The sequence below is a fragment of the Muscardinus avellanarius genome (genome assembly GCF_963383645.1).
Source record: "Muscardinus avellanarius genome assembly, chromosome: 12".
Taxonomy (NCBI): domain Eukaryota; kingdom Metazoa; phylum Chordata; class Mammalia; order Rodentia; family Gliridae; genus Muscardinus; species Muscardinus avellanarius.
In genome coordinates, this window is record NC_137798.1 from 82,090,640 (window position 1) to 82,234,818 (window position 144,179).

At 46.7% G+C, this 144,179-nt stretch overlaps 1 protein-coding gene across 4 annotated transcripts; it reads left to right on the forward strand.

Annotated features, from left to right (window-relative positions):
• Window positions 1-286: 286 nt before the first annotated feature.
• Window positions 287-103,361, forward strand: ADCK1 (aarF domain containing kinase 1; the record flags this gene model as incomplete). 4 transcript variants are annotated; one of them, XM_080708118.1, is made up of 10 exons in its annotated part: window positions 287-421; window positions 2,942-3,025; window positions 30,685-30,888; window positions 59,319-59,477; window positions 72,113-72,271; window positions 79,778-79,894; window positions 93,859-94,008; window positions 96,022-96,219; window positions 101,709-101,902; window positions 103,190-103,361. In XM_080708118.1, 10 exons carry the CDS (start codon window positions 287-289, stop codon window positions 103,359-103,361), a joined length of 1,572 nt encoding a protein of 523 aa, XP_080564244.1. The 4 variants fall into 4 exon arrangements, with proteins under 4 accessions (XP_080564244.1, XP_080564245.1, XP_080564246.1 ...); XM_080708119.1 differs by lacking the exon at window positions 59,319-59,477; XM_080708120.1 differs by lacking the exon at window positions 30,685-30,888.
• Between the last annotated feature and the right edge of the window lie 40,818 nt (window positions 103,362-144,179).

Sequence of the window (144,179 nt, forward strand, 5' to 3'; positions counted from 1 at the left end):
CAGCCTCAGCAATGTAGTAAGACTCCTAGCAACCTAGCAAGACCCAATTTCAAAATAAAAAGTGTTGGGGTATAGCTTGGAGGTAAAATGCCCCTGGGTTCAATCCCCAGTAAAAGACACACACACACACACACACACACACACACACACACACACACACACAATGCTCTAAGGCCATATAACCTATGAATGGCTGAATTGGGATTTGAATCCTGGGTTGATTAAATGTGAAACCCTTAACCACCATTCTTTCTCAGCTTTTCTTTCTTCTGCAGGCTCAGGGGACATGGCTAGAAAGGCTCTCAAGCTCGCTTCCTGGACAAGCATGGCCCTGGCTGCCTCTGGCGTCTACCTCTACAGCAACAAGTATTTGGACCCTAATGACTTTGGTGCTGTCAGAGTGGGCAGAGCGGTTGCGACGGTAGGTTTTTCTCATTTTTTGGGGTTACGGAGGAATTGTGATATTATATGCAGGTGTTCCTGCAAATGTGTATTCTGGTCATATGTATGTGGAGTTACTGTATACCCTTACATGTGCCAGAGCTCCATCTACACAGTTCATTCCTGTACATGCCACCTCTGCCCTCCTGCAGTTAAATAGAATGGGATTGCACAGGCCTCTGTTGTGAAGCCTTTCTGTTTTAGGTTGTGTATCTTTTTTTTGTGTGTGTGCTACTGCGGATCGAACCCAGGGGCTACCTCCAAGCTGTATCCACAGCCCTATTTTATTTTTTATTTTGAAACAGGTTCACCTCTAAGTTGTTAAGAGTCTTGTCTTGCTAAGTTGCTGAGGCTGGCCTCAAACCTGCAATCTTCCTGTCTCAGCCTCCCAAATACTGGGATTACAAGCGTATGCCACCATGCCCAGTGTGTATCTTATTTAGTGATGACTTACAGGGGCAGTGCTCTCCGGCAAATGCTGACTTTTTCCTCAGGAAGGAAGCTCTGCAGATGAAATCCTAGCAGCCAACTTGATCTTGCTCCAGTGAAGCTAGTGGGAATAGTTCTGGATACATACTCAGTGGCTAGGCCTCGGAGAACTTGGAGAGTTCCCATCAGTCCCCAACTGATAGAGAATCTGAGCTGAATACCTGACCTTTAGTGGCTGTCTCCAGTGGCTCACTAGCAAGGAGCTCCTCAAAGATCATCCCATGGTTGGTAGATTGCCACATGCCTTGTGCGCTCTCACCCCCTTTGCCTGCTGCAGGTGAGCTCATCCTTTTTTCTCCTTGGTGTGGAAATGCATTGAGATACACCTGTGCTTTGATTGTCTCATACTTTCCCAGTACTCAGTGTTATCAGGTGTTTTCTCAAGCCTGGTTCAGAGGGGAAGCCACCGGTGTGGTGCCCGTCCTCAGGGCTAAGCTGAGTCACAAAGCTGGGCCAGACAAATAGAGTTTGAATAAACAGTGGAGAATATGAAACAATCCCTAGGTATTTGTAGAGTGCTGTTTTGGACTCAGCACTACCTTATATGCTTTGAAGGGTAGAGATGAACTGGTACCACGTAGACCTAGCTTTGAAGGAGCCACAGGTCAAGGAGTGTGTACACAAATAGGTTAAAAAGCAGTCTAAAAGCAGACATGGTGGTGAGAGCCTGTAGTCCCAGCTACTTGGGAGAATGAAGTGGGAAATCATGAGTTCATGAGTTCAAGGTCAGTTTGAGAAACAAGAAAACCCTGCCTAAAAAAAAAAAAAAAAAAAAAAAAAGTCAGGCATGGTGGTACACACCGGTAATCCTGGTACTTGGGAGGGTGAGACAGGAGGATCGCAGGTTTGAGACAGCTTCAGCAAGTAGTGAAACTCTTATTAACCTAGCAAGACCCTGTTTCAAAGTAAAAATAAAATGGGGCTGGGGATGTAGCTCAAAGGTAGAATGCCCCTGGGTTCAATCCCCAATATGAACACACACACACACACACACACACACACACACACACGCACACACACACACACACACACACAACACACACACGGCAATCTATAGCTCACATGTGTCAAGATTGCTGCAATAGTCAGACACAGAGTGATGCTGGGGCTTGGGAATCAGGACGAGTGTCCTGGGGAAGGAGGGTGTGGATGGTTGGAAAGAATTGGGGAAGTTATCAAGCTGTGCTTTATAAACCAGCCACTAAGCTGTACCTTCTTTAAAGGGGTCTCATTGTCAACATCCTGTACACCGCTCAGTGGCCAGGTCCTGCTGATGCTTGGTGTTTAATAAGTATAAGTTGAATGGAATTAAGCTTTAGGGAATGCAGACAAAGGAACAGCTTCTTTGATATAAATCTTGTAAGCTCCTTAATTTCTAGGGTCCTCAGTTGCTCAGTCCTAAAAACAAAGGGTTGGGCTTGATAAACCTCAAGGCTCCTTCATGCCTAAGATGTCTGGGAGCTTATAATTTTCTAATTCACTGAAGATAAGGGTTTCACTCCAGGAATTTTGGCCAGGAGATTGAGAATCAAGACTTAGGCTATTAGAACAAACATAAATATAAAATAATGTTTATTTGTGATATGGAGAAGTGGGATAAGTTTATCTAGTAGTATTATTTCAATGAATATTTACTGAGCACATGTCTATGTGTCTGGCAGTGTAAAAGGTATGGGGGTACGGGACTAGCCTTTTGCCTATAGAATTTCAATTCAGAGTTCAGAAACAAGGAATTAATTTAGACGGCAGTTTGTTATGATATATAATTGGGAATTCCTGGTGGATAGGGGCAACTTTAGATTGGGCCTCTCTGCAGAGGTGGGATTTGTGCAGTGGCCTGAGTGTCAGGAAGAAGCCTGCCAGGCTAAGATGGGGGCAGGGCATTTGAGGGGGGCTACTGACCCCTCCTGTAACCTAGCAGTCCATGTAAAGGTCCTGCAGCTGCAGGGTTTGGGCAGAGGTGTAATATTTGATGTCTGAGTACTAAGATCCCCCCTCCCTTGGTTCACAGACAGCTGTCATCAGTTATGACTACCTCACTTCCCTGAGGAGTGTCCCCTATGGATCAGAGGAGTACTTGCAGATTCGATCCAAGGTAAGGGACCGATGGGACCCAACCGAGCCAGGCAACTTCTGGATAAGTCTTAAGTGGTTGCACAGCTAGCGGGCTTCTTGTGGGCAGCTGGAGGTGGGCAGAAGACTGACTGGTATGGACATGGGCATCCCGGGCCACGGGGTTTGGAAGGAAGGGGAAGAGGGCTACCTCTTCCTTCACGAGAGGCTGCCAGACCTGCATCTGGCTGGATGCCCTGGTGCTTCTGGGGAGGCTGGTGTGTGGGATGACTCCAGAGGGAGGTAGGCTCTGTCCCTGAGGCAACTCAGCTGGCTTTGACACTGAGTTGTTAGGCAAAACCCAGTTGGAAGAGGTTAATTGCCTTCCTGTCTTCTAGGGGGAGCCCTTCAGAGGCCTCTCGTAGGGGTGGAGCTGTTGACCCCATCTGTCTTCTTACTTGGTACAGGATAGGTGATGTAGATGCTACATCTAGATATTCCAGAGAGATGAGAGATCACCCAAGAGGATGCTTTTGTGATATGTGTAGGTCGAGCTTGAGGTCAGGATAGAGACTTCTGGCTCCTCGGAAAGGTTTGTAATAGACTGGCTTGTCTTGGCTCAAGTGGTCCCCTCAGCCTAGAATGTGCTTTTGCCTTGAAAAATTCTTAGTCATCCTTCTGGATTCAATTCGGACATTCCTCTCTGACACTTTTCTCCCCGTGCATCCTTTGTGGATGGGGTAATTGATTTTTAAAATTTTATTTAAACTTTTCATTATGGAAATTTCAATCATCTACAGGAGTAGAGACGAATATAGTGTACTCCCATTCACTTGTCTTTCAGGTTGAGAAAGTATGTGCTTATTTGTCATCCACTCCCTCCTTCATTTATTCAGTCTTTAATTTTTAAAAATTCACTTCTTCTTCTTCTTCTTCTTCTTCTTCTTCTTCTTCTTCTTCTTCTTCTTCTTCTTCTTCTTCTTCTTCTTCTCCTCCTCCTCCTCCTCCTCCTCCTCCTCCTCCTCCTCCTCCTCCTCTTCCTCCTCCTCCTCCTCCTCCTTCTCCTCCTCCTCCTCCTCCTCCTCCTCCTCCTCCTCCTCCTCCTTCTTCTTCTTTTTTTTCTCCTCCTCCTCCTCCTCCTCCTCCTCCTCCTCCTCCTCCTCCTCCTCCTCCTCCTCCTCTTCTTCTTCTTCTTCTTCTTCTTCTTCTTCTTCTTCTTCTTCGTGGTACTGGGGTTCCTGAAAACCCTTCTACCTCCAGGCTACACTCCCAGACCTATTTTATACTTTTTTAAAAAAATTTGGAAGCAGGGTCTCTTAAGCCAGCGTGGCTGGCTTCGAACCTGCGTGATCCTCCTGTCTCCTCCCCCAAGCATGGGGATTACAAGCATGCACCACCATGCCTGGCTAGAAATTTCTTGATTTCACCTCTTACGTCTTCTATTACCCGTTCTTCATTCAGAAGTGTGGTGTTCAGTGTCCACATATTTATGTTGTTTCTCTAGGTCTTCTTATAGTTGATTTCTAGTTTCATTCCATTATGGTCTGAAATGACACAGGGAAGTATGTAACATTTTTTGAATTTGCCAGTGCTCATTTTGTGCCCCAGGATGTGATCTATTTTGGAGAAGGTTCCGTGAGCAGCTGAGAAAAATGTAAACTCCACTGTAGTTGGGTGAAATATTCTATATATGTCCAACAGGTCCATTTGATTAATGGTGTTCTTTAGTTCTGAGGCATCTTTACTGACCTTTTGTCTGGAAGATTGGTCTAATGTTGTGAGAGGTGTGTTGAAGTCTCCCAGTTTTATTGTATTGGGATTTATGTGTGACTTAATGTCACAAAGAGTTTGTTTTATGAAAGTAGCTGCACCTATGTTTGGGGCATAGATGTTGATTATTGTTATTTCCTCTTGCTGGATTATTCCTTTTACCAGTAACATATGACCTTTTTTGTCTCTTCTAATGAGTTTGGGCTTGAAGTCTAACTTGTCTGATATCATCGTTGCTATTCCTGCTTGCCTTCGAGTTCTGTTAGCATGAATTACCTTGTTCCATTATTTTTTGCCATGTTGATTTACTTTCAATGTCTAATTTGGTCTTTATTCTCCTTTATTTAGCTACTTTTTTAATGTGATTCATCCCTTCGTGGAATAATTTTTTCTTTGTGTAATGTTTAAGTATTTTCTGTAGTGCTGGCTTTGTATTCATGTCTTCTTTTGATGTCTATCTCGGAAGATTTTTATTTCTCTTTTGAATTTGAAGCATAGCTTTGCTGGATATAGCAACTTTGGTTGGCAGTTTCAGGGCTTGGAATGACAGGTTTTAGAGTTTGTGCTGAGAAATCAGAAGTCATTCTGATCGGTTTACTTTTAAATGTGACCTGACAGTTTTCTCTTGAGGCTTTTAAAATTCTGTACTTGTTCTCTATGTTAGGCATTTCAATTACAGTGTGGTATGGAGGAATTTTTTGATCTTGCTATTTGGGCTTCTGGATGTCCACCTCATTTATACGATTTGGAAAAATTTCTGTTATTGTTTCATTGAAAAGGTTATCCATGCCCTTAGCTTGTATTTTGTAGTCCTCTTTGATCCCAGTGATTCTTAGGTTTGATCTTTTTTTTTTTTTTGGTGGTACTGGGGTTCCTGGAAACCCTTCTACCTCCGGGCTACACTCCCAGACCTAATTTTTATATTATTTTTATTTGGAAACAGGGTCTCTTAAGCCAGCAAGGCTGACTTTGAACCTGCGTGATCCTCCTGTCTCCGTCTCCCAAGCGCAGGGATTACAAGCGTGCACCACCACGCCCAGCAGGTTTGGTCTCTTAATTTGACCCAGATTTCGTGCGGATCATGGTTTGTTCGTTTGTTCATTCGTTCCATCCATCCTTCCTTCCTCCCTCCCTTCCCCCTCTCTCTTTCTCTCTTTTATTTTTTGTGGTACTGGGGATTGAATGCAGGGATATTTTACTCCTCAGCTACAACACCAGCCCTATTTTATTTTTATTTTGAAACAGAGTCTTGCTAGACTGATGAGAGTCTCACTACTTGCTGATGCTGTCCTCAAATCTGTGATTCTCCCGTCCAGTCTCCCAAGTACTGGGATTAAAGGTGTATACCACTATGCCAGGCTTCTTTTTTTTAATTGCTGACTGAATGTTTAAGATTATATATCCAATTTTCCAGGCATGAATGTCTGTTTTCTACATGGTTTTAGGTATTAGTGAGACTTTGAACTGAATTTTTTTTTTTTTTTTTTGGAGGTACTAGGATTCTTGGAAGCCCTTCTACCTCCAGGATACACTCCCACGGGCTACACTCCCAGACCTATTTTTTTTTAACTTTTTTTTTTTTTTTTTGAAACAGGGTCTCTTAAGCCAGTGCGGCTGGCTCTGAACCAGCGTGATCCTCCTGTCTCCGCCTCCCAAGCGCAGGGATTACAAGCGTGCGCCACTACACCCGGCTCAACTGCATTTTTTAAAATTTGATTTGTATTTTTCATTTCCATGATTTCTGTTTGGTTCCTTTTTTAGAATTTCTTTTTTATTGAAATGTTGTTTCCCATCCTGAATTTCTCTCTTGGTTCATTCCTTAGGTCTTGTTTTAGTTTATTGATCATTTTAATAATCTTTTTTTTTTTTTTTGGTATTCTTTCTCTGGGATTTCTTTTACTTCAGTTTCTGTGGATTTAGTTACAGGGCAGGGGTTGTAAATATTTGGAGGCATCTTGTTAAGCTGTTTCCTCATATTTTCAGAAGTCTTAGATTTGTGCATCTGTCAGGGTGGATTCATTTTTTCTCTTTAATGTGGGGATCCTTTGGCCAGTAGTTATCTCCTTACCCTAAGTCCTGGACTGACTGGCTTGAACACATCCAGTCAGCGTAATCAAGAGTGTTGATTGCTCTGAGTGTGGTGGCGCATGCTAGTAATCCCAGCACTTGGGAGGTTGAGACAGGAGGATTGCAGGTTTGTGGCTAATCTCAGCAATTTAGTGAAGCCCTCCACAACTTTGTGAGACATTATTTCCAAATAAAGAACAAAATTGGGCTAGTGGTGTAGCGTAGAGGTAGAATGCTCCTGGGTTCCATTCCCAGTATCACACACACACACATACACACAGTACACACATGCATGCACACAAATATGTTAATTGCAACCCTCAATGCATTTTTTTGTGTGGTACTAGGGATGGAATCCTGGGGCCTTCTACCTCCGACCTATATCCCAGACCCATTCTATATTTTATTTGGAAACAGGGTCTCACTAACTTGCTGAGAGCCTCACTAAGTTGCGGAAGCTGGTTTCCAACCTGTGTGATCCTCTTGTCTCAGCCTCCCAGTGCTGGGATTACAAGAGTGTGCCACCATGCCCAGCTCAATGCCTTTTTATAAGAAGAGAGTTCCCACAAGTAACAGTGGCAGTTTAAAAGCAAACTACCTATCAACATACACTATGAATGTAATCACTAGAGATCTCCACAACTCTATTAACCAAGGAGAAATGAGGCTGAGAAATAATGTAGAGTAAGTTGAAAAGATTATGTACTAATGATTGTATACTAAAATTGAATTGGAAGTGTGGATAAAAATAACAGAAATAGCAAGAAAAGAAAGAAAAAGGAAAGAAGAAAGAGGGTAGGGGAGAGAAGAGACAGAAGTTAAAATGTGGAGAGTAAAATGGATGTAAGAGAGTGGGAATTGTGATGGTAGAGAGAAAAGGACATGTTGAGAGAATCTATTTCATGGAGAGAATACATAGAGTTAGCTCTCAGACATAAGAGAAATTGTGGGGAGACACCACTATTTAGTTAATTTCAATCAGTTAATGCAACAATTATACAGATGCTTGATTTTCTTCTTGCTGAAGCTTTTGAAATAGAGGCCACTCTTTCTGGGCTTTCAATTTCAGAAGCTCCCAACTGTGAGGGAGCTAATATGGTGCAAATGTTGTGTTGCGTGTTGTTTTCAGCTCTGAGTCAAACCAGCCATACTTGTTGGGTGGACGAGTCTGGTGACATCTCTGCTGTGGGGGAGGGTGGCAGGGGACATTGTCTACTTCAGAGCATATTTCACTCTCAAAATGGCTTTGTTGTTGTGTCTGGGGCAGCGTGCAAGTCTGATAGTGCTGCTGCCTGTCTCCGTTGCTTGCTCTGTCTAGAGACTAATCTGGGTTGAATCGCACCCCTCCTTCTGAGAGCCCTTGCTGAGTAGGGGGTGAGGGACTCATCAGCGTATCCTCTTGCCCTTGCCGAGCATGGGAGAGGTGGCTTAAACGTCTCTGCTTTCCACCTGACTCTGATGTGACCCAGTTTCTTGCCCCTGTCAGCCACACTCTTTATTCTGGAAATCAGACTGCCAGTTTCATAAGAAAATGCTCTTTGCTTTTTTCTGTGGACTGATCCACTGACCACTCTGAGTTTTCCCCAAGATGGGGTCTCTCTCTTCCATGTTCAGATTATCCCACGGTGCGGGTAAACTGAGACCGTGCAGTTGCTTGGTCTCAGTTTGCCATTGCAGAACTGCTGTTTTAATTCACTCTTGGGCAGCTGCTATGGCATTGTGAGTTCCTCTGATCTGCCATATTCTCTCAATCAGAGTAACCACAATACTCTGATCATAACTAACAAGATGATTAATTTTTTAATAAACTCTAATTGCTAGTTCATGTTCAAATTTCCCTTGTCCCCCAAATGTCTTTTTGTAGTTGGTTTGTTCCAATCTGGATCCAACGAGATGCATAGATTGCATTTGTTTAACATTTCTAAAAATCCGTAACATTTTCTCTCCCTTCCTTTTTTATTTTTATTTATTTTTTATTTAGCTATTTGCTTGTTGAAGAAACTGGATCATTTATCCTGTAGAATTTCCCCCATTCAGGATTTGGCTGATTGCATTCTCAAAGTGTTGTTTAATGGGAAATACATTCCAGTGGCATGCAATTCAAAATTTATAATATTTGAAAAAGACAAAATGACCCTTCTACCCTTGTTCTTCAGGTACCCAATTTTCCTGCCTGGAGGCAATCATTATTTCTTATGTATCCTTCCAGAGGTACCTTCCTACTTGAATTTAACGACTCTATCTTTATTCCTGCCACAGTGGTAGTGGGTTACATGTCGTGCTCTCTTTTTAGACTATTGGTTCCCTTAGGCCAAGGTCTGAGGCTTTCCTTTTGATATTCTGTCTTTAGTTATGATGCCGACTATGGAGTGGACTTAGTGTCCATTCCATTACCAGGCTATACTCTATCAGCTCCTGCCTTTAGAGAAGCCTCAGAAAGAGTACAAGGTTTGTAGTGAGAAGACCTGGGTTTGTGCTTGGGCCTTGGGAAGGTCACCCAGCCTTTTGGAACTGCCATTTTCCTTGTCTGTAAACTAGAGATGCTAATACCACTTACTGAGCATTATATAGATAATATCTGAGATTGTACCTTGTGAAATGTAGAGCTAATATGAAAACTAGTCAGGTGTCTTCTAGAAGGATTGCTCTGTGGGCAGAGACTTGGTCTGTGCTATGTATCTCTAGGTCTGCAACACTTATACAAGTACTCAGGACACAGTTGGTTCTGAATAAAGGCTTGTTGAACAGATGAATAATACACACACACACACACACACACACACACACACACACACACACATATATTTTTTTTAGTACTGGGGATGGAACCCAGGGGCATTCTACCTCTGAGCTACACCCCCAGTCCTATTTTTTATTCTTTTTTATTTTGAAATAGGATTTCACTGAGTTGCAAAGGGCCTCACTAAGTAGCTGAGGCTGTCATCGAACCATGATCCTCCTGTCTCAGTCTCCCGAATACTGGGATTACAAGCGTGCACTACCGTGCCCAGCTAAAATATTATTATTTTTTATTGGAACATCTCAAAGCTCCTGCCTCTGAGACTTAATCGCCCCCATCTTTGCCCATCTCCTTTCTCCATATAACCAGTGCTGTGGGCCTTGGAACCCAGTGTGACGTTCTGCAGGGAGGTCTAGCACAGAGACAAACAGAGGGGCAAGGCCACTGCTTGGGGGGCTCTGCAGAGCAGGGATGAGGGGTGTAGTGAAGACAGTTGCCTTTAATGTGTAGGTCGCCTGAAAGACAGCGGTGCTACTGCTCCTGGAGAAGCTGACAGCTTTGGGAATGTGGTAAGGAAAGCACAGCCTGGCATTTGATGAGAGGGCAGCGCGTGGTGGCTGGATTCACCAGATAACGGTGCAGGCTGGTCCCCAGGAGTTGTGCCTGGGAAGGGGAACTGGCTGGCACGATAGGGCACGAATAAGTCCTTTAGGAGTGTTTTCTAGAACCATTGGAGTGCTTATCCGTTCTCATCATTGTGGCTGATAAGAGAATGAGTGAGGGATAAAATATAATTATCTCACCTGTCACGCCAGCACCTCCAGGTTCCAGAGTTTGTCAGAGCCAGGAGACTAGCACAGCAGGCAGTGACTTGGAGAAGCACTTTCAAGGTTGGCACTGGCCGGCTCGGCCCCCAGTGACTCAGTTCTTCATCGGGTGGGCAGGGAGCCAGCTCGAAGAAGTAGGTTCTAGGGCAGCGTGGCATGGGGAGGGGCTCAAGTGCTTTGGAGAACTGGATTCCTGGTACCTAGGATGCTTCTAAGCTGAAATGTGCCTGACCTTGCCTGTTTATAAACAAAAGGAAGTCATCACTGGTATAGATGTCCAGGCAAAGGGATGGGGTTGCAGGGTGGAGTTGGTTCTGGCTGAGGGGTTGGGATATATATAGTGGATATTTGTTAATTTTGCAGCTCAGGAGCCATTCTCATTGTGGGTAATGGTATCCAGACTTTCCATTGGGAACCAACCTTTCTCAGGTACACTGTATAAAATTTGGCTAGGGCTAACCCCAGCCCTATTGTTTTTTTTTATTTTGAAATGGGGTCTTCAAGTTGCTAAGAGCCTCACTAAGTTGCTGAGGCTGATCTTGAACCTGCAATCTTTCTGTCTCAGCTTCCCAAGTTACAGGGTTACAGGCATGTTCCACTATGCCCAGCCTATTTCCACAATTATATAATTATTTTTATCAGTATGAATTCATTGGCTATTTAGCATATTTTATGGGTTAGCAGTCCCAGATACAATTCAGGTAACTCTTAATCTCTATATCTAAAAGAACCACTATTTATTTTGTTGTTTAAATGGTTCCAACTGTGGCCATTGGGAGCTCCTTCAACTCAGCTCTGGTGGGCTTTAGATATGCACCCATAATGTCTTGAGCATTGTCTTATTTTCTGGTACCACAAGGTGCTCCAGGCTCATCTTTTATTTTCTTTGCTCCATCCCTGGAATCAATTACTTCTCCAAGGAGTCCTGGTTCTTTTATTTGAAGAATGGTAATTAGAGGCCAATACTACATTTCTTTTAGGTTCTTCCAGGAGACAGAGCGAGAAAATATGTGTATGTATATGAATTCCTGCATACACACATATCTGTCTATTAATAAGCCCTGAGTTCACACTTAGATCTCAGGTTCTAGTCCAACACCACAGAGTCCATTTCACTTTCTCCTTTTCCTTATATGTCATCTCTTTTTCTGACAGTGAGAAACCTCCCTCTTATTATCTATAACATACTTACCTATTTGTTCAGTGGTAGTATACCCTAAAATAGCTCAGACCCCTGAGGCATACAGGAGCAGAGAGTGGCATAAGATGCAGTGCTGTTGGATAACTTCAGGTGATATTAAAGCTGAGTTTGGAAAGGTGGGCCTCATTGAAACATGTAGCAATTGGGACAAAGTGATTTTGGTTTAGGTTGATGGAAGGATTATGGGACTGACTGTAAGAAACAGAGATTAGTTCAGTGTTACTGGAGTCCAGGGTGTGAGCAAACAAAGAGGCAATTGACAGAGTTAGAGCCAGCTCACAGAGGGCTTGAGGCTGGGTTTCCTACCACAGAGAGTAGGGAATCATGGGGAATTCTTAAGTACAGTTTTATTAAGCTTTCAATAAATGAGAATGCTTAAAGTTATCAGCTTTTGAATAGTTTTTCAGCTTTTCAGCATCTGTGTCAGATAATGACAATGGGAAGAGTGCCTGGTTGACAGAGAGTGAGAGAAAGGGAGGGAGGGAGGGAGAGAGAGAAGGAGACAGATGGGAAGAAGGGAGGAAGGGAATGGAAGAGAGACAGAGAAAGAGAGGAGGAGGAGGAGGAGGAGGAGGAGGAGGAGGAGGAGGAGGAGGAGGAGAGCTGGGTGTGGTGGCGCACGCTTGTAATCCCAGCATTCGGGAGGTGGAGACTGGAGGATTGAGGTTCGCAGACAACCTCAGCTGCTTAGTGATGCCCTTCATAACTCAGTGAGACCTTGTTTCAAAAATAAAAAGACTAGCTAGGCGTGGTGGCGCACACTTGTAATCTCTGCGCTTGGGAGGCGGAGACAGGAGGACCACACAGGTTTGAAGCCAGCCGCGATGGCTTAAGAGACCCTGTTTCCAAATAAAAATATAAAATAGGTCTGGGAGTATAGCCCAGAGGTAGAAGGGCTTCCAGGAAACCCAGTACTACCCCCCCCAACACACACACACACACACACACACACACACACACACACACACACAAAAAGACTAAAAAAATAGGGCTGGGGTTGTAGCTCAGAGGTAGAATGCCCCTGGGTTCTATCCCCAGTACTGGGAAAAAAAAAAAAAAAAAAAAAGAGGAAGGAGGAGGAAGAGGAGAAGGAGGAAAAAGTAGCAGTGAATCACTTTTCCTTCCTTAACCAGAGTCACAGAGATATAATATAGAAAAGGACCTTGTCTGCTCTGTGACTATGAAGCTTTTTAGCTGAACTCAAATTCTTGTTACCTTGCAGGCCATTGGCCCCTGTGGTATGAGGTGCTTCAGGTCATGGCCATGTGTGTGTGTCCTGTTAGTTACTTATTCTTCGGATTTGAGGAGGTAAGGATTAATACCCTTTTCTTCCTTGCTTGAGAAGCTGGTGGAGAACCTCTGTGGGCAGAGATGCAGGGCTCAGCCAGGTAGAGGTCAAAGTGTCAGCTTTATTGTTGATACGTGCTGGGCTAGAGCATGTGGTTGGGTTTGGAGCAAGTGGGCTTGCTGAACTTCACCCCTAAAAGATAAATTTCCTAGCCAAGTTTCTTACAGGTGGCCCACACCTGTAATCCTGACACTTGGGAGGCTGAGGCAAGAGGATTGCAGGTTCAAGGCCAGTCTTAACAACTTAGTGAGATTCTTAGCAACCTACCAAGACTCTGTTTCAAAACAGAACAACAAAAAAAAAGAGGGCTGGGAGTGTAGCTCAGAGGTAGAATGCCCCTGGGTACACACACACACACACACACACACACACACACACACACACAGACTTATTACTGTTCTGGTGAGCATTCGTGCAGCTATAATCTAAGAGACTGACCATCTAACTTAGAGGAAAGAAGATTCATTTTCTTAGGGGTTTGGGTTCAGTCCGTGTGAGGCCGGGGACCGTGGATCTCAGGGTATGGTAGCTGGAAGCAGAAGGAGAGTGTGTGGGCTGTGCTCACATCATGGGGGCCAGAAACAGAGAGGGGTGGGGAGAGAGAGAGAGCGAGCGAGCGCCAGTGAGTGCTTTACCTGCCTCAGTCACCCAGATAAATCCATTACAATGGATTCATCCACTACGGGGTTTACAACCCTCATGACTCAATTACATCAGCTCCAAATATTAATAAACGAGCTCTTGGGCACATTTTATATAGGACAGTTACCTCAGGGCAAGCCTCTTGGGTCGGGGCGCAGGGCTGCCTCTTAGGCTAAGGAGGAGCTGAACACCAGGGCTCCACAGCTAAGAAGATTCCAAGAGGGGAGGGGAGCAGAAGGGCCGAGCTGAGTATGCTGCTGCTTCTCCCACACTCTCTAGTCCAACTGGTGATTCCCTCTCCCACAAAGGGCTGGGAGAGAAGAGAAGTCAGCAGCAGCTTCCCCTGAAGGGCTCCCTCCTTGTGCTGTGTGAAACTTAAGATAGTTCTCTATCAGTCCCTAGGCAACAGGGGAGGTAGCCCTGAGTTTGCTTGAAGGAACATTTATGTCACCAAGTTCTGCCAACCTTTACACCTAACCTTGGTTGGGGCATGGGTGGCTTCAAGTTTGCATATGAGACATTTTATCATTAGCAACGTGTATATTTAGAGGGAGGGGGTCAGGTGCTTCAGAGCCATGGGATGTGGAAGGACATGTGGGGGCAAAAGGACTCCATTTCTGACCAGTGGATATGGGCCAGAGGACTAGAGTAAGAGGCTAAGGTGTGGTGTTGACTCTGTAATGACTTCTTTGAACATAGGCATCAGCTAGCTCAACCTCTAGTTTGTGGTTGTGGATTGGAACCCAGGGAGGTAGTATAGTTCCTTTCCCTGCCCCAGGTGTCATTTTGACGTTTAGGTCTTGTTCATACGTGTGTTCTTTGTGCTTTAAACTCCTTGTTTTTCTTCTTTTGACCTGGGGGAGAGCACCAGTCGGGTAGAAAGTAGAAGTTAAGATGCCCATGCGGTAAGCTCTTGCCAACTGGCTGCTGCTGGAGGTGTTCACACCTTCTACCCTCCACCCCCTGGGACTCCCCATGGCTGCAGCTGAGCTCCTGCCTGGGGTAGGCTTTGGAAGCATGGAAGAAGAGGAAGAAGGACCCTAGAGCTTCCTAACTACAAGTTTTTTTTTTTCCTCTCATTTAATCATTCAGCCAAACATTTAATTCAACGAATATTTGGCATTTACATTCTCTAGTGGAGGGGCTTACAGAAGGAATTCCTTCCTCAGAAGGAATTGGTAGATACTAGCTCTCTATTTCAGGAAAAGGGCTTCCTATTCAGCTGTTGAACAACTGGCAGTTTTAAGAACAACTCTCCTGCCAGCCTAGCAAAGGTATGGTCATTCAGAAAGCATTTTAGGTCTATGATCCCAACTTGGTGGGAGATGTTGGGAGGAAGGGTTGGGGTGGGGCTGAGGCAGGAGGATAGCAAGTTTGAGGCCAGCCTGGGCAACTTAGTGTGATCCTGTCTCAAAATAAATAAAAAGGCTAGGGCTATAGCTCAGTGGTAGAGTATTCCTGCATTCAATCTGCAGTATAAAATGAATGAATGAATAAATAAAATAAAAATAGAAGAATCTTTTTTTTTTTTCAGTCCTGGAGATAAAACTCAGGGGCATTCTATCTCCAAGCTACAGCCCCAGCCCAACTTTTTATTCTTTATTTTGAAACAGGGTCTCACTAAGTTGCAGAGGGCTGCACTAAGTAGCTGAGGTTGCCCGCGAACCGCGATCCTCCTGTCTCAGCCTCCCAGGTCCTGGGATTACAAGTGTGCGCCACCGCACCCTGATTTAGAAGAATCGATTTAAGGGTCTTATTGATCTGCAAAGGAATCAAACTGGGTCTTCAGGAATATTCTCTGAACCTGGAGACATTTCCTTACTATTCTTCCATCCTTCTGCTATCTTAATCAATTTGAACTTAGCCATTCTGGGCCTGCTCCATGCCAGGTATTGTGTGAAAGGCTCAGAGAATGTAAAGGGAAACAAGATTTGCTTGCTTTCTGCCCTTGAGCTGCTCATAGTCTGGCTGGGCAGAGGGAAGCTGCCATGAGATCACCAGCCTCAGAACGAGAGCTGTGTCTTCATTGTAGCTCTGGTTTCTGGTCTGGAGTCACATCATGGCTTTTGACCCCTAATTGCACCTAACTCCCAGCCAAGAGGAACCTGAGAAGGAGGCTTCCTCTGGAGCAGCGGGTGCTCTCTAATTGTGCTGTTGTTATTTTACATTTGCATCATTTGCTGACCTGGTGTGAAAACTTTTCAGTGAGTGAAAATACATGGCGCCCCTCAGACCCCCTCTTGCTGCCCTTATTTGTCAGTTGAGATGTTTGCCTGAGAGTGTTCTGCACAGAGGAGGAGGGAATTGAATCCTTGCTATCTAAAAACCTTGCCTCGCTTTCTTGGAGTTTGTGATAATTTCTGCAAGGGTGTGAGCTGCATTTAATGTGTTCTGGTTGGGTCATCTAAGGATCAGGCCTTTGGAATAAGGGAGGCTGTCTGTGGTCCAGTCCAGCACCTCCTTCTTGATTTTCTTTGTACCAAATCTTTCTGAGTGTTGCAGATCTGTGCAATTCTCTGCATTGGTTCTGACCCCCAAATCTATTCGGATTTTGGGAGACTTCTATAGAAATGGGTTCTTGAGTCTTGATATGGTGTAGGAGAGACTTTGTAGGGCCCACTACCATCAGTAGGTATCCTGGGAAAGTGCATTGTGACTGGTGTGGTGGCTTCTCTATAGGTCCTGGGCAAACAAGGGGAGGCCAGTTACCTGCTTGGTCTAGACTTGATAGTAGTCTATAGACCATGGCTAATAATGCATCTTCTTTTGCATATCTGTATATACAGTGTGCTTAAAAATATGAACTATTTAAGACCTAAGAAAAAGTCTAAAAAAAAAAACCCCAAACAATTCAGCACCCAGTTTCAGAAATAATACCTTTCCTATACAATTGTAGCCTCTAGGTATTTCTTCCCTGATTTTAGCCTTCTTCTTACGTAGACAGAACAAGCACTGGCCTGAATCCATTCTCACGACCGCATATTTCTTTCTCAGTAACTAACTACTCAGGTGTTTCTGTGATCTTGTTCATTCCGTTGACTCTTTTCCCTTTACTTGATTTTTTTTTTTTTTTTTGGTGGTACTGGGGTTCCTGGAAGCCCTTCTTCCTCCGGGCTACACTCCCAGACCTATTTTATAGTTTTGAAACAGGGTCTCTTACGCCAGCACGGCTGGCTTCGAACCTGCGCGATCCTCCTGTCTCCGCCTCCCAAGCGCGGGTATTACAAGCGTGCGCCACCACGCCCGGCTCCTTTACTTGATTTTGTTTCAAGCAAAACATCAGTGAAATTACAGGTCTGATTGTTCTCTCTTGGTCTATTGAATGCATATGAAAATAAATGTTCTGGGTACTACCTGAAATTGCCTTTGTGCCGCTTTTTGCACGCTATTGCTGGTACAGGGCTGTGCTCTGAGAGGCAGAGCTGCACCTTCTGTAGCGGATGCTGGACCAGACTCGGGCTCACACCTGCTGTTGCCTTGATCTTTCCCCTGCTGGATCTGGCCACTCTTTTTCTAGCTTTTCTCTTATTTCCTGGAGGTGCTGTGGGCTCAGAGATGTCTGATAGGATGGGATTTGCCGATGCTCTGAAGCAGTGATCCCTCTCTAAAAGCCATGGTTGTAATAAAACAAAGCAACCCCCCGGATTTCTGGCGGAGGGGGCTGTAGCTGTGGGCTGGGCATCTCTCCATACTCATGGTCATGAGTACCGCCATCAGCAGTTCCCCTGTGTGTGTTAGCATCCCTCACCTGCATGTGCTTCCTGGATGTGTGGGGCTGGCTTTCGGCTGCCACACAGCTCCTCTCCACCTGCCCTTGTCCCTGGGCTCTGTAGGGTGAGAAGGGCAGAGCCCTACTCCCCAGAGGTGCTGCTGCACTGAACGTTTAACTGCACCCAGTACACTTGGTGGGGATCAGCTGGAGAAGCCTCCGTGTGCCAGTGTCCGCTGCGCTTGCTCATCCCAGACCCCATCCCTGGCTAGCTGTGGCTGGCTTTCTTATTCCTGATCACTTCCCTACTGAAAATCTCCTGCAGTCTCCTGGCCTGCCCAGGATTGAGTGTTCCCACCTCTGCTAAGAGGAGTGAGAGGAAATGAGGTGAAGCTACAGGAGGAGGGACTCAGGAGGGACTCAGGGCAGACAGGAGCGAGGACCTCTTCGAGGGGAAGGTAGCTTAGTATCGGCGTAGGTTATGCAGGAGCGTTGAAAACTCTCAACCTGGGAGGGCGGCTTTCCAGAAGCAGGAGCGGTTCCGTGTCTGGCATGGACGTGAGACTGTGGCAGCTCCCTGGCGACTTCCGACCTGTCAGACCATCAGTCCCCTGGGAGTGTCATAAGCTGCAGAATGCCAGACTCCATATATTCAGATTCACTGTCAGTGCACTGAAGCCTGTGTGACCAGTAACTGCAGGGCAGGCACTGTGCTAAGGGCTCTTGAGTATCTCATTTAACTCTCGCAAGACACCGTTGTTATCATCCCCACGTTAAAGATGGAGAAACTGAGCCATAGACCAATTAAGTGACTTGTCCAAGGGTCCACAGCGAGTTCCTGGATGTCCAAGGGTCCACAGCGAGTTCCTGGATGTCCAAGGGTCCACAGCGAGTTCCTGGATGTGCTAATTTCTTGTCATCTCCGTGATGGTAAACATGTGTATTCTCCTGTATTTCTGGAAGCCAGAGGTCTGGACTCAGAGTACTGACAGGGTCATGTTATCTTTTTTGGGAAGGGGGAGCCTCTAGGGAGTAGTTCTCCTTTCCAACAGTTCCAGGTGTTTCCAACGACAACATCACCCCAACCTCTGCCTCGTTTCCATCCATCTGTCCATCCATCCATCCTGGGGATTGAACCCAGGGGCATTCTTCTTCTGAGCTATACTCCCCTGCCCTATTTTATTTTTATTTATTTTATTTTATTTTATTTTTTGGTATTGGGATTAGACCAAGGGTGTTCTTCCTCCAAGCTATACCCCCAGCCCTCTTTATTTTTTGAAACAGCGTTTTACTAAGTTGCTGAGGTTGATCTCAAACCTGCGATCCTCCTGTCTCAGCCTCTTAAATACTGGGATTAGATGCCGGGCATGGTGGCGCATGCTCGTAATCCCCACGTTTGGGAGGTGGAGACAGGAGGATCACACAGGTTCGAAACCAGCCGCGCTGGCTTAGGAGACCCTGTTTCCAAATAAAAATATAACAAGTAGGTCTGGGAGTGTAGCCCAGGAATAGAAGGGTTTCCAGGAACCCCGTACCACCAAAACAACAACAACAACAACAACAACAAAAAAAAACCCAAAAAACTGGGATTAGAGGCCTGGGGCATTCTACCTCTGAGCTACATTCCTAGCCTTATTGTTTGTTTAGTCTTTATTTTGAAACAGGGTCTCATTAAGTTATGGAGGGCCTCACAAAGTAGCTGAGGCTGGCCATGAAAATCCTCCTGTCTCTGTCTCTCAAGTACTGGAATTACAGGGTGTGCCACCATGCCCAGCATTTTAAAATTTCTTTTTTTCTTTGTGATACTGGGGTTCCTAGAAACCCTTCTACCTCTGGACTACACTCCCAGAACTATTTTTTATTTTTTTTATTTGGAAACAGGGTCTCTTAAGACAGCGCGGCTGGCTTTGAACCTGTGCGATCCTCCTTTCTCCACCTCTCAAGTACGGGGATTACAGCGTGCGTCACCATGCCCAGCTAAAATTTTTTTTGAAACAAGATCTGACTAAATTGTGGAGGGCCTTGCTAAGTTGCTGAGGCTAGCCACGAACCTGCGATCCTTCTGCAGGACTCCCAGGTACGAGGATTCCAGGTGTGTACCACCAAGCCTGGCTTCTCTTTCTTGTAAGGACATGTATGATTGGATTTGAGGTCCACCTAGACAATCCAGGATGAGCACATTTAAAAATTTTTAATCACATCTGCAAAGGCTCTTTTTATAAATAATGTCCATCTCAACCCACAGAGGATGGGAGCTCTCAAGAGATACCACTCTCCATGTTGGGATATATTCAGGGTCTGGATGGGGGTGGATGAGAGGACTCTGCTGTGTCACCTTTTGAACTTGCAGTGCTCATTCTAGCCATAGATGGGGATGGAAGTCCCATGGCACCTGTGTGATCCTGACCCTTCCCTGGCCTGAGCCCAGGCTTTCTGCAGGGATGAAAGAGCAGTGGTGGAATACAGCCCTTTCTTACCAGTGTGCCCTGGCTAGCCACCTGAACAGAGAGATGTAGGGATTTCAGGGTGGAGAGAGGGGGCTGCAGAGAGCCAGGGCCCCAGGAAGCAGGCAGTGAGTAGCCAAGGACCCATTTGGAGGAGGTGGGACTGAGTGTGAGCTGAATCTCCCTGCGCACGTGCCAGTGCCAGTCAGATTTCATCTATGAAGCACCAATTCAGAAATAAAATGAAGAATTTCAAGGCAGCTACTGTCTTAGTTTCCTATCGATGCTATAACAAATTACCACAAACTTTGTGGCTTAATACAACACAGATTCATTGTTAGAGTTCTAGAGGTTGGCAGTCTGAACGGATTCTTCCTAGGATAAAAGGAAGATGTCAGCAGGGCCTTGTGGCTCATGGCAGCTTTGGAGGAGAATGCATTTTCTTGATTTTTCCACTTTCTAGAGGCTGCTCAAATTCCTCAGCTCATGGGACCACTTCCCCATCTTCAAAGCCAGCATCATGTGGCCCGGTTCTCACTCTGCCTTCTCCCTGGCTCTCTCTTACTTACAGAAGTGATTGCCAGGACACACCTAGGTTATCCAGGATACTCTCACTATCTCATTATCCAAGACAATCTCTGTCAAAGTCAGCTTACTCTTAGCAAGCCTAATTTCTTCTGCAAATTTAATTTTCCTTTGCCATGTAAGGAGACAACATTTGTGGGTTCCAGGATTAGGACGTTGACATCTTTGGGGAATATGGGGCATTATTCTGACTTCCACAGCAACTGTAGAGCATTAAGTCACAAGTAGGGGGCCCTTCTGAGGACAGGGCCAGGCCCATACCCCAACAAGAGGGACTCACAAAGCTAAAAGCCCCAAGGCGGCAAATGCACTCGGCTTGTTCAAGGACCTGAAATGAGGCCAGTGGGAAAGTAAGAGTGAACAGCAGGGCATGTGATACAAAATGAGGAGAGAGAGGCTGGCACAGGGCAAGCACACAAGGTCTCCTGGGCCACATGGAAGGGTTGGCAACAGTAGGCTGGGACCTGCTGTGGGATCTTTAAGGGGAAAAAAAAGTCTCTGTATGAAAAATTCCAGATGTAACTAAAAAGCACAGAGACTAATAGGATGAACCTCATACCTGGCACTTAGGTCTGAAATATGTTGCCATAATTCTTTTGTCCATTTATTTATTGCAGAAGAATTTTGAAAGTGCATTATAGACACTGTGGCATTTCACCTGTAATTTCAGTATGCAGCTCTAAAAACTGACATTTTTCTAAGTAACCAAAATGTCATTATCATAAGTTATGTAAATAATCATAAGTTATGTAACAGGAGTCAAATTCATCTAATTCCTACACGTGGTCAGTTGTTCCCCAAACGCCCTGCCGTCTGGCCTTCTCCTGAGGTTTGTGCCTGTTCTCGCTCTTTCTGAGGAGGATCCTCCTCCTGTGTCTTCCAGGGTTTTGCTTCTGTTCCTTCCCACCAGCCCCCAACAGCATAAGATGGTGAGGACGTGAAAAAGACTTTCTTTTCGCATCTGAGCGTGTGGCCCTTATAAGCACAATGGGGGCAGGGAAGGGTAGCGGGCCGGCTGGGTATATTATTCTGCTCGTGGTCTAACATTTGTTTTTCTTGTCTGTAATTGCCATTCCAGAAATGCCCTCACTCTTCCAGCCACAGAATAACTGTTGAGAACAAATTAATTATGCATCTTCTCCGTGTGTGTGATTAAGGGGCAGATGGAGGGAAGGGTTCTCTTCCGCTTTTCTGGCAACTAGGTTCCCAAATGGATGCTTTCCAGAGCAAAGAGTGCATGTCCTGGGCTCCCGTGTGCATCTGGGTTTGCCTGTGTGGTAGCAAGCTTGCTTACTGTCAGGCAGAGTCACGAGCTGCCAGTGATAATATTATTAATTCCTTAAATTTTTAGCTTAGTTGCTGTTTGCCGAGGGCTTGCACAGGCACATGAACTCATTTGTTGGGATTTCAGGAATGCCAGAACAACTTTTTTTGCTTAATACCTCCCTAAATCATTGTCGATTGCTTGTAATTCCACCATTAGAGAATAATTCCTTTGGCCTAAAACTCTGTTCCCTATTAAAATGCAAGTATCCCTGGCAACTGTTTAGCATGTTTTATTCAGTGAGCTGTCTCAGTCACCAGCAACTGCCCTTCCAAATACCCTCTCCCGTAGCTTCTCTTTTGGGATGGACTTCTCCGAAAGAGAACCGGTATTCAGAGTCTGTCCCATTCCATAGAATATTGTTCTAGGTTAGTTGCTGTGTCTGGAAAAAGAGGTAAAGAAACTGGCTGAGGTTCAATGATGGGTCATAATTTCCTATGTTGCCACCACAACTGGCTAGAACTCTTTTGAAACACATTGCTTAATGCTGGGGTACCTGTGCCGCCTCATCCTAGATGCCCCTCAGTTGGGCTCCCTAAAGAGGCAGCAGGGAGAGAGCGCCCTCTCAGGAGCATGTGGAGAGCAGGTCCAGTCTGCATTGCTCAGATTGGGGATCGCCCTGGAGTGTGGTTCATGGTGGGTAGGGGAGAACGTGGAGCTGACTGCATAATGTCATGGTGTAATGCCATTTTTATCTTAAAGAGGGAAGATGTAGTAGGGACAGTAGTCTACTTGGAGTTGAGGCTAAGATTAAAATTTGTCTTTAGAACCAGGAACAGAGCTGTAGGTTTTTAGAGTCAGAAGATACATTAGAAACCGTCAGTCCTGGGAAAGGAAAGGATTTCGTCTGCCAACACCAGTGAATATATAGGGTTATCCAGCGTCAGATGGAGATTAAGTGAGTCTTCATCTGAGCTCAGTGAGTGCAATTTGTGATTGATTGGTGATGTCTGGTATGTGCTGTGGTGCAGTAATAAAGGAGAGGCATGCATGCCACACACTTGTTATTCCTGATGCCCTCAACCTCTCCATTTTCAAAGGAGCCAGCTAAGACCCAGAAAGCTGGAGTAAGTTTTGAGGGTTGTGTAAATAGGGTCAGTAATTAGCAGCATTGGCTCAGAATCCAGATTCTTTGAGATCTGGGTCAAAACCTTTTCTTCTGAAGTTCATAGGTATTCTTTTTTTTGGGGGGGGGAGGTCTGGGGATAGAACTCAGGGGCATTTGATCTCCAAGCTATACCTCCTGCCCTATTTTTTGTTCTTTATTTTGAAACAGGGTCTCACTAAGTTGCAGAGGGCCTCGCTAAGTAGCTGAGGCTGTCAACAAACTGATTCTCTGGTCTCAGCCTCCCGAATGCTGGGATTACAAACGTGTACCACCATGCCCGGCTTTTTTTTTTTTTTTTTAAGGTGATTGGAATTGAACTTAGGGCCTTGTACATGCTAAGCATACACTCCACCACCACTGAGTTGCACCCTCACTCCAGCCCCTGAGGTTTACAGATATTCCAAGAAGCATTTTATTGTGGTTAGAGAGCATTGTGGTCTTGGAGTCAGACTGCCTGGCTTTTGATGCCAGCTCTGTCCACTAATTAGCTGTGTTGCCCTGGCCAAGCTTTTTAGCCTTCAGAGCCATAGTTTCTTTATCTGTAAAATAGAGGATAATAATTAATTACATAATTAAATGAGATAGTGCATGAATGAAGTATTCAGGTTAGGGTCTCCTACATAGTAAGTACAGTAGACCTCCATTTCCCACTGGGGAGATGTTCCTAGATCCCAGGTTTCATGCCTAAAAATAATGATAGTACAAATCCTTATAGATACTGTGTTTTTCTCTATACAAACAAACCTATGATAACATTTCTTAGTAAGAGATTAACAACTGGTAATTAAATAGAACAAGTATAGCAATATGCTGTAATCAAAGTTATACGAATGTGGTCTCTCTCTCAGAATATTTACTATACTGTAGATCTCAGCAACCTCAGTACACAAATTTTTTCTTTCCTCGTCAGGTCAAGAAATTTCACCTTTCACTTAACAGAAGCACTTTTGTGACTTTTTTTGTGTATCTGAATTTCCGGCCTTTGTACTTTTGCACTCTGGGGCCATTTTTAGTAAGATAAAGGTTACTTAAACACGAGCACTGACACTATGACAGTGATTACCAAGATGGCTACCAAGTGACTAATCGGTGAGTAGTGTATACCGCATGGACACACTGACAGGACTGATTCACATCCCAGGCAGAATGGAGCAGGACATTGTGAGATGTTATCATGCTACTCAGAAACCATGAAATTTAAAATGTATAACTTGTTTATTTTGGAACTTTCTATCTAGTATTTTTAGAACATAGTCGAACATGGGTACCTGAGATTACAAAAAGTAAAACTGCAGATAAGTATGCAGAACCCACCATCCTCAACCACCTCTCTCAGGCTCTTTCATCCTCAGCTGCTTTGCCCCAGGGCCAGGTACCAAACCACTAGGGACTGCTCCTGTGCCCCCGAGTGCACTGACATGGCCCCGAGGAGGCTAGACTGCCTGCCCTCAGCCTGCGGCAAAGGCTCTTGCTCACCCGTTCCTTTCACTCTCTGCCCCCAGACCCACTCTGATGCTGTTTTCCACTTGGCCTAACTTCTGCTACTTCTGGGGATTTGTGACTAACATGTCTTATTTCACAGCAGTCATCTCTTTATACATCTTACTGTACCCGATTGAAAACAATCCTAGGTTCCCTTACAATAAGTGTAGAAATGCCAGTTCTGGCCAAGTGGAGTACCTGTGTCACCTGACCCCAAGCAGTCTCCTCAGCAACTCCAGGAGCTAGGTAATGGGAGGGTCTCCTTTCATAGATGAGAGGACTGAGTAGAGAGTCCTTAACTTGTCCAAGGTGAGCAGCTTCTAAGTGGTGAAGTTGGGATGCAGACCAAGGCAATCTGGCCCCCTGGTGATCTTCACAGAATGATCCCATGAAGTCAGAGTGGAATTTAACCTTGGGCCAACTCCTTCAAAACTTGTATAAATTGCAACTTGTTTTTTCCACCCCAACACATGATACGTTTTACATTGTGATCTAAATGACAACTTAAAGCAAAGGTAAAGATCCAGAAAAGACCTTGGAGACAGCCCTGGCCTGCCTTCTCAGGGATGAGGGAGGCTCATTTTTTCTTTTTTTTTTTTTATGCAACACACACACACACACACACACACACACACACACGGATCGCAGCTCCAGAGTAGGCAAGAGAGGCCGGGTTTCTCTCAGTCTGCATGATGGAGTTTTGTATAGTTATAATTGAAAAATAATCAGCAGGACTTTTTTATTTCCAGAAGATGCTGAAGAACTGTTGATTTAAATAAAAATTTGTCCACATTATTGATACATATTGGTTATAAAAATTTGGAAAATATAGCTGGGCATGGTGGCTCACGCTTGTAATCCCTGCGCTTGGGAGGCTGAGACAGGAGAATCACACAGGTTCGAAGCCAGCCTCAGCTACTGAGTGAGGCTCTCAGCAACTTAGTAAAACCCTGTTTCCAAATAAAATATAAAATAGGTCTGGGAGTGTAGCCCAGAGGTAGAAAGCCTCTGGGTTCTACCCCCAGGGCCACAAAAAAAAGAAAGAAAAAAAGAAAGAAAGGAAGAAAGAAAGAAAGAAAGAAAGAAGGAAAATAGAGATACCACTGATAGCACTGTTAAAATTTCAGTTCTTTGAGGCTTGAGGATTTGACTGGAAGAATTAATCAAAGGGTTTGTTGCCTTCACTCTCTTTTTTTTTTTTTTTTTCTTTTTGTAGTACTATAGATTGAACTGAGGGCTATTCTGCCTCTGAAATATATCCCCAGCCCTTTTTTATTAGATTTTTAAAAATTTTGAAATAGGGTCTTATTAAATTGTGGAAGGCCTCGCTAAGTTGCTGCGGCTGTCCTGGAACCTGTGATCCTCCTGTCTCAGTCTCCCAAGTACTGGTATTGTAGGCATACACCCCATGCCTGGCTTGTTGCCTTCTCTTTCATCATTTCTCTTTTCCTGCCTGTCTGTTTATGTGAGGTGTGTGTGTGTGTGTGTGTGTGTGTGTGTGTGTGTGTTTCTGTCTCATAACATCTCAAGACCACACTGACGATATTACCCAGCTCTGATGGGGTGCACCACAGATCTAGTCTGCTGTTGGTACCTTTCTGCCATTTTGGGGGATGGCCACTCCTGCCTGCATGGATTCAAATGCAAGGAAAGAATTGTCCTTCTTCGGCCTTTGCTCTGTCTGGCCAAATCAGTAACTAATCAGCATTGAGTTAATCTTATTTGCTATTCATTGTTCCCCTCTCAAACCACGAACCAAGCTGGCTAACGACAATGCTTTTAATTAATATGAGGCCTATTAAAGCTCATTATAGCAAGGTTATTGGTAATGAGATAATCATAAGGCAAGTTATTGAGCTGCTAGTGAAAAGGAGGTTGGAGTCTGGGCAGGGAGACCATGCCAGCTGTCCTGTGGTCTTTTGACCGAGATGGAAGGAGGGTATGCGGCTCTCAGGGCCACACCCCACCAGGCAGGGAAATCAGGTGCTGAGTGGAGGCAGCTCTGGGGCCAGTGAGCAAAAGGGTGAATGGTGTCAGTTGGCTGGGACAGGAGGGAAGTCTTTGGGGATTAGAACCTCAAGTCTCAATGTTTAGAATAAAACTATATTGACATTTCTTATGCACTCTGGTCCTTTGAAAACTAGATGACAGCCCATGAAATTTGCTCTCCTTGCTACCCATTAGACTGTGGTGTAGACTTGTTAGACCGGCCAAGTATAGGGAGTGGATGGTCCTGCAGTTTTTTTTTTTTTTAATTTCATTTTTCTAGGAAGATTGATCCCCTCCCTTTTCTGACTCTTTCTACTCAGCACTTTTTCTGTCTCTTTCTTATTGAGCACTGACTATATACTGGACCCCATGCTATGTTCTTTATATGTGTTACTTCATTTAACTACTACAGTGATGAGTATAATTATTATCCCTCTTTTACTGATGTGGAGGCTGAGGTTCCAAAGTCTATTAACTTTTCAAGGTTATATAACAAGTATGTTTCTTTCTTTCTTTTTTTTTTTTTGGTGGTACTGGGGTTCCTGGAAGCCCTTCTACCTCTAGGCTACACTCCCAGACCTATTTTTACATTTTTATTTGGAAACAGGGTCTCCTAAGCCAGACCACGCGGCTGGCTTCGAACCTGCGCGATCCTCCTGTCTCTGCCTCCCAAGCGCGGGGATTACAAGCGTGTGCCACCACGCCCGGCAAACAAGTATGTTTCAAAATAGGATTTGAAGCTTGGTGTGGCAGCACACACCTGTACTTGGAAGGCTGAGACAGGAGGATCACAGGTGAGAGGCCAGCTTTGTAGTTTATCAAGACTCTCTCTTTTTTTTTTTTGCGGTAGTGGGAATAGACCCCAGGGACATATTACCTCTGAGCTACACCCCCAGCCCTATTTTTTATTTTATTTTGAAACAGGCTTTCCCTAAGTTGTGGAGGGCCTCACTAGGTAGCTGGGTTGTCTGTGAACTGCGATCCTCTGGTCTCAGCCTTCCGAATGCTAGGATTACAAGCGTGTGCCACCATGGCCAGCTAGACCCTGTTTTCTAATAAATAATAAAATAGGATTGGGAATGTAGCTTGGAGGTAAGATGTCCCTAAGTTCTTTCCCCAGCACCACAAACAAAAACAAAATAGGATTTGAATCCAGATCTTTCTGATTCCAAAGCCAGTGCTATTAACTTGTTATAGGATCCTTCGTTTCCCCCCTTCCAGGGAAATTCTACCTCTGAGCTATCCTCCAAGCCCTTTTATTTTACTTTGAAACAGGCTGGCTATGAAAGCTGGCTATGAACCTATGATCTTCCTGTCTCAGCCTCTCAAGTACTGGCATTACAGTCCTGAGCCACCATGCCTCCTCTCTTGCTTGTTTTATTTAAAACCAGCTGCAGTTGGTCTTAACTTGTGTGCACGTGATTCAGTCACCTTGACCTCCCTTGGGCCTAGCTTGGGGGACCACCTGGCACACATATTGGAGTCATTGGGCAGCTACCTTTGCTGCATGTTCTGGGTAATTTTCATTTTGTGGGTGTATGTCTATTACTCATTCTACATTGTGAGCTTCTGGCATGTGGAGACCGTGGCTATACTTCCTCGTAGCCCACCACAATGCCTGGAACCTAGAGAAATCCCGCTGAGACTTGTTCCCCAGCACATGGTACCTAGTGTACAGGGATGTGCATCTGACATATAGTTTGGAAATAGCATAGTTTGTATGTAGCATGGTTCATTGTGGACTTTGGGAATGTCACTGAGCTTCTTTGAGATTGTTTTTTCATACACACACACACACACACACACACACACACACACGTTTTTGTGGTTCTGGGGATGGAACCTAGAGGCACTGTACCTCCAATCTACACCCCTAGCCCTAATTTTTAGTCTTTTTATTTTTGAAACAAGGTCTCACTGAGTTGCAAAGGGCCTCGCTCAGTAGCTGAGGCTGTCTGCGAACTGCGATCCTCCAGTCTCTGCCTCTTGAATGTTGGCATTACAAGCATGCGCCACCACGCCCAGCTGTTTCTTCATCTTTGAAGACATAAGATCTATATTGTAGAGGTAATGAGAAGATTCACAAATAATCACCACCACCACCCATATTTGAGTGTTCACTGTAGGCCAGATTTCAAAAGCTCAGTAGCTGTATAGTGCTACTGTATTTAGCAGTATAGGTACAGGACATTTTCATCACTGTAGCAAGCTCTATTGGATGGTGCTGTTATAAATCAGCTCTTACTTGTCTGCACATCCCTCATGGTGCATATGCCTATAGCATTGGTTCAAGTCACAGATGAGGGGCAGGAGATCCCTGGCTTGGCTTGCTTTTGGGAAGGCTGAGCAGGGCAAGTCCAATGCTTTCAGAGGGCTGTCAGTGGCAGAGAGAAGTGCAGATGTGAATTTAGTCTAAAGAAAACAGTAAGCCAGGCATGGTGGCATACACCTGTAGTCTTAGCACTTGAGAGGCTGAGACAAGAGGATTGCAGGTTTGAAGTCAGCCTTAGCAACTTAGTGAGGCTCTCAGCAACTTAGCAAGACTCTGTTTCCAAATGAAAAATAAAATGGGGCTCGAATATAATTTGGAGGTAGAAGGTTCCACCCTCAGTAACACACACACACACACACACACACACACACACACACACACACACACAGAGAGAGAGAGAGAGAAAACAGTATAGAAGGTCTATCAGCAAAACACACACACACAAAGTGACACAGCAACACACATGCACATACATGTACACACATAGCAACACATGCAGCAGTCTTCACAACACAGCAACACAAACAAGTACACGGTGCCTTTGTTTACATCATTCTCTTCATCTGGAATGCCTTTTCTTTTCATCCTTTTTTATTTTGGTACTGGGGGCTGAACCCAGGGGCATTGTGCTTCTGAGCTATACTCCCAGCCCTATTTAATTTTTAAAAATTGAAACAGGGTCTCACTAAGTTGTGGAAGGCCTCCCTAAGCTGCTGAGACTGGCCACAAGCCTGTGATCCTTCTGTCGTCAGCTCCCAAGTGCAGGGATTACAGGTGTGTGCCACGGCACCCAGCTTCTCTTTTCATCATAATCTATTCAAATACAATTCCAGGGGCCAACTCAGTGTTTCAGCCAGGACACAGTCACGGCAGTAATATGAACAGGGAAAATGTAATATTAAGAATTAAATTAGTTTAATATGAAGGATTTATATTAAAATAATTTAATATAAAGATTCACTTAATTAAATTAGTTTAATTCTTTATAAAGAATTAAAACGTGGTTAACTCCTGGAAGGAATAAAAGGAGGTTCTAATGGCACAGAAGTAGCCAACACATGAAACAATTGTTCCTCCTGGGGCAGAGGGCTTGTGAACACGGATGCACAGAGGATGTAGCCGTTCTCTTGCCACCGCTATGGCTAGGAATGGGCTCAACAGAGAAGGCTGGGCTGCTGGTGAGATGTGGCAGAGGGCTTGAGCCAGAGCTGGCCCGTGGTAGTGGCCTGCGAGTTGGAAGAGAAACCTGTGGGAGGGTGTGGAGCTGAGCTGCTGTATAGGCGGCGCCTGCTGGGTGGTGAGACACTCCCTGGAGGGCAGGCCTGAGTGCTCCGTGGGAGGGGACCACAGGTAGCAGAGTGTGGGGGGTGCGGCCAGTCTATGAGGCCCCCATTCGGCACTGCCTGCCCCTGCTTGCCGACATTACACTGAAGCCAGTAAGATCACAACGAGCACAATGATCTCACCGTTGACAATGCCTGATCCAAAGGAGGGAGGGATAGTGTAGGATCCAGTTTCAATCAACGCAAAGCTGAGAAAAGAAGACTGGGTCTGGAGCTCGAGGCAGAGATAGACTTGATTTATGATGACGCAAAAGTGACACGTTCAGTAGGAACTTACTTGGAGTTTTGTTTTTCCCGGGCTAGTGATTATGTTGTGATCTTTTCTCCCGATGCTGGGCATTGGCAGCAAACGGCCTTGACCGCCACGACTTACGAGGACAACAACCCACACTGTGTGGTGCACCGTGTCTGTCGCCAAGTGTGATGCTCACTAGATTAGGAGGAGTAAAGGCATTTTCAACTAATGGTATTTTTGAATTGTGATGGGTCGAGCAAGACATTACCAGTTGTAAGTCCAAAGCATTTGTCCACTTGTAACCCGCGCTGCCCCCACCACCATCACCCTGCCCGTGACTCTGAGCTGGGCCTCTCCTTTACTGCCCTTTCCTTTTCAGCTCTGAGTTCCCATGGTACCTCATACCACCCATGGTATCCAGGGAGTTCATTCCAATCTGATACCAAAGGAAGACATTGAAGGAGAAGGCGGAGGGAGGTGTGTGTGTGTGTGTATTGCCTGCACCTGCATGGATGCCAGGGATTAGATGGAGGTGTCCAAGAACGGGGCAGGAAAGGGATTGGTGTCCAGGGAACAGTCTGCACTCACCTCTCCGGCCCGGCCTGTCTCCCTACAGGTGCACCTCCGCTCTGCCAGGCGTCTCTGTGAGCTCTGTTGTGCCAACCGGGGCACCTTCATCAAGGTGGGCCAGCACCTGGGGGCTCTGGACTACCTGCTGCCAGAGGAGTACACCAGCACGCTGAAGGTGCTGCACAGCCAGGCCCCGCAGAGCAGCATGCAAGAGGTGCGCCAGGTCATCCGCGAGGACCTGGGCAAAGAGGTACCACCTGCCAGGAGGGATGGGCCCGGGACTCTGTGTTTTTGAAAAGACTGCAGCAGAGTTCTTGCTGCCTGGGCAGAGGACACTGGGTGTCTTCCACCGGCACAAAACCAAATGTTACAGCAACTTTCAGTTCCAAAATTAGAGAGGTTAGAGGAAGGCTCAGTGGTGCCCCCCAAATACCAGTTGAAATATGAAAATCCATGCTGGACTATTTTGGCTGGCAACCTAATATGATTCATGGTTTTACCTCATAATATCCATCCATTCCTGAGGGTTTTCTGCACACCCATAACTGTGCTGCATTCCACACCTTGTCTCGTTTAATCCTCATGACAAACTTAGGAGGTGGATAGTGCTCTTAGCTTCATTTTGCAGATAAGAGATGGAGGCTTAGGGTGGTAATTACAGCCAAATGGCCAACTGTTGGTGGTTCAAGCACACTGCTTTCTGATGCCATCAGCACGCTGTCCAACAGCTCGGTGCTTGGCTTTCTCAATTTCTCTGGTAGTTACTTGCCTCTGCTTGCTTAACCCCAGTGATAGGAAGCTCACTCCCTTATGCACCACCCATGGTGGCCCATCCTCTTGTCAATTATTGCTAACTTCTAAGAAGTGCTTTCTTTCTTTCTTTTTTTTTTTTTTTGGTGGTACTGGGGTTCCTGGAAGCCCTCTACCTCTGGGCTACACTCCCAGACCTATTTTTACATTTTTATTTGGAAACAGGGTCTCCTAAGCCAGCGCGCACGGCTGGCTTCGAACCTGCGCGATCCTCCTGTCTCTGCCTCCCAAGCGCAGGGATTACAAGCGTGCGCCACCACGCCCGGCAAGAAGTACTTTCTTATAAGTGCAAAAACTTGCCTCCTCAAATCTTTATTTTTTTTCTTTTTGTGGTACTTGGAATTGAACTCAGGAGCATTCTAATTCCAAGCTATACCCCCGGACCTTTTTGTTTTTTATTTTTGAAACTGGGTCTCACTAGGTTGCTGAGAGTCTCCGTAAGTTGCTGAAGGTGATCTTGAACCTGCAAGCTTCCCATCTCAGCCTTCTGAGTATTGAGGTTACAGACATGCACCGCCATGTCCAGCTTTCTTTCCACAAATCTTTTTTTTTTGTGTGTGTGTGGTACTGGGAATTGGACGCAGGGGTATTCTACCTTCAAGCTGTCCCCAGCCTTATTTTTAAATGTTTTTATTAAATATATTTTTATTGGTGCATTGTAGTCATACATCTTAATGGAGTACAAGATGGTAGAGGCATACATGCACACATCACTCATTTAGCCCCTTCCCCAATTCCTACCCATTCCCTCCCCCTCCCTCATTCTTATGTTTGGCTTAGTGATTGACTTTGATATGTTTGTGAATGCACATCATGTGCATTAGGGAGTTTCCCTCTTCCCCCTCCAATCCCCCTCAGTTAGTTTGCCTTATTTGCTCATCTGTAGTCTCTCCTTCATTTAGAGTTCCTTCTATGACCCTTCTTCTCCCTAGCTTCTGCATATTAGGGAGAACATCCAATATTTTACTTTTTATGATTGACTAATCTCACTTAGCATAATGTTCTCCAGTTCCATCTATTTCCCTGCAAATGATGTAATTTTATTCTTTTTTATGGCTGAGTGAAATTCCATTGTGTATATATCCCATAGTTTTGTAATTCATTCATCTGTCGATGGACATCTTGGCTGGTTACACATTTGGCTATGGTGAATTGGGCAGCTATGAACACAGATACGCATGCATTAGTTTGGTATTTAGGTTTCCATTCTTTTGGGTAGATACCCAGAAGTGGTGTTGCTGATCATATGATAGGTTCATTCCCATTCTTCTGAGGATTCTCCATACTGTTTTCCTAAGTATTTGCACTAATTTGCAATCCCATCAACAATGTATTAGAGTTTCCACTTCTCCACATCCTCGTCAGCACTTGTTGTTTGTGTTTTGAATGATTGCCATTCTAGTTGGAGTTAGGTGAAATCTCAGGGTAGTTTTGATTTGCAGCTCTCTGATTGCTAATGATGTTGAATATTTTTCATACATTTATTGGCCATTTGAATTTCTTTTGTGAAGTGTCTATTTAGTGCACTTGCCCATTTTTTGATTGGGTTATTTGTTTTCTAATATGCTGAGTTTCTTGAGTTCTCTGTATATTATAGATATTAGTCCCCTATTGGAGGAGTAGGTGGCAAAAATATTCTCCCACTCTGTCAGTTCTCTGTTGCGGTTTCTGTTAGTTTCCTTTGCTTTACAGAAGCTCTTCAGTTTAATGCAATCCCATGTATTGATCCTCCTTCTAATTTCTTGTGTTCTTTGTTTATTTTGAAACAAGCTCTCATTAAGTTGCTAAGGGCCTCACTAAGTTGCTGAGGCTGGCTTTGAGCCTGTGCTCCTCCTGACTCAGCCTCCCAAGTACTGGGATTACAGGCATACACCACCATGCCTGGCTCTCCTCAAATCTAAGCTTTTCATCTTCATTCTGGGCCCGAGTGACAGAGTAGGTAGCTAAGGGCCCTTCTGTGCAACAGCTTTGGTTGCAGTCCTTTGCACATATGCCAGCACCCACAGCATGTCATTTGTGCTGAACCAGGTGTGGTTGTGTGACCCTTCACTGGCTCGTTCTGGTTGCTGCGCCTCTAGGGATGGGGGGATTGAGAAGCCATTTTTGGGTGTCTGAATAATGGGTCAGGTCCAGCCTTAAGAATTATGTGCTGTGATTGGAGGGTCCCTTTGAGAGCTCTATAGAGACCCTTCTCTTCCCCTCACCTGCTACTGTATCTGAAATTTTTTTCTTAGAGAATCCCTTGGGTTTTCTAAAGTTCTCTGAGCAGAATCACCTTACAATGGAGCCTTTAGCTATGGCCCCTTTCCTGAGATTAGTTTATAACCTTTGATCCTTTTCAGTTGCTCTGGAAATAAAATCTTTCGCAGGGCCCCACCCAGTCTCCACTTCCCAGTACTTTTATGACTGATGGTTGGTGGGCAGAGGCAAGTGGAGGCTAGAGCTTATCCTCTACAGCCAGGGCCTTGGATAAATGATAACAGCTTGGCACCCAACTCTTTCCTTATCTGTAAAACGGGGATCGCCATACTGCCCACTTCAGAGGGTTACCATGAGGATTACATGGGGTGATGAGGATGAAGTGCTTAGTTCAGTAGCTGAGAGAAGCAAACGCTCAGCACGTTAGGCACGACTATGATTGTGGCCACTTCCCTGTGCTCCGGTCACCCTGTACTGCTTGTCTGACACGGTGTGCCCTTAGGCCTCTGTGGCTGTGCCCGTGGTCTACCTCTGCCTGGAACGTCTTCGCTCCATTCTCTCTGCCAGGCTACCGGTTCATCCGTCCATCCATCTAGCAAATGCCAGGCAGGCTGCTGGGAACCGGTTTCCTGGCCACACTCCAGCTCTTCTTTGGCCTTCCCTAGACCAGTTGCACTGGGCTCTGCTGAACTTTACTCCCTCTACTTGTACAAGTCCGTGGCTTGGTTAGTTGAATCTAGGTGGTTCTGCCATAAGTGAGAAAGGCTTTGAGGATGGAGACCATGATGGTACGTTTACCCTGTATCTAAAGCATCAGACAGAACAAGGGGCATAAAGTTGGTACCAGTGTTTTCTTAATGAGCTAGTGGGTGAATGAGCCCCTCAGGTTGGTCAGGGCAGGGCCAAGGATAGAGGTAGAGGTTTGATAAAGACCACTTGTTCCATTTTTACTGATCTGCATGATGCTGGCTCTATGAGTCCCATAACATGGAGCTGGTACCAGGCATGCAGCTCTGAGATGCCCCACTTCTCAGTGACAGCCTGGCCTGGAAGGAGGCCTTATGATCTGACTCTGTGGGGGCTCGATTTATGCTTGAGATGAGCAAAGAGACCTCTGCGACTGTTGAACCAGGGATCAGTTTCTCCAAAGGGAAAGAGATTGAATGAAAGAGAGATTTGATTTCAGGCTAGAGTTGGGGATCTGGCCTCAAGCTGGAGTAGGGTTAGGATGGAGGGAGACAGGCCAGATCCAGTGCCAGCCTGAGACTGTTGGCCTCCAGCTTCCAACAGTGTGAGATTCACCCCCAAATTAAAACTAAACAGGTCACTGGTAACAAACAGTCCATCATTGCTGGCTCATGGAACCAATGAGGGCAGATGTGAGGGATGTGGAGTACAGCAGATTAACCCTTGGAAGCCCCTGTGGAGAGGGGTGAGTCAGGGGCTCCCTCCAAGCCAGGGCAGAGCAAAATGAGAAGTCGTGGGCCCACTCAGCTGGCTAGAGGATGTCTGGGATTAGAAGACCTCTCCTGTATTCTAGGGCTTCTCCAGCCTACCCTAGCCAGGTAGCCCTGAGCAAGGTGGCCAGGTGGCCCCTGCCTCAGTTTATCTGGCTGACATCAAGGTCAGGGGTCCCTCACTCCTGGGAAACTCAGAAGCCTCTAACCTCTTGCCGCAGCCCCACAGGCACATCGTCAAAGTTTCCCTGCCCCCTCCTGCTCCTTCTTTATCCTGGGAAGGTGGCATTTGTTCCCTGGTGACACACTTTCTAGTCTGTGGGTGGAGGGAGGGGAAAGGGGCTGTGTGGGAAGCAGAGTGGGTGAGTGCAGGGGTGTGAGGGCGGAGGAAAGTCACTCACATACACTTCCCACCTCCGCCCGCCCCGCCCACGACACCGCTTTCACCCTGGGATGCCGTTTGAGCGCCTGGTTAGTCCTGGGTGCCACACAGGCCCCAGACACTTCATGGAAGCTGGGTTTTGAGCACACGGTTGACAGGAGCAGTGTCTGCCCTGCATCACCATCTTTGTAGGTCCTGGTCCTTGGCTAGGCCCTGAGGTCACCCTGCCCTCAGAATCGGCACAAGTGCCCCTGAGCCTCAGATCGCAGGCAGGGGCTCAAGGATGGTGGCTTTTGACCTGTCCATCCTCAGGTCTCTTGGGGACACTTTCCATCCACAGAGAGTCACTAGTGTCCACAGACCAGTTCCTGTCCCAATTAGGTGGAACTAGCCCTCAAAGGTGTCCCTTCCATGGGGCATGGTGGATAAGATGGAGATCACAGCACTTTTGGACCCCGAGCCCCATGATTCTATTTGGTTTCAGATCATTCCACACTGGTGGATGTCAGCTGGCATCAGCAATGTGAAAGAGAGGGCAAGTGGAGGGCGCCATCCATGCAGAGGGCTGCTGGGCACTTAGCAGAGCGTGTGCTGGAGGCTACGTGGCTAGTGAGGGGCAGAATCAAGAAAAGGATGAGCCACAAAATGATCTGATTCCCCACAGGTCATTTGTGGCCTCAAAGTGACCTGGGTCTGGACTGGTTTGGGGATGGTCTCACATGCAGTGTTTGCCTTGGCCAGCAGGTGGCACCTGAGCTTGCGAGTCACAGAGGGGTGTTGGAAGCCTGGCCCTTCAGAGGAGGGGAGTCCCGACCAGGTGGATGAGACTCCAGTTCTACTCTTGGGCATGGCCCGTAACATCTGTCCACCGTGAATGGGACAAGCCAGGCCTAAGTCATGAGGCTGTTGACTACTGCTGTGGTTTGGATAGTGTTAAAGGGTAGCAGTTGGGAGGTGGGTGAACCTCTAGGAGGAGCCTAGTGGGAGGTCCTTAGGTCACGTGGGCATGTACCTGAAGGGACTGTGGGACCCTGGCTCCTTCCTGTCTTTCTGGTGTCTGTTGATACTGCCATCTGGCACCCCTGCTAGAGGGGCAGGAGACAGACTGTTGGATTATTAGCTCTGTGACCTTGGACATGCTAGGTCCCCTCCCTGTCCCTCAGTTTCCTCATCTGTGAACTGGGGTAATAACAGCACCTGCCATGTGGGCTTGCTGTGGCGAGGAAGAAAATCGGTACAGGTGGCGCACTTTGAACCTGCCTGGCACCCAGCAAATGACCAGTGAGTGTTAGTTGGCATTTCTGTGCCTTGTGCTGCGTACTTTATGTGAGCAAAGAACTTGTATTTTGAGGAACCTCTTAATGGTAGAGTTGGGTTTTTTGTTTATGTTACAGGAGCATATACACACACACTATCTCTCAGAGGCACTCTACTACTGAGCTATACCTCCAACCCTTTAAAATTTTATTTTATTAAAAAAAGTTTAAACAGCATCTTCCTAAGATGCTGAGGCTGGTCTTGAACTTAATCTTTTTATCTCAGCCTCCCATGTATGGGGATTACAGATGTGCGCCACTGCACCCAGCGTATCCTGGATACTTTATACCAGCAAGGAATGATAGTTCTGAGGGACTTGTAAATGATAGAGTTGAGTCTTTAACTGGGTTTTCTGACACCTGGTATGATTCTCTGTCCCATACAGTATTTTTCTAGGAGAACTCTCCTTTCTCATCCTTTACCTGATCAGTCTCCGGCATTCTATCCAGTGGCTTGCCCCGTCCCTCTCTCTTAGAAGCCCCCACGGGCTGCCCACGGAGCAACCTGGGCCTCTAAGCAGTGATCCCACCTTAAGGACTTCTGGCAGCTCAGTGCCAGTGTTGATGGTTGTCTCTGAGGCCCTTGGACAGCATCTCCTCTGGGTTAGGGACTTGTGACATGTGTGCTGGGCTGACTTCAGTCATGAAAGGGTGCAGGTGGAGATCTGACTGCTGCCAAGGCGAAGCCTCAGGTACCAGGTCATGGAGTTTGTGGCTGTGCTGTATTCAGGACCCATCCCCATCCCTTCTTACTGCAAGATGGTAACAGACTGTTCTCCTTATGGTGTCCTGGTAAAGCCGAGTGTGGGGTGTGCGTGGGTGGACAAGCCCCAGGGTACACTAAGGTTAGGCATGTGGTTAGGGCCAGAGGGGACAGGGAGCTCGTCCTGGCCTGGGGGCTTGCTGTGTGAGTTGCTCTGCACCCTGGCCCTGCTCACAGGTATTTATTGAGCACCTTGTCTGTGCAGGTACTGCACTGCCCCAGGGAGCCCTGCCCTCCGGAGCCCTGCAATTGACACACCTTTCACCAGGCCCTGGCTGCCTCACTGGCCCCAGGCCATCTTGAGGGCCCCTCGAAGGTGTCAGCCGACTCTAGATCGCTTCTGGCCGTGAGCACAACCCGTGTTTTCCCTGGCATCAATCTTCTTTGTCTCCCTAGACTATGCCTGAAAAAGCCACTAAGTGGGTGCTCTGGGAGTAGAACAGGAGGGCCTAGTGGCCACGGAGCTGGGTATGGGAGGACAGGGGGCAGGGAGGGAGAGGGGCTGTCTCCCTCCTGGCTTGTCCTCATGCTGTCTTCCCAGCAGGTCTCAATAAAAAACGCATTTATATTAGAAACATAATGAGGAATAAAAAAACATTTTCCCCCAATAATGCTGAACATCAAAAGGAGATTTTTATCAATTATATAGAGATTTTGGCCATAAAATGGTAATTTTACGAGTGGGAGATGGATGGCAGGAAGCATTAATGCCAGCCAGGACGGATGGCCTGCCATTAGTCACTGGGGGAGAGGCAGGGCGGCGGCCATGTCAGCCCCGGCGCTGGCCTAGCCCACCCCTGGCCCTCTCCCCACCTGTGGGGTCTCCTCTAGGAGCTCCCAGTCCAGTCTGAGATGCCTTTAGTCTCATTTTGTATGTTCCAGATGAATCTTACCCAGCTCAGGTCACACTGCCCTTGTGTCTGTGGAATAAAGCCCCCCAGTGGGCAGAGCAGGCCCGCCCCCCCCCCCCCCCAGCCTCAGGGCCGTTTCTGCTCTACAGCCCGTTCCACCCTGGCTGCTCCTGGGTTCCTCTGTCAACCTTGTGTGCTCCCTGGTGGGGCTCTGGCTTCACAAAGATGTCCTCATTTCCCCCTTGTACTCATTGGATTCTTTCTCATCCCTCAGCCTTCAGGTCTAACTAACACACAGATACATATACACACATTCAGCCCCCATGTCTAACCAGCAGCACACACACACACACACACACTCTCTCTCTCTCTCTCTCTCTCTCTCTCTCTCTCTCTCTCTTTCTCTCTCTCTCTCTCTCTCTCTGAATGCCTGCCAGAGCTAACCACAGTTTCAAAGGTTTCACGTGGATCAGTGTACTTATTATTAACTTTATTTTGTGGATGGGAAACTGAGGCCCAGTTTCTGGGGACATTTTCCTTCTTGGTCTCTCATGCACCCGCAGTCAGGATGAGTGGCTCTTCAATGTTTCCAGGGTGCTTCCCGTCCCCGTTGCGGTTCTTATGTAGTTATTTGTTGCTCACAGTTGGTCACTTCCCTGTCCTGAATTGCCCATGAAGCCTAGCTTGGGCTTACAATGTAGTAGGTGTTAGTAGATGTTATGGAATTGGATTCTAAAGCTACCTTGAATGCCTCTGTCTTCTTGAAGCCTCACTCCCCAGCCAGGTTGAACAGGCCTGCTTATGCATCTAGAGTTTTTGGTTTTGATCCACGAGTGGTCCTGTCACTCAGACTGGCCATCTGGTCATCACAGTGATGACCAGATGGCTCATGTTCTTAGGAAGACAGGTCCCCTCCCACTATCTTGGGGTCTCCTCAGTGCATTGACCAGGGCTTGCACACCAAAGGTGCTCAACTTTGGAATGTGACCTGAACTGAGATGCTGTCTACTGCAGAACATCATGGCTCACGCACCAGGGAGCGACAGCACACGGAGTCCACGGGGAGGTCTGCTATGCAGCTGATCCTGTTGCTCTTGGAGTTTCCTGTAGAAGCCTGTGCATGGTCATGTGAAGGTCTGTATGGAAGTTTGTAGCCAGTGTGCTGAGAGCAACACCAAGGTATGGGTTGTAGAAGGAGCAAAAGGATGATTTCTGAGGTATTCTGGCAAATAGGTTAAAGGAAAAAGGCTTTGGAGTCAGAGAGTCTTGTTTAAATCCCAAATGTGACCACAACTGGGTCATCTCAGGGAGTATGATACTCTTTTGGAGCCTTGGTTTTCTCCTGGTACCCGGGGATGACCAAAGAACCTTAATTTTAATGGGGCTGTGGTGAGGACGGAAAGATATAAGGCATCTAGAAATGCTTTAGGACCTTGGTCTGAAAAAAGATTTTTCCAGACCAGACCTCATAAGCACAGGCAACAAAAGCCAAAAGAGACAATCAGGATTATATCAAACTAAAAAACTTCCCCATAGAAAAGAAAACAATCAGGAGATTCAAGAGGCAACCGGCAGAATATAAGAAAATATTTCCAAGTCTATCCATCTAGCAAGGGGTTAATACCAAGGATATAAGGAACTAAAAATATTCAACAGCAAAAAAAAAAAAAAAAAAAAAAAAAGGAAGAAACCAAAGTAATTTGATTAAGAAACAGGCAAATGATCTGAAGAGACATTTCTCAAAGGAAGGCATACAGATGGCCAACAGGTATGTGAAAAAATGCTCAGTATCACCAGTTGTCAGGGAAATGGAAATCAAAGCCACAGTGAGGTGTCATGTAACCTCAGTTAGAACGGCAGTTACCAAAAGGACAAAAAAGAATGAATACTGACAAAGGTGCAGAGAACAGGGAATTCTTCTACACTTTACATATGTTGGTATGGAAAACAATATGGAGCTTCTTCAACAAATTAGAATTGGAACTCCACGTGATTCAGCTGGGTGTATATCCAGAGGACATCAGTAGGCCCACGAGGTATTTGCATTCTCGTGTTTATTGTAGCACTAATCACAATAGCCGAGATGGGCACCCAAGTGCCCATTGGTGGATGAATGGATTAGGAAAACATGGTACACATACACAGTGAAATATTACCCAAGCTGGGCGTGGTGGCGCGCGCTTGTAATCCCAGCGTTTGGGAGGCTGAGACAGGAGGATCACGGTTCGTGGACAGCCTCAGCTACTTAGTGAGGCCCCTTTGCAACTCAGTGAGACCCTGTTTCCAAATAAAGAATAAAAAATAGGGCTAGGGGTCTAGCTCAGGGGTAAAATGCTCCCGGGTTCCATCCCCAGTAATACACACACACACACACACACACACACACACACACACACACACACACACACAGTTGATCTCAGAGAAGTAAAGAGTAGAAAAGTGGCTACCAGGGGCTGGGAAGGGGAGAGGTTGATTAACAGGAACAAAATTGTAGTTGGATAAAAGGACGAAGTCTTTGTTTTCTGCAGCATGGTAGGGTGATTACAGTTAACAGTAGTTTGAAAAAGATTTTGAATATTCTCACCCCAAAGGAATGGTAGATGTTGCGGGTGATGGACATACTGATTATTCCGATTTGGTCATTACATATTGTATACATGTATTGAAATAGCGCACCATATCCCATAAATATGTATCATATTTAAAAGAAGCTATAACCATCTCAAGTGCAGTGCCTGGGGTCTGGTAAGTGCCAGAACTCTTAGCTGTGCTGCTTTGTGTAGCGTCGCTTCAAGACCAGAACATTCACATCACATCCGGCGCCCCCTGGTGTCTGGATCTTCCTGGGGTTTGACAAACGCAGGCTTTTGTTCTTGTTCACTGGTGGTTGTTCAGAGGCAAGTGGGCTTTGGACAGAAGTGATCCAGGAGAATCACCAATTCATGGGTTGGTGTGAGGGTGTAGAGATTATGTAGTCTAACCCCTGCATTTCACAGGTGAGGAAACTGAGGCCCAGAGAGAAGTAACTCGCCCAGAGTAATGCAGCTGGGTAAGGGGTAGAAACAGGATTAGAACTCAGGGCTCCTGGCTCCCCATCCTGGCTCGTCCTCCTGGACTGTTTGGGTTACAGCATGAAGCTTCATGCCTAGAATGAGAGGTCGGGCATTCAGAAACCAGGCTGATCCCTGCTCAGCGTCTCCCTGAAGGTCCCCTGCACGCACAGTTGGTTCCCTCTATGACCAGCTACCCTTGGCAGCTCTCAGCCTTGCCTCCTCAGCATTGCCCCCAGCAGGGACTACTCCCCCTCCCCCAAGTTTCATTCTGTAACATTACTGATGAGGATTCTAATGGACTTAGCCTACATCAAATGTTATACTGGGCTAAATAGTTTTCCCCAAATCCTCTCCTTCATGTTTTTCAAATGAGGAAGGAGAGTTCCCGAGAGGTTAAGCCACGTAGCCAAGAGACAGCAGAACCAGTACCTGAACTCTGATGACCAAGTCCCCACCATCTCAATACACAGCTGCTGACCCTGAAGAGGGGCTGCTTTCTGGGGGTGTTAAAGTGTGCAGTGGGCTCTGGGCCTTATGGGGTGAGCTTAGAGAATCCCTCCAGGTCCATGTCTTACAAGTAAGGTCAAGTCAGATGAGTGTGTGTGTGTGTGTGTGTGTGTGTGTGTGTGTGTGTATACAAGTGCTTGTGTGTTTGTAAGGCTCTGTAACTGATAAACAAGCATTTCAGGCAGAGTTGGACAACCACTGGATGGATGGAAGGGGCCTGTGTTAGTCTACTGTCCATTGATGTGACAAAATACTTGAGAAAACCCACATAAAGGAGAAAAGGCATATTTTTGTTTGTGGTTTCAGTCAGTTGCCTGACCTTGCGGGTGTGTGGTGAGGCTGAACAGCATCATGGGGAGGGTGTGTTGGAACAAAGTTACTCACTTCATGGTGGTCAAGAAGGGGAGAAAGGGAGGGAGAGAGAGAGACTGGAGAGGAGATGTGGTCCATCCCCCCGTGACCTGCCTCCCCCACCTAGGCCCCACCTCCTGAAGTTCCCGCGACCTCCCAGCAGTCCATTCAGCTATGAACCGCCAGTGGACTAATCCACAGAGGAGCTCAAAGCCCTCACGGTCCTTTCGCTTCCCGGGAGTCCCACCCACTTGTGACTTGCATTGGGGATTGCTTTAGTCAGTTTTTCCATGACTTAGAGGAGGAAAGGTTTATTGGCTCACAGTTTTAGAGGCTTAATCCAGGGTCTGCTGGCTCCAAGGCAGAGACTGAGGTGGCAAGGCGTGGCAGAGGAACACTGTTCAACTCATGGTGGGCGCAAGCAAAGAGAGAGAGGAGGGGGGCAGGGGCAGATAGAGTTGCCGGGTCCATGCCCCTAGTGACCCACTGTCTCCAGCTTCCCCATCTCTGAACTTGGCTGCATTGGCAACGCATGAGACTTGGGTGGGCATTTAAAATAAAAATCATGATATTCTGTCCCTGGCCACCAAAAGTCCATGTTCATCCCATAATATAAAATATAGCCACTTCATCTCCAAGAATAGTTCCCATCATCTTTAACAGTTTCAAAATTGCTCAGTAACTCAAAAGTTTCTTCTGAGACCTAAATCAGACCGTTAGCTGAGTCCCTGTATGAAAACCAAAACCAAACATGTTTCATATTTCCAACATATAGTGGCACAGAGTAAACATCTGCATCCCAAAAGGGAGGGATAGGGGCATAGAAAGAGGGAATGGGACCCAAACAAAGCCTGTACCCAGCAGGACAAGCATTAAGTCCTGTAGCTCCATGTCTGGCATCGGGCACGAGGCAGCAAGATGGCTTTGGAAGCCCTGCCCCTATGGCCTTGCTGACTGCAGCCGGGGTACCTATTTTTTAGCTTGGCCCCACTGCCTGCAGCTTGCAGCCTTTCTCAGTGGGATGTTTCACATTCTCAGCATCTCTTAATTCCTGGGGTCTACATTGCAGCTTCTGCTTCACCTTCACAGTCTTAAAAATTGCCCCCACAGGGCTTGCCTGCAGGGATTCCAGCCCTGATACAATTGCTTGGCTTGTCAGGCTTTCCTCTGAAATCTAGGTGGAAGCTTCCATGACCCCTTAACTCTAGCATCCTGCGTTCCAGCAGAATAAGCACCACATGGACAATAACAAGGTCTGCCACTGCTTGAGCAGTAGCCATGCCCCCTTGGGCCAGGGCTGCAGCAGCCTCTGAGTGCCTGAGAGGCTGAGTGTGGTGAGCAACTCTTTAGTGTTAGGCAGTTCCATGCAGGTGGAACACCCTCATGGCTTCTCTCAAATAAAACTTTCAGACAACTTTCCATCGTTATACTCCTGAGCCTGTGCTGTGTGGAGTCTTTCTAATTCCCCAAGTGCCCCCACTGCATCTTTCTACTATCTCTGTGAAAAGTACTTAGCTTCTCTTTAGAGATGATTTCTTCAGCAACTGGATCTTTTTTGGCCCCAATTTCACACATGATTTTCTGGCCAAACTGAAAATTAAAAAAAAAAAATCTTTCTACTCTAGATTCTCACAGTAAACCTGGGTAAAAACTGCCAGCAATACCCATGTCACCTCTCGAATGCTCTGCTGCTTCAACATTTCCTCTACCAGATTAATCCAGCACCTTTAAATTTAGCCTCCCAGGAAGTCTCAGGACATGGGTAAAATACAGACAAGTCCTTTGCCAGAATGTAACATGTGTGGCTTCCAGACCAGTTCCCTGTGGAGTCCTCCTTGACGTCTGAAACCTCACAGTCTTTCCCCCCATCTCTGTTGGCATTCCGGTCTTCCAGGCTCCCACCAGAATCACCCGCTAAGCATTGCTTACAACTTTCTAAGCATTCTTTAGCTTGCATCTCCAAATCTTTCCATACTCCTCCCACAAGCCAGTTCCAAGTTTCTGAACCACATGGTTAGGTTCAGACATAGTATGGACCACACTCCTCAGTACCAATTTTTGTTTTAGTTAGCTTTTCCATTGTTGTGATAAAAAAATATAACAAGCACAACCTAGAAGAAGAAAGATTTATTGGTAAACAGTTTTAGAGGTTTCAAAGGTTTCGGTCCATGGTTGGCAGTAGCAGGGTTTAGGAAATGGCAGAGGAAGAAAAGTTACTCCTAACTTAAGGTGGCCAGGTGGGAGAGAGAGAACACACACACTCCAGGGACAGGTATTTTGTGCAAAGGTGACACCCTCAGTGACTCACCTCCTCCAGTCGTTCACCTCTGAACCTGGCTGCACTGGCAGTGCATGATGTTTTGGGGGACATTTTAAGCCCAAACCGTAACAGGGACCAAGCCTTCATCACATGGCCTTTTGGGGGCCGATGCAAGTGCCCTACAGGGAGGCCTCTGAGGCCTGTGCACCTTTCACCTGGAGCTGGGCAAGGCCAGCTGTTCTCCTCTCACCATCCTCCTGGAGCTCAGAGCATGACTGTCCCAGGTGGGGCCATGAATCAGGAGGCCACAGCTAGAGGACCGACACGTGGCTGCTGCTCTTGAGGAAGCTGCTCGTGCAGCTGTCCATGTGCCTTTGGGACTGCCACAGGGGCTGCAGGGTCCTGTGACCTTCAGTGGAATGCGTGACCCCCTGGCCAGTCCTCCCCGGGGGGAAGGGATGGGTGTCCTGTTGCAGTTTGCTCAGGGTTAGATGGGTGGAGGTGACTGCAGTGGTCTCTGACACCATCTCCCTTTCCCTCTGAGCCGTCTTTGCTGGCGGTGGCTGGAGGAGTGCTTTGGAGTGGAGTCTCAGGCCTGGCCAGTCTGATGGTGAACACGATGGCCAACGTTGATGAGTGCTTTCCGTATGGCACATGCTTGTCTTAGCCTGGGCTCTCCCAGAAGCTGAGCTCAGGACAGCTTGATTGATTTTGTGGGAAGCTCAGGGGCTACCAACAGGGAATTGGGGATGTGCTTCAGGGAAGAGAAGGCAGCTGGTGATCCTGTGCTCCAAAACCAGCCCCCCGTTGGCCAAGGAAGCTTAATCCCTTGGGGGTAACTGAGAAATGGTGCCAAATACCCACATAGCATCATCCCATCCAATGACCAAGGAGAAGTTAGGGTATCTATACACTAGCTTCCTCAATTCACTGCTGATGGCTGCTCCTGGGGGCTGTTAATTTCTTAGACTATTAAAAAAAAATACTGGTAGGTGTGGGAAGAACAGGAGGAAATATCTGAAGGTGAGGCACTGGCCGTACATTGTAGGTATCTTATGTAATTCTCACAGCTGCTCTGTGAGGGGAAGTACTATTGTTCCCGTTCTACAGAGGGGCACACTGAGATCAGAGAGTCAAGTCATATGCTAAAGTTGTGCAGAGAGTCCTAGGCAGAGCCAGGAAAAAAGCAGAGCTGATGGCAGAAGCCATGCTCCCAAGTGCAGTATCCCTGGCTCTCTGTCCAGAGCCCGGTGCTTTTCACCAAGGTTTCCTGTCTCGGCAGCTTATGTCTTCTTTCTTATTCCTGAGACAGTGAAGGGCAGGCAGGTGAGGAGCCCTAGCACGTCAAGGAATGGAATAGGCGTGGTTTCTTCTGCCCCAGAAGTGCATTTCATGTTTTCAAACCCATGGCTTAATTTAGTTCTAGCACAGTTCAGTTAGGTGGGTATTCCTTTTTCTAGTACTTCCGGATGTAGAAACTGAGATTCTGAGACATTGGGTAACTTTCTGAATGATCACATAGCTAAGCAATGAAAGTGCCAGGAACTGCGCTTGAATGTCCTCTGACTCCAGAGACATACATAGTTTAATTACACAGGTGAGTATCGGAGGGTGGGGGCCGGGTTCGAGGCCACGCTGATGAGCCTGTGAGACCCAGTCTGCCTCAGATGGCCACATCTTTCCTCTGATCTCATGCTGGTCCACCATCTTGCTAGGCCATGGCTGACTCAAATTGCTTCAAGAGCTATCAGCGGATGGCTGAGGAGGGCTTGGAGAGGCTTGGGGTGAGGCGCTTAGCATCTTTCCTGTCACCCCTGTGCTCACAGCCCAGGGGTGGGAGGGGAGGGTCTCTGTGCTCACAGGCTGTAGATGGGGGAGACCTCCAGGCAGACACCACCCTGCCTGCTCCCTCCCCACCTGATACAGCAGTGGAGGGAGGAACACCCTCTTGTCTGGCTGATTTATGTTCACCGTGGAAACAATAATGTTTAATCTGGAAAGGGCTAATCAATTTTTTATGCTGATTATGAATAGGCCAGCTGGGCCTGCTTCTTTATTCATGGAGCTTCAGGAACAAGCCCATTTCCTCAGCCACGCCCCCTCAGTGATTTATGCTGTGGGAGGCCTTGCCAGCACCACTCTGGAAGGGAAAGAGTGTGTGCATGCGTGCATGTGTCTGCACGCGCATCTGTAACCAGGGAGGGAAGGAGAAGCAAACTGGAGTGTGGGTAGGTTGGCTGGTCTGGGCTGGGGGCATAATTAGGGGGGCCCAAGATAGAAGATAAGAGTTATAGGCTCATAGAATCAGAATGATTGATGAGTCTCCTAATGATATCCTTTTATCAGTGAGGAAGGAAGACCCGAAAGAGGTGATGTGACTTCTCTAAGGCCACCCAGGTGGTTGGAGTGAGTTGGGACCAACCCTGCTGCCTGTACTCTTTCTCGGGCTGTGCACTCTGTCCCTGGCCTTGGGGAAGGGGCTATGTGGCTTCCTGCTGGGGTGACCTTCCTGACTCACTGTCAGGAAGTCCCAGAGCTTCTGAGAGCTGAGATTCAGGTGCAGAATGCACTGCCCAGAATGCCTAAGTCAGAGGTCATGGCAGGATGAGAGAAGCTCTCCCAAGGTCGGCTACAGCACTGGGTATTCTTGGGTCCCACCATGGGGTTGCAGAGAGGGAACAGGGCTTTTTGGGGAAGGTGGGCATGAGTAGGACATGCATGTGGTAAAGAAGAGGATGAGGGGGAAGGCTCAGGAGGGCTCCAGTGGACGATTGTTCTGAGTGGGAGAGTGGGATGGACGGAGGATGTCATTTGGGTGTGTGTCACCTCAGGGAGGGTGAGTGAGACATCCCACAGGCAGGGCCATGAGTGCTGGGACTTCCTCCCTGGCTTGTTTCTTTACCTACTGACCCCGAAACACCTTTGGAACTTTGGTGGTGAGGCCCCGGGCTTATCTGGCTGAACAGGCCACCCTGAGGGAGCTCATGATCTGCTTTTAGGGATGGCAGCTATTCAACTGGTGGCCAGATAAACCTGTCATGATACTTGTACCAAAGCAACCAGGAAAAGCACAGAGTGTGCCGGGTGGGATTGGGGATCAGGTGGCCTTTCTGAGGAAGTAGTTTTGACACTGAAACTTGTGCCTAATTGAGGGTCAGGAGAGTGGGACAAAGAGAACTGAAAATGCAGAGGCCTCCGGCAGGCAAGATCTGTTCAGGGACAAGGAAGGGGTGGTGGTGGTGAGGCAGATGCTGGAGAGGCGAGCTGGGTGATAAGGGGACTCAAGGTCAGCAGCCACAGACAGGCTTTGTGCAGAGGCAGGCACAGTCCAGTCTGTGATGGCTGGTCCAGGCCACCGGAGTAGAACTAACTGGAATACCAGGTAAGTGGCTCTCATGGTCATCCAGGCAGGTGGCCATGATGGCCCACGGATGGGAAGTGAAGAGGAGTGGATGGGCATATTGGAGACTGAATCTTCTGGACTCAGTGGTGAATTAAGTGGAGTTTGGGAGAGAGCGGTGGGACCTCAGCACTGATGGGGACAGTGGGGTGTTGGGTCATCGTGCTGGGAGTTTGGGGAGGACTCTTCTACAGCACTGGAGCTTGTCCGGTTTCTCCCTTTCCTCAGAGTAGAAGTGGGGAGTGGTGGTCAGCTAGGCCAGGGTTTGGGGGTTCATGTAGGACTGAGCGTTGAGATTAGGCATCTTGAAGCTGAATAGCCTAAGGTGTCCAGGTTCTAGATACTAAATTAAAAAAAAATCATCCACTGATCTAGCAGAGGCTTGGTCACTAATGCTCAGTATAAGGACTCAGCAAACTTTGTAAAGGGCCTAAATAAGATTCCTATTGCTGCTGTCACAAATTATTAAAAATTTTGTGACTTCAATTATATCCTAAAATTAAGATGTTGGCTGGGCTATCTTCCTTCTACAGGCCCAGAGGAGAGGTTTTTTCTGGCCTCTCCCAGCTTCTAAAAGCTGCCCACATTCCTTGGCTTGTGTCCCCTTCTTCCAGTCAAAGCCATCAGAGTAGCATCTTGAAATCTCTGTCTCAGCTTCTTACCTCTGCCTCTATCATCCTATCTTATTCTCTAATTCTGGCCCTCCTGCCTCCCTCTTAGAAGAACTCTCTGATTACCAACATTGGGCCCAGATGGGTGATCTAGGCCACTCTCCCACTCGTGTGGTTCTTAATCTTATCATATCTGCAAAGTCTCCACTGCCATGTTAGGTAACATTCAGAGTCTTTGGAGATTGGGACTTGGGCTTCTTTGGCGGGCCAGCGTTCTGCTTACCACAGGGTCGGATAGTAAATAGCTTAGTTTTTTGCTGGTCACACCCTTTGCATAGCCTCTCTACTCTGCAGTGTGGACAGTGTATAAGCAGGTGGATGTGCCGAGTCCCAGTAAACCCGTGGCAGATAGGGCCGCTCACACTGGCTTAGCCACCTCTCTGCTTCATCCAGGGCATCCAGCAGTGTGTGGTCTTTCCTCCGGATACTGACTTTGTCTCCTTAGTAGATCCACAGCATCTGGTTTTACCTCCCTCTAAAGTCCCTGGATGCTGCTGCTGTCACACACAAAGTGAATCCAGAATACTTCTTACTAGTTGGGTCATATTCAGGTGCACAGAGTGTTTGGTACCAGAACTCTCTCGCTGTGGGCTCCGAGGCATGGGAGCAGAGCTTAGGCTCCTCTGCCATCTGACACTGTGTGGTTCCCCCCAAAGCAAGGAAGCCTGTCCACACAGCAGGAGGAACTGCCAGAGGCAGAGGATGCTGTGCTTGATCTCCCTCCCTCTATTTTTGGGTGTAGGCTCTGGAGGTAGTTGGAAGAAGGCTTATGGGGTTTTGTTGAGCACAAAACTGTTGGGTTTCAGGGTTCATGAATCCCCCAGAAATTATGAGGTTCTTTGTGGCCAGGCTTTCTCTCTAGTGGGCAGGAGGTGAAGCTGAGGCCCCCTTCCTGGGGAAGGGGTGGTGGAGGCCCGGAGCCAAGTCCTCCTGCACTCTGGCTTAGGAACTGCTACTGTATCTCATCCCCAGGTTAGTGGTTCCCTCATGCTGTTCCCTGTGCCTGGAAGTCCCTTCCCACCTTCTCCAGCCAACTAACTGGCCCATCGCTCTCTAGCTCTCAGCTCCTCTCAGCTCCCCGGGGAGCCTCCCTGCCTAAGTTCTGTTCCCTGAATGCTGGCTTTTATGGTGCCAGCTTTCCCTTCCCAGTACTTACCAGTATTAGCCGTCACCCTTTTTACTTGTGACTACTTGGCTAATTCCTGTCTGCCCCACTTCACTTGAAGTTCCAGGGGTAACTCTGGAGGGGGCGATCACACCCAATTTGGACTCACTTCCTGTGGAGTCCCCAGTGATGAACATGGTATGCTACATGTATCAGACCTTCCGTGAGTATGTTCTCCTCTGTGAAATGGGAGCAGCTAGCCTCAAGAGAGGGAGAGAATTATGTAAGGATGTTTTGAAGGCACCAATGTTATACATATAAGAGGCATGCTCTGTGGTTGAACATCTAATCCCTAAGGAGCAAAGATATCCTGACTTCCCTCATACTGACCCTTGGGTCAGATCAGGGAGGAGGTGGTGGGTCTTTATGTGGGCGGACTTTCACTGGAGGGTGAGCAGCTCAGCTCCTTGATTCCTTGGTCTAGTGTCCTGGTACTACTTCTCGGGTGATGGGTGATGCACACTCAGCTTCCCTGGGTACTGTGCAGCTCCCTGGGGGGCTCTGTACCATGACCACTCAGGGGACACCTGCCCAGACTGGGCCCTGATTGTGGGGGGTCCCCAGCTTCACACTACTGGTCTCTTTTACCCCAGGATCTCTGTCACAGGCAGAGACATAGATGCGTCACCCTGTGAGGCTGTAGGAGTTATTAAGATGGGGAATGTTGAAAGATTAGATTTATGACAGGCCACGGTGGATTATGAAGGATAATTTATCAAACGTCAGTGCCTGCAGCCTACAATTTGCAGAAGGTTTGCTTAAGCTGAGGAGATCTGGCTGGACTGCCCCCTCCCCCACCACTAATGAATGACAGTGTGAAATGGATGGCTTCCTGGGCCAGCCAGCCACACTGGGTGTTTATCTGCTTTTTATTAATCATTATTATCATGACACGACCCTGGAGTCCATTCACCCAGGCTGTTGAGATGTCCCACACCAAGGAGGCCCCCTGGTCTTAAAGGAACTATGATTGCTTCTGGGGGGGGGGTGTTTCAAGCCCAAAGTCCCCACTCCATGATGAAGAGAGGGACAATCTAACTTAACTTTGTTCATTCATTGGGAAATACCTACTGAGCACCAAGTATGTGCAGGTGCTTCAGATAGGATGCTGAGAAAAACTGGAAGTCTGTGGTCCAGGAGGGGAGGGGGAAATCCAGCACATAAGTGGCGTGAGAGTACAGCTATGGTCACCACTCTCGAGGAGGACGGATGGGCTCTGAGATGTCACACAGGGCAGGCTTCTGAGGAGCTGCAGGAGAGGGCGAGTCCTTCCCTAGGCAGAGGGGAAGGCTTGTGCAGAGGCCTTGCAGTGGGCAGGGAGGGGGTGTGTCCATGGCTGAGGATGCCATCTGGTGGGGACAGAGGGAGGAGATGGGGAAGGACAGATAGGCAGGGTAGACCCTAGAGGCTTTGTCAAGGATTTTGGCCCTGGTGAAATAGTTTAAGCAGAGAGAAATGACATGATCGGCGTATATTTGGTGTGTGGGGAAGATGGACTGGAGACAGGAGTGCATCTGGGGGGCACTTAGGAGGCCATTGCAGTCTCTGGGTACATGAGTCTGGTGCTCACTGGTGAAGCAGGATTGAGGTATGCATGGTGGACTGTCCAGTACCTGCTAATTATTTACCAGAGGCTTTGGGAGAGGCTCCCTTTTCTACTTTGTTGGACGTGTTAGTCAGCTTTTGCATGGCCATGACCAAAATACCTGACAAGAACAGCTTAAAGGACGAAAGGTTTATTTGGATCACAGCTTCAGAGGTTCAGTCCATGGTTAGCTGGCTCCAAGGCAGAGAGATAATGACAACAGGAGATGTGGTAGAGGAAATCTGCCAGGAAGCCCAGAGAGCAAGAGGAAGGGACCAGGAATAGACAGAGTCCCCAAGGCTAGACACCACCTCCTCCAGCTGTGCCCTATCTGCTTACAGTTACCACCTTGTAAATTCATTCTGTTTATTAATTCACCAATAGATTGATCCACTGGTGAGGTTCGAGTCCTTGTGATTAAATTATTTCACCTGAAGATTTTTGCATTGTCAACACATAAGATGTTCTGGGGGACATTCCATATCTAAACCATAATATCAGGGGTCTAGAATGGATGCTATTATTTATTTATTTATGGCACTGGGAATGGAGCTCAGGGGCATTCTACCTCTGAGCTACACCCCCCTGCCCTATTTTTTATTCTTTATTTTGAAACAAGGTCTCACTGAGTTGCAGAAGACCTCACTAAGTAGGTGAGGCTGTTCACGAACTGTGATCCTTCTGTCTCAGACTCCCAAAATGCTGGGATTATAAGCATGCGCCACCATGTCCGGCTGAATGCTATTTTAGACTCCCTACGTGTGTGGTTTCATGTAACAATCCTATGAAGGTGATATTGTAATAACCATTCTGCAGATGAGGAAATTGAGGTACTGAGGCGTTCTGTGACCTGCCCACGAGGGTGCACTGTGGAGCAGTTGAGCTGGGCCAGTTTGATCAGAGCTCACGCTGGGATCTCTGTGCTTACTGACTCTCAGCTGTCCTCACCAGAGCCAGCGCATCCTCACAGCCAACCTAGAGTGTGCTTGCCCTCAGCTCCTTGCTTCTCTACCTGCCAGCTGCTATCACCACCCTTGGCAGGGCCAGTCAGATGATTACCTTGTGCCTGGAGGCCCTTCAGCAATCAGTGAGAGCTGAGCCCCATGCCAGCCTCCTTCCTGGGACTTAGAAACATTCTTCTGTAATTTCTAGGGTGGATCTTAGAGTCTGCCTCTGGCCCTTCATTTTCTTTCCAGCTTGGTAGTAACAATAGCTAATGGCTCTGCAGAAATGCTAGCTTGATCCTTTAGAACAAACTCTATGGAAGACAAGGTCTACGTGTATTATATTTATTAAATTAATTAATGTTTTTGGTACTGGGGTTGAACCCAGGGGCATTCTACCTCTGAGCTACACCTCAGCCTTATTCTATTTTATTTTGTTTTGAAACAGGGTCTCACCAAGTTGCTGAAGGCTTCACTAAGTTGCTGAGGCTGGCCTTGAACCTACAATCTTCCTGTCTCAGCCTCCCAAGTACTGAACTTAGAGGCATACACAACCATCTTTGACTGTTAATATTTTTTATCATAATAAATGTTCTAACTGGGAAGCCGAGGGTGGAGTATTCCCATCTTGAGGCAGGACAGCTGTTGAATGGAGAAAGAGGGAGAGGCCTGGAGCTCTGTCCTCTCCTCGGATCCTCATGGTCTCTGGTCACATTGGAGGTTTCTTCTAACCTTGCCAGATGTTGCCTTCAGGCCTGGGTGAAACAGGAGTACTCAGGGGGTCCTGTCTCCACAGGTCCTGCTAAAATGCAGAGGGGCCATTGTCTTTTAACGTCTCCTGGCTAGGTCTATGTCCTTGGCCCTTGTACCTATCGTGGTTTCTGTCAACTAACAGGCCTGCAGTAAATATTTGTTGACTGATTGGCTTAGGCTAAGGCATGGCAAATTGGTTTCAGTTCGTGTATTAACTTTGGTCAATTGGCAGTGGCTGCCTGGAGCTCTGTGTTGAGAGAGATCGTAAGGTATTGCCTGCATTCAGCAGGAGTGTGTGCTGTGATTGATTAGTGATGTCTGGCTTGGGGTGGGTTACTTAGCTATTGCTGTGTAACAAATTACTCCCTAAATGTAGTGGTTTAAACAATAAACGTTTATTATCTTACAGTTTCTGTGTTTCAGGAATTTGGGTGTGGCTTACTGGATGGTTCTGACTCAGGTATTGGGGTTCTCCAGAGAGACAGAACCAATGCAATAGATACACATGGACAAGAGAGGATTTATTAGGGAAACTGACTCTTTTGATAATGGAGGCTGAGTGCTCCCATGTCAGAACACATGTAGGTTGGAGACCCTGTATTATTGTGTCTCAGTCCTGGAGCCAGGGAAGCTGATGGTGTGATTTTCCATCTATTGTTGAACCTGAGAACTCTGGGGTTGCTGGACAGGTTCTGGAGTCCCAAGGCTGGAGAGCCTGGAGTTCTGATGTCAGGGGCAGGAGGACGGTGTCCCAGCTTGGGTAGGGGGGCAGTGGGGAGAAAGAGAGAAGAACCCTTTTCTGCCTTTTCTTAGCCAAATGGGATGGTTCCCACCACAGTGAGGGTGGGTGTTCCTCATTCAGTGCAGACTCTGAACTTTTCTCTGGAAACAAGTGCACAGACCCACCCCAAAGTGTGTCTTACAGGTTCTCTAGGTGCTCGTTAATTCTGTCTTATTGTCGCCTGATGTTGACCACCATACCCAGGGTCTTTTATTAGGCTATGGTGAGGTATAGGACAGGGCTGCAGTCATATGGGGGGCTTCTGGGCCAGAGGGTGTGCTTCCATGGTGGCTTTTGGGATACAGGAAGTCTCAGTTTCTTACCATGTGGATTGCTGGATGCTGCAGTGTCCTCAGGACCTAGAAGCTCCTTTTCCCCCAGAGAGGAAGTGGGGGGGGGAGAGAGAGACAGAGAGAGAGAGAGAGAGAGAGAGAGAGAGAGAGAGAGAGAGAGAGAGAGGAAAGAGAAAAGAGGGAGGAGAGAAAGGAGAGAGAAGTAAAGGGAGGATGAGGAGAGAGAGGAGAGGAGAGGAGAGAGAGGAGAGAGAAAGAGAATAGGAGAGAGAGAGAGAGAGAGAGAGAGAGAGAGAGAGAGAGAGAGAGAGAGAGAGGAGGGACGTGGTCACCATGGTGATTTTGTAACCCAGCCCTGGGAGTCATGTGCTGTTGCTTCCTCCACGTGCTAGTTGTGGGGAGGGTCATTAATTCCAGTTCACACTCAAGGGGAGGGGTGTAGACTCCATTTTCCAACGGGAGGAGTATTTGGAAACTTGTGACCATGTGTGAATCCACCACAGGGCGTGAGAATGGAGGCCACCTCTTTGCCGCCACTGCCACGTACAGGAACAATCCCGAAGAGGCGACCTACAAACCAACCATGTTTAAGGGATAAAGGGTAGGGTGGGGGACTCAGTGAATGGGTACCAGCTGACAGGGTGACTGTGAGATGCAGGATGCTTGGACCGGTACCCAGAGGATGGGCTTTGGGCAGAGGTTTCTGCCTGAGGCAGGTATGGGCATCTTACAGGGTCTCAGCTAGCTAGAACTGTCCTGACTGCCTGGAGGCATGGTGAGGAAGGCAGGGTGAGGTTCACTGGGCCCCTCCATAACACAGAGGGAGGCTCATCTCTCCCATCAGGCCCCAGTGGCCCCCAGCCAGGCCTGGGATGGACTAGCTCCAAACTGTGAGAGCCAGATGTAGTGTGCTGCCGTTGCTGTGGTAACGTGCCCCAAGCTGATTGGCCTCAGTGCCCTGGGTGGTCCTCCCAGCTCCTAGGTGGGAACTTCCTGGCCTTGGCAGCAAGGTTTCCACTGGCCACTTGCCAGCCAGGTGCCTGCCTTCATCTAGAGCTGGGCACTTCAGGGCTTGGGACTTGCATTGTCAATAGGATGACAGGATTTCTGGAGCCAAATAGGTCTGGTTTGAAGGATTCTGGGACAACAGGATGGAACTTATGAAGCTGGGCCTTCTTGGATAGTCCAGGGCACTCCCGGTCCTGTGACTGATAGCCTGTTGCCATGCGTGGGGCCCAAGGTCGGCCAGGCCAAGACCCCAGGCAAGTCATAGTATAGCTTCTCCAAGGACTTCTGACTTCCTGTCACTTTATTTTGGACCTGCTTAGCTGCTCAGTGTGGCATTTTGGAAACATTGCCAAGCAGCCTCACGTCATGGAAATCTGCATGGCTGATTTTGTGGAGAATCACAAGGCAGAGTGAGGGACCTCAGCTGAAGCCAGGCTTCTGAAGACTGCAAGGCCAAGACCCCCAGGGAGGACACATTTCTTCTTGTCCCCTCGATGATTTTTTCTCATACAGTCCCCTTTTAAGCGTGTGTGTGTGTGTGTGTGTGTGTGTGTGTGTGTGCGCGCGTGTGCGTGCACGTGCCCCCCTTACAAAGCTAGAGACACTTTTTTCCTAATACATATTCTTTTCTTTTCTAGACAGGAGCATCAATATATTTTAATCATGGGCCGACAGTAATTAAAAAGCACATAACAAGTCATTTTAAAATGCAGTTGTTTTACTTAATTGATTTTGCCGCCAGACCCAGAAAGAGCAATAGGGGTGGGGTGGGGAGGAGATGCAGAAAGCCGCAGAAAGGAGCGAGGTTTCTGCAAGTGGCTAGAGGCGGCTGCGGGCCCTGCTTGAATCTAATTGCTGCAAATGCTGCAGTTTGTTTCTGCCAATGGTTTCTGCTGAAAGGGCCGGGGGACCAGGCAAATCCTCCCTGAGTGGAGGGGGGTGGTATTTGTTTCTGCTGCGTGGGGGGTATAATTCTGCTTTTGGGACAGGGTCTATTTTTCCTTACTATCTATCAGCATAAAGTACTTCCACTGAACTCTTTGAATTGAGGTTCCATTTAGAGATACTTTATTCATATTTAATTACAGGCTGCAGCACCAATCTTTAATTACCTTTTTTATAAGCTGGCTAGGAGCATCCACTAGCAATCAGTTATTTGTGTGTGTGTGTGTGTGTGTGTGTGTGTGTGTGTGTGTGTGTGTGCGCACGCACACACACACTTGCATAAACACAAGAGGGTGTGGGTGTGAGACTTGCTTCCAGAGAGAGAGGGTGGCTGCAGGGTTGCTGGGGAGGTGGCGGACAGGGGATCTGCCTGACAGGTTGTTTGTTTATTTCCATTAATAAATTTGGATATTTGGGCAAATACTGACAGCTGGGCCTGTCTTGGCAGCCAGGCTTGGGTGGTATCTTGGGGTCCTCTTGATCCCCTAATAGGCACAAGGAATTGTGGCAGGCTCCCTCTCTCTTTGGGGGATGTAGAGGACCAGCCCTCCTCTCATCCTGGAGATTAGAATCTGCTTGTCTCAACCCTCTCCTTCCTTCACTTCTCCTGGGTGCTCTTGGCAGCTGTTCCTATCACACAGCCCTAGCAATGCCATGTCACTCTTTGGTTACAGTGATTCTGCAGTGTCCCTTCAATGACACAGGCTTAAAGACTGGTTGTCCTTCTCAGGCAGTAAGTAGATGCTCTGGGAGCCAGGTAGAGGCTTGGGTGGAGAGTGAGGTCAGAGGGTCCTATGGTCTCTTTGCTGCAGGAAGACTGGGCTGTTCTGGTTGCATTAGGGGGCAGAACTTATAGGTCTGCTCCAGAAACACTGGCCTTAATATTCCCCCAGGAGCTACAGAGGCTCCTCGGGGGCATTGGCATCGATCTCTCCGTGGTCCTGGGTGCACTGCTGAAGCGCTTCTTCTCTTCTATTCCCTGTCCCAGTAAGAGCGTGGGGAGGGGATGTACCTCACGCTTACTGAGTACCTTGGGGAAGTTGGGCCCCCATGCCCTTAATTTGTCCCAGCTAGGGCCTGAGAACACACTGTATCAGCCAGATCCTCTTCAGTTGTGTGTGAAACAGCACTTAAAGTGACTTAAGCAAATTTTGCAAAAGAGATGATAGGATAGGTATTTGGGCATGGCTACAGCAAGAAGCTCAAGCTTTGTAACCAAGATTTACTTATTCTGTCTCCTGGCTCTCCTTTCTTCTTTCTTGCTACTATGTGACCCTTGGCATGCCAGATTTATATTTTTCTGTTCAAGTCAAATAGGAAGAATTTCTTTTCCACCATTCCCAACAAATGCAAAACACTTGAGTCTGGTCAGACCAGTTGGGTCATATGTCCATCTCTGAACCACTCAGGATGGCCAGGGGCATTCAGAGTTCTGATTGGCTAGGCCTGGGTCTCAGTTTCTTTTGGGAATAACAGGTGGAGTCTGCCTAGGTAAATTGCACATGATTTATACTTTCGCTATTTTGGAAAATTACCCATTTAGGGTGTTTGGATTAGTAGAAGTGTAGGACCAGGAAGGTCTAGCTGTTTCAAAAGGGAAGGGAAAAGTTGATTCAGTTCTTCAGTGGAGAGAATAGCAGATTTAGTCATCCAGCCAGCATCTGCTCAACACTGGCTCTTTCCAGCACTCTGCTGAGTACAGGGAATTGAACAATGGACAGAATAGACAGAACTGTCAGTCTACCTGAAGATGATGTTCTCATGGGTTTACAGAGAAGTTGGTCTTGCTGTTCTCCCATCCCTAGCCAGGTCCAGGCTCAAGGGTTCTTGTGAGAGACACCAAGGTAACTGGGCGGATAATGTGTAGGAATCTTGACCTTAAGGAGCCTAGAACTCATGTAGGAGGGGAAAGATGAGTCTGTTGTTGGGCACCAGGAGAGGGAGAAATAAAGGTCCCCACACCCATTGCTTGTGACCAGGACAGGGAGGTCCCCTCCCCATGTTGCTGCTTGGGCCTGTACCAAATATTGATAAATGGAGTGAAGTTTAGTGATGACAGGGTGGAGGGCATTGTGGGATGAGACAAGCAGAGTGATAGTGCTGCCTGGTAAGGAGGGATGGGACAGTGACTGCTGGGGTTATGTGACTTCTGAAGCCCAGGGAGGCGGAGGCGGAGCTGGGAGCTGGCCAATGGGGACAAAAGGTGGGGGGGCACTGAATGGGTCTCAATACAGAAGATCTTAGGGAGTGGGGAAGGGGAGGAGCATATAACTAATTGTGTGTCCATACATCTGTGCATGTATGTGTGTAAATAACTGAACTTCCTGGAATTGTGAGGCTCTACAGAGGCTTAAAGAAATAGAGAGGATTTGAATTTTAGCCTTAGCCAATTTTGCAAAAGGTATTTGTGGGTCTCCTTTCCATCTGGCAGAAGATTCACATCTGGACCAACGTAGTTGTGATGGCCCTGGTCAGGAAGAGTTTCTCCTTCAGGAAAATCGTGACATTTCTAAGAGAGAAGGTTGGAAGATGGGAGGAGAAGCTGGCAGTGTAATGAGTGCATTTGCACTGGGAACAGAGAGAAAATGAGGCACAGAAAGGGTGGGAAATCTGCCCGAGACTACCTTGAGTGGCACTGCAGCTGAACTCTGGCTGGTGGCCCTGGCATCTCTGCCAGGGTGGTTGGGCCTGGAGTGCCCTCAGGAATCCATGTGGATGCTACTGCTCAGGCAGCAAGAAAAGATGGCTCTTGGGTTTGGAGCCTCCGACTTGGTGACCTTAAGCTCTCTTGGTTGGCGGAATTGGAATATCTTCTCTCTGATCCTATTTGGGCTGCAGTGGGCTCCAACTTTATGAAGTTTTAACTATGTATATGTGCGAGCCCAGGAGAAGTGATGGAGAAGGATTAAACGGGCAGATTGTGCAGGGTTCTGAACATCCTAGTCAGGCCTTTGATGGGTGCCCAGGGCCCTGTGTGCATGTGTGAGGACACGCCCTTCACGTGTCTTCTGTCCCACTCTATGTGCCTGACGTGACTCCCCACTACAGCAGAGCAGCCGGCTGAGACCCTGGCTTGGCACACAACTGCTAAAGCATGAGATCTAGGACACTGGGCGGCTCTGGCCCCTCTTGCTGAGCTGTGTCATTGCTTTCTCCATGACTCTGCCCTCTCTTCCTTCCTGACAGATCCAAGATTTGTTCCTGAGCTTCGATGACACCCCTCTGGGGGCAGCCTCCCTGGCCCAGGTCCACAAAGCAGTGCTGCGTGACGGGCGGACAGTGGCTGTGAAGGTCCAGCACCCGAAGGTACAGGCCCAGAGCTCCAAGGACATTCTCCTGATGGAGGTGGGTGCCCCTCTTCTTCCTTTGTCTTCAGTCTGATTTCGTGGGGTCCAGGCAGCCTTGGTGATGCTGGATCAGGCTGGTGGGTCGATGTGGCCCTCTGACCAGCAGAGTGGGAATGGAGAGCTGAGACTATGACCAAGGCGGCGCCCTGGGAGCTTGTGACCACACCCACTAAAAGGTCGGTGAGCTCCTCCTCGTTTGTCTCTGGGAACCCTCTGGGATGGTCTCAGAACATGCCCAGCAGCTGCTGGGGCCAGGGGTACTTTGCTGGGGAGGCCTAGGAAATGAAATGAACCAAAGGTGATTTCTTTGGGAGTGGAAAAAGTTACAACATAATTTGTTAAATTATAACAAAAGGAAGCATGTGGCTGGCTCAAGCATATAAAAGTAACATGCAGATCACATAGAAACAGTGATGCAGACTGTGTTTGAATGAACAAACTTACCTGCTTGAAAATGGCCCTAGGAAAAGCCCCAGAAACCTAATGTGCTTCTGGACTTTTCTAGTTCTATGCTCAGATTAAGGGAGAGAAAGGGTAAGCCGGTATTGTGGGGACACTGGCTGGTGCCTCCCAGGGGGAGTCCGCAATCTATTCAATAGCCAGTGTACTCCACTCCTTTTTTTTTTTCTCTTTCTTGTTTCTATCCCTTACTCTGGATTTTTTATTTTTATATTTTGGTACTGGGAGTTGTACCCAGGGACATGCTACCTCCATGCTACACTCCCAGCCTTTTTTATTTTGAAACAGGGTCTTGCTGAGTTACATGTGCTGGCCTTGAGCCCGAGATTCTCCTGTCTCAGCCTTTCAAGTCCTGGAATTACAGAGGCATACCACTGCGCCTGACTTGGAAATATAGTTTATTCTTTCCATTCACTTTAAACTGAACACAGACAAGGGATCTCTTCTGTACCATGTACTATGTGGATGCTGGGGATGCAGAGGGTGAGGGCTCCCTTCTCATCCTTAGAGAGCTCCTAGTTCAAGGGAGGAGCCTGGTATGTAAAACCCACAGTGTGGGGCTGGGGCTTGTCAAAGGGGTGCTTGTTTATGAAGTGCCCTGGGGCACTGTACATGGGTGGATGGAGATAAGGGGGCCTTCCTGAGGAGGTGATATTGGAGTGGACTCCTAGGGAGCCAATGGATGGCCTGGCAGGGGAAGGACAGCAGAGCATGTGTGACTCTTGAGTCTTAAAGGAATGGGGTGTGATTGGAAAACTGCAGCCTCTCAGATGGTGTGAGCTGGGAGTGGTTGGAGGTGAGGCTGGGAAGGTAGGCAGGGATTCCGGTCTGAAGCGTACAACAGTGTGCATAGTCAACACTCAATGCGTATTTGTGTGAACAGCTCTGATTCTCTCCTGTAGTCAGTGGGGAACCATTTAAGAATTTTAATCAGGGGACTGTCATGATCAGATGTGCATTAGAAATAAAAATCTGCTGGCAGCCTGGAGGATGTATTGGAAGGCAGAGAGACGGTAGGCAGGAGACTAATTGAGGGGCTGCTGTGCTGGTCTGAGAGAGAAATGATGATGTGAAGCAAGGCAGTAAAAAGGGGGTGGGGGAGAGGGAAGGGCTCGAGGGCGGGATCATCTGGACTTTGTGACCGGCTTTACATGAGGAGGGACTAAGGGCAGGTCTGAATGGGCAGGAGGAGACTGAAATCTATTCTGGGTTTCTGGCCTACATGATTAACTTTGGGTGCCTTTAACCACATATATCAGCCAGGGTCCAGTGGAGAAAAAAGGAATTGCTCTAAGTATTTCACACAAAACAAATTTAAAATGGAATTGCTGAGCCCCCATATGGGATGGCAGCATAGTCACCAACAGCAGGAATCCTCTCTCATCCTCAAGGTGGAGGGACAAAGAGAAGAGGTGTTTTTCTGGAGGTCAGGAGCTGGGAACACCCGAAGAGCCTTTCAGTGGAGCTGGATCAGGCATGGGTCTTGGGAGTTGGGGCCACTAATGAGGATTGAGGCAGTTTCTCACCTCCTTGGGCCCCCCAGTATTCTACCAGTGTTGCCCATTGGCCAAGCCGAGCCAGAAGCAAGTTGGCAAGGGAGTCTGGGAAATGTGGATTCGTATGAGAGTCAGGCTGTTGGGATGGATCTCAGCAGAATGAGACGGGCAGTGGAGCAGCCATGTGGAGTAAGATACTGCTGCAGTAGATTGGATAGGGGTGTCTCTGTGGGTCTGGAGATTAGATGAGGATGCTGATGCAGAATTATGAATAAGGGTGCTCATGGTGGCTGAATCTGAGGGAGTGTGAGATCATTTAGAGGTGTGTCTAGTAAAAAAGGAAAGGGTGCCGGGCATGGTTGTGCACACCCGTACTTGGGGGGGGGGGCTGAGACAGGAAGATCACAGGTTCAAGGCCAGCCTCATCAACTTTAGTGAGATCCTATTTCAAAATAAAAAGGCCGGGAGTGGTGGCATACGCTTGTAATCCCCGCAGTTGGGAGGCTGAGACAAGAGGATCGTGCAGGTTTGAAGCCAGCCTCAGCTGGCTTAAGAGACTCTGTTTCCAAATAAAATATAAAGTAGGTCTGGGAGTATAGCCTGGAGGTAGAAGGCCTCTGGGTTCCATCCCCAGTACCACCAAAAAAAAAAAAAAAAAAAAAAAAAAAGAGCTGGATGTGTAACTCAGAGGTAGAATGGTTCAATCCCCAGCCCCCCCCCCCAAAAAAAAAGAGAAAAGTAAAATGAAGGAGAATATGGGAAAAAATGTGAGAAGTGTCATCATTTGAAGAGTGAAATCAGGAGGATACGTTCCAGAAGGGGCTGAAGGAGGCATGGTCAGAGACATTGGAGCAGGATCAGCACGGAGCAAAGCTGCTACCTCTGATGAAAAACCCTTCAAGAAGAGAGGATTGTATCTGTTTTCTGATGAACCAGCTCAAACGTAGGAGCTCAAAACAGTAGTCATGAGGGTTGCTGCGAATCTGCAGTTTGGCCAGGGCTTAGTACAGAAAGTCATCTGTTTTACGCAGCCCTATGGGGTGGCTTGGCTGGGGGCTGGAAGATCCACTTCTGAGGTGGCTGACATGGCCGGCAAGCTGGGGCTGGCTGTGGGGGTCTCTGGATGGTCTCTGCATGGCTGTTTGGGCTTCCTCCCAGCATGGTGTCTAGGCTCTAAGAGCAAGCTTCTCTAGGGAGTATGGCTGGAAGTACATCACAGTTTTATGGCCTCATCTCGAAAGTTATTTAGCGTTATGTCTCCCTTACTCTGTTGGTTGAAGCAGTCACGAAGGCTCTCTCAGTTCAGGGGGTGGGAAATAGACTCTGCTTCTTAACGGGGGAGTGGCAAGGTTCTAGAAGCATGCTGGAATAGGCGTACTGTTGCAGCCATTTTGGAAACTGGAGTTGTCCAGTTACTCACTGTGGCCAGGAGAGATCAAACCAGTAAGGCGCTTAAAGGTATTTTGGATCTGGCGATTTAGAGTTGTTAAGTGCAGCTACAGTGGCATGAGGAGGTGAAAGAGAATTGAAACTCAAAGAGGAGAAGACATTTAATGTAGAATATTCTTTATAAATGTTTACCCATGGCAGGTTAGAGAGTCAGAGCAAAGCATAGGCTAGGTGCCAGGGAGATATGAGCTGGCGTGTAGCTGATGGGGAAGGAGGGATTGGAGATTCAGCAAGGAGAAGTAATTGCTGGATGAATACAAGAATACAGTGGAGACCTTGGCCTCTGATGGGTCTCGGTTCTGAGACTGGAGGAAGGCGGCAGAGCTGGGCACAGGTGAGTGTGTGGGGCACGGGGAGGGAAAATGGGCAGTCAAGTATGTACCAGCCTGATAGCCTCTATTTTTTCTCTGAAGTAGGAGGCAAGACCATCTGCTGAGAATGAGAGGGTAGGAGGTGGCATCGGAGGCTGGAGGGGGTGAAAGTTTGGAATAGCTGCTGTGTGCATTGTGAAGGGAGTTGATGGGTGAGCGGCTTGGGTTGCTGAGTGGCTCTGGGCATAGACCTGGAACCATGAGGATGCACTGAGAGCTATGGGATGGCCATAGCTGGGAGTTACTGGGAGTCTTGGAGGATCCTTGGGTCTCCTGATCACTCGTTTTTTTTTTTTAAATACTTTTATAGGTGCATTGTAATTGTATATCGTTATGAGGTTCAGATACATGCACACAGCAGTTGGTGTGTTTCCTTCCAGATCCCGCCCTGTCCCCTCCCCGTACCTGTTAATGAGATTAACGTTGCTAATTTAGTATATGTACATCGCATTATTTGAACTGTTGCCTTCATCATTCTTGAGCCAGACAGGAACCTGCCTCTGCCCAGCCCACTGGAGCTGGGAGGATAGCTGCCACTTTTCTGTGCTCAGAGCCTTGCTGGCTTCCTAAGTAATAGTGGCCATAAGGTCAATAGGTCATCTGCCTGGGATGTCAGGTGCTTTTCTTGGGAAGCATGGCCTGCAGGCCGTGTGCAGGCTCCTTGGCAGCGGCTTAGGTAGTGCTGGCTCTGTGTTCACAGGGCCCACCCCACTCTGCCCCTTTGCCTTCAGGAGAGCAGCAGGGAGGAGGCCTGAGGCCACTCCACCACCGGCCCTCAGCAGCAGCTGTGGGTGCACTGCTTCTCACTGGGCTTGGTCTCTGGTAGAAAAGTCCTACCTAGACCATACTTCTCTGCTGTAAAACCAAGAAGAGCCCAACTAGAAAGCTCATTTTGTTTGAAATTCGCAATGGGTATTATTATTATTATTATTATTTTATCAAGTCCCGACCTAAATGGTGTCATGGTTTTGGGACTGATAATCCCAATGATAATTAGACATATTTGGCAGGTAAAAAGTGATTTCTAGGGGACCTTAGGGCCATCTTAGCCTCCAGAAGCCTGGAGACAGGAGAGGCAAGCCCACTCGCCTGCGTGTGCTCCGAGCTTCCTTTCATGCCAGTTTTAGGTTGCATATGTCCTTGGGCATCTTTCCCACCATTGGCCCCTCCCCTGCGGTCCTGTGGTCAGTCACTGCCTGGTATTGAGAGGATGGCCATCTGATTAAATTAATTCACGCTAAAGAGAAAGTGACTAATAGGCTTAACCTCTGCATATTTGTTTTTTTTAAGGAGGTGAGCTCATAAATCCAAACACATATCTGCTGTAAAGCAAAGGGGGGGGGTGATGGAGGTCTATGGAAGTGAGGAGGTGGGGAATACTGATTTTATTAGTTTGGATACTGTTGGCTGCAGTTATCAGAAAACCTAACTACAGATGGTATAGATAATAATAACCCTTATTATCTCACATGGGAACACATCTAGAAGTTGGGTCAGCTGTTCCAAGGTTGACTAATCCAGCAGTTTGTCGTGGTTTATAAGGACCAGTTTCTTTCCATCTTTCTCAGCTTCCTAGCTTCTCCTCCTAAACTCCTCCTTATGGGCTCAAAACTGCTGCACACATCCTTGTGACATCCAGATACCAGAAAACCACTCCTGCCCTGTATTCTTTATCAAAAAGGAGTTCCAGCTGGGCATGGTGGCACACGCTTGTAATCCCAGCATTTGGGAGGCTGAGACAGGAGGATCCGGGTTTGTGCACAGCCTCAGCTACTTAGAGCGTCCCTTTGCAACTCAGTGACACCCTGTTTCAAAATAAAGAATAAAAAATAGGGCTGTAGCTTGGGGTGTAGCTTGGAGGTAGAATGCCCCTGGGTTCCATCCTTTACTGAAAAAAAAAAAAAAAAAAAAGAGTTCCTAGCCAGGCTGTTGGCACATGCCTATAAACCCAGTATTTAAGAGGCAGAGACAGGAGGATTGCAGGTGTGAGGCCAGTGTGGTAATTTAGTGAGACCCTGCTTAAAAATTAAAAATAAAATTATATACTTGTATCTATTAATAAACATTGTGATACTTGAAAAAATAAGGCTGGGGGTATAACTTGAGGTAGAATACTCTTGGATTCAATTCCTAGTATCATACACATGAGAGAGAGAGAGAAACAGACAGACAGATAAAAGAGGATAGTGGAGAGGAAGAGAAAGTGAGAGGGTAGGGGTTAGAGACAGATAAGAGAGGGTAGAGAGAGAAAGAAAGAGAAGGAGGTTGGAAGGAAGGATGGTTGGTTGACAGGTCCCTTAGTAGAATCCTTCATTTCTCATTGGCTCGAGTAATGCCCGTTGGTCTTGGTTAGAGAAGTGAGACCCCTTGATTGGCCTAACCCAGTCATAATTCACCTTCTCAGCTAAGGCCTGCTTTCCCTGAAAGACACGAAGGATGTATGAAGTTGGTACTCTGGTGGCCTGGAATGATGGGGGGATGGCTGTGAGTTGGCACCCAGGGGCTTGTGCCACCCTGTTGTTCGTGTCTTCTGGGAACCCAGCACCCTGTTGGGGAAGAGAGACAGTCTCTGGGCAGACTGTTGAGTGATGGCCGAGATATAGAAGCTGACTCTCAGTATGTGGCGTTTGGTGACTCTGATGATGTCGGTGACTTTGCACAAAAGAGAAAGGCAAGCCAAGGTTGTTTTTCAGCTTTGTCATTATCACCTGATACTGTCCCTGTAGCAGTTGGGGCAACTCTACTTCTAGATGCGCGGCCAGTGACTCTTATTGATTTGAGTGGCTGTCCAGAGCCAGACTAATTGGGCCCAGAGATCGCAACAGTGATTCAGCAGGAGGGTCCATTATCCGTTGGCAGGCTGGCTCTGCAGCATCCTTCCCTGCCTACCATGGCGGGGAGCTCAGCAGGCCGCAGTGCACTGCTGTGCTCACTGCTCCAGAGCAGTGTGGGCTTCAGAAGCCTGTGAATGGAGGTGAGGCCACAGGCCTCAGGCCCCATAGCAGCGCCCTGCATCATTCCCAGGTGCCTTTCAAGCTTCTGAGATTGATGATGAACACACCTTGCTCTATTCCTCCCCAAGGAGTCTAACTCATAGCCAAGGACCACACCTCTGTGTACCATCGGTCCCCAAGGTGCACAGGGTCTACTGAGTTGTGATGGAGTTCTCTGGTCCCAGTGCTTGGTGTCATCTGGCCCATCCCAATGACTTTAAAAGTAAAGGCCTGTGACAGTCATGGTTTTGACTTTGTGAGCAGCGTCTTCAATAGGTGCTGTCTTGGCATCTTGTTTCTTTTTTAAACATGTTGATTGAGCAGCGGGTGGTTAGGTAGTGTTAGTGTTGGCTCAGAATCCAACGGCTGATAATACATGCAGAGACATAAGCCATCCCATGGAAACTTCTCTTTGCCCTATAGTTCTGTTTTCCAAAAAGCATGTACTTTAATAACTTATCTGAACAAAGATAAACCCCCAAATGGCAAGCTATTTACATCACTCTGAATTGATTTTTGATCCTTGTTGAACATCCATTTTACTAGTTCGGATTGGTGCAGGCATTCTATTTAGTGTGCTGCTTTTCCATAAAACACTATTTCTTTTATAGTATATAATAACGATAACAGTAATGTACATTTCAGTTGCATTTTATAATTTGCAAGGCTCTTTCTCTGCCTTATCTTAGCTTCCTATTGTATTATTCTACATTGTAATGCATGAGGCTGAGATACATAGAGAAAGAATAAGAAAAATTTGGTCCCGATCCTGTTTCGACAGTTCCTACTATGTGACTTTAGGAAGTGCTTTAACCTCTTGGGATGTAAAATGAGCAAGAAGAGGATTAAGTGGTAGTATGTGTGCTTTGTAGCGCAATACCTGGCATATAGCATATATGCTAAATACTGCTAATCACCATTGTTTTTGCAATTATAAATACCAATTACTAGTTTTCAAATTTCTGTATAACTTTCCATTTTTCTGTTCTATTTCTGGATGGCTCACAATTGATTTTTTCTACTGTGAACCGATTATAGGCAAAAAGTTTCATTATTTTACCTTGAAGGAAGTATTAATTATTAAATATGCCTTCACTGACTCATAAGGTCCCAAATTAATGAGAATTCTGTTTTCCTGAACTGTGATTCTCCAAAATTCAGAAATGAACCCTTTTTCTACCAAATCACAGAAATAGAAAAACAGAATCCATTTTGCTAATGCAAACTGACCACATAATTATCTGACAGAAGACAAACTCTTTGGAATATTCCTGTGTTCATTCATTTTTTTATTCTCTTCTTCATTCATGTCAGTGTCTAGTAAATATCGGCCGAGTATTGAGTGTGTGTTAGGCACTGGTGAAAACATTGGCTGTTGAATTTTATGGGGAAGATACATTTTGGGAGAAAAATCAAAAAGGCAAACCGACAACAACACCTGCTTTCTTTTAGTGGATTGCATCTGTTGTCAAAAAGACAGCGAAACGAATCTACTTAGGGCCGGCTCTTAAGAAAGGGACTGGAGGAAAACAGGAGGAGATGCTAAGCAGATTTATTCTCCTTAGCCGAGAACAGTTGCAAATAGGACCAGCCCAGATCATTTGAACAAGATGACTCTTAACTTTATCCCCTTCCCCCTAGAGGAGGTCAAGGAATTGGTGAACCCTTGAATTATGTGCAGTTTATACATTTCCCTGGGTTTGTGGCTGATCGTAGTTTTCAAATTCTCCTATGAGGGTTTGGTGACCTGCTATAAATCTAAAGACCACTGACTTCCATTGAAACAGGTCTGACTTTAAAGGGCAGTAACCCCTCCACCCTTATCTGTTGATTTTCTTTCCATAGTTTCAGTACCCTGCAGGCTCAGGTGCCCACAGTCAGCCATAGTCAGTACAGTATGACAAAACTTGGTGTGTGTGTGTGTGTGTGTGGTATTGAGGATGGAACACAGGGACATTCTACTCTGAGATACATTCCCAGACCTAGTTTTTATTCTTTTTTTAAAAATTTTGAAACAGGATCTTATTGAGTTGCAAAGAGCCTCACTAAGTAGCTGAGGTTGTCTGCGAACTGTGATCCTCCTATCTCAGCCTCCCAAATGCTGGGATTAAAAGTGTATGCCACCACACCCAGTTTACAAAACTTTTTTAAAGCTACTGGGGATCAAACCCTAAGGCATTCTACCTCTTAGTTACATCCCCAGCCTTATTTTATTTTGAAGCAAGTTTTCACTAAGTTGCTGAGGGCTCCACTAAGTTGCTGAGACTGACTAGGACCTGCAATCCTCCTGTCTCAGCTCTCCAAGTACTGAGATTACAGGCATGAACCATTATACCTGACACAATAAGATATTTTATGAGAGACCACATTCACATAACTTTTATTATATTATATTAGTGTGCCTAGTTTATAAGTTACAGATCTTTCTGTATAGGGAAAAGCATAGTATATCCAGGGATTGATACTACCTGAAGTTTCAGGCACACCCTGAAACTTCAAGATGTGTTCACTCAAGAATACATCTGGGAATGTATTCTCAGATAAGAAGGGACTGTTGTCATCAATAAAGTAACCTACCATCAGCAGAATGCTTTAGAAAGCAGTATTATAAACTGGCGTGGTGGCACATTTTTGTAATCCCAGTACTTGGGAGGCTGAGACAGGAGGATCATGCAGGTTAGAAGCCTGCCTCAACAGTTTAGTGAGGCTTTAAGCAACTTAGTGAGATCCTGTTTCCAAATAAAATAAAAAATAGGTTTGGGGGCATAGCCTGGAGTTAAAAGGCCTTGGGTTTCATCCCCAGTAACAAACACACACAAACACACACACACACACACAACACACAACACACACACACAAACAGTATTATGAGTGCTATGTAGTTTTTTTGGGTTGTTATGAGTTAGTTTATTAATTAGTTATTAGCAATTGATAATAATAAAATCTGTGACTTTTATGATAAATGGCATGAAATATTAATACCAAAAATAACGACTAATCATAATTGACTAGTAACAAAAAAAATCTTTAGAGTACTTTTCAGTGCCATTTGGATATTAATGATAATTTAAAATGTTACACATAGCAATGGCCATACAATAATGAGTAATTATTGCCTGGGAAGAAGTCCCCCACTCAGGTACAGATTCTTCTAGGCAGCAGGTAGCTCCCTGTGGCTACGCATATTTGGCCCAATGTAACTCTCTAGAGGTTGAGTGGGAAATATCAATCGAACACATGAGGGGAGTTCTCTGTGGCTCCCTCCTGGGCAAGCCTTCAGGAATTCAGACCCAAGCAAAATACCATAGAGCTTTCCTGCATGAACTCAGAGCCCAGAGAGTAGACTTCAGGAGCCTTCAGTGGCCATGTGCCTTGCTCCAGGCCTGAGCAACTCATTTCTATTTCTTGTGTGCCTGCTCAGCCCCCTTTCTGGTGGCAGCTGAGGGCCATCTGGGGACACCTGACAAGATGTGATGCCTGGAGGCTGCTGCGTCCCAGTGCCCTGGTCTGATGCATGCAGTCCTGGCCTCTCTGTTACCATCTCTCCCTTCTTGTTTCAGGTTACACAAACAGAAACAAAGCAAATGAAATCGATTGGCGTAAGGTCACGGGTCTAGCCCATGAGAGACTAGATGAGACGGAAAAGAAATTAGACTATAGCCTAATGTAATTAAAAAGGGTTTTGTTAGAAATTGACCAAATAACCCTGTGTGATGATTCTTTTAGAATGGTGTCTGGTACATCACCTAGGTCTTGGGGTTTAAAAACAAAGCTGTGAGTGCTTTGTAGTTAATGGCTTTGCTTTGGATTTATGCACTTTTTCTTTTTAATCACACATAACATGGTGTGTATAATATCAGAGACAGCATAAGCAGAGACATAAGACAAGACTGTTAGCTGGGATGGAAAGGGGAGGGCCTTTGACACCAACTATTTTTTGGGGGGGTTACTGGGGATGGAACCCAGAGGTATTCTACCTCTGAGCTACACCCCCTGCCCTATTTTTTTCTTAATCTTTATTTTGAAACTGGGTCTCACTGAGTTGTGAAGGGCCTCACTAAGTAGCTGAGGCTGTCCACTATCTGTGACCCTCTGGTCTTAGCCTCCCAAATGCTGGGATTACAAGTGTGTGCCACCATGCCCAACTTGATACCAACTTTTAGTCCTTACTTATTGCCATCTGCTGTAGTAGGAGTGGAAAAGGGTGTTCTGGGAGAACTTGGACTGTAATCTAAACCAAGAATTACTGGGTGACTCTCAGTGGTTCTCCCCAGGCCTGGCTTTGAATGCCCAAAAGCAGGGCTTAGGAGAGCAGGACAGTTGCCTTCTGTGCCCCCGCCCCCTGGAATCCTGAGACACCTCTTGTGTTTTTGGTATCTCCCTTGCTCACTTACCACCAGGCCAGCATCTGTGAGCTCGTGAAACCATTGCAATTTCAGGGGTGTGATAGTAGTGGGCGAGAGAGCTTGGAACTGAGTCCTGCCCCTGGAGGGCTCTGGCATTCCCTGCACATCGCATTGCGCTCTTGTTATTTGCCCATGATATTAATTTCACATTCAATAAAATGATGCCTGACTGCCAGGTAGTCTCCTAAAATCCCCCCCCCCTTTTTTTTTATCATACCACTACTTAAGAATACATAGTGGCTCAAATTGCCCAAGACAAAGGTTTTCAATTTGGGTGGTAAAATTCTTTATTTCTTGTTTCTCTTGTTTTATCTACTCTTGTTTGGCCCTTTATTCCAGTTTAATGTGTGTGTGTGTGTGTGTGTGTGTGTGTGTGTGTGTGTTACTGGGGGGTTGAACCCAGGTGCATTTTACCTCTGAGCTACACTCCCAGCCCTGTTTTATTTTTTATTTTTAAACAGAGTATCACTAAGTACTGTCTTACTATAAGTTGCTGAGGCTGACTGAAATCTTACTGTCTCACCCTCCCAAGTACTGGGATTATAAGTGCATGCCACTATACTTGGCTATCCCAATTTAGTTTTCTTTTATCATGAAATATTTTATACAGAAAAAATAGAAAATAAATAATTCAGGTTGAGTATCTGTATCTAAAATGCTTGGGACCAAGTATTTCAGAATTTTCAGGACTTTGGAAAACTTGCATATACATAATGAGATATGTTGAGGTTGGGATCCAAGTCTAAATATGCAATTCAGTCATGTTTCATATATACTACATGCACCTAGGCTGAAGGTAATTTTGTACAGTGTTCTTAGTGCACATGCATGTTGACTGCTGCCCATCATTAAGTCAGGTGTAGAATTTTCCACTTGTGGTGTCATGTCAGCACTCAGTTTCAGATTTTGGAGCATTTTTGGATCAGGGATGTTCAAATACTAACCAATCATTCTATGAAAAAGAAAATGATGGTTACAGCAGAAGTTCTCTCTGCTTTGCAGATGGTGGAGGACAAGGCTGGGAGCAAGAGCACAGCTCAGTGGTGCACCTCAGAGCAAGGGCTGTGGAGCTGGCTAGACTCAAGTGGAATTCTGGCACTAGACTTCCTCACTGGCCAAATTTGGGAAAATCACCCAAACTCTTACAATCCCACCTTCCTCATCTATAAAGTGGGGATGATAAGATGTGTACTCATGTACCTCCCAGAGTTGTTGTGGGTACTTAGTGGAAAGTAAACAAGTCATTTGGCTCTATGCTTGGCACATGGGGGACACTCAGAAAATGGTAGCCATGGTTACTGCTGGCAGCTATTGAACCATCATTGTCTTGGACTCGGTGGAAGCCACGTGAGAAGTTTCTCCACCTACTCTTGCTCCAGGGGACACCCAGGCAGAGGGTAGGAAATGTGCCTCCTTGGTGGGCATGTGGGCGACTGATGGGGTGCTTACTCCATTTCAGATGCTTGTCCAGGCTGTGAAGCAGCTGTTCCCAGAATTTGAGTTTATGTGGCTGGTGGATGAAGCCAAGAAGAATCTGCCTTTGGAGCTGGATTTCCTCAACGAAGGGAAGAATGCTGAGAAAGTGGCCCAAATGCTAAAGCACTTTGACTTCTTAAAGGTAGGAGGGGTGCAGTGAGAGGCATGGTGGTCTGTTTGAAGAGTGCACAAGTAGGGGTTGACTCCTGCTCTGAGTATCTTCCCTTATAGAACATGAGTTGGGACATCTCCTTCCTGAGTATTCTTATTGAGGACGAATGATTTGTCATTAGCCATGCATATTAAAGGCCTTGAAGGCAATTTTCAAAGAAAGATGGTGCCTAGCATGATTGTTGACCTGTCAGTCAACTGAGCAGATGTTTATTGCATAATCTGCAATCACAAGACACTAAACACTACTCTAGGACCTGTGAGCCTCTGCGAAGCATGGCGCGATGATGTTGATGATGATGAGGAAGATAACAACAGTTAACATGCCTGTACTTTGGCCCATTTCCAATTACCATGAATATTACATTAGCTCATTTAACATACAGTTAGTTCTGCTATAACGCAACATGAGTTCCTAGAAATCAGTATGGTGTGTAGAACTGCACAACAGAAACCACAGGGCTTATGGGGGAAGTGGTCCAAAACTTCATCAGTGACATGGAAAAGGAAAGAAGATAGAAACTAATAAGAATAGTAGCACAGTTTGACACATTTTACATGACTGAGAAATACCTAAGACCACACTTTATGGGACACTTACCTTGAAATCTGCCTGTGGAAATGGGCATCAGAGGGATGTTGCTTGTGAGCTATTTTGAAGTAGTAGAAGGGGGGTCATCTGGACAAGCACACATGGTGATGTTAGAGGGCTGTATTTCTATGCACCCCAGTTTGGCTAGATGCAGAGTTTTGTGTTCACAGTATTTCTAGCAGGAGATAGTGCACATATGCAAATGCAAAACTTACATTTTGATCAAACCAGTCCCTTCATGTATCTGGCATTGGAACAAATTTGTGTTTCCAAAACCGGTGTTACAGCAGAGCTACTCCATGTAATAGAAGACACTTACTGTGGGAAACAACATCAAATAGTCTAAAGTCACAGCTGGAGGAGTCCCATGAGAGGTACCGCTCCTAAGTGCTTGGAGAATTCAGTAAATCATTTGTGGTCCATGGGGTCAGGGAAAGCTCTGCTGAGGGGTAGGTCTTTGGGGACTGTCCTGATGTCCCTAGGGGGCACATAGTAGTTGGAAGGAGAGAGTGTATACCCACACCACTGTTCTTCCAACATATATTTTTTCCTTGGTGGGATTAGTACCCATATAACAGGGGCATCCATTTATTGGGATGGTGCAGGGTTGGAGAGCCTTCCTGCACAGACTGATGACTTCAACTCTAGAAGCCAAGAGAAGCCATCAGTCCTTTTCTGTTCTCTCAGGAGCAGAGGGAGCCCTTAGGAACTCGTGCTAGCTTCAGAGCACACAGCTAGGGGAGGTGGCTGAGAACATTGCATGGGAAAGACTATTATTCTGGACTAAAATGTTCATTGGCTTTTGAAGACATGAGAAATGGAGGTAGTGTTTATTTATAACCCAGAAGATTGGGTCATGGGAAGAAAAGCTGTAGTGATCATCAGTGCTGAGTCTTGATGCAGAAATTTTGATGGTGGCTGTAGCCCCTGGAGAAGGTTCGCTCTTTGAGTGTGTTGGGATCGGGTCTTGTCTCTGGGCTTCTGGGGTACTTGACTAGCTTTTCATTGCCTGGATCATAATCTTGCATGCGTGGGCTCTTGTGCATGTAAATGCAGAAGTACAGACTGGATGTAGTAACACTTCCCAGCCTTGAAGCTCCTTCAGACAAGTAATAATATGAACTAATTAGCATATGGCTGTGGGGCCTAAAATGTGCCTCCACGTGCACATCCCATTTTTCCATTCCTTTATCCTGCGTTTATTGGGCATTTCCTGAGCCTAGGGGCTAGAGGTTGGCTTCTGCTTGGAAAACTTCCCCCCTATGGGGGGAAACACTGAGACGTATTATTATAGTGAAGGTAGTTTCAGGGTGACAGTACTTTTCCTTGTTTTGGTGGATCCCCATGAGGAAGGACTTCATTCCACCTAGGATAAAGAGCTCAAAGAGCTGACTGTTTCTTCTGCATCAGGCACCATGGCTTCAGACGCAGTGCAGGCACTGTGACAGCGACTCCTGACAGCCAACATCCCATTTCACAGATGACAGTCTTCCAGGCGGGAGCTTGAGCTACCACCCAGATTTTCTGACTCTGAGTCTGGCATTCATCTCGGCATTCTCCGCTGCCTTTTACCCAGCAGGGGTGCCCTTCAGAGACAGAACCATGAGCCAGACAGACAGAACTGTCTCCTCCACCATTTCCATGGAAACAGCAAAATTGTCCCCTCGCTGGGGCCAACTAGCAACTGCCAGACCAAGGCATGTACTACTACTAATAACACAAATTTTTGAAATGGAGGATGCCAAACGGGTAAATAACAAACATACTGATCTGCCCTGCTGCTGCCAGAACTTGCAAACCATTCCTACAACCATGGTTGGAGCGGAAGCGCCTGAGTAGTTAATTTTGCCTAAACACATAACAAGGGGGAAGAAAGTTTTTTGTAAATCCAGTTCAGCTCTTAAAACCGGAGATAGATTGCTCTTGCATGCTGGCACCCCATCACAACATCTGTGCGTAATTAAGCCTCAGTGAAGAGTTTACCTCTCCGTGAATGAGACATCTTCTGGTGCTTCTGCTGGGTATAATAACCTCAGCCCTGTGCTATAAATCTCTGAGCCTCAGACAAGCCCTGAATGCAGATACAGTGTCAGGGAGACTGGAGGAGGTGAGGAGACAGCTGTGGGCTGAGCGGTCAAGACTGGGCCATTAGCAGATCTGGCATCAGCGTGTGTGCGCTCTGGAGAAGGGATAGCGTAAGCAGTGGGGTTGGTAATGGAGGTGGGGGACAGCTGAGGACAGGGCAGGAAGGGAGAAGCCTCCCAAGCACCTGGGTGGACTGGCAGAGATAAGAGGTGGAGGCGGGGTGGGGTGGGCCTTCTTATGGGGAGGGCCACTCCACCATTTCTTTGTGTGAGGTAAGGAGGTAGGGATTCTCCTGAAACTGCGGATGAATCTGAGGGGGTTTGCAAGCTGTTGCAGAAGCGCCACAGCTTCTTCCACTCTCAAAGATAAACAACTAGCTGGGCGAGGTAGCACATACCTCGAATCCCAGGGCTTGGGAGGCTAAGACAGGAGGATTGCAGGTTTGTGGCCAGCCTCAGCAGCTTAGTGAGGCCCTGTTTCAAAATTAAAAAATAAAAAGTGTTGGGGATGTAGCTCAGTGGTAGAAAGCCTCTGGGTTATCTCTAGTTCTATCAAAAAGAAAGAAAGAAAGAAAGAAAAGATTAACAACTACTGACTGATGTGTAATATTTTTTACCCTTAAGGGCTATTTTAGACACTCTTTATTAAAGTGGTTTACACATTTTCTCCCCACAAGGGTGGTGCCATTCTTAACCCCATAGCATCAATGGGGAAACTGAGGCCGAAAGAGATCAGATCAATTACCCAACATTACACGGCTTACCAGTAAGGGGCAGGAGCAGGTTTTGAAAGGCAGCCTGGCTCCGAGCCTGCACATCTGTCTACCCAGCCACTCTGCTATTCTACATAATGCTTGGTGGGAAATATCTGAATTGTGATGAAGCGTCTAGGGGCACTGACTCGGCCTGGTGTGGCCCCGCGCCCCTAGGAACTGCCGCGTGCCTGTCGCAGGGCAGCTGGGGTTGGTCCAGCGGTTGCTACGGGTCTGGTTCTGCTCACTCTAGTAGGAAGGGGGGTTGCTTCTGCTGTAGCCATCATCATCACCCCTATGCAATCTGTGCTCTGCCCCTTGGCTGTGGGAAGCCCGTGGCCTGGCTCGGGCGGGCCCAGACCCCCCAACACATGCCAACAAAAGAGGAGCACAGGTGAGGCCAGGTGGTTAGGCTGAGGCCACCAGGGGCTTGGGTGGGACTTTCCATTTCTGCCTGCTTCGTGGGCCAGGATTGGCCTCAGTGTGGTAGGTGGAGCCCACAGGCAGGGGCTTTGCTCTGTCTATCTGAAGGCCAGGCAGTGACCCCTTCCCCAGGGGCAGATAGTTTCCTGAACAAAATCCCCCGGAGTTTTGTTTCATGTGGGGGAAGAGAGCCTCTTATTGCCTCTCATTTTTCCTCTTTCATTTTTCTATTCCTTGATGGAAGAAGCGGAGGCAGGGCCAGGGGTGAGAGGTGGGTGACAGGCGACACGAACTTCTCCCTGCACACCCTCCGGTCCACATGGCAGTTCAGGGGCAAGTTGCTTTTCCCAACTGATGAGGAGCCGCCGGGCATCTTGCAGTCGTTTTCATGTTATGTCCACCTGTGGTCCCCCATGAGTGCCATGAAGAACTCCTCCTCTCCCCAGGTGTGACATCCCAGGCGTTTCAGAGATGAGCAGTGGGAGCAGAGGACAGTCCTTGTCACACAGGATGGGTTCCATGAAGGGAGCAGGGAGCGAGGGAGCCACGAAGTGGGAGGGGAAACCCTGGCTTGCTCCCTCTGACCCCTGAGCCGCCAGTGCACCTGTAGCTGCCTCCCGGCAGTCCTCCAGATTGCCCTGTGGAGGGTCTGACGTCCTCCTGACTTCATAGCCCTGGGGCCCTCTTTCCAAGCTTAGGTTTCCAAACAGACTGAGAGAAGAAATTGAACAAAAACAACAGCAAATTTGCACTCACTTTTTAAAAGATACTTTTAGATGAGGCCTCTTATTATTAGTATTTATAATATACCCTTATATTTATAATATACTCATATTAGTATATTTATAATATACTCTTATATTAGTATTTGCATGTTGCAAAGTACAAGTTTTTATGATAGGAAAGAAGTTTCATATTTTGCAGGTAACATAAGACCAAAAGGGTACATTATAATTTTTTTTTTTTTGGTGGTACTGGGGGTGGAACCCAGAGGCTTTCTACCTCTGGGCTATACTCCCAGACCTTTTGTATATTTTATTTGGAAACAGGGTCTCACTAAGTTGCTGAAAGCCTCACTAAGTAGCTGAGGCTGGCTTTGAACCCGTGCGATCCTCCTGTCTCAGCCTCCCAAGCGCGGAGATTACAAGCGTGTGCCACCACGCCCGGCTACATTATAAATTTAAAAAGAACCTTGTTAGTAAATAGTTTTGGGCACACACACATAAAAGACACTTTCTGAGAAAGTTGAAGCAAGCCTACATTTTAAGTTTAAAGTAATGAAGTCACAGATTTCCCTCTTGGCCCAGAAGATTGATTGACTGCGTTGGTACTGTGGATTGAACCCAGGGACATCCTATCTCTGAGCTACACTGAGCCCTTTTAGTGCTCTTATTTTGAAGCAGGGTCTTGCTAGGTTGCTCAGAGTCTCACTATGTTGCTGCAGTTGTCCTTGAACCTGCAATCCTCTGTCTCAGCCTCCCAAGTACTGGATTACAGGCGTTCTACACTAGACTCGGAAGGTCTAGAATTTTTAAGTGGTGAAATCCACAGGGAAGTGGCAAAGACAGCTATACCTTGATTCTCCTGGGGCTGAGGTTCCACTCGTGTGTGGCCCCTTCTCCAGATGGAGCAGAAACATTGCTCCTTGCCAAGGCAGGAGGAGTGGAATGATTTATAGTATAACACTAACCAGCAGAATCATCTGTTTTCTTGGACTTGAGGGTTACTACTGTTTTTCTTTTTTCAACTGGGATTGAACCCAGGGGCATTCTACCTCCAAGCTAGTCTCCCCATCCCCCCTTTTTTCTTTTTTCATTTTGTTACAGGGTCTAAGTTGCCAAGAGTCTCACTGAATTGCTGAGGGTAGACTCCAACCTTCAATCCTCCTGTCTCAGCCTCACAAGTCCTGGGATTTCAGACACCTGGAACTGCTCCTGGTTAGGGTGCCATTATCTTATTGCTAGATGAGTTTGGGAGGTCAGGGTGAGGGGAGATCTTAACCCCCAAAACATTTGAAGTAGCTGCCCTTGTTTTGTATTTGTAGAAATAAAGTCCATCACATTTGGGGGTGACAGAGTGTGCTGAAGGCTCCCTGGTAGGGTGGGGCTGCTGAGGCTCATCCACTATGTGGCATCATGGTGGTCCCTGGTGCATGGGAGCTGCTTGTGTACTCCTGGGGAAGTTTGTTCTCTTTTTGGCTTATAGGTGTTCTTAGAATCAGAATTGGAGAGTGTATCAGTTAATATTGCATTTGTTTGCTGGACATAGTGGTGCATGACTATAATCTCGGTACTTGGGAGACTGAAACAGGAGGACTGAGGTTTAAGGCCAGCCTTAGCAAACTAATGAGGCCCTGTTTCAATAATAAATAAAATAAAACAGAGTTGGAGTGTAGCTTGGAGGTAGAATGCTCCTCAGTTCAATCTTTTTGTGTGTGTGTGGTACTGGGGATTGAATCTAGGGGGATTCTACCTCTGAGCTATACCCCCAGTCCTATGTTTTATTCTTATATTTTGAAACAGGGTCTCACTAAGTTGCAGAAGGCCTCACTAAGTAGCCGAGGCTGTCCGCAAACCAGTGATGCTCCTATCTCAGCCTTCCAAGTATTGAGATTACAAGCATGTGCCATCACACCTGGCAAGGTTCAATCTTCAGTATGAAAAAAGTATGGATCTATGTATAAACATGTAAAAATAAATATGTATGTATATGTACAGACACGTAGAGAGAATTTTTTTTTACAGATAACTGAAAGCCTCACAGTGTCTTAAAACCCAAAAGATTTATTTTCCTTGCATAGCAAGAAGGCTTGCAGTCGTTGCCTGCTGGTTTCGTTTTAGTATTTTGACAATATCAGGGCTGGCATCTCTGGTTTTCTTGATTTTTTTCTCATGGTTTCAAGAAGTCTGCTGCAGTTCCAGGAATCACATTCCCTCTCAAGACAGGACGAGAAGGGGAGAGTAGTACCAAACGAACATCCTATTTTTTTCCTTCACAAAATAATAAAGACCTTGTCAAGAAGACAAAGACCTTCCTAGAACCCCCTAGGAACCCCCACTTGCCTCTGAATGACATCACATGACCACAGGGACTAACAGGCAGCAGGAAAGTGTTTGGTTTCTTCATCGGTGTGGAAGAGCAGCACTGGGAGTAGATGTTGGGTTCAGAACCACGTCGTCGGCCACAGAGCGCTTGTGGGAAACACGCACAGGAACACAGTCATTCTCAGGGCACGCAGTACATCTGCTCCCAGGTGAAAAACTGAGGTTGGGGTTGGATTCATGTGGAACCTAAAATGGGCCCGGTGGTGGGGGATGGAGAGGGAGCACTACTCTTAACACCAATGCTCAGGTGCGAGGCTTCTCACACAGTCCCAATTTTAGTTTTGGCTCTAAACTGTGGGAGGCATCGAAGACGGTGGGGAGCTGTTCTCTGGCCCCTACAGCAGCCCTCTGTTTCCAAGATGGAGCAGGCTGGCCTTTCCCCGAGCCCGGCCTCCCCTAACCCCTGTCCACTTCTCTCCTATAAGGAAAGCAGCATCCACCATTGTCCGGCTTTTTGTTCTTCTCTGTGCTCACCTGACTCCCGGCCTCCCTGACATTGTCCTCCACCCTCTTCTGTTGCAGGTCCCCCGGATCTACTGGGAGCTGTCCACCAAGAGGGTCCTCCTGATGGAGTTTGTGGAGGGCGGGCAGGTCAACGACCGGCACTACATGGAGAGGAACGAGATCGACGTGAATGAGGTGAGGCCAGCGGGGGTGTGTGGAGGGCTGCGCCTGGTCAGGGCTGCCGAGCAAGGGCGGGGGCCTCGGGCCTGGCCCACTGCCTTTACCTGAGGTCTATTGTGTGAGGAATTAGAACTTGAGTGAGGAATGGATCATCCAGGCCTTGGGGACAAGCTGAGCCTTTCCTGCGGCCCCTGCCTGGCCACACCATTGCCTGTCTTTCTTCTGTACCATCTGAGCCCACACGGCTGAGCAGCCACAGTGGACAGTGATGCAAAGCCAGGGGGACTTAGTCCTCTGCCTCTGAGGGCTGATCATCACTTCCTGTCTTCCTGTTCTTCCCACTCACCTCCTACACATGCAGCCCAGGGCTCCAGGTATCAGGGGAAAGTGGGCCAGCAGAAGCTGACTGTGTCCACTCCCCAGAGCAAAGGAGAAAGGTGGGGAGAAGAGCCTCCCCACCTCCTCAGCCCTCAGCCTCAGGGAGCCTGGCCAGTGGGTCTGTGCCCCATTTTTCACTGTATCACAGGGCTCCCAGGAAAGGATGGGGTTGTACTTTTACAAGAACAGTCATCTTTTTTTTTTTTTTTCTTCAGTACTGGGGATGGAACCCAGGGGCATTGTACCTCCGAGCTATACCCCCAACCCTATTTTTAAGTCTTTTTATTTGTTTTATTTATTTATTTATTTATTTTTGGTGGTACTGGGGTTGGAATCCAGAGGCTTTCTACCTCTGGGCTATACTCCCAGACCTATTTTATATCTTATTTGGAAACAGGGTATCACTAAGTTGCTGAGAGCCTCACTAAGTAGTGAGGCTGGCTTCTAACCTGGATGATCCTCGTATCTCAGCCTCCCAAGTGTGGGGATTACAAGTATCTGCCACCACGCCCAGCTAGTCTTTTTATTTTTGAAACAGGGTCTCACTGAGTTGCAAAGGGCCTCACTAAGTAGCTGAGGCTGTCCGTGAACCGTGATCCTCTTGTTTCGGCCTCCCGAATGCTGGGATTACGAGTGTGTGCCACCACGCCTGGCTCGGCAGTCATCATTTTTATAGTCCCTGCCTGTGCTAGTGTGGGGGCTCATAGGGGACCCAGACCAACCCCCAGAGCCTTGTGTCAGAGCCAGACACCTGTCAAGTCTGTCCATCTCATCCTCGGCAGCAAAAGGCAGGTGAGCGAAACCCTGAGGGCTGCGGGGAAGAAGTGCTAACCTGGGTTACAGGCTGCGTCCCCAGCAGGATGAGTAGGGGGGCAGGGGAGGGGAAGGGAGGCAGAGTTTGGCGGGACTGGGCCAGCTGGGCAATGGATGGGGGTGGGGAGCAGTCAGGAAGGTCTTGGATGTGACCTGGGGTCCTGGTGAGGCCCTGAGAGTTGTGGTAGGAAGGATCAAGTGCGATGACACAGCCACTTCCTCCCACTGCTGGGTGGGAGGAAGGAATGGAAGGGCCGGGCCCCGTGGAGGCAAATGCTCTTCCCTGCTCACCCCACCAGGCAGCACGGCAAGATGAGCATGAGGTCCCCGTGGTGAGAGGCCCAGAGGGGAAAGCTGCACCTCGGCTCGGCAGATGAGCCCGGAATGCCGGGAGCCTGGGGTTGCGCAGGCCTTCCCCCAGCGTATGGCCTCTGTAAATGGAAGTCTTGATGGTTCCTCTCTAACAGGGGCTAGAATGACTGTGTGAGTCAGCAGAGCACCCAGTGCATGGTTGGCACCCCAGAAAGGTGGCTAGATTGTCTTCATTATTCTCATCTTTGGCTCCTATCCTTTCCTTCTGTCTCCTTTTACCTTTAGCGTTAGGCCCTTTTGTCTGCAATAAACATATGAGGGAGGTCTCGTCTTCATTTTGCAGATGAAGAACCAGCCTCAGAGAGGGATGATGATTTGCCGAGGCCACACAGCTAGTAGAGCTGGGGCTGAAGGCCAGGCCTCCCTGATTCCGCTCTCCTCCTAGGCCATGGGAGGAGGGGCCGCACCCCAGTGGATGACTGCGGCTGGGAACATGCCTGGAAGAGGTTTGGCTATGACTGGCTCAGGCCTTCTGGGAAAGCGTTTGTCTCCTGAGCTATGCTCCAAGAACCCATTTGGGGACTTGAGGTGTGTGTGTGGCTGCCTGGACACCTGCGATGCTGATTGGGCTTTCCTGGAAAAGGATAATTCAACCCTCGACTTTACAGAAAGGGAGAAAAACTCAGAGAGAAACAGAGAGTGAGGAAAGGGGCTGAGGCCGCTCTGCTAGCAGCACACCTGGGGCTTCGGACTCATTATTGGCAGAGTGCTAATTATTATACATTAGCAGTTGTTAACGTGTGTGTGTGTGTGTGTGTGTGTGTGTGTGTGTGTGTGTGTGTGGTGTTTGGTGGGGGGTAGAACTAGGGATTGAACCCAGAGGTGTTACGTCCCCAGACTTTTTTACTTTTTGATTTGAAGCTAGATGGGTATTTGGGCAGAGGGGGCAGGAATGGCATGAGAGGTCACCTCTATCTTTTCCAGAACAGTCTTAAAAGGGAGCAGGGTCTCTGCCTGCTAAGTAGGAAGGGTGTAGAGGTATCTGCCTGCCAGTTCCTGGCATTTTCTTCTGTCAGCTGTGGTGGGATTTGCATTCCAGCAGCACTCCCAAACCCATTCATCTATTTGGATCCAGTGAGCCAGGGCCATAATTGTGTTTAATCAGAAGGACTTTGATTTTCAAAGACAAAGTTGAACATGAAAAGACATGCTCTAAGCCGGGCGTGGTGGCACATGCTTGTAATCCCAGCATTCGGGAGGCTGAGACAGGAGGATCGCGGTTCGTGGACAGCCTCAGTTACTCAGTGAGGTTCTCTGCAACCTAGTGAGACCCTGTTTCAAAATAAGGAATAAGAAATAGGGCAGGAGGTGTGTAGCTAGGAGGTCGAATGCCCCTGAGTTCCATTCCCAGACCCGTTTAAAACAAAAAAAAGTGCTCTGGTGTGATTGTCTGCTCGCCTGGGAGGCAGTGGGCTGCAGATGCGGCTGGAAGCCGGGCAGGTGCCCCCTGATGCTTGGCTTCTCTGCTCCTGCCTCTACCTCTCCTGTAATACCTTTCAGATGAAGTCATGCCTGGGCAGGAAGACCTTAATAGACATCCTTGAATTAGCAAAGGGATGAATAGGTGGGCCTCATCCCCTGGGTTGGCCTCTACCACGCAGGGCTGGGGCAGAGTGTTGGTTGCTTTCTGTGGACATGCAGAATGCAGTATGCTGGTATCAGTTATTTGGGAAAGACAATAACGATTATTATAGACAACTGTTATGTGCCAGGCATGTGACACATCTGATCTCCATACTCTTTACAGCTAATTTGTAAAGTATTTATTATGAACCCCATTTATAAGTGAGAAAGTTGAGTCTCAGAAAGGTTGAATAACTTGCCCAATATCACATAGCTAGCAGGGACAGAACTAGGATTGGAACCCAGGTCTGCATGACTCCTTGCTCCCCTCTCTTCTCCGCCTCCCTCCCAGAAAGCTCTGCTGGGCTGCAGTGGAGCCTGGAGCTGCCTGCTTGATGGCCACATCAGTAACTGCACAAAGGAGCTGGAGTACCAAGTGAACTTTGCCCAGTACCTAAGCCATCTGAGTGGAGCCCTTCTGTCTCCAGCTTACAATAGAGGTCCTTCTATTCATTTCATACATTTTTTTCCAATTTATAGTGCCAAGGTATAAGAGATGTTGTGAAGACCATTTGAGTTAGTCCAGGGCATGGCCTGTGGTGTGTGTGCCCCTGTGTAGCTAGATTTGTTGTTTGCATTACTGTTGCTGTTGGGCCCTTGTTTCTTCCTTTACCTCTTTTTACATGAGCACTTGATGACTGCCTGTCTCCATCCATAATTAGGATATTAGGTATATTAGGTATATTAGGCCTTTCCAAATTATCAACTGTATGGGGCTTGGGGTGGTCTCCATGTGGGGGGTGAGGAATCAGACTTGGAGAGAGAAGGTCACTTACCTAAGGCTATGAATCTCAGTTGCACACCTGGGGGAGTTCACGTGGATATACCATGAAAGCACTATGCAGATAAGGATGGCACAGAAATCACGTCCAGCCCCCTGGCAAGCTGACATGCCTCCTCCCACCAACACCCTTGCCCCTCCAGAGCTCCCTCTGCCTTGACTGTGTCACCATGCGGTGCCTTCACCCATTCCTGAACTTTATACAAAGGGAATCATATGGTTTTGGGGTCCGGCCTCTCTCCTGCTCCATTGATCTCTGGGTCTATCCTTGCAATATTGTACTGACTTAATTTCTTGACCCCCTGCCCCTGGCTTCTGGGCTTTGTGTGACTATGATGTCCTAGATCCTCACCTTCACCAAGGCCGCAGGTGGGGAGCAAGCTGCGTGCCGTACCCTGTGGTGTCACTGACTGTGGCTTATGGAGGAGCAGACTGGGACAGGCTCTGCTCTATAGAGTTTAATCTCTTACCAACTAGCATGAAAGTCACAGGCCAGAGTCCAGTGGTGTATGCCCTGAGGATGAAAGGCTGCGTTCCTGAGCCTTTCAAATGGGCGTCTGAGGGTCTTTTTTTTTTTGGTACTGGTGATTAAGCCTAGGGGCATTCTACCTCCAGTCTAAAACACTCAGCCCTTTTTATTTTTTATTTTGAAACAAGGTCTCACCAAGTTGCTGAGGCTGGCCCTGAACCCGTGATCCTCCTGACTCAGCCTTCTAAGTACAAGGATTCCAGGCATGCACCCCACACCTGGTTACATCTGAAGTTCTGATAGATCTTAAGGCCCTTGAGGCTCAGCAGGCCAGGCCTAGAGTGGCCTCCTTCCTGACGACACCTAGGTTGAACAGTCCTGGGGGAGTAGAGTACAAAGGACAGAGAGGAGTGGCCAGGGGCTCAGACCTTGCTCCAGATCCTGGGCGCGGGGTGGTTGTTGCTTCTGCTGGAAGGTGGCTCTTTAGGAAGCTATGTTTAGGCACTCATTGCATTCACCCCACTCCCTTTTGGAGAGGCTTACCCACTGCAGCTCGTGAGGCTGGGGACCACTCTAAATAGCCAGCTCCTGATAGACTCAGGGCAGATCCATGTTAGGAGGTAAGAGATGTAGGTTCAAGCTCAGCCTTGACAGCGTTTGGTTGTGTGACCTTAGGCAGATTATGTCTCTTCTCTGATCCTCAGGGCTTTTTTTTTTTTTTTTTTTTTTTTTTTGGTGGTACTGGGGATGGAACCCTTCTACCTCTTGGCTACACTCCCAGAACTATTTTATATTTTTATTTGGAAACAGGGTCTCTTAAGCCAGTGAGGCTGGCGTCGAAACTGTACGGTCTTCCTGTCTCTGCCTCCCAAGCATGGGGATTACAAGCATGTGCTACCATGCCCAGCAGGGCTTTGTGTTTTGAGATGGGGTCTCACTAAGTTGCCCGGGCTGGCCTTGAGTTCATCCTCCCACCTCCCAGCCTCCTGTTTTTTTTGGATAACGGTGATCCTCAGTTTCCTTATTGAAGGTGCTAGACTCACTGGACTCTAACTTTCTGCTTGAATGCTTTACAGAATGGTGATTCTTCAGCTTTGTGGGATCTAAGACTGATTGATAAACCAACTATTTCAGAATCATTAGGGGCGTTCATTTGACAATGCAGGTTCCTGGGCACCATCCCAAACTTGCTAATCAGAATCTAGGGTGGACAGGATCATAGTGCCCTACCGGAATCTGCACATTCGAAAGCTTTCACGAAAGCTCAGGACCTCACCCCACCCCAGCACGAAGCCAGGAGCCCAGCATCGCAGGGAGGTACCAGGTAGCCCTGCCCAGTGTGCCCACCTTGCTGGGGCACTCGGGCCCGGGAGCCAGCATCCTGCAGCCGCCTCCTCCGCCCCCATGAGGACCCTCATTTGTTTGTCTCTGCCCAGAAGCAGATGTTACTGAGGGCCTGACCTGGTGATCATATTTGCCAGTCACTTTAAAAGCTGGCGACAGCGACTGTCATTGATCTCATTAAAAGTAAAGGTCGTGTGGAGTCCGCTTTCCCAGGCTGGATGGAGCCTCCTCAAGCCATCTAAGGACTATTGATTGCGGGACCTTTATCGAAGGTTAATTGGATTTCAGTGAGTGTGTGTGTAAAACTGGGTCTGGCTAGGGCCCAATTTAATTGGCATGAAATTAGGCTGGGAGAGGTGACAGAGTCGGAACATTGGGGCAGCAGGGACAGGTGACAGGGGCCTGGTGGGCAGACACTGTCTGCTGTAAAGAGGGCGTATATCGGGGAGGGGGACTGGAAGAGGTGCCAGGGGCTCCTCTGCTGCCGTCACGAGACCTGGGTCCTGTGTGGGGTGCCCTGCAGCACTTGTGTATTCACCTCTGTTCACCTCTCTCTCCTGTCAGGGTTGGGAGGGACCTAGGAGGAGGGCTAGCTGAGATTTTTAAAGTCTTTTAGCGGACCTTTCTTTTTCAGGACCCTCATGTCCCATTATCAGCAGTACTGGGGGCACCCAAGCCTCCCTGGGGCTTAGGGATTATGGATATAAGGTTCCCCAGGGTCGGTTTAGGGTTCCATGAGTTCTAGCCTGCTAAGTTGCTTCTCAGTGGCCGTCTGCTCCTGCAGCAAACACACCTTTGCTCGTCATCTCGTCGACTATTGGTGGTCCCTCTATTTTGTTGTTTCCATGGTAGAGATGGGGGTCTCTGCCTTCTCTTTTCCTCTGGAGTCATCTTAGTGGGGTTCATGAGGGACTGGAGTCAGCATTATGAACTCAGTCTGCCCTGTTTAGCCAGAAGCCCTTATTGCTTTTTTCCCCCCAGTAGTTTTAAACCTGTTCCATATCATTGTAGCAGCATGAAGGGACCTCAGATTCACCTTTCAGCGCTTATTTTATGGAGCACCTGTCACGTACCTTGCTGCACAGCAGTGCTATAACAGGGGTGTGGACTGTGTTGCAGAGGGTGGGGCTTGCCAGGGGCTGGGTGCTGGGCAGGAAGGGCAGAGGTTTCAAAGTCAGGGCACCTGGGGTTGTGTCTGGTCCTACTATTCATAAGCCGGTGCCTTGGGTAACATAGAGTTTAAGTCTGCTCATCTGCACAGTTGGAGAGATGACCGTACATCTCAGGGACATTGTGTGAACTTTGTAAGCTGTGAGGCTCTGTTTAAAAAGATGTTTATAATTTATCAGAGTATTTATTTTTCATAGAGGCATGTTTTCCTCCTGGAAAACATGGAATACTGGAGGTTGAAACCAGAGGTGTTTTCCCTCTTAGCTATCCCCCCAGCCTTATTTGTTTGTTTGTTTATTTTTTGGTGGTACTGGAGGTGGAACCCAGAAGCTTTCTACCTCTGGGCTATACTCCGAGACCTATTTTATATTTTTTTTATTTGGAAACAGGGTCTCACTAAGTTGCTGAGAGACTAACTAAATAGCTGAGGCTGGCTTCAAACCTGTGTGATCCTCCTGTCTCAGCCTCCCAAGAGCAGGGATTACAAGTGTGTGCCACCATGCCTTATTTGTTTTTTTTTTTTTTTTTTTTTTTTTTTTTTACTTTTTTGGGGGGGGTCTGGGGATGGAGCCCAGGGGCATTCAACCTCCGAGCTACATCCCCTGCCCTATTTTTTTTTTTTTTTTTTGGTGGTACTGAGGTTCCTGGAAGCCCTTTTACCTCTGGGCTACACTTCCAGACCTATTTTATATTTTTATTTGGAAACAGGGTCTCTTAAGCCAGCGAGGCTGGCTTTGAACCTGCGCGATCCTCCTGTCTCTGCCTCCCAAGTGTGAGGATTACAAGCGTGCACCACCATGCCTGGCCCCTGCCCTATTTTTCATTCTTTATTTTGAAACTGGGTCTCACTGAGTTGCAGAGGGCCTCACTAAGTAGCTGAGGCTGTCCGTGAACTGTGGTCCTCCGGTTTCAGCCTTCCGAATGCTGGGATTACAAACGTGTGCCACCACACCTGGCTCACCTTATTTTATTTTTTTAAACAGAATCTCACTAAGTTGCTGAGGGACCTTGCTAAGTTGCTGAGGCTGGCCTTGAACTGGTGATGCTCTTGTCTCAGCCTCCCAAGTGCTAGGATTACAAGCGTGTACCGCCATGCCTGGCTCCTCTGTAAAATCTTTGAGAATTTCCTTCACTCTCTTCCTGTATATGTGCCTCTGTTTTCTGTAAGTACATAGACTTGGAGGTTGAGTGATAGTCAGTGGTTAAGCATATGACCCCCTGTTCCCCCAAAGCCTTGCCAAAGTTTCTGCCTTTCCCCTTGACTCCCTTTGCTGTAGAAGCCTCCTCTGGGTTGAGTGGGATGTTTACATTTTGCTCAGCATCATTCCCACCTGCCAGGCTTTTCTGGCTCTCTGGTACCTGCAGATGATGAAGACCCTGGTTACTGAAATTACTAGAGAGAGCATCTTCCGTCATATGCCCTCCATCACTTCTCAGAAGTTCATGGAGGGACCCAGGTACCCGAGATGGGTTCCTGGAGATTTATTTCCTCGCAGCAGAGGTGTCACTTTGGAGTCTGTAATGGCTGGTCACTGACAGGGTAACTGTTACCTAGGAGCAGGCATTCATGGATCCTGGCACTGGCTCCGATACTTGCCAGCCGTGTTGCCTCCAGGAAGCTACTCACCTTCAGAGCCCTGGTTTCTTTTTGTGAGTGGGATCAAGAGCTTGATCCACAGCACTGTCTGATGGTTGAACCAGAGGCACGTGGTGGTGCTAATCTCAGCACACGCGCTCCAAGAGTGAGGAATTACACAGATTCCAACTCTTGGCCCGCCCCGTGGTGATACTAGTACCGTATTTGCTAAAGGCCAGGGGAAGCAGGTGGGAAGAAACCCTTTCCCCATGTTTCATATTAACCTAGATAAAGTGAAAGGATAAGAAATATTTCTTTGGAGTGAGTTGTTTCCCGAGGCAGGAGATGCCAGGGATCAACAGCATTTCCTCTCATTTTCTGTCTCCCAATAGCCATGGCTATTAGGATCCACTCCTGTCTCTTCTGGCATCCAGGGTGACTTCCAGAGTGTCTCCGGCCTTGTGGATGCCCTGTTCCCTGGCTCTTGGGTGATGACCCTGTTCAGGCTTTATCTCCAGAGGCTTCCACCAGTGCCCAGAAGCTCTGCAGTTGGAGTTACATCCTCATTTTGCTGTGATAGTCCAGCACCCCTGCTTTCCTCCTCGCTGTCTTTCCAGCACCCCGTGTGGCTGAGCAGGCTCCCCGCACCCTGGTGTTCGGGGACCGTGGCAGTGGTCTGGTCTGCGTCCAGCATCCCAGCTGAGTATGGGGAAGGGCAGAGAAGGTTTGAGTGATTAACCCCCTTACTTGGCATCGGGCTGCTTGTGTGATTATTAATATCCTGTAGCACCAACCTCCCATTTCCTTCAGAGATCTTGGCCTTGCTTTCGAGACGCCCCCCAGGAACATAAATAGACTTTCTCTTGGGGGTGGGAATAAATTAATTCATGCAATTATAGAATAATTAAAGTGCTTTCAGCCAATTCAAGTTTTGAGAAAAATCCAAAAATAACTCCTTGGTTTAAATATTATTTACTAAATTAATTCTTTACTCAGCCTTTTTATAGAGTCCTGGTTTTTCTCCCTTCCCTACTGTTAGAGAATAAAAGCATTGTGTAATTACTGAAATCAGTTTTGAGTGGCATGTTCTTTTTACATGGAACAATTAAAAGACTTCTCAGTGACTTTTTTCTAAATGGTGCTATACCGTGGTTTAGTTGACAGCGTGGTTTTGGTTGGCCACCTGTGTAGGACTTACTATGGAGACTCTTCTTTCCAAATGGAACACCTCATTGCATGCTGGGGGGATCATGAGCAGTCTCTGGGTGTAGCCCCCACCTCCAGGAAGAGCTTCCGTGATGGTAGAGAGGCAAGATGGCCTGAACATTGAGCGCTTTCTGGAGTCATGTCACCTGGGTTTGGAGCCTGGTGTCACTAACTGCTGAGCAAATGACCAAGCTTCTTCCCCTTTTTGTATCCTACTTCTGTTTCCTGTAAAAGCTAGCCACGAGTGCTGAATCAGCCCATGTTAAGTGCCTGGAACGGGGCTAGAAAGGTCTTACTCCCTGTCTTTATTTGAATACCACTGTTAATGGGTCTAGGGCAGCATTAGGAACATATTTGTCTATTCTTAAGCAGAAGACATGGCTAAAGTGTATGGAAGGAATGGGAGGGAGCCCGCCTGCCTAGTAATGGCCTGCGTTTCTCCTGGGACCCTTAGTGCTTCTGTGCTAGGAGGGGACTGGCTCCCCTTCTTTGGATAGATTGATCCCCAGAGAGACTATTTAGCACAACTCTAAAAGGTGTTAAGAAAAGTCATCTAACTTAGAAACAAGACCAAGAGATGTGGCATGGCCTTATAAAGTTGTCCTTGGCTATTGTTCAACCAGTCCCATGATGATTTTTTAGTATCTAGGGAAAGGGACTTTTTGTTTTTTTACTTTGTTATTGACAATTAATTAAGGGGTCAGAGTGAAGTCATATATCAACTTGTGGATCTTATCCAGGAGAGATGCAAGTAATTTCTGTCCAGTAGAGAAGATGACTTCAAAGGTTGGTTTTTTAATGCTGTATAAACAATAATCAGTTGTATTTCATCCAGGAATCTTAATCTCTTATTCCTGCTTAAATGTCCATAAGAATGTGTTATTCTTCTGTCTTGGCCTCCCAAGTACCCGGATTACAGGTGTGTGCCAACATGCCTGGAAATCTTACCTTCCCTCTTAAAATTTTATTTATTTATTTTTGTTTTTTTGGTACTGGAGTTTGAACCCTAGGGCATCTTACCTCTGAGTTAGACCCCAGCTTTTTATTTTTTATTTTTCTTTTAAAACAGGGTCTCACTAAGTTGCCGAGGCTCTTGCTGAATTGTTGAGACTGGCCTCGAACCTATGATCCTCCTGTCTCAGCATCCCAAATACCGGGATTATAGGCATGTTGCACTATGTGCAGCTAAGTTTAAACATCTTTGACAAGTGTTCATTTTATATTTATATGAGCTGTGTTTTTAACTTGTTGACAATTACACTTTGACAGTGATGATTGGTATGTACTTTTTCCAAGTTTAAAATAATAAGCTACAATTCTAAAAACAAAAACAAATCAACAGCACTTGTGTATCTTGTATCCGTTAAAGGGCCTTCTCATAGGTGATCATATTTGACCTTGACCCTCAAGGCTGCTCTGGCAGGCAGTAGAGCAGATGATGTAAGTCCCACTTAATTGCTGAGGGAACTTAGGCCTAGACTGAGAAGGGAGGTGACTTATCCCCCAGGCCACCCATGCCCCAAATGGCAGGACCAAGATGGCGCCAGCATCAAGCAGTTGTCATGGGCAGCTGGATGGGTGACAAGGGGGGGGGTCCACTGGTGGCTGTGCTCCTGTGTATGTGTGGCAGCATCCCCCACCAGCTGGCAGCAGCAGCTCAATCCTCATGGACAAGGCCTCCCACCCTGAGTCCCTAGTCCCCTAGGGGCCATCTTTCAATGTAGTAATAAGGGGCCTGCAACGATTAGCAATATTTTAGAAAGCTTAAGGGAGATCATATATCTCCCAATGACAGGTCTGCCCAGACTAAATGAAATGTCATTTCTTTGCTTTTTGGCTGAAATTCCGTCAGCTCAGTCTGGCTACGCTGCTTATCTTGGGCTGATCAGGAGCCCTGATTGGACCTCATATGCGTCCTTGACAAATAAAAATGAATGATTACTTAATAAATGCATTTGGCTTGGCAGATGCAGCTTTGGAAGCCTGGCTCCAGGGAATTCCAGGGAGCCTCACAGAAGGGGCTCTGGTGGCACAGAGGTGGGGGCTTGCTGGCTCCCCAAAGACCAGCTCTGACTAAGGCCACTGTCCGAGGAATCAGAAAGTGAATGGTGGCCCTGGGGCCCCTGGCATCTCATCCTGTCTGAGAACCTGACCTGGGGCAAAGTCCTGCTCTTAACATGAATAGACACCAAGTACATGGGGATATCTGCTTCGCCCAAGGAAAATGTCAGAATGGCAGTATGATGTCTTCATCTCTTGAAAGGGATCATGAAACTGGGTCTGTCTATCTTTGAGGAGTGTTGAGGAGTTGCTAAGGGTGAGCACAGGGCACCTCAGAGAGGTCACTAGGCCATAAACACTGTGATATTCTTATTTACCTCTGTGGTCACCTTGGACAGCAGCACTATTATTATTTTCATTTTACTGAAGTTGAAAGTATAAGCAATGTGTTTAAGGTCACATAACCCAATTGAAAAGTGTAGAAGTCGGTGTGAGCCAGAAAGAAGAGCAGGTCCTAGTGGGCTGTGGGGTTTGAATCCTACGCTGCCTCTTTCCAGACACGGTTTCAGTTCCTTACCTGCAAAGTGTGTGTGTGTGTGTGTGGCATACTTGTACCTATCTTTAGGGCTTTTAATAAGGATGCTGGTTGTTTTTGAAGTAGGGTTATTCTTGATCATTTAATTTGGTGCCAATTATAATGGATTGGATTTCAGAGGAGACTAATGGGGTGGAGATTCGCATGAAAGGTGGGAACTACAGCATCTCAGAAAGCCAGGAAGAGCTGAAAGTCTCACTCACATTGAATGCACAGCCTTGCGTCACGTGTTTGGCATGGCTACAAGCAAGAGCATGCATAATAAAGCCAGTCTATGGTATATAAATTATACCTCGATAAAGCTGTTTAACCAAACAAAGCCCGTTCCTGCTGTCTTGGGAGTTTATGATAGTGGGCTACATGGTCATTAATCAAATAATCACACAAATAATTGCTAACACCATGAAAGAAAAGCACAGGATACTATCAGAGTGTATGGTGAATGAGTTTCTGCCAGCCTGGGAAGTTAGGGAAGGCTTCCTGGGAGTAGGGGGGTGACGCTGACCTGGGATGGGAAGGAAGAGGGATCCTGAACCTAGTGATGGCAGGAGTGCTTCTGTCAATGAGAATAGCATATGCAAAGGCCCTGAGGTGGGGAAGCTGAAGGGATGAGTGAAGAAGAGGAAGAGTGGATTTGATTTCTGTGTGATGCAAGGTGAGACCAGGGAGGGGCTGGGGTGTGGTGGCACAAGAAGATCCTAATCCTGTGTGCCCCACCCAGGAGCCCCAGCTCCTGCTGGGACATGTCTCTTAACGACCCTGGGGTCCAGCCAAGGCTGAAGGGAACGTCAAGGGTAGCAAGCGTTCTGGGGTGTCAGCTTTCTGGTTGGGCATGTCTCTGTCCCCTGCAGACCCATCCGCAGGACATCTTGGGGCCCAGGCCTGACTCTATTCAGCAACTGTTTCATAGCTGCAAAGAGGCTTTTAGCTTTAATAAAAAAAGGGAGTAGAGATAAGCAGGCTGCCTCGGCAGGGAGAGCGGCATTGACAGGATGATTTAAATGGCCTCTCCAGTGTCATTTCTTCTGTGCAGACATCATAAATCAGATTAGCATTGGGCTCTGGTGCAGGGGGAGGGGGAGCTAAGAGAGGGGCCTAGAGTCTGGGTCTGCTTGAGACTGGCCTGGCTCTCGCAGAGGGAGGTGCAGGGGTCACCTGTTCCTGGCCCCCAGCCCTGTTCTTTGGAGAAGAGACAGGTGGGAGAGCTCCCTCTTCCCCATCTAGCGTTTCAGCCATTCTCAGTTTTGGGGAAAGAACCAGGAGGGGCTGATAAGAAAGTGGAGGGGTGGAGGTGGAAGGTGGGGTGTTACAGCCAGCAGAACAAATAGGAGCAGCCCTTTTCCTATCTTACCATGCAATGAAATCACCTTGGGGATGCTAAGAAAATTCTGGTGCCTGGTACCGTCTGCAGTATTTCCGAGTTCCAGGTGATTCTAATGGGCAGCTCAAGAGAGGACTGTATTAGAGCCTCGCTTCTACCTTGAATGCAAGAACTAGACCATCTCAAACCATCCCTCCAGCCACCGCTGCTCAGACCTACCCAATCCTGTGGTCTCCACTTGGAAGCAACCAGATTGAGGGACCAGAGAATTCCCTGAGATAGGCGTGAATGGAGCAGACCTCCCACTCCACCGCCTCCCTTTTCTTTCAGATCTCCCGCCACCTGGGCAAGATGTACAGTGAGATGATCTTTGTCAACGGCTTCGTGCACTGCGACCCCCACCCTGGCAACGTGCTGGTGCGGAAGCGTCCAGGCACCGGCAAGGCCGAGATTGTCCTGCTGGACCATGGACTCTACCAGGTGGGAGCAGCCTTCTCCACCCAGCCCCAAGGGCTGGTACCGTACAGGCTAACAGCCTGCGGAAGTCTCCCATCAGCTACAGAACTTGGAGGCATCCAGTCCAGGTAGCTGGAGAGCCCACCCCCACCCCAGGCCATCAGAGCACTGTGGCTTGAGCTTCCCTTTGGGACCCTGAGGTGGGCCACGGCTTCTTTACAGGCTGTCTTGAGGAGTAGATGGTGGAAAGGTGCTTGTATGTATGGCTGAGCCTTCCTGAGGAGCCACCGGCTAGTGCAGGCCTGGGAAGTAAACCACCTAGTACCCGAGCTGGGGAACTGATAAGGGCTAGATGGTCCCAGATTCTGTCCTCTGGAGCTCAGGAGAGCCCTGTTCTTCTTCAGGACTAAAGGAACCTCCTGAAGCATGATGGCACGTGCCTGTAATCCTGGTACTTGTGCTAAGACAGGAGGATCACAGGTTTGAGGCCAGCACATGAGAATTTAGTGAGACCTTATTTAAAAAAAAATAAAGTAGGGTTAAGGGTATAGTTCAGAGATAGAATGCCCCTGGGTTCAATCTCCATTCCACATAATCACACACACACACACACACACAAAAAAAAAAAAAAAAAAAAAAAAAAAAAAAGAATTAAGGGAACTGGTCATTGTGGCACACCTCTGTAATCCCATTACTTGGGAGGCTAAGACAGAAGGCTCAGAGGTTCAACGCCAGTGTTGGCAGGTTATCAGTACTCTCTGCAACTTCTCAAGACCCTGTTTCAAAATAAAAAATAAAAGGAGTTGGGGATATAGCTTGAAAGTAGAATGTCCCTGGTTCAATCTCCAGTACACACACACAGACACATATACACGTGCATGCACAAATTAAGAGACCCTCCAACATTTTATTGGGGAGGATATTTTCCCAACCAAACGTGTCCTAGACAATAAGGATTTTTTCTCTCCAAAATGAGAAGCCTGGAGTCTAGGCCTACGGGGCCAGGGAACCACCCACTCCCACCTGGAAGCTGGGAAGCTCACCACCAATCTGGGAGCCTAGGCCTGGCTCAATTCCCCCAGGCAGATGGTGCTGGAGAGGTGCCCCAGTGGTCTTCCCCTTCCCTCAGGACCCTCATTCCATCTCCCCAAATCTTGACCTCCTCTGGAAGGCTTGCCGAAGCAGGCTGCATCAAGTCAAGTTAGCCTAGCTGTTATCACGCGCAGTCCCTGAGTGAACAGTGGTCCAGACACAGCAGAGGTTTACTAGCGCACTCAAATGCCAGTCTTGGGTGTGGTGGAGTCCACTGGGCTCTGCTCCCCAGGCTTCCTGGAGGTGACGGTGCTGTCAGCCAGCAGCAGGGCAGAGAGCGCCCCTGAGCACGCGTGTGAACGCTGGGGGAAGTGGAACTTCTGCCACATGCCATGGCCAGAGCTCAGGCAGAGGGCCACATCTAACTCCACAGGAGGCTGGCAAGTAGCTGGTGCCCAGGAAGGAGAGGAGAGGACAGATTTGGGTGGGTCATTAGCAACCTCTGCCACTGCAAAGTATCTTGCCAAATACAGGTTGAGCATCCTTAATCTGAAAAATCCAAATTCCAGATCACTTCCCAAATATGAAGCTTTTTGAGCACCAATGATGGCACAAGTGGAAATCTCTACACCATGAAATGTTTTCATGCACAAAATTATTAAAAATATTACACAAAATTACCTCTAGACAATGTGTTTAAAGTGTATATGAAACATCAATAAATTTCCTGTGTAGACTTGGGTCCCGTGCCCAAGATAGTATATATATGCAAATATTTTAAAATCTGAAACCAAAGCCTGAGATTTAAGATACTTCTGCTCCCAGGCATTTCAGATGAGGGATAGACAACCTATAGAAGCTTTGAATTGGGGCCTCCAGGGGTGGATGAACTTCAGGGGAGCTGCGGTCCTCATCGACCCTCTTTGCAGTGGTCAGCACTAGCCAGGGGCTTAGGCTTTTGGTGGGGAGAGGAGCTCAGGCCCCACTACCACTGTCTGGCCATAGGTGTTAACTGAAGAGTTCCGCCTGGATTACTGCCACCTGTGGCAGTCTCTGATCTGGACAGACATGGAGCGGGTGAAGAAGTACAGCCAGCGCCTGGGAGCTGGGGATCTCTACCCTCTATTCGCCTGCATGCTGACCGCCCGGTCGTGGGACTCGGTCAACAGAGGCATCAGCCAAGCTCCAGTAACTTCCACTGAGGTAGGTGGTTCCCTCCTGCTCCCGCCTCTTTCCAAATGGCCTATGACCCCTCCCAAGAGTCAGACTCTTGATGGGTAGTGGACCGTGCGCATATGTGGGCAGGGGGAGAATCGGAGCTCTGCTGAATGAGAAGCAGGGAGGGGAGGAGAGGCATTTCTGACAAGAGGAGGGAAAGGGGGGGGAACCCAATGTGTCCCTTCCCCTGTGTCCCCCCAGCCTTATTATCCTGGACAGGAACAAGGTCATGGGGCCACCAAAACCCGGATGTTCATGGCTCTCTCCACCCTGCTCTGGCGAGATGCCAGGCTTTCTCCGAGTTCTGTGGGTCTTTGGCATCCTCAGGGACCATCTCCTTCCCGAGTCTGGCAGCACTTCTGCTGCCTGCCCAGCATCATCTCTGTCACACAGTGGGGAGAGCCGCTTGCTTTCCCATGTGGGATTCAAGCAGAGCTGCGCATCCTGGTGTCCTGCAGACCTTTAGTGGAGCAGCTTCCTTTGTCTTCATTCATTGCCTCTTTCTCCACGGACCTAGACAGTAGTCCCCTGGAGTGTACCATGAATGATGGAGGCTGATGGGGTGAGCACATTTCTCCTGGGCTCCCTTAGGAGGCTTCTCCATCCCTCATGGAGTTGTCTTCTATTCACCCCTCTGTTGGGTCAGCCTCCAGGTATCTCAGCAGAGAGCAGATTTGGGCTCCAGCTGAGGCCTCTGCTCGCTGCAGGACAGAGTCCTGCTCATGCTGTCAGAAAGCGGGGGCTCTGGTTCTGGCATCTCCCCTTGGTGGTGTGACCTTGCATGTTCTTGTCGCCCCTCTGGGACTTGGAGTACTGCCCTGAAAACTGCTTTGTGATGGGTGGCTTTAGGAATGGCTGGCTCCAGAGTCTCAAAATGCTGTCTCAGAGAGTCCATCTCTCCATCTCTTGGATCATCTTTGCTCCAAATTGACATCCTCCCGTAAGCGTGGTAGCAAAGCTGAACTGCCTGCTGTTCTGGGCTCTGCAGACTTAATGCCCATCATCTCAGAAGGAGAGAGACAGTCTCCTTCTCTTGTGAAACAGGAGTGGTAGGGAGGATGATTTCTGTCTTACTGACAGTGCATGTAAAGTACCTGAAGTTCATTCATTCTGCAAACATTTGCTTTTGCTGGACCCTGGGCTTCGCGCTGAGGCTCCCGTGACCGGCAGACAGACAGGCCTTTTGTGTAATTTACACTTTGATTGAGGGAGACAGACAGTAAACAAGTGAACAAACAGATAAGTGGAATAATTACAGGTTAAAGGTACCATGGAGGAAATAATAAGCAGGGTGACGTGAGTAAGGGGTTGGGGTGGTGTTCAGAGAAGACCTTGATGAGGAGTTGACGTTTGAGCCACATTGCAAAGGACAAGAAAGGCGCCAGCCCTGGCAAGAGCTTGAAGGAAGTGTTCCCAGCATGCTGAAAGAAGCGTGCTGAGTCCCGGGGGAAAGAGACTTTGGTGTGGTCCAGAATGTGGCGAGGAGCCTGGTAGGATGGAGAGAGCTGGGAGTGCTGGGCACAGAGAACATAAGGTGGCCTCAGGAACCCTGGGGAGAAGTTCAGATTCATTCTGAGTACAAAGCAAAGCCTTTGACAGGCTTTAAGCAGGAGACGGCGATGCTCATACCTGCTGTTTCTGAGCATCTCTCTGGGGTGAGGTGAGATGAGCCATCAGGCATTTGGCTAGGAGACTGGGCCAGGCCTCCAGGTCACAAGATGACAGGGACTCAGACCACACCAGTGACAACAAAGACAGAGAAGCAGGCGGAGCCAGATTGTATTTTGGAGGTGGGGATGAGATGTGGAGAAGAGGGAGGGAGGAGTCAAGGGGTTGCAGCATCAGCATTGCTTTTTAGGATGAGTTCTGGGGTGGGAGTGCTGTGACTTCTTGACAGAGGAGAACCTTTGGAAGAACATATTTGGGGTAGGACTAGTCAACAGTTCTCTGGAGCAGAGAAGGAGATCCTGGAGGGTTTAGACGAGCTCAAAGAACAGGTCCAGGCTTGGGGTAAAAATTTGGGATTCTTCAGCATACAGATGATATCTAAAGCTACTGGGTGGACTCAGGCCCCAAAGTACACAGTAGGTACTCAGTGAATGATATCTTTATTTACTAAGGCAGAATTTTGTGTTTGAAATTTTTTTTTTTTTTTGGTGGTACTGGGGATGGAACCCAGAGGCATTGCACCTCCGAGTTACACCCTCAGCCCTATTTTTTAGTCTTTTTAATTTTTTGAAACAGGGTCTCACTGATTTGCGAAGGGTCTCACTAATTAGCTGAGGCTGAGGCTGTCTGTGAACCAGTCTCTACCTCTCGAATGCTGGGATTACAAGCATGTGCCACCATGTCCATGCCCGGCCTTGTGTTTGCATTCTTACTCATTCTTGAAGCCTCACTTTAAGCAAGCGCCAGTCCTTTGATGAAGGAAGCCTTTCCTCATCACCCTTGTCAAGTTATGCCTTCACACTTGCCACGCATGGGGCAGCAAGTCACAGTCCTCTGCAGAGCTCTTACTCATCTGTTTATATGAACTCTGACTATATAGCAAGTACGTGGAGGGCAGGGGTCCTGTCTTGCATATCTTTTGGTGTGTGTGTGTGATACTGGAAATTGAACCCAGTCATGTTCTACCTCTGAGCTACACCCCCAGCCATTTTTTAAAAATTCTATATTTTTAAACAGGGTATCACTAAGTTATTGGGGCTGGCCTTGAACCTGTGATCCCTCTGTCTCAGCCTCTCAAACACTAGGGTTATAGGTGTGTGCCACCTCTCCCAGCTTGCACATCTTTTTATAAGATCCTTGCTGTCCTGGGACTGGATCTAGGAGACAGGCATTGGTGTCATTTCTGGAGACATGAAGTCTATCTGCTCTTTTAGATAAGACCCAGATAAGAGGTGAACTGAGCTAGCTCAGCCTGACTTCTGAGATCAAGGGCTCTGCCGTTCTGAGCCCTGCTTTCATTCAGACTTTAGAGAACCCCCAATATTATAATAGGGAGGATATCTTCCCCCAGCTGAATGTGACCTAAACAATACGGAGTTTATTTTCTCTATCACAAGAAGCATGGAGGGAGATGGGTCCTATTGGTTAGCTCAACAGATCCACAAACTTGGGGTCTGGGCTCACTGTATGATTTCTTAGCTTTCTTCTCATGATTCTAAAATGACAGTGGCAGTTCCAACCTTCACATCTTCATCCAGTGGCGACCAGAGGCAGGAATCAGAGGCTATGTCTTTTCATGTATCATTCCTTATGAGCAAAAAACCCTTTCCCAGAAGTCCCCCCAATAGACTTGTCCTTGTGTCTCATTGACCAGAACAAATCACATATCCCTGCCTGTACCAGCCCCTTGGCAGGGGGTGGGTTCTCAGAGCCACCACTGGCTGGAAGCAATCAAGATTAAATCCAGAGGCATTCTATCTCTTAGCTATATTTTCAGCCCTATTTTATTTTATATTTTGAAACAGGGTCTTAATAGTTGCCGAGATTGGCTTTGAATCTTTAATTCCTTTTTTTTTTTTGTATTGGTGCACTGTATTCATACATCATAATGGGATAAAAAAAAACTTGTGTAGAGATACATGCACACATCGCCCAGTTACCTCCTACTCAACCCCTACTCCACTCCCTCCCCATCCCTCCTTCCCATGCTTGGCTTAGTGGTTGACATCTAATATTATAGTAATTTATCCAAAATTAGCAATGATAATTTCACATAACAGATTCATTTATCTGATATCAAGCTTTTGATCACTTAGAGATAACATTTCAATATTTCTTTTTACTTTCTTTCTTACCAGAGGATTTTTTTCTGCTTTTTTTTTAAAGGTGAAACTATCATACATTTATTTATTTATTTATTTATTTATTTATTTATTTATTTTTCAGAAAAAGTGTATGCTAACATGAAATATGAACTCTAAATACCCAAAGCAAAAAAAAGAAAAAGAACAAAGCTAGAAGATGTGGATACCCTTGGGGGCATAGGTGCTTTCTGTTTGGGCTGAGAGGGACTGTCCACAGGCCAGGCCTGACCTTGCTGAGAGGGTCTCCTGATGGGGAGCTGGGCCTTGGTCTGGCCTTAGTGTTCGAGCGAGGTGACCTGCAGCTGTGACAATGCACCGTTTTTTGGTGTCTTGCTTGCGTTGAGATGGTCCAGGCTGATAGCTCTTGTCTGAGGGACATTTCAGGCTTTGCAGCAACTTGATTATGAGCAGCATTCTCCTGCTTCTAGAAGACTAAGAGTTCTGCTTCTGCTACAGAATGGGGCAGAGTAGGAAGGCATGGCAGCACCGCTGGGCCCCTAGCAAGTACTGGCAATGTACATTTCCTTGTGCCTTATCTTTGATGACCTAGTTGTGAGGTGGGCACAGAGGGTGTTAGCATCCCCAATTTTTGGGTGAGGACACAGAATCAAAAGAGACAGGACTTGCTCAAGTACCTCAGCCCTGTTGTGGAGTAGAGAAGCTGTGTAGACAGGTGGTGAAGACCTGGGCTCAGGGGCTGCACTGTCTGGTCCTGTCTTGACACCATCTACCAGCTGGCAGGTTACTTGGCTTCTCTCAGTGCCTCAGTTTCCTCATCTTATTGATTGATTGATTGCATTGCTGGAGACAGAGCCCAGGCAAGAGCTCTACCACTTAGCAACACCACCAGCCTTGTTCTTCATCTTAAGTGGGATAATACACTCTACCCAATAGAGTTGTCATGAGGATTAAACAAACAAACACATATAATAATTTCCAAAGTGCCCAGCTTACTTAGTAAATGCCCAAAGCATGTTGCCTGCCACCACCATGGTTGCCATCGTCATCATTTTTCTGGAGTCTGCAAAGAGATCAGCCCCACACTGTCACACCCTGGATTCTGGCTGGGTTCAGTTACCTGTGTAGGCCCATGCTGAGCTTAGGAACAGAAAGGGAGGAAGCCGGGACCCAAATTAAACGGCAGAGGGGTAAGAGCTGTGGCGCTGCCCAGCATGGAGGGCCAACCCTGGATCCTGCCCTGGGGCATCAGGACCTGGGGCAGAGGCAGGGTGAGAGGGGCTCCAGCACAAGGGGCAGTGGTCTGCAGGGGAATGCGAGCAGCGGGTGGGTTGTTGGGGTGCAGGGCTTGGGGTCAGGAGATCAGAACTATGGACTGTAGGAGCCTGGGCTTGGCTGACAGGGGTCATGACTCAGCTGGTACCAGCCTCCAGGGTTCCTTCCAGGCCTGGGCTGAACCGAGTGGCCAGTGGTAAATGGCCCCTTGTAGACCTGCTTCTGTGCTGTATCTGGTGCTCCCTGCCTAGGAGCTGGGCCGGCCCCCTCCATGTAGGTAGGTCAGCAGGCTACAGAGCCCAGTGCGGGACTTCTCTTTGAGGGTATTGCTGATGATGCTGGAGGTGCTCCAGGAAGCACCTCCCTGGAGCTCCTTGCAGTCCCTGTGGTCACCAACCATCCGTTTCTGTCTCCCTGTTGCTGCCTCAGGACTTAGAGATCCGCAGCAACGCAGCCAACTACCTCCCCCAGATCAGCCAGCTCCTCAACCACGTGCCGCGCCAGATGCTGCTCATCTTCAAGACCAACGATCTGCTGCGCAGCATCGAGGCCACCCTGGGCACCCGTGCCAGCGCCAGCTCCTTCCTCAACATGTCGCGATGCTGTATCAGGGCGCTGGCCCAGTGAGTGCGGCCTCCTCTGCCTCCATTGCCTGCCCCACGGGCCCTGCTTGCCTCTGCTTCCCCCCACCAGTCCATAGGGCCCGTGACTGAGCCTTCTAATCCCCTGATCTCCCTGCAGGGAAAGTTGGGGGTAGAAAACAGCTCCGGTGACCTGGGGACGCCTTGGGGCAGTGCCTATGGTTGGCCCACAGAGTTGCCTGTGCTTACAAGAGGGTGGATTCTAGGACTTCATCCTCCCAGTCAGCTTTCCAGGTGACTCTTCCCCTCAGCAGAGTTTGAAAGGTTTTCTGAGAGCCTCGGCCCCATCAAGGTTTCCTTTGGACATGGGGGGCCAGTAAGCCCTGATGTGACTCCAGCTCTACTGGTCCTGGAACTTGGCTCCTGAGGACTAGCCAGGCATCTAGGCCTGTCCTCTTTGTCTTGCAGGTGTTACTGAAAATTAGGTAGGTGTGGGCTGCAGGCTTTAGAATCTCAGACTTTTTTACATTGCTCAGTGCCCTTGGAGTGCTGAGGGAGGAAGGATATTTCCTCAGGTGACTGTTCCCAAGAGTTCTAGGCCTCTGGGTGTGGTGAATACATCAGAAGGGCCATGCTCTGGTAGAATGTTCTCACCCTAGAGGGGAGGCCTGCCTTATGGTCCAGTTCCAGCCCATCTATCCTCAGCAGGTCATTCTGGGAAACTATCTGAGATTTGACCACATATATCATGTACCCACTATTAAATATCAAATTAGATTACAGCAAAATGTACTGCATACTGAAAGGGCTGACCATGATTCATTTATCCTCTGAGGGTTTAGGAGGTGAAGTCTTGAATAGATCATCATTATAAACACTTAATTTTTATCGTGTTCCTTTTTGGAACAGAAGGAATTGAGCTGGGCTAGTGTCTAATGGTCTCAGCCTCCCAGGACCACCAGTCCAGTTTCCCAAGAGATTCTTATCCTCAGAAAACTTGAAAAGTATTTGGTTATATTTAATTTGGGGGGATTCTGGATTGACACATATTTACTATACACATGGGAATGTTCTGCCCAGTAAATCTATTATACCTTTGATGCCCTTTGAAACAACCACTTTTGCTTACTTCACTTTATTTGAAAAACTGCTTTGGAATATCTGAGTTCCTCTAGACCCTAATGGGTGGGTGGCATGATCATGTAACTAAGAGGGGCAGGAGCTGGGAGTTGACCAAAGCTGCCATCTTTTTTTTTTTTTTTTCTTAATGGTACTGGGCTGATGTTTCTTACCTCTTTATCTCTTCTTTCCTTTTTTGCCCCTCTCTAGGCACAAGAAGAGGAATACTCATTCATTCTTCAGAAGGACTGAGATCTCTTTCAGCGAGGCCTTTAGCTTATGGCAGATCGACCTCCACGAACTCCTTCTGCGTGTGAGGGGGCTGAGGCTGGCCAGCTGGGTCTCAGCCCTGCTCAGCTGGCTGTTTGCTGCTCCGCACTGAGTGCACCTATCATCGCGTTGTGGTGTATTTTCACTCCTCAGACGTCCCTCATTCCCTCCTCCACCCCATGACCCCCTTCCTGTCCCATGTGGTCTGTGGTCTTGGGGTCATTGTCTAGGCACCATGATGCTGCACCTGTGGAATCCCTCTGTCCTGCACCCTTGTCTCAGGGCCCATGGAACAGGTACCATGGGATGGTTTTTGACTCCAGGAAGAAGGTGCAGCAGCCTGCTTCCCCACTCTACTATGTGAGTTAGTTCAGAAGGCTTCCCTCTTCTGTTAGCTCATTCTGTTATCAGGATGGACCATGTATGCCTCCAAGGGTACCTGCAACTGGTAGGAGGTTTGGTTTCATTGGAGTTGAGCATGGCCTCTGAACCTGATGGAGATAAGGTCCCCTCTCCTTGCCATGTTCCTCCTCAGAGGTGTCACACCTAAGTGGGTTTGCCCTCCGAGGGCCAGCTCCAGGCAGCACCGGGTTCACTGCTGCCACGGTGACCCTTTGGCATTTTATGTATTGTGCTTCAGTAAAACAAATAAATTCAGTAAAGGTTGCAGGGTTTGCCCATTGTGACTTGCCACCTGACCCCAGCCACATGTCTATTCAGACTGTGCCCCTGGTCCCTGCCAAGAGCATATAGCAACTCTTGATTGCTGCTGCCTGGAGGGTTCCTAGGAAGACCGAGGAGAATAAAGTCAGGGCTTGGCTGGTGGGATTTTTATTCTAGGTTGGGAACAAATCCACGCTGGTCAGCAGTGGGCCTGGACACCGAGTGCCCGAAGGATCTTCTGCTTGGCTTCTTGTCCTTGATCCTTCCAAAGCTATAGGGCTCTTTTTCCAGTGGGACCATGTCCTGCTGCTTGGAACTTCTTCCTTCCCTGTCTGCGGGAGTTTGATTGTAGGAGTTGAGAAGCCCAGAGGCTCAGCTGAGCCCTCAGACTCTGCTTCCCCTGGGTTCTCGCCTCCTTCCTGTCACCTGGCTGCCTGCTTTGTTTTGCTAGTTGCTTCCTGACTCATCGCTGCCTCTCATTCAGTGGCTCCAGCCTCAGGTCTGGGATTCTCCCAATCCTTTTGGAGATGTGGGTCTTCTTGTGGAAGCTGGCCCACGGTGGTGAGGTGTCCACTCTGTCCACTTCTGTGTCTGCTGTGCTGCCCACTCCAGTGCTGTACCTCCCCTGAATGCCATCATCTGCTCCTGTTTCCAGGACACCCTCAAACTCCTGTGTCAGCAAAGTCTCCACATCCCAAGACCCCCCCAGTTGGCAGGTCCTGGCTCCCACAGCACCCATATGCACAGATGGCAGTCATACCCGAGTCTCTTTGATCTTACGCCACCCCATTCACAGGGGCAGAAAACCCTGAATCTGAGCCTCATTTCTCTCCTCTTTATTCACAATACAACAGGCAGATTGTCTAGTGATCAGACACGTATTTGCAATTCTTTTATTTCCTGAAAGAATTAATTGTTCTTAGTGACCAGTTGGCTGTAGCCAGGGACCTGAGAGAACAATTTGCAAGATCTGTTATTAATCATGAGGATGCGTGCTGCATATTCTGTTTTATGGTGTCTTCTATAGCCATTGAAGTAAATATAAATGTCCTTTCTGTTCAAGGTAGTGGTTACTTGGTATAATGGTTGGCTTCCTCTGCATTGGGATCTGAAACATCACCATGTTGCCCTGGACCCAGCACCCAGAACAGTTATCCAGGGGGAGCGGGGAGGCAGGGAGGGCTGGAGGTATGGGGAAGCTTGCTAATAGGGGAGTAGGCTGATGTTCACTACGTGCTCGCCCTTGTGAGAGCCCAGGCCTGGCTCTGTAAATGCATTCCATCATCCACCTGTCCCATTAGCTCCCTGTGGGAGGGGCCATAGGCCTCATCTTACAGAGGTGGGAACCAAAGCTCAGAAGGGTTAGTAATTTTTTTTTATTAATTTATTTTTTAAATTGGTGCATTGTAGTCATATATCAATCACATTGGAGTACAAGACTTGAGAGGATATACAAGCACACATCATCCAATTAGCCCTCCTCCAGCCCCCATCCCATTCCCTCCCCCCCCCTCCATCCCACGCTTCTTTGGTGATTTACTTTGATACATTTGTTTATGTACCTCCTGCGTTTTAAAGAGGCTCCGTCCTCCAGTATTACATACCCTCTGATTGGTCACATTAGTTGCTTCACTATAGGGCCCTTTCTATAGCTCAACCTCTTCCTGTTGCCCTTTTCCTCCTAGTTATTGCTGATTAAGAGAAGCGTCTGATTTATATTTTCTGCGATATTTCTCTGTGCATGCTGCGTTGCAAGTACCGATCCCACTCTTGATGGTCCCAGTAGTGGCCTGGCTACTCAGTGGACTGATCCAGACCTCGCTGGCTCAAGCAGCGGCCTTGCCTCATGGGAGGCCCCAGTTCTGGTCTCGCTGGCCCCTGAACCGGTCTAACCCCTAAGCTGGCTTTGGTCCCGGCCTTGGAGGCCGCAGGAGTGAACTTGCCTCACGCCAGGCTCCGATGCTGGCCATTGGCCCCTGCACCGGCCTAACCCCTTGGCAGGATTCCAATCCCGGCCTTGGAGGCCCCAGCACCGGCCTAGCCTCACGGCAGGCTCCAATGCCAGCCTCGTTGGCCCCAGCACCGGCCTAACCCCTCGGCAGGCTCTTATCCTGGCCTCGGAGGCCCCAGTACTGGCCTTACCTCAAGGCAGGCTCCGATGCCGGCCTCACTGGCCCCAGCACCAGCCTAACCCCTCGGCAGGCTCCGATCCCGGCCTTGGAGGCCCCAGCACTGGTCATGCCTCACAGCAGGCTCCGATGCTGGCCTTGCTGGCCCCAACACCGGCCTAACCCCTCGGCAGGCTCTTATCCCGGCCTCGGAGGCCCCAGCACCAGCCACGCCTCACAGCAGACTCCGATGCCGGCCTCGCTGGCCCCAGCACTGGCCTAACCCCTCGGCAGGCTCTTATCCCAACCTCGGATGCCCCAGTACCGGCCTTGCCCCAAGGCAGGCTCCGATGCCAGCCTCGGAGGCCCCAGCACCGGCCTTGCCTTATGGCAGGCTCCGATGCCATCCTCGCTGGCCCCAGCACCGGCCTAAAGGGTTAGTAATTTGTGATCACATAGCTGCTTTATTGATCCCACAGTGCTAGAGATAAGAGTTATAAATGCTCCTTGGGTAGTCTGTGTGCCTGAGTTGGGTGCCTCTCAGATCTATGTCCAGCGCATAGATGTCTTGGCTTTCAGCAGGTGCTGTATAAGCATGCAGACTTAGAGATTGTCCGCATACGCTATTTTCAGGGATGTTGAAGTCCATGCATTTGAAAGCTGCACACACATGTCTCCTGCACAGGGCACCGCCTTTACTCCCTGTGACGTTGACTTCTGCAGTGCTCCTTGTCCGCTCCCAGGGCCCGAGGTGGCGTGTTGCAGCATTGCAGGCTCTTTGGGGCCCTCTCACCACTGCTATAGAGCTCAGAAAATGTGTGTGTGATGGCATTTTATTAAACAAAAGTGGCTCCAAGCGGCACCTGAGCAAATCCTAGAGTTAGGACTTTGGGGAATTTGAAATGGCTCTCAGGGCAGGCTCAGGTGAGAAGAGCAAGGCCGGGCAGAGAGTGGTCAGGGAGGAACAGCACAAGTGGGAGCCAGGTCTGAGCCGGGCACTGGGGACTGGCAGGGCCCAACCACGAGGAGAAGGGGCCAGAGAGTGGCGTACTCTTGGCAGCCTCGCCTGGGGGAAATGTGGCATTCTTTGGGGCTGGATAGGAGGACCCATGTTTAACAAGAGGCCTTGAAGTATAATTCCAGAACTTGGGAGGCTGAGATAGGAAGTTTGCAGGTTCAAGGACAGCCTCAGCAATGTAGTGAGACTCTCAGCAACCTAAAGACCTGTTTCAAAACAAAATAAAAAAGGGTTAGGGGTATAGTTTGGAGGTAGAATGTTCCTGTACATGCACATACACACACACACACACACACACACACACACACACACACACACACACACTTCAGTCTACACACACTCTGTAGGAGGCCTGGCCTTGTACCCCACACTTGAGTTTACACAGTACTGTAGGAGGCCCTGTAACCCAAGCTTCAGCGTGCTAACATTTTAGTAAAAGCCAGGTTTGGTAAAGAGCCCTCTGCCCTTAAACCTTACCTCCTTTTTCTCCTGCCTTTTTCCCTTTGGCTTCTTCCTTTCCCCTTTCTCCCTCCTTGCATCCTCTTTTCTCTCCCTGCTGTTTCCTTCTTCTGGAACAAAGCTTGGCCTGGCTTGCTCTCCTTTGCCGAAGGCAGAGTGGGACTGTCCCTTGAGAGAGTGAAGGTGGCACCCTGGGCCATATCTTCCTGCAGTCAGAGCCTGGCTGGCCTGTCTCCTCTGGAGCCTGTACCCACCAGCTCCCTGCTCCTGGGGCCCCCACTGGGGCCCTAGTCAGCACTGCTGGGACACAAAGCCTCCTCCCAGCTCCATCCCCAGCTTTATTGCTTCAGAGTCCCTCTGCTGTTCCTTCTGGCTTTTCTCTTTTATGTGTACTAGAAGGAAGGGTAGAGTCTTAAGACTGGTGGGTCTAAGAGTCTTAAGATTTAGCTGTCCCAACCCTGCCATTTCAGCTCCTGTGTTCTCAGACATGTTCCACTTTGGAGCCACACCCCCAGCCCTGTTCTTATTTTGAAACAGGGTCTTGATAAGTTGCTGAAAGTCTCACCAAGTTGTTTTAGCTGGCCTCGAACCTGCCATCCCCCCATGTCAGCCTCCCAAGTACTGGGATTATAGGTATGTGCCGCTGCACCTGGCTTCCCGTCTATAGCAGCGCCTCTCTGGCTTTTCTGTGCAAGCCAATGACCTGGGTCTTGTTAAACTGCAGCTTCTGACTCTGTGAGTCTTGGCAGGAGAGCCTGGGAGCCTGAGTTTCTAACCCAGTCCCAGTAATGCTGATGCTGCTGACATAGGGACCACACTTTAAGTTGCAAAGACCTAGATCACTGGTTCTGAGGGATTGTGGTCCTGGGACCAGTGCCCCACCTGGAAGCTTTTGAGAAATGCAGATTCCCAGGACTTGGTCCAGACTTGCTAAGCCAGACATTCTGGGGTGGGGCCCACCAGTCTGTTTTAATAAATTTTCCAGGGGATTCCAATGCACACGCTCACCTTGAGAATCACTTAGCTGTGGCTCTGGTACATCCCTGCACATCAGGCTCACCTGCAGAGCTGCGAATGCCCCCAGAGTCTGATTTAATTGATTTGGGTGGAGGCCAAGCACTTTTCAAATTGCTTTGTTTTTATCCTTTTATTTTGAAATAAGTTGCAACTCTTCAGTAGAGTTGCAAAGAAAGTACAGACCCATCACTTACTTTTTCCTAATAACATCTCATGTCACCAGAGTCCCTTGATTAATAAGAAGACATTAACATCAGCACAGTAGTAGTCGTTCCACTACAGATGCTGTCTAGATACCACTGGTGTCCATTCTGTCCCAGGGTCCCATCCCGTCACCACCCTGCACTCAGTTGCTGTGTGTCTCCTTAGACTCCTCTGGACTCTCCTGTCTTTTGTGAACTTGACCCTTTGGAGGAGTAAGTATTTTGCAGAATGTCTCTCCGTTAGGCTTTGTCCAGTGTTTTCTTGTGATTGGACCATGTAATGGGTCTTGGAAGAAGTGAAGCGATCACCTCACCTCATCCTGTGCTGAGAACATGACGTGGACGGACTTAGAGTGTTTGTTCTTTAAAGCTCCCCAGTCAGGGTTGGGACCTCTGCTTAGGCTCACACCTTCAGGTATCTTCCAGAGAAGGAAGAAGTGCAGCTTGTGGGTGCCTCCATGTGTGAACATTGGGCAGGGGTTTCTGAGATGAGAGAGGCCTGGCTACTTCCAGATTACAGGGTTCTCAGGAAACCCCCAAATGCAGATATGCCAAACACAGCAATGAAAGCAGTGGCGTGGCTTACTGTGAGCTGAAATTAACTCATTAAGCACGACTGACATAATACAAATGTAATGAAGACTGTAACGTTGGAAGGGTGGACACAGTCCCTCCCCCAAGAGACAGGCCTGCCTCCAGGGGTTTGTTTTCCAGATGTATCTACAGTACTGGAAGTGGATATTGCCAGGGAAGTTGGTAGGGAGCCCGGTGGTCAGTTACCCTCAAAGGGGGGGCCTGGCACCTGCCTTGTGGTTCTGCTGGGAGCCACCTCTCAGTGCCTGGCCAGGAAGAGATACTCTCGCCTGGGCTGGCGCCCAGCTGTTTCCAGCCCACCCCCGCTCACGAATGATGGAGGTGGTTGTGGCCTCTTGGAGGTGTGGAACAATGGAGAGGGGAGGCCAGGGGGATGGAACGCCAGCAGCATGGACTTTCTTGGCTCCAAGGCTAACACTGGTGGGACAGGAAGCCCTTCCAGTCTCCTCAAGCTGGTGAGCAGGGAGCAGAGGTCAAAGACATGGGCTGCTCCCCACTCTCTTGATGCTGCCAGTGCTGTGCAGCTGCTCCCTGGGAGTGTTCTCCATCCTCTGCCCAAGGTAAGCATGGGCACATCAGGTATCTGCACCTCGCTGAGAGTGGTGGGTTCACAGGTAGAGTGTGGCTGGGGGAGGTGAGTCACTATGGGCGTGGCCTTGGGACTCTCTCTTTCCCCATCCCTGAGGTAGGCAGCATAGGGAAATAATTGGGGGCACAGACTCTCCGGTTGGCCTGAGTTCAAATCCTTTGGCCCTTTGCTACTGTACTCTGCCTGTGTGATCTTGGGCAAATATTTCAAACTTATCTGGACCTCAATTCCTCCATTTAATAAGTGGAGATATAGTATCTACTTCATAGGGGTACTGAGATGATTAAGTTAGGAAATAGATAATAGTGAGCTTGGAGAAGATAAGCCACATAGTAAGTGCACAATTCATGCTTGTTATGATTTCCTGTGACATATGTGGTTCCCAAGCCCCTTAGCTCTTACCTGCTTTCTACCTGAGAGACTGGAACGTGAGGTCTTGTTCTCCCAGCTTCCCTTGCAGGTAGGTTGACACATGACCTGAGAGACGAAAAGGGATCTTGAAGGCTTCTGGGAAAGTTTTCCTTTGGAAATTGGTAATGGTGTGTTTTGTTTGTATTGCCTCCTCTTCTTCCTATAGGGGAGGCAGGTATGTGGTTTGGGAAGTCTGGAACTATGGCCACCATTTTATGACCTTGGTATAATAAGCACTCTATGATACCTTGAGAACAGATGTGGATAAGTGTGTGCCCTCCCTCCAATTCTTAAGTCAAATTCCTACCCCAGCATGACTGCATATGAACAAAGGGTCTTAAGGGGATAATTAAAGGTAAATAAAGATGGAGTTTTCTTTTTCTTTTCTTTTTTTTTTTTTTTTTGGTACTGGGAACTGAACCCAAGGGCATTTTACTGCTGAGCTACACCCCCAGACCTTTTTCTTTTTTTTTTCTTTTCTTTTTTCTTTTCTTTTCTTTGCTCTCTCTCTCTCTCTCTTTCCTTTTCTCTTTCTCTCTTTGGTGGTATGGGGTTCCTGGAAACCCTTCTACCTCCGGGCTACACTCCCAGACCTATTTTATATTTTTATTTAGAAACAGGGTCTCTTAAGACAGCAAGGCTGGCTTCGAACCTGTGTGATCCTCCTGTCTCTGCCTCCCAAGACCAGGGATTGCAAGCATGCGCCACCACGCCTGGCTATTTACTTTTTAAGATGGAGCTTTAATCCTATAGAACTAGTGGTGTCCTTATAAGAAGAGCAAGGGACACCAGAGTTCTCACAAGGAAAGACCACATGAGGACACAAGGAGAAGACGGTTTACCAGTCAGGAAGAGAGAACTCACCAGAACCTGTTGAGCTGGTCTCCTCATGGCAGACTTCCAGCCTCTGGAAGTATGAGAGGTTATTGTCTTTGTTTAGGCAGCTCAGTCTGTAGTATTTTGTTACAGCAGCAGGAGCTAACATAGGCATCTTACATCCCCTCTTAGACCCCAGGCAGTCCTCCTCCCAGAATTTATGGGCATGAGGACTAATGCCACACAGGCACCAATAGGTGTGCAGTGGAAATAGCACAGGGATGCCCCAGGAGAAGGGCTCCTGTTCAGTGTAGGGTGAGACCTAGTGAGGGATGTGGGTGGCCCTGGTTTTCATCGTGGTTAGAGTGGGATCAAGATGAAGTGTGTATGGTTGTGGCCATGGGCTGTGTGCAAAGGTAGACAATGGTAATCTGTTGTAGAGAAGAGTGTGCACTGTTAGAGCTAGGAGGCTTCTTCCTGGCATTCTTTAATGAAATGCTTCCCACACCTGTGGCTTGGAGGTGGCAGTCAGGTGTCTGGTCTCCATGATCCTGACTATCATGGTTTGGAATGTCCCCTGGAAAGCTCATGTGTTGAAAGCATGGTCCCCAATGCAGGAAGGCTGAGAAGCGGGTCATGGCTGGGGTAGGGTTACTGGGGGTGTGGAGGATTATATATAGCCTTAAGGACTATATCTGTCCTTAGCACCTCTCTCTCTCTCTCTCTCTCTCTCTCTCTCTTAGCACCTCTCTCTCTCTCTCTCTCTCTCTCTCTCTCTCTCTCTCTCTCTCTCTCTCTTTCTCTCTGTGCTTCTGGTCATCATGAGTTGAGTGACATTCCAGGCTGGTCCTTGCCACCATGGTTTCTTCCTTGGAGGTTGCTGACTATGGACTAAACCTCTAAAATCATGAGCCAGATAAACCTTTCTTCTTTTAAGTTGTGCTTGTCAGTTATTTTGGTCACAGCAAAAAATGCTGACAAGTGCACTGACCATTTGTACTAGTTTCCTATGGCTGCTGTAAAACCCACTGCAAATTTAGGGACTGAATTAAACAATACAGATTTATTATCTTATAGCTCTGGAGATCAGAAGTCTAAAAATCACTAGGGAATGTTGCTCAGTGGTATAGACCTTACCTAGTATGTGGGAAGCCTTGAGTTAGATTCTTAGCACTGTAAAACAAACAAACAAACAAACAAACAAAAAACACCAGAAACCCAAAACTCAAGGTAATGGTCAGGCTGCATTCCTTCTGGAAGCTTTAGAGGAGAGTCTGTTTGTTTGCATTTTCTTAGGTTTCCAGACTGCCTGCATCCCTTGGCTCCTGGCTGCATCACCCCAATTTTTATATCTCTCCTCTGACTTTGACCCTTTACTTCCCTCTAGAAATGCCCTTGTGGTTACATTGGGATCAGCGGATATCCCAGGAGAATCTCCCAAAGTCAAGGTCTTTTATTTATATTCATATTCTCTCTCTCTCTCTCTCTCTCTCTCTCTCTCTCTCTCTCTCTCTCTCTCTCTCTCTCTCTCTCCTCTCTTTCCTCTCTTTCTCTTTCTCTTTTGTACTAGGGATTGAGATACCTCTCATTTACCCCAAATATTTTTTAATTTTAATTTTGAAACAGGGTTTTGCATAGTTGCTGAGGGTCTCACTAAATTGCTGGCTTCAAACCGGTAATCCTCCTGTCTTAGCCTCTAAAGTACTGGGATTAGAAGTATGTACCTTCGTGCCTGCCTTAAGATCTTTAATTTAACCACTTTGCAAAGTGTTTTGACCATGTAAGGTAATATGTAAAGGGTCCAGGGAGTAGGGAGAGAGCATGGGTGAGAGGGGAGCATGATTTTACCTACCACACCACTGAGTCCTCTAATAGGCCTAGAAAGTTTAAGGTAGGCTTTGTTCTGAGTGGAATACTTAGCCATCAATAAATGACAAAGCAGCACCCTCAGTAATAATGATGGCTAATGCCGAGCACTGACAGCAGGCTTGCCTCTGCGCGTGCTCAGTTTCACTTAATTCACACGACAGCTCTATGAAGTCTGGGACCACTGTTACCTGTTTGGGGCAGATGAGTAAACCAAGATGCATATGGCTTAGGCCACTTAGAGACAACACAGGTGGTGAGTGGCTTTGAACCGAGCTGTCCTGCAGCCGGGGCTTGGACTCCTGACCCCTGGGTGCAGGGCACCCCACTTGACTTTCTGTTTTCTTGGAGGCAGCTTCCACTGAACCTGGCCTTGCCAAGGCTGCTAGAGCTGGGGCCTGCCCTGGAGAGGTGGGCTCCTGCAGGGGTGCATTCATGTCTCCGCAAGGAGGGTAGGTCTGTATGGGTCAGAGCTCATCCAGCCAGCGGGGCCTGGGACACTCTGGATGCTGGGGCACACCCTGTCCTAGGAAAACCCTTGTAAGAGGACTTAACATTGGTAGAAATGCCATGGTGCGGCTGGCCTCAGGATGGCCCCCTTGACAGGTAATTGTGAGCAGATGGTGCTGCTGAGAGTGACAGGGAAACACTGTACTGAAAAAACCTGCAGACACACAGGAGGGAAGTGGACAATTACCTGCACACTCTCCGTCACCGCTTCGCCAGGACTCCCCATTCCTACAGGGACATCCATTTCTGCAGGCACACTGACTTCTGTATCTCCCGCCAGCCATAGAGGTGAACAGATGGTCACCCCTCTAGCAACAGACATTAGTTCCAGGGTGGGCTTGGCTTGTGCTGCCAATCAATCCTTTTATCAGGAGCTATGGAGAATGGTCCCCTTTCCATTGTTTGCTAGCTCTAGTGGCTCTTTTGCCTGTCTCATGCTTTGTACCCCTGGATTCAGCCATCCCTGCAGGCCACGTTCATAATTGATTTTTCAAGTATATGAACCAGTGCATCTGCATTCTGCCATCCCATTTTTTGTGTAAGTTACTTTAAATTGGTTATCGTGTGTGTGTGTGTGTGTGTGTGTGTGTGTGTGTGTGTGTGTGTGTTTTGCTTGGTATTGAACCCAGGGGCTTTCTACCTGTGAGCTATACTCTAAGCCCCTATTTTATTTTTTATTTGTAAACAGGGTCTTGCTAATTGCAGAGAGCCTCACAAAGTTTCTGAGTTTGGTCTCTAACCTGTGATCATCTTGACTCAGCCTCCCAAGTACTAGGATTATAGGCTTGTTCCACCACACTCAGCTGTTTTTTTTTTTAATGTCCTCATTATTCCAGCTATTATCTTTAAGGGCCCTGGATCTATGTCAAAGATCTGGAGAGCCCAGAGAGGTCTAAAGAAGAATCCCTGCCCAGAAAGAGAAAGTGGACTTTTATAGACTGTATATTCTCCAGAGAGTCAAACAAGAGAAATGTTTGCATTGCAATAAATCCTTAGTGTTGTTGCTGTTGTTGCAATTATGAGAGCAAGGGTTACTGGTTGGTTACTTTGCTTTATTTTGTGGTGCTGGGATTGAACCCAGTTACTCAAACATGCTAGACAAGCTCTATCCCTGAGCCATATCCCCAGCTCTGATTGGTTACTTTTTATGCCATTATCTGTTCAAAAACAACAGAGAAGCTGGGAATGGTGGCACACACTTGTAATCCTGGTACTTGGGAGGCTGAGATGGGAGAATCACAAGTTTATAGCCAGTCTCCCCAACTTAGTGAGACCCTGTTTTAAAAAATTAAAAGACTGAAAAATAGGGCTGGGGTATGTAGCTCGGAGGTAGAATGCCCCTGGATTCCATCCCCAGTACTGAAAAAAAAAAAAAAAAAAAAAAGGACTATGAGTGTAGCTCAGAGGTAGAATTCCCCTGGGCTCTATCCCCAGTATCACAAAAAAACCAAACCAAACCAAAAAATCCCCCCAAACCAGAGAGACTTATGTCATTCTGGCTGGATGTCTGTTGTGTGGATAGACTTTGTGCAATTATCTGACCTGCTTTCTAAGGCCCCGGGGGATTCTTAGAACTGGCTATGTGGTTGAAATAGGCTTAATTTCTCCTATTGATTTTGCTAGTTGCTGTCCACTTGGGTCACCCCCAGAGAGCTGGCATGAGCTGCTTCCTTAATCAGAGTATTAGCTTGATACAGACATCATGGGAGAACTTAGGGGAGGACAGGGTGTCCCCACTCTCCTCCCAGCGAGGCTGGCCAGTTCAATAGAACTCACCTGAACCAGGGACAAGCCTGGGAACTGGGACCGTGTGGGAGCCTCTCTCCCCTCTCTGTTCTTCTCACTTTGCACATCCGACTGAGTAAAATGAGAGCTCATGCAAGAGCTTTCACCTCTCCATTATCCTTAGAAACTTCTAAACAGGCCAAACTTGATAGCGCACAGGTAGCAGCTCACCCCAAATCCACGGCCTTGGCAATAGCCCTGAGTCCTGCCTTCTGTAGGGAACCTCTTGAGTCTTCTCCGTCCTTGTTGACCTTCCCACTCCCAACCAGCTCTGACACTTCATTCCTACCTCTTATGTCTGCTCACCTCCCTACACAAAGTCTTCAGAAAGCAAGGCCATCCTTTCTTTGATCCTCCCGTACCTTTATACACCATGATGGTGGAGGATAAGTCAGCCTCTCGCTCGGCACTCATCGTGATGTTCCCACTTGCCTCAGTCAGTGGGAACATCAAGTTCCCACTGTGTTCCCACTGCCTGTGGCAGGCATTTCGTCAGCGCCCATTGATGGGGGCGGGGAGTAGAGAGGCAAGGTCAGTCAGACATGGTGCCTGCCTTTAAGGACCTGCTGTCTCTTTGTCAAAAGGAGCTACTTTAGATAAGAAGGGGGACTACTGGTGGTAGGAGCAGTGGGGAGCCAGGAGTCTATGGTCTGAGAGGAAAGAAAAGGCATTTGTTAAGTACTGGTGATCTGTGGTGCCAGTTGGCAGCTCCAGCTTGAAGGAAGATTTGATGAAGCCATCTCTTTATTTTTTGGGGGACCAGGATGGCAGAGAATTTTTCTTTCTCTTCTCCCCTTCTCTCTCTCTTTCTCTCTATCTATCTCTATCTCTATCTCTATCCCTCCCTCCCTCCCTCCCTCCCCTTCCCTCCCTCTCTTTCTTCTTGCTTTTTTTTGCATGAGGGTACTGGGGATTGAACCCAGAGGCATTTTACCTCAGAACTATAACCCCACCCTTTTTATCTTCTTGTTTTAAAACAGGGTCTCATTAGGTTGCTGAGACTATGTCTAAGTTGCTGGGGCTGCTCTTGAATTTGCAATCCTCCTATCTCAACTTCTCCAGTACTGGAATTACAGGCATGGACCACCACACCCAGCTATGGAATTTCATTTCGACCAAAGGGCATTACTGTCTCTGGGTGGAGTCATAAGCAGACACTGGGTCCAGAAGCCAGGAGTTAGCCTTCATCCTCCTTTGACCTTCATAGCAACTTCTTACTCCATAGAATCTGCCTCCTTTTATCTCTTGTATCTACCAGCTCCACTACCTTTGCCACCACTGGGTCACATCTGGTCCCCCCTAGAGTTTCCTCACCCACCTTGAGCCTGAGTATTCACCACTACCGCCACCATCACCACCACCACCACCACCACCACCACCACCACCACCACCACCACCACCACCACTGCCACCACCATAGTGCTTTGGTTTAGCTGACCCAAAACCAACCTGCCTTCAGGCACATGGCCAAAAACCTCTCTGTAAGGATCAATTCTCTCAAAGACTAGCTTACCTAAAATTAAGTGTTCTTGAATGTTTTCAGCTCTATTTGACCTTCCTATTATGTCTTGCCTATTATTCTGTATTTTAAAGATTTTTAAAACCAACTCATGAAAGCTCATCTGACTTAATTTTGTATTTCTAATAAGTATGTATTGCACAGGCAGGTTTCTGTGAATGATTATTTTGTATTCTTATGGATATCTTTTTCTAGGTTACCTACTTTCATTAACTTTAAAGATAATTAATACTTAGCCATTATGTCTAAAGACACTTTTTTTCAAAATATAGCTGTCCCAGCAATAAATATTTAAGACATTAATTACAATCTGTTTATGCACTGTGTCATCTTGATCCCTTAACTAGGGGTACATTAATTTTAGGTGGAAAATGGGTTTTGTGTGATGCGTTGTTTACTCCGCTTTTCTGTTGCTGTGACCAAAATACCTGATATGAACAACAGAGAGGAAGAAAGGCTTATTTGGGTTCATGATTTCAGAGCTAGAGTCCATACTTGGCCAACTCCAAGGCAGACATCATGGCAGCATGGTGTGTGGCAGGGGACAGAAACTCCTATTTTGGGAGCTGGAAAGCAAAGCAGTGCGAAGCAACCAGGGACAGATAGGGTCCAAAGGCCACGGCCCCAGGCACCTTCTCCCACACCCCCACCTGCCTGACTCACTGCCCAGTAAGTCCATTCAAATTATTAATTCTTCAGTGGATTTACACACTGATGAGATTATAGCCCTGACTCAAGTATTTCATCTTGAACCTTTTTTTTTTTTTTTTTTTTTTTTGCACTGCGTACCTGCTTTTGGCACACTAGCCTTTGGCGAGGGGGGGGAACATTCCAAACACAAACCATACATACATATTGTTTTATGAATTAGCGACCCTAAAAAATTATGATTCTTATATCCAAAAATGCAGGTTTGCTAAGTCTCCCCACTCCCAACACCTATTTGGAATTGCTCAAGGTTGTGTGTACTGAGTGAATGTGTAAGATGCTGTGATGAAGCCCTGGTACTTGTAGCAAAGCAATTTATCCTGTGATTGAACTGTGTCAGCCATCAGGAAGGAGACATTTGTGTCAAATTTTATACAAGGGAACTGATGGAATAAAATAGACTGGTTTTGGTAGAATGAATGAGCTTTTGATTTGGGAAAGTAGACCAGATTTGTCTTGTGTTTTAAAACAGATGTGGCAAATACCCGGAGTGGTGCTGCTACCCTCTACCGTGGCCAATGCAGACTCTGCAAATCGGTCACTGTATTTTTTCATGTAGAGCTGGGATATGGCCCCAGAATCCTTTTTAACATGGTGCACCGGTCAACTGCTATTGATTTAGTAGTGTTAGCGTGTAATGCTCAACTGTTGTCTTTCTCTCTAACTAGGAGCTTTAACCTGGGAATTTTAGGGCTCTCATAAATAAAAGAAGGCTAGAGTGGTTAACTTCCTCACCATGCCAGAACATTCCCAGCTTTTTGCAATAGGAGGAAGCATCCTGGTGTTGTCTGGGGAGATTCAGGACTTGGTGGTGACATTTCCTAGTTAGAGAACTTTTCCACCAAGAGTGTGGCTGTGTCTTCTACAGGGAATTTGATCTTCTGGAGTATGGAGACCCATTCTGAGTCATTCGCATGGTACCCAAAGGAGTTCTGAGGAAGCCCTGTCTCCTCCCAGTGTCTGTCTTGGGAAGAATGTAGCCATGGGGCTGGGAAGGATCCCTGGATGGGAGTACAGACTTGTGAGTACTGACCACAAGTCAATACTGTTCACTTAGGGCAAACATTCTCTTTGCCTGCCCTCCGATTTCTTACCTGTAAACTAAAGAGACTAGGTTGTACCAGTGGTTCTCAGTGGAGGTGATGCTGTCCCCAGACACCTTCTGGAAATGTTTAAGGACATTTTTTTATTATTATTTTAAGGATTGAGGGATTGCTCCTGGCATTGAGCAGGTGGGGTTAGGGAATGTCAGATGTCTTCCTATGGGCAACACAGCCTGACTCAACAAATAATTTTCCTGTGACCCATGAAATTTCCAAATGGCCCACAGAATATACATGTAGTAAAAATCCTCTTTATAGTCAACCAAGTCAACAACCTAACTCTGTTTTATGTGTATAGGCACAGAATTTTTTTTTGCATGGTTTTTTAAGGAATGAAATTACCATGAAAGTCGAGGGACGATTCATTCCTTTAGGAATCATTATTCATCATTTTGGAAAACTAGAAACCAGCGGCACTGTGGAACCTGCATTTGGAGAGCCAGTGCAACCCATCTGTGTCAGTCTGACTTTTAAAAATTATACATGCAGGGGCTTTATAGATTTTATAAATTTCATTCAGGATGGTAAGGAGACACTACGAAATATTTGTTGTAAAGGGGTGTGTTGGGTCTGAGTGGGCTAAAAACCACTGGTCTAAGCATCCCCAAAGGTCCTATTAAACTCCAACTCCCTTTGCGTGTGTGAGGGTTGAGAGCAAATTCAGACGGCATGAAAATGGAAAATATGCAGCAGTGAAAATGGCTCAAGGTAAACTAACATTCCCAAACTGAGCAGTGTCCATTGGTGGGAGTGACCCCTGCTGTATAACCCAGGTCCTGGAGAGAAGTCCTTGATTTGGGACTCTGTGTCCAAAAAGGTTCAGGATCAGAGCTCCTTAATTATGTAGCCTAATTATTTATTGTTTTTAGGTGTTGTAGACTGAATATTTGTGTCATCTCAAAATTTATGTGTTGAAATCCAAAGCTGCAATGTGATGGTAGTGGGTATGGAATTGGTATTGGGGTATGGAATATCTTGGGGTGGGGGAGTAATGGTAATGGGGTCATGAGGGTTGAGGTCATGAGGTCATAGTTGAGCCCCATGAATGGAATTAATGTCCTTAAAAGAAACATGAAAAGAAATGAGTTCTCTCTCACTCAGGTGAGGATAGGAAAAGGTGACTCTACCAGCAAGGAAGCTGGTCCTCACCATACAGCAGCTCTGCTGGTGCTTTGATCTTAGACATCTGAAGCCTTCACATCTATGAGTAGGAAATGGCTATTGTGTCAGTCACTAAGTCTATGATATTTTTGTTACAACAGCCCGAACTAAGAAAGATCTCTACCTCCAACATGTGCCTACGGATGTGGAAGTATTCCTCATAGCTCCTTTCCTTTTATTCGTACTTCTTCCCCCTGCCTTGTTTTCATGATGCAATTTTAGTAGAATTAAACTTGAACAGCCCCAAATTATATAATTAATTACATTCAGCTCCAATTACAATCTCTAATTGATCCAAGCCTGCTAGCACAACACTTTCATTATTTGGCACACAATTATTGAGTGCCTACTTTGTGCTGGGAATAGAGCAGGGAATGGTCAATTTTTCTTGGGGTGGGAGGTGGGGTTGTCAAGGGAAGCCTCCTAAGGACAGCTGGCTGCAGTCGAGGATTCAGTGGGGGAGATGACAGGTGGGCAAGCCCTGTTGGCCTTCCAGGTCACTTGTGAATGTGTGTGTGTACTGAACATCCCAAGTGGGCCACACTCTGCGATTGGGTAGGTTGGTTTTGGCACCAGATGTTACATCCTGTACTCTAGGTCTTTCTTTTTCTCTTTCATTGACTCTTGAATAATAGCTAAAAAGTTACTAGATACAAGCCAGACATGGTGGTGTGCCAGGAGGCTGAGGCAGAAGGATCATTTGAAGCTAGGAGTTTGAGACAACCTGGGCAACATAATGAGACCCCATTCAAAAAACAAAAACAAACCCAAATGTTTAATAGATACAGTACACATCTTCCACTCCTAATCTCTCTAGTCTTCTCCTGCCTAGCCCTCTTTTGAGGCTCATCATATCCTACTGCACCATGATCTAAGGTCTTGCTGTTCAAACATAAACATGCATTTGGATCACAAAGCCACTTGCTAAATGCAGAGCCCGAGGCCGCTGGTTTGGAGTGGGGTCTGAGATTTTGAACTGGTGACAAGCTCCAGGTGAAGTTGATGCTGCTGGCCTCATTTTTAAGTTGCAGTTGATAGGACCACTAGACTAGCCTTCCTTCAGGAGTTGCAATTCCTTGATGGATAAGCCAAAGCAACGTCATTAAATGTTGAGTCTCTATGTTGGTTTGGAAGGCTGCAGCAAAATGTCCTAAACTGGGTGGCGTAACGACAACAGAAATTTCTTTCTCACAGTTCAAGTGGCTGAGAAGTCCAAGATTAAGGTGCTGGCAGATTCAGTGTCTAGCAAGGACCCATTTTCTGGTTCATAAATGGTGTCTTTTGCCATATCCTCACAAGGTGGAAAAGGCAAGCTAATTTGTAGAGGTTTTTCTTATAAGGGCAGGAATGTCAATCATGAAGGCTTCATGCTCATGACCTAGTCACCTCTCAAAGGCCTCATCTCATAACGCCAGCACCTTGAGGGGTAGGACTGCAACATGTGCATTTCAGGGGACACAAATATTCAGACCCTATCACTATCAATGGGCCTCTGACATGGTGCTTGGCAAGGAGATCATATTGTCCCGGTTCTCCTACAGTGGGACAGTTACTGTCTAATGTACTGGAGATACTAGGGATTATGTTTTCTCTTTCCTTCTGTGTTCTCTTTTTGCAGCAGGTGATGTTCTCTTATTTCTCCTGGTTGCAGTTGTGTTAAGTAGCTCACCAAATGAGTATAGATTTGGCAAGGAAGGCAATATGGCCCAGAGGTAGGTTAGGCATTTGTAAAGTGGTTTATCCAGTTTTATTCAAGAAGAGTTGGGCCCTACCAAAAAGAGATGGGGAGGAGGAAGGAGACAATGGTCAAAACAAAACAAAATAAATAAAGGCAACTGGGAGAGGGAAGGCAGTATATTGCAATATTGTACCAACAAACAAGTTGCATTACAGTATGATCTGCATCCTATATGTTCCGAGGCAAACCCAGGGTTGCCAGGGTGATCATGTGTCCACTTTGCCAGGGATATGAGAAGGCTGGTCTGCTCAAGGGCCAGACAGCCCTGTGGGAAACCAGCCCACCAAAATGGAGAGTCCTACTCCCAGAGTCCCAGAGTCCTAGAGTCCTGCCTCAGTCTCTTCCCCATCTGCCTCTGCTTTCTTTCTTGTCTTTTGTCTGTCTTCAGCTTCCAGTAAAACCGAGGAATCTAGCTGCTAGGCAATCAAAGAGGAAAGAGGAGTTGGCAATTGAGCTGTTTCTCAAAGACGAGAGAGAAGAACTGCAATCATATCTATTGTCATCACAGCCCTGTCTGATCTGGCTCATCAGGCTGAGAATCCCAGGAGCTGTGTGCCCCCTTCTCCTCCAGGCGTTTTCCTTCCTGCTCAGACTCTGAAGCACAAGCAGACACTGCTTCTCACAGGTAGTGCATTTCACCATGTCCTGCCCTGCAGGCTCTCTGCCGGGAGCTCCAGAGAACTGGCTGAAATCTCCCACAGTGAAGCTGGGATCAGAGAGGCCTTTGGATCTCCTCACTTGAGACTGAAGCTCATTTGGGCCAGGAGGAGAGTTCATCCCAGCCATTTCTTGGATGGCAGCCTGAATTCTAGGTGTTTCTGTGGAGAGGGCATCTTGCCTGTGAAGCTGCCCAGCTGTGTAGGTATCTCAGGGATGGTCTGGTCTTTGGTCAGTTTGAGCCACTGTTTTACCTTTCTTGGAGATATTTTCCTGGTAAACTTCTAACACCATATACAGCTGGGTGGCATTCTCATTTTTCTTTGCCTGGAACCCCTTCAGGGAGGGTAGCGCCATCATGACTTCTGTGCACAGCGATCCCTGGGTCCCCTGTTCTTGAACCATGCTGGAGCAATGGGGATGCTCTGAGGTCATAAATCTAACCACACTGTGTGACCACTTCTTGTCTGGGGCCAGCTTCTAGTCCAGAGGAACCTCTGCTTAGACAATGGTGCCAGGTGTCCTTGACTTCAAGACTGCACACTTCTGAGAGTGGAACAATGAAGAGGGTGGAAGGACCTTTCTCTAGGACCACTGACGTCCCAGCTTTCACACTTTCTCCCTGTCTCCCTCCTAATTGTGTGTGTGTGTGTGTGTGTGTGTGTGTGTGTGTGTGTTAGGAGAGGTTGGGATGAGGTGGGTGGTGAAGTAGGGAATAATTTTGCTCTTACTCATGTTTTTCTCCCAAATCCTTTGTTTATATTATGCATATATTCCATTCCCTTAAGACAGACTAAAATAACTAGCTTTTTTTGTTTGTTTTTGTGGTGCTGGGGATGGAAGCCAAGGCCTTGTGCATGGTAGACAAGTGCTCTACCACTGAGCTACATCTCCAGCTAATTAGCTTTTTGAAATTAAAAGCCCGTAAAAGACTCTTCTCCATTTTCCAGCCTCACCTTCTGTACAGAAAGGCTTGGTGGGTTGCTGCTTGATGGCGGAGTTGGAGAGAGGAAAAGGAAAAAAGGAAATGGGAGGAGAGAAATCTCACCATTGAATAGGGAAAAATTCTTAATGTCATTAATATATCAAATCTTTGATTTGATAAAGAATCTACAGTGAGGTATTTCTGATATTTTTCTCCCTCCCTCCCTCCCTCCCTCCCTCCCTCTCTTTTTTCCTTTTTTTTGTTTTTGTTTTCTTCCGGCTTGTGGAAGACCAACCACCAAAGGATGTTTCCTGCTTCCTCTTTGCCTCTCCAGAAGTTATGACTAATTGGTATTTTCACACTCTTAGTTGTGGTTTTAGGTGGACCTTGGGTCTGTGGCAGGCTCTCCCTTTCTGCATCTTTCTAGGTCTGCCTCCGACTGGCAACAAGTCTGTGGGGGTCAGGCAGGATGGGGAAGGTGGCCCAATGGGACACTCTGCTTCTGTTTCAGTTATTTTGAAGTTTAGACATCACCTGTCTTTAGATTATGCCGAGGGTGTGGCTTTTGTGTAGTTTTATTTTTCCTTCTTGGTCTCTGTTGTTTTGGGAAGGCTCTCAGCAGACAGAACCTGGGTAGTGGCCATGTCTCCACAAAGTGGAAGGGAGAGTTTCCCGGAAGTTTCTAGCCACAGTGAGTAAGAAATATAAGGGAAGCCTTCAAGATCCCAGAAGACAAAAAAGAACCCTCCCAATTCAGAGGACATATGACCCCTCCCAACAAAAAGAATCCACTAAAGCCTAAACTTGGCTATTTATACTGGCAGAAAAGACTCCTTTGAACTAGAAATCTGATAAACCACTCTAAGACTACTAAAATGAATAGGGAAAAATGAATAAATCTATGCAGAGTGATAAAAACCAGAAAACTAGATTCGACATGCCTCAACTGATAAAAGTTACTCCCTGAAAAGCCTCCACGAGGCAGAAGAAATCTGTAAAACACTTCTTCAAACTGAATTAAACAGACTCTGACCAGCAGTTTGAGATATGAAAACCCACCAGGAATCAGAAATTCAAAGACTAAGAATAAAAACGGACAAAACCCAGAACTTTTCTCTTTAGCTCTGACTTTCAGAATCATGTTAACATTTCATCTACTCAAAAAGTAAATAATTCAAGCCAACTAGGATATGCATGAACCCCAAATGGTTTATAAACAGTAACAAATGAACCTAACTCTATTACAACTGAATAATATAATCTCACTGAAGGATGGGAAAGGAAAAAAAACACCACCTAACAAATAACCTAGGGAATCTTGGCTATGTGCCTTAACTATACACAAATCAATATTTAGTGATACTAAATACTAACAGTTTAATTAGTAAATTTGTTTTTCACAGGGGTCTTGAGGTAGAAATGTTGAATCTGCTAGAATTGGATAAGTAAAATATAGATTAATAAATAAAGATTAAAGAATCGTCAAAGGAAGATTAAGGAAACTGACAGTTCTCACTGTCGGAGAAAGACATTACAAAGATGGCAAGGGGAATGCTAAAATAAACCCTTAAGTTGATTAGAAGAATCAATATTAACTAATAGTTACTAGTAAGTATATGGAGAGGTGGACAGATATATGTCTACACACATAATAATTCCTGTGTTAAGAAAGCCTAGAGGCAATGGTGACTCATAGCAAGAAACACAGCTTATGTTGTTTCTAATGCTATTCTCTGGTAAGACACCTGGGCTTCTTGGGGTAATGGGAGATTCTAAGGCTGGGACAGTGACAGTAGAATAGGGGATTGGAAAAATAACTGTGGTGCCAGAAAGTATGAAACACCTTAACAGTGACAGGAACTTGTTGACAGGGCTCAGGAGCCAACTCGAAGGAGCTCCCAGTGGCCAAATCTGGAAATCTGGTCAGTTGGAGCAACCAAGTAAATATGACAGTATCAGGTTATAATTTATAGAATTATATATATATATATATATATATCCATGAGTTCATAATCATATAAATAATAAGAAAATAAAAGGGGGAGGAGAGCTCTTATTATAGAATTTGAAATAATTTTTAATAGACTACATGTTTGTGTTATCCTAAAATTTGTGTTGAAACCCCAGTACCCATTGGGTTGGTGGTAGAAGATGGGTCTTTGGGAAATTTAGATGAGGTCAGGGATTAGTGTCCTTATAAGAAGAGAATGAGATTAAAGGTGAGGTGAGGATACAATAGGAAGATAAATATCTGTAAACCAAGAAGCAGGCCCTCACCAAATACAAGGTGTGCCCATGCCTTGATCTTGGCTTTCCAGGCTCCAGAACTGTGAGAGTTAAATGTTTGTTGTTTAAGTCACCGAGTCTGTGGCATACTGTTACAGCAGCTGGAACTGATTCAAACAAAAAGGTAGAATGATAAAAACTGAAAATCACTATTAATAAACACCACAGTCATCACCATCAGTGGAAGAAGAATGAAGAGAAACAGGGTATTTGAATATTCTCAAAGTGTCTTCCAACAAATGAAAAATAGTATGAATATTATAGCAGAGAAACCTGGCAGATGTCACCTAGTGATTTAGGTTAACATCAGCATGTCACTAATACCAAGGCACGTGGACGTCATGTACTTATCGGTACAGATGGCCGAGGAGGGTACAACAGCATTTCTGAGGTCTTCTCAAGTTGAAGCACATTCTGCACAGTAACTGGCAGTGCTTGTAAAAGTGTTAGAATCAGTTAAGACCCAACTGCCAGAGAAAGATTAAGGAACTGTTACAAACTGGAGAAGATACAAGAACCAAGAACAATGTGGAATCCTGGATTCCCTCATTGACCAGAAAAAGAACATCAGCAAAAGTTGAATATGCTTATAGAGGAGTTAATAGTATTTTATCAATGTTAATTTACCCATTTTGATAATTGTTCTATGGTTACATAAAATATCAGCATTTGGAGAAGTTGGGTGAAAGGTATGCAGGAAGTCATGCTACAAAATCATTTTGTAAATATGATATTTTTTTCTATTTTTATTTTTTATTTTTTGGTGGCACTAGGGTTCCTGGAAACCCTTCTACCTCCAGTCTACACTCTCAGACCTATTTTATACTTTTTATTTGGAAACAGGGTGTCTTAAGCCAGTGCAGCTGGCTTCAAACCTGCACGATCCTCCTGTCTCTGCTTCCCAAGTGTGGGGATTACAAGCATACGCCACCACGCCTGGCTGTAATATGATATTTTTTAAATGAAAAATTAAGAATAAACTAAATGAAAGCAAATTTGAAAAGCACAGAATAAGTATAAAGAAGAAACTTCGCATAATATTATTGTTGAGAGAAAACTTGCTATTATTGTTTTGTTATATTTTTAGTTGGGTTTTGATTTTTCCATTTATTTATTTATTTATTTATTTATTTATTTATTTATTTATTTTTATTGCGGTTCTGGGGATTGAGCCCAGGGGCATTCTACCTCTGAGCTACACCCTATTCCTATTTTTTATTCTTTATTTGGAAACGGTCTCACCAAGTTTCAGAGGTCCTTACTAAGTAGCTGAGGCTGTCTGTGAACCTGGGATCCTTCTGTCTCAGCCTCCCAAGTACGAGACTACAAGCATGCGCCACCAAGTCCAGCTTATTTATCTATTTTTGCCTTCCACTGTCTTCTACTACAACATAGGGATTTTTTCTCACTTTTATATGCTGATTTAATTTCTATAATATTTTTTCATTAAACAAATGTAATGGATGATATAAGTATTTAAGTATTTAAAAAAGTTATTTCACTCTAATCTAGAAATTACAAAATTTGACAAGGTAACTCTTTTTTTTTTTTTTTTTTAATGGTACTGGGGTGGAACCCAGAGGCTTTCTACCTCTGGGCTACACTCCCAGACCTATTTTTATACTTTATTTGGAAACGGTCTCACTAAGTTGCTGAGGCTGGCTTCGAACCTGCGTGATCCTCCTGTCTCAGCCTCCCAAGTGCGGGGATTACAAGTGTGCGCCACCATGCCCAACAAGGTATCTCTCTTTTTTTTTTTTTTTTAAGCCCAGGTGTGTTCTACTTCTGAGCTATACCTCCCTCCCGCTCTCTTTTTATTTATTTATTTGTTTGTTTGTTTGTTTGTTTGTTTCTTTAGAAACAGGGTTTTGCTAAATTGCTGAAGCTGGCACCAAACCTGCGATTCTCTTGTCTCAGCCTCCCAAGTGCTGTGATAACAGCATTCGGCTTGACACAATATCTTTAATGCGCCTGCACTTTTGTGTTTGTGTTACATTCTACTTATCTAGGCCATACTTGAGCTATCTTTCCATTTTAAAGTGTCCAATTTCTTAAAATAAAAAAAGGAGGCTATAGTGACTTCTGGAACACTGAATTGTGTTTCTCCAAAATTCGCAGGTTGAGATCCTAATCTCCAATGTGACTATATTTGAAGGCAGGATCTTTAGGGAGATAATTAAGGTTAGATGAGGCCCTAAGAATGGGGTGCTAATCCAATAGGACTGGGCTTATTAAAAGAGAACAAGACATCGGAAAGCTCTATTTCCTACAGCACACAGAAGGAAGGCCGCATGAGGACAGCTTAAGCAGGTCTCTGTGCAATGAAAGAAAGCCCTGACCAAGGTCAAGTTGCTGAGGGGCTGGCGTCAGGGGAGAAAACACGTTTCTGTTGTTGTAGGTCATTTAGTCCATTCTACTCTGTAACAGCATCCAAGCTGACTACTGCAGTGACTCTCCTCTTGCTGGTCCCTGCTGCCTGTCAAACTGGAAGTTCTCCTGATTTCAAGGTCCTCCAGAAGGGCTCTTCAGATGTCACTTCCTCTCTGCAGTGAGGTCTGTCCCCACAGTGCTTCCCCAGTGGTCCTGCCTCTGGGCTATTGGACGTGCGGTTCTCCTTTGTAGGGTTCAGCCTCTCACCTTCCTATCCCTCATGCTCCATCTCCATGAAATTATATCAGACTCTCTGGTCACACTACTGCTGGCCTTTTCCGACTTCCACCCTACCATACAGTTGCTCACAGAAGTAAACACAGCCACAGGGGCGAGGCTGCATGGTCTGTTAATTGTAGCATGTGTTAGTCTTTGTGACAACTTACCATTCTGAGAGGCATTCTGAGAAATGTGTTGTTCGGTGATTTCCTTGTGTGAACATCATAGAGTGTATTTACACAGGTCTAGATGGCATAGCCTACTACATACCTAGTATCTCCTTAGGCATTCTTATAGCTATAATATAAAGACTGACCATGTAACTTAGAGGGAAAATTTTATTTTCTTATAGTTTTGGGTTCTGTCCATGTGAAGCTGAGAACCATGCATCTCAGGGAATTGGAGAAAGGAAGAGCACATAGTCTGTACTCACATCACGGAGGCTGGAAGCAAGAGAGTGAGCCAGGGGAGAAGGATCCATATATATAACCATTAAGGCTGCACCCCAGGGTCCCACCTTCTCTAGTCACACTCTACTGGTTTACCACCCAGGTAAACCCTTTATAATTGATTTACCCACTCTGGGACTACAGTCCTCATGACTCAATTATATCAATCTTGAATATTAATAAATGAGCTCTGTAGGGGACATTTTATATCCAACTATAACACCTAGGCTATATGGAAAATATATCTATATCTATCTATATGATAGAGCCTATTCCTCCTAGGGCCATGATAATATAAACAACATGAGATTAAATAAAAAAAAAACAAGAGGACATGATACAATCAAAAGCATCAGTAAAAACAAGATATATGAGATTCCTGCCAACATAGCACATACACTGTTTTATGGCAAAATTTGTTATAATAGGAGTATGCTCTAAAATAATGATGAATAGTACAGTAAATACACAAACCAGCAACACAGTCATGTATTATAATCAATTACTCAGTAATCTACATAATTGCATGTGTCATACTTTTATGTGACTGGCAATGGATGTTTACACCAGCATCTCCACCAACAGGGGAGTAATGTTCTGTGCTTGACCTCATGATGCTACAATGTCCCTTATTTTTTCAACTCCACTGTAACCTGTGGGAGAATGCAGTATTTGTGGTTCATCACTGACTGAAAGGTTATTGTGAAGGAAGGAAGGAAGGAAGGAATTGGACATTTTGAGGCTCTACTGCAGTTGTCAAATATACAACAGAACTGACACCACAGCCCCCCAGCCCTTGCTCTGAGCAAACTCCAACCAACCATGGCATACACAGCCTCCAACCCAGAGCTTGGGGTGGCCATTACCAGTTACTCCAGGTTCATGCAATGAAGACCTGTTTGCTTTTCCTCCTCTTTATGTCAGCTGTTTTGCAATGCACTGATTCAACACTCGTATTTTACATAGACAGAAGTCAGCTTCAGGAATGGTGATTATTACTAGGAACGTACGTTGTGCAACTCAACAGTGGACACGGGCTTCACTTGGGTCTTTTGGAGTTAAGCCCTGTCCTTCCCCATGCACCATGTTGCCATCTTGATGGGCAGGGCCACATGACTTCTGCTTTGGTTAAACTCTCCCTCCCTCCCCCTCAGTGTCTCACTGAGTGTGGCAGGTGAGGAGGCCTGCATATTGGTCCTTGATATCCCCTGCCTGGTCCTCCCTCCCTGCATTCATTGCTTCTACTTTGATGGCCTGCTTGGCCCCAGTCACTGCCTGTGCATGTCCCAAACACCAGCCAAAGCACACTTCAGATCCCACTGCTTTGTGAACCATTCTTGACTCTGCACATGCCCCACCCTGCAGCACCGTGGCTCTGCTCTGATTTGAGCTTATCACTGTCACTCGGCTGGAAGCCTCAAGAGGTGAGATCCTACCGCAGCTATTTCTCTGATTCCCCTACTAGCATAGAGTCTTGAAGATAGGAGGTGTTCAAAAAACATTTGTTTGTTTAAGGCCGGGCGTGGTGGCGCACGCTTGTAATCCCCGTGCTTGGGAGGCGGAGACAGGAGGATCGCGCAGATTCGAAGCCAGCCGCGCTGGCGTAAGAGACCCTGTTTCAAAAATATAAAATAGGTCTGGGAGTGGAGCCCGGAGGTAGAAGGGCTTCCAGGAACCCCAGTACCACCAAAAAAACAAAACAAAACAAAACAAAAACAAAAACAAAAAAAAACATTTGTTTGCATGGAAATTGCCATAGTTGGATTAAAACTCTGGCTTTGCCTTCTACTCATTGTGTGAGTCCTGGGGCAAATCACTTGTCCTTTCTATTCCTCTGTAACATGAAGATAATAATGGTAACAACCTCCTACCTTCTTGGTGTACAGTGCTTTGCACACTAAACCCTTAATGAATTATTATTGTTATCTTTGTTATTTTCTTGCTATCTCAAAGAAACCATTGCCTTCAACAAGTATAAGCTGTGATAAAAATGGTTTGAAGGAGATTGTATATTTTGACATTAAACATTTTCCTTTAATTCTCTTAGGTAGTATCTATAACAAATTCCCAGTTTTGGTTTGCGATTCTGATTAAATTTCCAATCTAGTTCCTTGCACATGGTAAAAGTCAGTTTTCTACATGCTACATAGTACTAAGTACTTTTACATCCTTTAAAAACATTAATTCTCACAGCTCCCTGTTTTTCAGAGGAAGAAACTGAGGTGGAGGGATGCTAAGTGCCTTGCTGGAGGACTTGGCTGGATTATTAACCTATGCTCTCTGGCTCTGGGCCACCCCATCTCTTGATTCATGTGTCCTCAGTAGAGCTTAGAAAAATGTTATGCACAGAGCAAACAAATGCCTGATAAATGATTTAAAAGGACGGCAAATTTTATTCTGGTGCCTGATTCCTTGGTCTCCCTCCCTCCTGCTCTGTGATATTAAAGGCCTGGTTACTTAAGGCCACAGTTACAGAATGTTAAGTAAACAGCCCCTGTTCACCATTTCTAAGATGAGAAAATGGAACAGGGCATCAGGGAAGGAGGATTCACTGCTGTCAGGCCTTGTGGGTGCCTGCCCGGCCCTGCCTGTGGTCACTGTGGACACCTGGGCTGCTCTGACCCAGCTCTTCCATGTGTGTCCAGAATAGGGGCCTCTCCTGGGGCTGTTCACAATGGGTTCTGAGGCTCAAGGATGGTAGTGTCAGCAAGACAGGTCCTGGTGTCTCCTCTCTCACTTTTGTACGTCAATAGTCAATGTTTCCCTCAAACCAAGGCTCAGCTCAAACCTGCAGTGACCCTACACGAACCAGCTTCTGGTTTTATGCAGAATGGTAACCCCATAGCTGCCCATGTGGGTTGCAAAGCCCAGCTAGTGCATCAGAGCCCAGTACCCTTTCTGAGCCCAGCAGCCTAAGAATCTACACACACACACACACACACACACACACACACACACACACTTCACACTGTGTCTGCATATTATTCTCACAGAAAAATATTTTTGTTTCCATAAAGAAATGCAAAGGCATCCCTTTTATATTTCCTCCCAGAAACACACAACTCTTTTATATTACTCTTATGTCTTCTGAATATGCTGAAGAAAGCATTTTTCTACTCTCAAACCCATTCCACTTGGTCTGAGTGGAGCTAATCTGCCCCCAGCCCCATCCACAGCAGAAGTGGGGACACAGCTCAGGTTTTGCCAATTGGATCATCTTCTTCTCCTGGTCATGGTGACTGGGTGAAGGGATGGCTGTATGAATGATCTAAACCAATCAGATTTCTCTCTGAGACTTTCTACTCCAAGTAGCTAGGAAGAGAAGCTCCTTTGGAGCTGAACTGGACTTGGGCTGCTGACAGCTATTTCTAGAAATACTTTCTCATTCTTTATGAGAAATGGCAAAGGAAGTAGAGCCCTGGTGACATTAATTGAGCTCCAGAAGCCTGCCATGCCTACAGTCAGGTACTGCTGTGTTCTGGGGTTATATAAACAATAAGCCCCTCCTTTTTTTGGCTGAAGTTGGGTTCATCTAGGATTCTGTCCCTTGTCTCTGAAAAGTCCTCATACAGGAACCACAATTCTGGAAACCTCTATCACACACTGTGCTATATGCAATTTAAATATATTATTTATTTTTATCTTTTGTTTAAGGCCCTTTCATGGTAGTAATGATTACTTTGGTTGTACAAACTGAGAAATGGAGGCTCAGACAGGTAGTAAATTTCTCATGAACAGATGGTAAGTGGCAAAGAAGCCCTGTGCCTTCTGCCCCTAGAACCTGTAACACCATCTTTGCTAATCACTTATATTCAGGTTCATGCCACCTAGCATTATTTCACTTTTTAATAAACTTATCTATGATTAATCCATCTAAATTGCAAGATCCCAGATGGACATAGTGGTATATACCTGTCATCCCAGTACTCGAGAGACTTGTGAGGGCAGGAAGATTGCAGGTTCAAGACCAGCCTCTGCAGCTCAGCAAGACACTGTTTCAACATAAAAATAAAAAGGGCTGGGGTATAGCTTGGAGGAAGAATGTCCTTCATTCAATCTCTCTCTCTCTCTCTCTCTCTCTCTCTATATATATATATATATATATATATATATATATATATATATATATATGGATATTGCATACAAAATATAATATATATATAAAATACTGGAGATTTAATAAAAAATATAATACTATTATATATAATAATGCATATAATATATAATATACTATATTACATATAGTATACATTATCTACATAAATATATAACATGCATATATAATTATAGTTATATAACCTATGTTCTATTTGCTGTCACTATCACACAGGACCAAGACCTACCTCGCACTGGATGAAGTGTACCATCAATCCTTAACCCTTGATGTGGCAGTACCCTTCACAGAAGGCTTCTCAAGCTTTCTATAACCTGAGTTATGGAAAAGGAGACGTGGGAAAGAAGGTGTGGTCGCACCTGTCCCAATAAACACAATCTTTGCTACCACTACCACCCAGTTGTCCCCAAGAGCTCATTCCAGTGAGTCTCCGTCATCCCTTCCTTCAACACAAATGCATCCATTCTTATACCAAAAGCTCTTCTGGACATTTATCATATACCAAACATATTGCAAGACTCAGGACACTAAGTGTATCAGATCTTGTTTTTGCCCTTAAGGATCTTATTAGTAATTGCTTTTTAATTACTCTGAAGCAAATTTCATGAAGCTCTGGCAACTTGCTATTAGAACTGTAGCCCACCTCCCTGGATAGTCAGTCCATCACTGGCGCTCAAGCGCTGCCCAGGAGAGGAACATCATTCCCTGTGTTGATCATCATCAGCCAACTGGGTCCCATTTTACACAACAGGACTGGCAGTGCACAACTCCAGGGAACATCATTCACATAGATTAATGACACTCTCAGAAACTGAGCAGTGCACAGCCTATGCAGCTGTGCATGGTAGCCCCGAGAACACAAATAGGACCCATTAGTGCTACCCCCCACCCCAGTCACAGTCATTTGTGGAGCACTGTAAAGTTTACAGGGAATTTCACCTACATTATCTCAGTTGAACTGAGAGATTCTATTTTGGTTCCCATAATGCAGTCTCTCTCTACTGCCCTTTACCCCATGGGACTCTCTGTTGGTTCCAGGAGCTCCCTGAAGCTCCTCTCTGATGGTGACAGCCAACTGAACTGGTGACAATTACCAAGCACCAAGTCACATTCCCAGCCCCAGGCTTTCTTCCACCCCGCAGCGTTTACCTGGAATTAGCAGCAGTTGTGGCTCAGCAGAGGTGACTGTGCTGATATTAGAAACGCACTCCTTGTTTGTCTTTTCAGCCCAGAAAAGCTGTCAGTGAGGAGAAGCGATAATAACATGTTATTAAGTTCTTTCTGGGTAATGTAATTCAGGAGTCAGTAGGCAGTTTGGTCATTTAGGTCTCTGAAAAGCTTAGAATAATTTCCAGTGTCATTATCCCCCACTTTAAAGAGCCAGGTTCCAATATCTAGATCTGTATTTGGCTCCTCCAGTGCATATAGATAGATATACATGTAGTCTCAGATTTGCACATGTGAACATGTGTGTGGATGGACGTGTACATCTGCACAGAAGCACAGGGTTGTGTAGAAATCGACACAAGCTCTGACTTATTTAGAGCTCTCTGCGTTTGCATAGCATAAAACTCCCCCCCCCTTTTTTTTATCATTATGGCTCCCATAACCTAGGTTTTCAGGAATTAAGTTTTTATTCCTGGCTGCTCCTATGACATGCTGTGAGGTCTCCAGTTTTTATTACCATTTATAGTAATTATTATGTAAAAGACATAAGAGTCCTAGTTATGAACACCTATCTACAGTGTATGGCACCAGCCCATATAACAGCATTTTAGTCACTAGTCCTCTCTGTAATTATCTTTCCAAGTCCCTAGTGCCCTGAGCCACCCTAGAATTTATTGTTTCAGTCAGCATTCTCACTGCTGTGACCCCTAAAAACCTGACAACAACAACTTAGAGGGAGGAACATTTATTTGCTCACAGTTCTAGAGATTTCAGAGGTTCGGTCCATGTTAGGCTGGGTGAAGTCAGTGGATCTCAGGTGACAGTGCAGGGAAGAGGGAGAAAGGGAGAGGGAGAGGGAGAGGGAGAGGGAGAGAGAGGGGGGGGAATCACTCTTGTCACATCATGAAGGCTGGATACAAAGAGATAGCTCATGAAGGGGGGTTCATTGACACACACACACAGTCCCCAAGGTCATGCCCATGGTGCTACCTCCTCTAGCCACACTCCACCTGCCTGGTTACCACCCAATAAACTGATTACAATGGGTTCACCTACTAATGAGGTTAAAATCATAATCCAATCCATAACACCTCTGAACATTAATACATGAGGTCTTCTATATTCAAACCATAATGATTATGATTCTAACAGGAAAAGCCTGTCTCATGAACACCAATTATTTATTTTTCCTTGTTCTTGGGGCTCAGATACTGCCATCAGAAAGGTATGTGTATGGTGTGCAGCCATCTCCCTTGTTAGTAGCCTTGGTGCTTTGATTGTAGACTGTGAAATTTCCAACTTGGAAGGAACTTGGTGAGATTATTCGAGTCAGCCTCTCCTCTGTCCAGTGGAGAAAGGATGGTCAGAGTGGGCAATAACTGGTCAAGTTCCTGAAAGTCAGTGGCAAAGCCATGAGGAGAAACCAATTCTCCTGAGCCACCCCCAGGGATATTCTGCTCTCTGTCCATAAGAAGATCACTTTCCTCACCCCAAGTATGTTTTTTCTGTGTTTTCTTATGTAGGGGTGGGACCAGCCTAGGATACCCTAATAAGCTCTTTGAAAGTAGCTGTGGGCAATGATAATAGCTCAAATACAAAACCCTAGCTTCTAGCCTCAACTGTGCCAGATCACCTTGGTTGGGTTCTTTAAGCCTCTATTCTCCTTTGGTCAGATGAAGATTTGAAATAGTAGTGATGTTTAACTTTTAGTGTTGTTGTGAGGTGCTAATTAATGTACCAAAAGTACCTGATGTATTTTATATTTTTGTTATTACTGGTAACTTTGACCTCCTCTACAGCATCTTAATCTTGTTCTCACTAGACTTTTCAAGTTGCTCTCGCTGGACTCTTCATCTCCTATTTAGACATGGACTTTTAACCCTGCTGAGTGAGTCGGTGTTACCAATCTACAACTCCTCCTTCTCTAGCCTAGGAAATTTCACCTACCTCAATGGCTCCAAACCTATATCTTCTTCTGCACGTGTGTCTTGCAGGCCACTAATTAGACTAACTAATTCATTCATTCATTTACACAAGTAATTAATGAGTAGCTGTCATGTACCAGTGTTCTAAGTGCTAGGGTTTTTCTGGGCCAATAAAAATGCTTCAAATCCTTGCTTTTGGGGAGTTATAATCCTAGCTAGGGAAACAGAATCTCAAATTGTGACAAATGCTATTAGGAGACACCAGAAAAGGGACATAGGGGATTCTGGAGTGAGGGTAGAGGTTGTTATTTTAAATAAGAAAGGCCTCATTGGTGAGATGACATTGAACACAAAATATATGGGGAGGCCCATGGTACTCAGGCAGAGGAAACATCAAGGACATTCGCCCTTAGGCTGAGATGTGCTTGGTGTGTTTGATACTGAGCAGCCAGAAGGGCTCACATGCAGTGTACAAAAGGGGAAAAGGGAGATGGAAAGTCCGAGAAGTGTTAGGGATAGGGAAAGGCTGATCCCACAGTGTGTTGTGGGCTATTGAAAAATCTGGATACTCTTTTGTAACACGGAAGAAATCTAATGGAAAGCTTTCGTGGGACATGCCACATAAGTGACTTGATATGGCTTTTGATTTAAGAGAATCATCCCAACAGTGGCACTAAGAGTAGATTTAGGGGACAAGAATGGAAGTAGGGAGACCAGTTGGAGACTACAGGAAGAGTCTATAGAGAGACTACAGGGAGACTACAGTAACCCAGGGACCAGCTGGGGCTGTGAAGATCAAACTCTGGATGAAGTTTAAAGATGGAGTCAAAAGATTGCTGAAGACTGGGTGAGGGGTGGTGAGACAGATCGAGGAATCAAAGATGGCCCTAGGTATGTGGCCCGTGCCACTGGTAGATGGTGGTGTGTTATTAACTGGTATAAAGAAGACTGTGGGAGAGGGGTTCTTATTTTTCATGGGAGGATGAGTCAATAGTTTAATTTGGACACAGTTGGAGATGACTTTTAACGATCCAAGTGGAAATTCTGAGTGGGGGAGAAGTTGGAGCTGGGGATAGAAATTTGGGACCCCCAGATTAAAAATGACTGAAAGCCAGGAGGCTGGACTAGATTGTGTATGAATGAAGGAGGATAAAGAAGGCCTGAGGACTGAGACTAGGGGAGTCCAAAGCTAAAAGGCAGGGAAAACGCCAATATGGAAAACACCAAAGGAACAGTGAAGAAGGTCCTAGAAGCCAAGTGTAGCAAGTATCTCAATAACGAGCGATGAACATTTTTGTTAAATATTGCTAATAACATAAATTTAAGCCAGGCATGTTGGTGTATGCCTGTAATCCTAGTACTTGGAAGGTGGAGACAGGAAGATTTCAGGTTTGAGGCCAGCTCAGAAACTTAATGAGGCCCTCAACAACTTAGTGAGATCTTTCTTTCTTTCTTTCTTTCTTTCTTTCTTTCTTTCTTTCTTTCTTTCTTTCTTTCTTTCTTTCTTACTTTCTTTCTTTTCAGTACTGAGGGTTGAACCCAAGGGCATCCTACCTCTGAGCTACATCCCCAGCACTATTTTTTTTTTTTAACTGCAGTACTGAGGATGGAAGCCAGAACCCAGGGGCATTCTACCTTCAAGCTACACCCTTAGCCCTATTTTTTATTCCTAATTTTTTTCTTTTTTCTTTTTTTTTTTTGCGGGCCTGGGGATGGAACCCAGGGGCACTTGACCTCCGAGCTACACCCTCTGCCCTATTTTTTATTCTTTATTTTTGAAACCGGGTCTCACTGAGTTGCAGAGGGCCTCACTAAGTAGCTGAGGCTGTCCGCAAACCGAGATCCTCCGGTCTCAGCCTCACAAATGCTGGGATTACAAGCGTGGGCCACCACGCCCGGCTTCCTAATTTTTTTTTTTTTAAATTTTATTTTATTGGTGCACTGTATTCATACATCATAGTGGGATACAAACTTTTGTAGACATACATGCACACACCGCCCAGTCAGCCCCCACCCGATCCCCACCCCATTCTCTCCCCATCCCTCCCTCCCATGCTTGGCTTAGTGGTTGACATCTAGTATTATAGCAATTTATCCAAAATTAAAAATGATAATCTCACATAACAGTTTCATTTGTCTGATACCAAGCTTTTGATGACTTAAAGATAACATTTCAATATTTCTTTTTGCTTTCTTTCTTACCAGAGAATATTTTTTTCTTTTTTTTAGGTGAAACTATCATATATTTATTTTTCAGAAAAAAATCTATCCTGATATGGAATATGGACTCTAGATACCCAAAACAATCTCGAAGCAAAAACAAAGCTAGAGGATGTATATTTTCTGATTTCAAACCATATAAAGCTACAATAATTGAAACAGTGTAGTACTGTTCTAAAGGCAGATATATAGACCATTGGAGTTAAATACAAGCCTAGAGCTAACTTCTTCCCTATATTGTCAAGTTATTTTTGACAAGGTTTCCACGAAGATTTGGTGGTGGAAATAATAATCTTTTACTAAATATTGTTGAAAAATAATAATTACATGGAAAAGAATAAAATTGGACCCTTACCTAATCCCACATACAAGTATTAACTCAAACTAGATAAAAGACCTAAATATAAATCTTAAGACTATAAACTTTTAGAAGAAAATCTGGGTCATAAAACCTCACAACATTGAAATTGGCAGTGATTTCTTGGATATGATTTCAATGGCACAGGCAACAGAAGAATATACAAACTCCCTAAAAAATAAAAGAAAATATTGTATATCCAAAGACAATGTAAACAGAGTTAAAAGTTACTAATAGAATTGGATAAAATATTTCCAAATGCTATATCTGAAGGTATATTAATATTCCAACTAGAAATCCTAAAAATTAACAACAATAAAGGCAAACAATACAATTTAGAGATAGGTAAAAGACTAACATAATGAATCTCCACAGATAACCAATCTTAGTTGTCTGTTGGATGGAAAATCTTGTTTCTCTGGTTCTGGTGAGTGTTACCTATTTCTTCTTTGTAGTTAATCTCTTTGAGTATTTTCTCTAGTGCTGGTTTTGAAGACATAAATTCCTTCAGGTTCTGTTTGTCCTGGAAGCTTCTTATTTCCCCATCTAATTTGATAGAAAGTTTTGCTGGATAGGAAATTTTTGGCTGGAAGTTGTTTTCTTTCAGAGTTTGGAATATGTTACTCCAAGCCCTTCTGGCTCTCATGACTTGGTTTGGGAAGTCTGGAGTGATTCTAATTGGTTTGCCTCTGAATGTCACTTGGCCCTTTGTTTTTGTTGCCTTTAAGATTCTCTGCTTGGCTTCCACATTGGTCATTTTGACAATTATATGGCGTGGGGATCCTCTTCTCGGATCCTGTCTAAAGGGAGTTCTATAAGTTTCCTGGATCTGTGTATCAACCTCTTGCTCTATATTTGGAAAATTTTCTGCTATTACTTCCTTGAAGAGATTGTTGATCCCTTTGGTATCACTTTCTTTTCCCTCCTCTATTCCAATTATTCTTAGGTTAGCTCTCTTAAGATGGGCCCATATTTCTTCAATGTCAGATTCCTGCTGTTGGATATCTTTTTCTAGATTAGAAACTATGCATTCATTTTTGGATTGCTCATCTTCTAAGAGCGAGATTCTGTTCTCCATGTGGTCTAATCGGTTGTTTGTGCTTTGAATTGAGGCCTTTACTTCATTAATTGCATCCTTTATCTCTTTTTGGCTCTCTCTGAGTTCTTTTCGAAGCACCTCTATTATTTCTACAGTTATTTTCCTCATTTGATCTTCTAGAAATCTCTGATTTTCTGTTTTATCAGGTTCTGATGTTGTGGGGTTGTGCACCTTCATTACTTCAGTGTTATTCCTCTTTCCCATGATTTCGGAGGTTTGTGCCTTCTCTGGGTTCTTCCCTTGGGTCACTATGGCTTCACTTAAGGTGCTCTGGATCTCGAGTCTGTATTATCTCAGACCCTACTACTCCTTTACTGGGTTGTATCACAGAGTCTCCGACCCAGGGAGTCGATAGAGGCTGCTTTAAACTATGGGGGGTGCCAGGTTGCACGCTCTCCTATGGTGTGATATCTCTGCCACCACCACTCCCTCACTGGGTCAAGTCCCAGGAGACACAATACTGGGATTTCTCCTCTGTGGCCCGCAATTTGACTCACTGTTCTTGAGTACGTAGATGTAGCTGTACTGGACTCGGTGAATTCACTGCTGCTGCCGCCGCCAGTGGCAATATGGCGCCTCTGCCACGCCCTCGGCCATGAGGCTGGCGTATTTTTTCTTCTCTGGTTTTGATTTCCACTCTGAATCCCTGCAGCGTGTGCTGAGCTCAGCCACTGGGAGCTTTAAATGCTGTCTGCGCCGAAAGATCCCGCCTGGCTGTTCCGCATCGGCTCACCTCGGCTTGCTGTAGCCGTCCGCTGAGTTTGCCGCTGCCGCCGGCAGTATGGCGCTGCTGCCGCGTCCTCGGGCGCGTGTGTCTCCTCTGTGGCCCTGAGCTCTGTTCTCAGTCCGCTTTCTCTCTGGAGCCTGGTGGTTTTTTTGTTTTTCTGGTGATGGTGTTTTCTGGCTATGAAAGGCGCTCTTTTTGTGGTAATGGAGATTGGTTGTTAGCGGGACTCTTAAGCCCCGCTTTTCTCGGTCGCCATCTTCCCGGAAGTCCCTAATTTTTTTTTTTCGTGTGTGTGGTACTGAGGATGAAACCCAGGAGCATTCTACCTCCAAGATACACCCCCAGCCCTATTTTTTTTTTTTTTTTTTTTTGTGGTACTGGGGTTCCTGGAAGCCCTTCTACCTCCGGGCTACATGCCCAGACCTATTTTATACTTTTTTATGTGGAAACAGGGTCTCTTAAGCAAGCGCATCTGGCTTCGAACCTGCGCGATCCTCCTGTCTCCGCCTCCCAAGTGCGGGGATTACAAGCATGTGCCACCACGGCAGCCCCAGCCCTATTTTTATTCTTTATCTTGAAACAGGGTCTCACTGAGTTGCAAGGGCCTCACTAAGTAGCTGAGGCAGGCTGCAAACCCAGATCCTCTTGTCTCAGCCTCCTGAATGCTGAGATTACAAGCGTGTGCCACCATGCTCGGCTGACCCTATTTCTTTCTTTCTTTTCTTTTTTTTTTTTTTTTTGGTGGTACTGGGGTTCCTGGAAGCCCTTCTACCTCTAGGCTACACTCCCAGACCTATTTTACATTTTTATTTGGAAACAGGGTCTCCTAAGCCAGCGCGCGCGACTGGCTTCGAACCTGTGCGATCCTCCTGTCTCTGCCTCCCAAGCGCGGGGATTACAAGCGTGCGCCACCACGCCCGGCTGACACTATTTCAAAATTAAAAAAAAATAAGGCTGGAGGTGTAGATCAGAGGTATAATGGTCTTGAGTTTAATCTCCAGTACACACACACACACACACACACACACACACACACACACACAAATATAAAAGGAATTAAAGATTGATTGTTTGATTTGACAGTGTGGAGGTCTTTGCTGATCAGCATGATCTGTTGGTTGAAGTCTGAGACCTGGGATGGCAGCTATGTGACATGGCAAACTAGTAGTATGATGCACAGAAAGGAAATCCACATGATTTATAAGCATTTGAAAAGATGTTCTTCTTCCTTCATAATGAAAGAAACGCAAACAAACCTAATTTAAGATGACTGTTCCACCAACTGAATTCGTTGAAAGTCAAAACCTTTAGTAATACACTGTGTTGCTCAGGGTGCGAGGGAATAGGCACTTCCCAACATTGCCAGTGGGAAATTGGTGTAAACTTTGTACAAGAATATATTAGAGTTCAGTTAGGAAAAACAGAAAAAATCTAAGGTATTTCAGAAAGGGATCTAATAGAGGGAATTAGGTGGTGGCAAATACAACAAATGGAAGGACCAGAGAAAATGGTTAGAATTATGCCACTTTATTTTTCTTTCCCTCCCTTCCTTTCTTCCTCCCTTCCTTCCTTCCTTCCTTCCTTCCTTCCTTCCTTCCTTCCTTCCTCTTCCCATGCTTGCAAACTCTAAGAAAGGAAAGCAATATTTTCTATCAAAGTTATAAGATCACATAGAAACCGGCAGGCTTCCATTTTGTAACTGGAGCTTAGGTATTCATTTTTGTACATTTTGTACACCTGACTATATGTTCTCCTCTCTAAGGTACTGGTTTTATGTTTCTCCTTTTGTAAAATCTGCCCAATGGAAACTAGCCAGTAGAGATAGATTGTAAAAGCCATACTCCAGCCAATGAGAAATGGCATAGTGGCTTTCACATTAGGGAATAAAAGGCTGAGTGGACTGCCTTTTGTGCTTGCGATGTGTGTGCCGGTATTGGAAAATTGCTCCGGTATTGATTTCCAAAATCTAAAAAGCAGTCAGAGTTTGGGTGCCGCAAGGCATTTGGGCAGGAAGAGGCCACATCTTTGCCTGTTACTCCTCAGAGCTCCCTCTCTCCCCTCTGCCCTTTGTCCTAATGTTTACCCATAGTAAAGCCTTAGCCTAAAAAATACTTTGAGACAATTGAAAACCCTAAGATCACAGTGACTCTCTCTAGTACATAAAAATAGTGAAAGCTTTAAGCCTTGCTCTTAGAAATTACACACAGCTACAAACATTTGTGCCTCTGTTTCCTCCCTACTTTTTGGGACCTGGAAAAATAAACTGTGTGTGCTGCTTCAGAGTTCCCATAGTTGACAGGCAACCAGTATTTCCCAATACAACAGAGGTAAAAGCAAGGTAGGTAATTGACTCCTACATTGAGTAAGTGCACTGGAGACAAGAAGGCACCACCTGGCTAGGAAATAAGTTACTAGCCTGTTGCCTTGGTAATGCTGATAAGAATATACCAGTAAAAAATATCTGTATTTAAGAAACCAGGGTCAAGTAGGGGGGCAGAGTTCCGTTTGGGGGCTCTCCAGGTATCTGCTAGGCACGCTGCTTTTCTTCTCTTCCCTTTCTATTCCATCCTGACTTTGTAATAAAAATTTGTTAAAGCTTCACTGAACTATTAGTTTTAATTTCCCGATTCAATTTATTTTATTTGAATCAAGGAAAAGAGCCCACAGCACCATTACAACCATAACAGTGTGCTAGCACCCTGTAAATCGCCTTGCTGAGTAGTTACTTTTGATTTCATGAGTTTTTATTTGTGGCTCCCCTAAAATTTATTTCTAACATTCTGCCAGTTTGATCACTCTGTCATTTTTAAATTGGGCCTCACACAAAATTTCAGGACATGGACAAAATGCTAATAAATTCTTTGACAGAATGTAAAATGTGTGGCCTCTACTCTATTTTCCTATGGAGTCATCTTTGTCTTCTAAAATCTCCTAAGCACAGCCTCTACCATCTGTCTGCCTTTCTAGCCATGTCTGGCCCTTCCAACTTCTCACAAAACTCACAAACTTCTTCCAAAGACTCACAAAACACATGGTGAGACTTAGATATGGCAGCGACCCCACTTCTCAGGTATCAATTTCTGTCTTAGTCAACATCCTCACCGCTGTAACCCAGGAGACCTGACCACACAACTTAGAGGAAGGAAAATTTCTTTGTTCACAGTTTTCTAGAGATTCTGGGTTAAGTTTTTGTGAAGCCAGAGTCTGAATCTCAGGGCATGAGAGTGGGAACCGGAGAGAGGGAGAGTGCATAGCTCTGCTCCTCACATCATGGGGGCTAGAAGCAGAAAGCCAGCAAGCAAGGAGATTCAAAGACACAATCACAATCCCTAGGACCACACCCCAGGGACCTTTTCTTAGCAACTTTCTAAGCCCCACTTCCAACATTGCTACCTTGCTTCCATGAGTCTAGGGGAACATTCTAAATCCAAACCATTACCCACCCTTATAGACCCAGAAATTCTGTTTAATCTGGGCACTTCTTAGTGTGCTCAAGTTGACAAATAAAATAGCTATCACAAAGCATCCTCTTGTTTCCAGATACATGCCTCTCAGATCTCCACTGAACAATATCAGTGTTATTTTACCTTGACAATCAAGAGCAGTCAAAACTGAATTCTGCCACAAACTTGGGGAGGTTGGAAGAGGACTCCAATCTCTAGATGAGAGTGTAGCTGGCCACACCTTGGTTTTAGTCTTGTGATGTCTTGAGCAGAGGATTTGGCAGTGCCATGCCTGGCTTGTGACCTATGGAACTGTGACCTTATGTAAATGTTGTTTTAATTGTTTGTAGCAATTTGTTGCATGACACTGGAACTAATACACTTCAGAGATAAGAAAGCTATAGAAATCTAATGTTCAAAATTAGTATCATTGCTAGTCAATTAGGAAGTTTACAGCATCACTTTAAACTATTCTGATCAGCTGGGCTTGGTGATGAATGCCTGAATTCCAGTTCTGGGAGGCTAAGACAGGAGGATTACAGGTTTGAGACCAGCCTCAAGCAATTTAGAGAGGCTTTCACAACTCAGCGAGACCCTATTTCAAAAATAAATAAATAGATAAATAAATAAATAGGGCTGGTGT